Source organism: Periplaneta americana, chromosome 4 (assembly GCF_040183065.1).
Source record: "Periplaneta americana isolate PAMFEO1 chromosome 4, P.americana_PAMFEO1_priV1, whole genome shotgun sequence".
NCBI classification, from domain to species: Eukaryota; Metazoa; Arthropoda; class Insecta; order Blattodea; family Blattidae; genus Periplaneta; species Periplaneta americana.
This window is the reverse complement of record NC_091120.1, coordinates 155,281,347-155,425,525: the sequence shown is the minus strand read 5'-3', so window position 1 is coordinate 155,425,525 and position 144,179 is coordinate 155,281,347. Positions and strand designations below refer to the sequence as shown.

Below are 144,179 nucleotides of genomic sequence, written 5' to 3'. Positions count from 1 at the left end.
GTATAAACTAGTATAATTTAATATAATTCAATATTTTCTTACCTCATAATTTAATTTAATTTACAATAAATAATAACGTAAACCTGTATAATATTGTGCGATTCCCCTTAAGAGATTGGTGGGGAAATCTGCAGCATGCAGAATATAGATACGAGTAAATTGAATGTTCATGAACCTGAACGAGAACTTTGAGAACGAGATGCACGAATAAAAAAAATAGGAACTATGTCGAAGGTAAATATTGTCCTCTTTAATCATTAGCATTTAAGAACCGTACGCTAAAAACAGGTTATGCAGCCATCAATGTGTGTTTTTTTTTATGGAAGGGACTATCGAGATTGAATTCCTTGTATCTTTTGTGTAGTTGCAAAAAGATCAAATGCAATTTTTAATAGGATGATATAATATGATCGCAGTAATATATTTGTTTCTCTATGATAAATGATCTAGCTTTAATTATTCAGGTAATCTTTTCGTACTTTGATTTTATTGTAATTGTAATTGTAAATTTTATACTAATTGTAATGTTATTTGTAATTGTAATTATAAATTTAATACTAATTGTAATTTTATTGTTCGCATTGTAGTTGGAATCTCCTGGTAGAGGGGCAGAGAAGGCCTTACGGCCTTATCTCTACCAGGTTAAATAAATAAATACTAATACTAATACTAAATAAATACTAATATTAATCACGATTAGTCGTGCGTTTTGTAGGTTAAAGACATGCAGTTTTGAATACTAGGCCTATTTGGGATGATTTTGAAAATTTGAAGTTAAAACATGGTTTTAATAATTAGGGTACAGTACATTAAGAACATTATTTACGAAATGGATTTTACTACGGATCGTCTAGATAATAAACTCCCAGTTTATCGAGAGTTTACTGCAGGCGTAAACTTCGGAGACTCCTACAACTACTGCATATAATCTAAACTAACATAGCTTGCTGTCGAGGTTGCATATGTTTTCATCAATTTTTCTTTTTTCTCTTCCAAAATGAAACTGTAGTCAACAATTCCTTACTTGAAGTAGTTCCTTTTATTTAATAGCTAGCATTTTCGAGGCGCAATTTAATTACTTATAATTTTTAAGGTTTAAAGCATGTATTCAGAATATTTCGGGACCTGATTGAAGACAAAAAGCTTCCCCGGTTTTTACATATAGGAACATAACAAAAATTTGCCAATTTTAGCTGTTTTTAAGAGTATTTAATATACTAATACACTACGTATATCCGCAATGTTTATATATCGAAAAACAAATGCACACGCAAAGCGCATCCCTCAAAGTACACGTGCGCTATCTGTTGGTGCTAGTTCAGCATATCCCTATATAACGAAGCACATTGACGTCGTTGTTTACATTCACAGTATATCTGTCTACTATGTTCAAGGAACTCTATAGTCAAGTTGTGCATACATGGGTTGCTGAAGTATCCTATGCCTGGTTATGATAATAACTGAGTGAAAGAATTTTAGTTTTATCTTTTAAAAGTGCAGAAATTTGATCCGAACAAATGCAGTAGGCCTATATTAAAATTTCTTTTCAGAACGAAAAGTTACATTTATCTTTTCCACCCACATAGTAAGCCTCTCTGTCTACGACTGAACACGAGCGAGAAGTTTCAGAGAGAGCTCATTGTTGATAGCTTGTCGCTGATAAAACAGTGGAAGTTATTCCTCACAACATTCTCCAGATGTTAAAGAACATGAATTCATATTCACCTATGCCTAACTAAACAATATGATGAAGGATGGATGGAACAGAGAAAAATTCTCTCCGGCACCGGGACTCGAACCCAGGTTTTTCAGCTCTACGTGCTGATGCTATATTCACTAAGGCACACGGGTTCCAGTTTCGATGCCGGATCGAATCCCCTCAATTTAAGTTCTACCTTTCAGTTTTCCCTTTGGTGGCCTACCCTCATGTACTGTGTCACAGAATATGCGACAATTGCACAAATCCAACGCATTATCTACAGAGGTGCACTCATTGCGGGTGAATAAGTGGCCGGGATCCGACGGGATAGTGCAATAGTTCCTTTCCTACAATCAGCCACTGGGTCTGTCGTGTTTACTTAACATCATAACCGCGCGCGTTGTCTGACTCAAACAGCAGGCTTGGAGAGCAAATGATCTGTTTACATTTTCCGGCCATTTCTGAGCATAAGGGTACATAGAGTTGGGATATGGGAATATTTACACGGGAAGAAATTTATTTGGGAATATTGCCGTATGACTTTTGTGGATATTTCCAGACTGGGAATTATTTTTATTATCCTTAATTTTCTTTAGCTATATAGCAAATTTTAAAAGTTACAACTCAAGAGAAACATAGAATTTAGCGAGTAATAATAATAATAATAATAATAATAATAATGATAATAACAATAATAATAATAATAATAATAATAATAATAATAATAATAATTCTTGCATTCCATCAGGACAACGCTGAACTGTTGACACTGTTGGCTTGTTAAGCAATGTACTATATAAGTCTTTTATCTAGAAGAAACAGATTTACAGACTGACACATCTGAATGCAATCCATCCCTTTAATCATTTCCTGCGAACATAGTAGCTACAGTTTGTTTGTATTTGTGAACAATTTTTTTTCAAAACAAAAAAAAATGGTAGGATCTAAAAATAATAATAATAATAATAATAATAATTCTTGCATTCCATCAGGACAACGCTGAACTGTTGACACTGTTGGCTTGTTAAGCAATGTATTATATAAGTCTTTTATCTAGAAGAAACAGATTTACAGACTGACACATCTGAATGCAATCCATCCCTTTAATCATTTCCTGCGAACATAGTAGCTACAGTTTGTTTGTATTTGTGAACAATTTTTTTTCAAAACAAAAAAAAAATGGTAGGATCTAAAAATAATGATTCCGGTTAAACAGACGAAAACTTACTTCCTATAGGCTATTACAAGTAACCTTTTGTGAAAATGACATTAGATGTTTGTGGCATGGTAAAAATCCGAGTAAAATAAAATAATGTTTTTCAAAGTAAATATTCATAATTTACGTAATAATATGAATAAGAACCTCCTGGTTCCTTAAAAGCAATTTGTAAGTAATTTGTAAGGGTACACTAACCTACATTGAGACACGTGACCAGAACACACTATTCGCTTCTGAAAAAGTCGTGCTATATGTAGTTTTAATACACTTTAAAAAATATAGTGTACAGTTGTGTTCACCTCTTTATCACTTTACCTCGAAACTCTTTCCATGATCACAAATTCACAAAAATTACACCGTGCTAGATGTTGGCTACACGAGGAGAAATGAAAAGGCGTTTCACATATTTCAGTGTGTTTGTTTAGGCTTATGTTGTCTTGTGTTATCTTGAGGCAGGAAACCTGTCTTTCTCAGCGAGTCCTTTAAATCTCTTCTGAGGAGAGTAAAGTAATATTTGCCATTGACATCTTGTCCCTGGGGCATCCAGCGCTGCAGAATAATCCGTTCTGGCGTCAGAGAAAAGAAGGATGCATTTGAATATTTTTGGCTGGAAGAGGATATAGGCTATGTTTTCTCTGCACTTCATTTTAGAATCATAATGTCTCACCGGACTCTCGTTACTGGGGATAGGATTTATATACTTACTGGATTTCAAGGAACCCGGAGGTTCATTGCCGCCCTCACATAAGCCCGCCATCGGTCCCTATCCTGAGCAAGATTAATCCAGTCCCTACCATCATATCCCACCTCCCTCAAATCCATTTTAATATTATTTTCCCATCTACGTCTCGACCTTCCCAAAGGTCTTTTCCCCTATGGCCTCTCAACTAACACTCTATATGCATTCCTGGATTCGCCCATACGTGCTACATGCCCAGCCCATCTCAAACGTCTGGAGTTAATGTTCGTAATTATGTCATTGTGAAGAATACAATGCGTGCAGTTCTGTGTTGTGTAACTTTCTCCATTTTCCTGTAACTTCATCTCTCTTAGCCCCATATAATTTCCTAAGCACTTTATTCTCAAACACCCTTAACCTATGTTCCTCTCTCAATATGAGAGTCCAAGTTTCACAACCATATAGAACAGAGGTCTCCAAAAATCGTATCGTCTTGCGTGCTCTCGATGCTGCCCGCCGAACACAGTATGCTGTAAGATTAGAGAAGGTGGAAGAGACTCGTACCTTAACAGATGGGAGCGATCAGTGAGGGATCGCGACAACGGTGTGCTTATGTTTACAAATAATAACATCAAAATAATAAGAAATATCATACGTTTGTATATTATTTTCATATATATACTGTATATATATATATATATATATATATATATATACAGCGTGAGTATAAATGATTTCCCTGATTACGAAAATTATTTGTGGACAAACGACTGAAAGTAGAACATTTTTAAATATACGAGTGTATGGAGAAACTCTTCAAGTTTTTAAACATACCTTATAGGTGCTCGATATGGGCTCCACTTGTGTCCCTGCAGACATCAAGCCGGTAGTCCAATTCGTCCCACACACGGCTAAGTGTATCCATATCGACTGCAGCGATGGCGTTGATGATGCGGGCGCGTAGCTCTGGCAGATTTTCCGGTAAAGGAAGTACAAAAACAGAGTCTTTAACATACCCCCACAGGTAGAAATCATACGGTGTTAAGTCAGGGGAACGTGGAGGCCAGGATAAGATCTGCATGTCGTCTCTCCCCGCGCGACCAATCAATCTGTTTGGCAATAGGTCGTTTAGAAATGTCCGGACTTCTTTATGGAAGTGAGGTGGAGCGCCATTTTGTTGATACATGATATGAGTACTATCACTCTCCAGCTGTAGCATCAACCACTATTCCAACATATCCAGATAAGAATGTCCGGACACGGTGGGTTCGAGAAAAAAGAAGGGGCCGTACACCTTGGAGTTGGAAAGTGCACAGAAGACATTAAGTTTCGGGGAATTGCGAATGTGCTCCACGTAAGCCCTACCAGAAGATTTTCTTTCACTAATTGATTGTACCATCGTCTAATGGTCTTGGCGTCTCGTGGATCATTATCGAATCTCGCTCGAAAATGTCGCTGCACAGTTATGACGGATTTTGTGGAATGAAATTCCAATGCTACAAATTCACGCTCAGCACCATTCGCCATTTCCGTAAACTCAAGTCCTCTACCGGTAGGAGGTGGAACTACATCGCGCGGATAATTTGAAATAAAACTTTGAGAGATATTCTACTTGGTAATATCAGTACCATTGCTGTATTATTCACGGTTTGTCTACAAAAAAACCGCCTAACTAGGGCAATCATTTTTACTCACGCTGTATATGAAGCTGGAGCCCTGTCTGTTGCTATTGACACAAGCCATTGCAAATTAAACCTCTTCTGTACTATGTTGCCTTTCAGTGCCTGGAAAAGATCTTCTCCAGTTGTATTTTGTAATTACATCTAGAAGACATTCAGACACAGTAAAAGTTCATTAACTCCTCAGATGAAAATTGATAGGTGAGCTTTGTCATTTCTATCTGTGCTTTCGTCCAATGCAAGTGATTAAGCTATAAACTGGTTAATTGTGGTTTCGACTTCAGATTCAATTACATTTACAATATTGAATTTCCTTCTCTGAACTGTAATTGGAAACAATTTAATTTTCTTAAACTTTGACTTTGTTCTGGAACAGTCTTTTAGTAACGTCCTGTATGCACGATTTTACAAATGATGCTTTTGTAAAGGGTTCATTCATTTTCCAATATTCCAAGATAGAACATAGCTAGCAAGAAGCTTTTATTGTTTTAAGACTGAGAACACGTGTGTGATTAATGTTTGTATTTTCTTATTTTACATTTATCAAAATATTTGTAGGCCTACGCACTTCACCTAAAATTAAACGAAAAACTATATGTTTATCATGCGGAACTGAGTGTAAACGTTTTGTAATATACTGATTATTATGTATAACCAACAGTTATACAGATAGCCCCAAAATAAATTCGTTTCACATGGCCAACATGCCTGTAATTGTATTATATTCTTTATAAAGAGTCCAATAGTATCACCGCATGTTGAATTTTAACACACCCTTAAAATTTTTCGAGCAAATTAAGCATTTCACATTCTCCCCACTAACACAAAAATATTTCTCTTCCCTTTCATCCTTGAATGTACTACGGCTATGACTAGAAGACAATGTGAAACGGTGGAACACTCCGACCAACACAATGATAATGGCAGTCCGCTCTTCGTTTACGCGTAAACACTGAGTACAGTACAGGTGGGGATGGCTGAGGCGGAGCGCGCTCATTACGTACTGCCTTCGGTTCCGTTCAGTGGCTTACTCGCGAGTACGCTTTTGGAGACGTCTGATATAGAACAACCGGTAATATAACTGTTTTATAAATTCTAACTTTCAGATTTTTTGACAACAGACTGGATGATAAAAGCTTCTCAACCGAATAATAACAGGCATTTCCCATATTTATTCTGTGTTTAATTCCTCCCGAGTATCATTTATATTTGGTACTGTTGCTCCCAGGTATTTGAATTTTTACCACCTCTTCAAAGGATATATTTCCTATTGTTATGCCGTTCCCATCTAACCTATGCCCCTGTACTCCCACAGTGCTGGTCGTGGTCGTGCCAGAGAACCAGTCCCATTCCGAGGCTTATTTGAAGGTTTCGTAACAAGCTGTTTTTTTACGGTGATGGGTTGTTAGTCCTTCGCCCAACCCCCAAGCTGGAGGACCACCCCTCATCGGCTGACCGCGACTGCTTATTCAATATATTCACAGCTACCCTCCATATCTGGAGGCCGTCTCCTCGATCCGCAAACTGAGGACGCGCCATGCCGTGGATTTATATGCACAAAAAAATGTAAAATATGTGTAATAAAACCAGAAATTATATAAAAAGCGTGCAAAATCCAATTTTTGGTATGATTTACTATCTCTCTAAAAAAAAAATGTGGATGAAATGTCAGGTAGGTATATGCGCGTATGTTTTTTGACATTAAGTTTCTTCATTCCTTTGTTTACTTTACTTTTCCTGGTTGCAAAACACAACTAACAACGTTTCAAGGTTCTCTGTTTCCATACTTTGTTATCTACAAAAATACTTTTTGCGCTGAAAAGATCATTCAACATCACATGAGATTTCTTCAACATTTTAGTGTGCAGATTGGGAGTTTTAGGACCATTTTCTCCAAACCAAATTAAACTTGTTATAAATTAAAACCGTTCAACTTTAGTATTTAGTTTAAACGTGCTTCCATTTTCTACATACATTTCTAGCACTCGTTAGTTTACACGACAGCCCACCCGTTTAAAGTCCGAGACTCGCCTAAGGTGAATGTCTTCTGTGTGATTTCGAAAGAGAAGGTATATGGACCATTTTTCTTTGTTGAGTCCACCGTCAATGTGATGATTTACTTAGACATGTTATAAAACTGGCTGACGCCTCAGCTGAATGAGGACAGCATTGATTACATCTCTCGAGGAGATGGATCTCCCTGTCAGTATCATAACAACGTGCGGGAGTATCTTAATCAAAATTTGTCACACAGGACGAGAAGGTGACGCGATAATGAAGTGGCCACCACGATCACCGGATGTAACTCCGTGTGAATTTTTCTTGTGGGGGTTTGTAAAGGATATTGTCTATGTGCCTCCGCCCACCGCTGATCTCCAGGAACTTCGCCACCGGATTACAGCTGCCGTGGCTCTGGTTGACCAGAGCGTGTATGGGGCGAGATTGATTACCGCATGGATGTATGCCGTATTGAGCATCTGTGAGGTATGTAACAAAACTTGGAGAGTTTCTCTTTATTCTAGTGTAAAGTAATTTGTAATTCGTTGTGTAGTTTAGTAATTATGAATTTTCAAAATGTTTCACGGATTTATGAATAGCCCTATATTTCAAACAAAAGAGTTTGATACAGTTTTGTTCGTTTTTGCTTCCTTTTCGAGATGGTTTTATATGAAACATTTCATAGAGTATTTTGTGAAAGCCATTGACTGAATTCTCAATATGCTTAGTCTATTTAAGAGAACAGTGTATTATGATAATAAATGATTCAAAGAATTTTAGTTTTATCCTTTAAATGTGCAGAAATTTTATCCGAAAAAAATATAATATTCTAAAATTCCTTTGCAGAACGAGATGCATTTGTTCGGATCATATTTTTTGTACATTAAAACCAAAAAACTAACATTCTTTCAATCATTTGTTATAATAATACACTGCTTTCTCAAACTGGGTGAGCATATTGGAAATTAAATCAATGACTTTCCCAAAACAGGTTATGAAATGTTTTATTTAAAACAACTTTTATATCGGAAAGGAAGTAAAGACAAACAAAATTGTATTAAACTTTTTTGTTTGAAATATCTTGGAGAATAACTCCCTGACATTAATGACGTTACTTACAGTTCTCTCTGGGGCGCACTATGAAGCAGAGCGTACGGACCCAGGTCCAATCTTCTAAGGCAGCCGTGGCGAAAATGTGACTCGCGATCACATTGTGGCTCGCAAGGATAGCTATGCATTTCTCTTGCTTCCTACCTCACCCAAGCCCCACCCTCTCACTCTCTGGAGTCAAACTCGTTCCATTTGTATTTTTATCTCTGACCTGCGAGTGGCGTATCGTCGCAATGTCTCTCTCGAAACCATGTACCTCTACAACAGGGCTGGGCACATTACGTGATTCTGAAAAATGAGCGCTGTGTGCTTTAAAGAGCGGGTCTTGCGGGCGCTGTGACGTATGCATACTGTACGTCATTCAGTGTCGGTGTAGTGGTGACTCTGCAGTGTGATGGCGAACTTTGAAGACGGAGCTTCCGCTCATACACTAAAGCGGCCCGCTACTCCCAATGCTTTTAATGTATCATGGGAGGATGAGTTCTTTTTGGTAGAGAGTAGTGGATTAGCAAAGTGTTTAATTTGGCATAAAACACTCCAACTGATTAAGAAGTTCAATATCCAACGACATTATTTTTTACAACATGCTACTGAATATGACAAATATGTTGGTAATGAACGCCATAAATTAATACTACTTAAAGAAAATGTTTCTCAGGTATTAAAGTATCTATTTGATATTTACATTGCATTATAAGTTATTATACATTTAGTAATATATAATTTTAAATTATACAAATAGTATGATATGTCATAGTATAGTATATTACAGTTCATGATATATAATATGATATATGATATATCATAATATTTGTATGCAATATAAATATCTAATAGATACTCTAATATAATGTACCTGAGAAACATTTTCTTTAAGTTGTATTAATTTATGGTCATATTACATATATCATATCATATCATATCATATCATATCATATCATATCATATCATATCATATCATATCATATCATATCATATCATATCATATCATATCATATCATATCATATCATATCATATCATATCATATCATATCATATCATATCATATCATATCATATCATATCATATCATATCATATCATATATTACATTATATTATATTATATTATATTATATTATATTATATTATATTATATTATATTATATTAACAGGATGACAATAATGCACTTAGTGAATCGGCTGTGAGAATTAGCTACAAAATTTTCCACGAAATTGCAAAGGAATTGAAAACATTCAACGAAGGTGAATTTATCAAGCGATGTTTAATTTATATTGGCAGATGAACTCTGTCCACAGCAAGTAGGGGAGGTGGAAGCCATACGCCTGTCTCGTAGAACCGTGGTGAGGAGATTGCAGAATGTGCGTATGGTTTATGTAAATAAGCTTGATGATTTGTGTGTATGCATAGAGCGAAGTTTATTTCATTAAATTAATAAGAGAGTTATAAATTCTGTAATTTACAATGGATTGATGTAATATCCTTATAAACTATTATGTACTGACAGACTGAATGGCTAGAACAACCGTGGCTCTTGTTATATTAATGCAGGGAAGGTAGCTGTAATGCGAGTCCGCCACTGCTTGAGCGTTCTGCTCTGGCTTGGAATTGAAGTGCCTTGCGGAACGAGGGCAGCTCTGGCCGACTAAATGGAACCGCTCTCATGACCGGCCCTGCTCTAGAGCAAAGTTAAAAAGTAAAGGTGATAGTGCATCTCCTTGCTTTAACCCACAGTGAATTGGAAACGCATCTGACAGAAACTGACCTATACGGAGTCTGATGTACGTTTCACTGAGACACATTTTAATTAATCGAATTACTAAATAATAATAATAATAATAATAATAATAATAATAATAATAATCTATATATTTAATTTGAAATGTGGCAGACAATTTTATGAAAACTATACATCCTGTGAGGTTGTGTGATGTCTCTATCGAAAGCTAATAATATTAATATTGCGGGAAAATCTAAATGGTTTGTAGCGAAGTTCATAAAAAGCTTTACATTTTAAAAATATGTACGACCGTCGCAGTAAAGCGTATACCGTAGGGCATCTTGCAGTTCGTTTCGTAGTGTTGTGCAGAGGGCCGTGGTTCACGTAATGTACTTTATCTTCATTTGAGTTATTAATACAACTTTTTGAGTTTTCTTGAAGGTCATGAATAGTGTCAGAAATGTGGGACTTTGTGTATAGAAAAGGCTACGTTTGAAATAATGACATTTCAAACATTGTGTTTCCTTAAAACGTTCACAAATGTAGTTATCGAAGCCTTCTGTAGATGCGAGATGTTGACGTCACAATATCATGCTTTTCGAGATCTCGATGCAGTAATAATTGTTTGTCCATCTTTCAACTGTCACGTATTTTCTTCGTGCTTCAATATGGTACGTGTGTTTTTTATCTGACATTACTTAAAAAGTGATAGTGTTGTTACGTTGTGAATTTAGTTCTTATTAGTTTATTATTATGAGTATAGCTGGTCGACCAAGAAAATGTGGTAGAACGTTTAGAAATATAGGCTAACTGCATCAAGAACTCATAAACGACTATGTAGAAAATGACGTTTGTAACTACGTTTCAAGAAGTGAAATTATGCATGAAGACAGTATTACGTATTACGATGTAAAAATAAAAAAAAAATATATATGCGTCCATTGCAGCAAAAACGTATACCGTAGGACAACTTGCAGTTCATTTCGTAGTGTTGTGCAGAGTGCCGTGGTTCATGTAATGTACTTCATCTTCATTTGACTTATTAATACAGCTGTGTTAGGTTTTTTGAAGGTCATGAATGTTGTCAGTAATGTGGGACTTTGTGTATAGGAATTTTATTGTGATTTTCAATGTCTGTGAAGAATCAGTTGCTGCTATAAGCCACTAGTAATACTTTATTGCTAGAACAAAGAACGTTATAAATGTTATGTTTCATTTAACGACGCTCGCAACTGCCGAGGTTATATCAGCTTCGCCGATGTGTCGGACTTTTGTACCTCAGGAGTTCTTTTACATCCCAGTAAATCTACTGACATGAGCCTATCACATTTAAGCACACTTAAATGCCATCGACCTGCCACGGGATCGAACCCGCAACCTCGGGTAAAGAAGGCCAGCGCTATACTAACTGAGCCAACTAGGCCGATTAGAACAAAGCTAGGCTACTCGTATATATCGTTTTTTTATATAATAATCAATCTAGCATCTCCAGAAAAAAATAAGTTACAAATTCGTGCTTAGAGGGTATTCCACATAATTTTAAGACATTTTACTAAATAACAGAATAAAAAGTAAGAAAAGACACAGATATTTACAATAATTGGAACTTCAAATTTTCTCTCTAAACAGTAATTTTAAATTGATTTTTTAAAATAAGGAGCATTAGCAAATTGTATGTTCGGGAATTTAGATTTTGACCGAAGTTGCTACTGTGATTATAAGCTACAGTTGAGGTACATTTAGGTTCTGTCTTGTCTGATCTTTTGGTTTTATATTTATGTGAATACAAATTAAATATATTTCGGTTTTTATGTACAAAATTCAATAAGACATTGTTTACAATTTGATGACCATCAAATACTTTAAATTCTGAATACCTCAGTTCTGAAGGATAATCTAAAGCAAGCTTGAAGAACTGGGCGACAATTGTGGCGTTGTGTCACTCATCGGATACGTCACTTACCTCTTCCTTCTATCCCCGCGCCATTGACTGTGTAGGGGAAGAGATTTGTGATCATTGTCTTATGTGATTACGTACAGCTACGTCATTCAACGCCGGTGGACTGTGAACGGGGAACCAACGCTTTCCCCATGCTTTCCGTCCCTCTCTCGCCAGTTCTGTATCCCTGATCTGGAGATTTATTAGGACATATTTTTTTTATTCTTTTCTGTAGCAGTGTTATTGGCATGAAGGAGGTACTATAAGCACTACCCCATCCTATAATACCATATGTAAAGACATATTTTGTTAAAGCCTCATACAGTGCTTTTCACTCCTAATTAATGATCATGTTAGTATTCTGTTCTTTAACTTTTTATTAAATTTCCAGTCCTTGTATACTCGTATATATATTGTTCTGCAATTTACGCTTTACAACGTCTGTAGTTTCACGCTGCATGCTGTTTGTTCCTCTTGACGATACGCAGCTATAATATCTGGATGGTACACTGTGATCTTCCTTTATACGCCAGACCCGTCCACCCACATAGAGATCGAATCAACTCGAATACTCGTTAAACCGAATACTGAGGCAGTACGCAAGCAGATGTACTTCGCATACTGCCTATAACCCCAGGCGTTCAGTAGCGCTATGTAGGGTTTCTTCGGACTCTAGACGACTGTAATTTGTTTCTTAGAGTTTTATTACTTTCAATCCATCTTATCACATTCTAGATATACAGGGTTGTTTCCGATCTTTGATAACGAATTTGAATGACATCATGTGCGTCAGGAGTCACACGACAGCTGAACTGTGGAGCGAGGTGACAGACCAGTAGTGAGTGATCTCATAGTCGGAGTGCACGGCGAAATTCCCAAGAAAATCGAGCCTTTTTGGGAGGGTACGAGTACATTACGACCCTTTCCAATGCCAAGTACAGTTAAGTGAAAATTAAAGGAGCCTGCAATAAACGAGGTTTCGTTATTTCCAAGAAAGGCATCTTCTGTGTACTTAATAAGATCGGTAAAGCTCGAATGGAATTAATTTATGTCATCTCGTGGGGTGCGGCGACTTGTGACGGGGGGTGGATTTGCTTGCTTTTTCCACTCTGGAATTAATCCCATTCGAGCTTTGCCAGTCTTATTAGGTACACACAAGATGCCTTTCTTGGAAATATCGAAACCACGTTTATGCAGACTCCTATGATTTTCACGTAAGTGTACTTGGCATCGGAAAGAGTTGTTATATACCCCACCCAAAAAAGCTCGATTTTCTTGGGCATTGCTACTGCGATACACCGTGCACTCTGATTATGAAATCACTCACTACTGGTCTGTCACCTCTCGCCGCAATTCAGTTGTCGGTATGATTCCTGACGCACATAATGTCATTCAGATTCGTTATCAGATATCGGAAACAACCCTGTACTTATGTAAGTAAATTATTAGACTTTTAAAGTAGTTTAGAACTAATTACTGATGAATTTTCATCACATTAAAGTACGTTATTTTATGGGTACTCTAAAGATTGAAATACTTTACTAGTACGTCCTTCAGGATTTATTGTTAGCAAAGTGTTAACTCTTTTTACTGAAAGGCAGTTTCTAATTACAAGTTTTTACAAGATTCATGCAACTAAATCCTTCATATTGTATATAAATATTAAACGAATTTGATACATAATTTTATAATATATTATATTATTTTATAATATAATTTATTATATATAAAACATAAAAAAATATTATTACAACTAGTTTGTCATTGAGAAATAAGGAAAAGCTGTTAACTTGAATTTATTTAAAGCAAAGCGTTACTGGATTATGCAATAAGTAGGCGATGTTTGGATCCTGTGCCTCAACTCTTATATTCAATTTACTGTATTATCTTAGCGTGTAGTCGATTACACCAACCTCTAGCGCTTGAAAGTGGAACAAAACGCTGGCGAACAGAGAAACAAAACAGGAAAATTCGCTCAGTGTCCATTCTATGTAATCCAACGAGCTAGAAGTAGAATACTACCACAGTCTAGTATATACAGTCACGAAGCTTCATACTTACTAAATATGCAAACATAGACAGTTGAAATATGCATCCATAGATAGTTGCTCATCACCAGGATCGCTATTATCGCCTCATCACAGACTCTTTCCCTAGCAGACCATAAAATGTATTGTACTTTCGATATTGTTTTCTTTTGAAAAAATTAACACCTTCCTTCCACTATTTAAATATGAAATACATAAGGTTTATATATTATTTTCATAAAATATATATTATATTCTATAAACTCACCTTCCTGGATCTTTCGGAAGAAGGATAATTCTAACCTATTTTTCTTACAATTTATAGTACTACAAACGTCTTCTTATCCCATATTATTATTCAAATTATTGTATTTTAGCCATTTACAATTATTACAACCGATAACGAACATTTCAAAGTTTACATAGCTTTTCACAAAAATGCGAAATACGGCACAGTCAATGCTTTTTCGATCTAGACCAGGCCGTAATGTTTGTTCGGGTTTTCTATTTTAGTGTATGGAGCTCAGTGAAATATTATAACTTTATTGCTAAGCTTTATTTAGTGTAATGTGTCCATAATAGAGTCGTGCAAAACCGGTTACAAGAGATAGGAAGAGACATATTACTACTGAACGCCTGGCGCTATAGACAGTATGCGAAGCTCTTCTGTCTCGCGAGTAGTCCAATATTCGGTTTGACGAATGTCCGAGTCTCACTCGGTTGGACGGCTCTGGATCACGAAAGACAGATAATATTGAGCCATTCAGGAGGTCCAAGAATCGTTGCAAGGACGCGATTATCATCGTGTACTTTGGATTGATATTTCCTTCTCTCTTCCCATTGATTGATTAATTTATCCAGGTAATGCAACAGCATGCATCATGAAGCTACAATATTTAGACATAAGAGTGCTTTTATTTTTATTAATAACTTTTTATCTCCTTAAAATGATTTATTAGTGAAATAATAATACATCCACTTACAACAACAAATTTCTCAATTTGGGACATCTGACCGAAATCTACGGCTGACCACTAGGATCAAGAATACAAAGCAGAGGTTAAATTAAAAATACAATATAATTGCGGAGAGAATACGGAACAATGATAAATTTAAAAATAAAGTACAGTTTGAATTAATAATTAATATACAATAATTAAAAAAACATAAGCTGTATTAACAACTACTCTTTCAGAGGTAGCCTACGTATTATGAGTTAGTATGAATATTACAATAGTAAGTGTGTACATATTTGCTCTTCTATTTTGTAAGTAACTGTAATTTATTTTATTCTTGTATTAGTTTACATGTCAGATTTCATCTATGCATTATTTCCTTTGTTACCGGTGTCCATTAGTTGATTTATATATTAGTTATGAAGACAAATGTACCAAAGTGTCCAATCAATTATAATCCTATTTCAAGCTAACTTACTTAGTTATTTACTTATGGCTTTTAAGGAACCCGGATGTTCATTGCCGCTCTCACATAAGCCTGCCATCGGTCCCTATCCTGTGCAAAATTAATCCAGTCTCTACAATCATATCCCACCTCCCTCAAATCCATTTTAATATTATCTTCCCATCTACATCTTGGCCTCCCCAAAAGTCTTTTTCCCTCCGGTCTCCCAACTAACACTCTATATGCATTTCTGGATTCGCCCATACGTGCTACATTCCCTGCCCATCTCAAACGTCTGGATTTAATATTCCTAATTATGTCAGGTGAAGAATAGAATGCGTGCAGTTCTGCGTTGTGTAACTTTCTCCATTCTCCTGTAACTTCTTCCCTCTTAGCCCCAAATATTTTCCTAAGAATTTCAAGCTAACACTTTTTTTAATTAGGAAAATTAAATTTCCTTCAATTGTTACTCCATTTGTGTAGTTACAAAATGTCATCAGAGTTCCTGTATGATGAAATGTACCTGGTGTTATTTGGAGATCGTATTTTCTTCCTCCTTACCATTTCTTTCTGTGTGAGACTTGTGTTCTAAATAATTCGCGATCTTACATGAACTTATGTAATATCGATCATTGGGTTATACAAATCGAACAAGATTCAGTCAATATGTGACGAGAAAGAGTTACGACGTAATCAAATGATGAAGTTATGACGTATACTGTTTAACACTGGTATAGAAAAACGCCAGCTATATAGCGTTTATTGGTAAGAAAAATATACATGGCTTGTCTGTAACATTGTTTAACATATCTATAAGCAACTTTCATTAGTAAAACTCTAAAAGTTTAAAATATAAACGATACTTATAAAGTTACTGCAAGTTCGGAATAATAAAGAAAATATATGTGTTATAGTGTCGAATGAACAGTAAGAATACTTGCAAACACTTTTTTTTTCAATAAGACAACGTAAATTTCCTTGTTACTCCGGTTGTGTACTCGAAAAACGTTATTTTCATGTAAATGCGCCTGATGTTCTGTCTACTCTGCAATACATCAGGCGTAATCGCTCGACAACCGAGTTATTCGGCCCGATGTTCATCGTAGCCGGTTGAGCTCCCGACCGGACGAATCTAAACCGGTTGTGTGCGCAGTTTTGCAGGTCTCTAGTCCATAAGTTCCGTTTACTTCTTGTTGCATAATATATTGCAGAAATAATGACAAAACTGTGTTATTTTAATGTGAAGAGAATTTTACATGTTAACATAATCGCGACAACATTTCAAGTTTAGAATGGAAGCTATTTTAACGTTCAATAAAAAAGAATTTATATTGTGATTTCAATTTAGCACATCTACCCTTCTTAATTTTAGACAAAACATTTACCATACCACTCCTATGAAATTAGTGTAGATACAATTGTGTTACTTCGTCTCTTAAATAGTAGATAAATACAATAATTCAGTACTCAATTGTAGTATTAAAATACAGACGAATTGAATGTCCGGGGTATCATACATGACGTTATGCTTAATTATACCTAATGTATGATTGCGAATTTAGGAATATAAGTTAAATATAGTAAAAATAACTTATAATTTTCATATAAATGGCAAGGCATTGGAGATCACTAAATTTAGACAGAAAGGGGCAACTGTTACAGTAAACATAACCTATAATTTCAACATATCTAAATATCCGTGCGGTGCAATTGAAAATTATTGAATCGTGCATAAATGAATGTACAAGAATTTCGCAATATTTAATCGAAATAAAGGAGGTATTACACATACGAACAACGTAATTTTCACACCATAAATAATATTACATCTTAACTCGCAAGTAAATTATATCTGAAGTGTCTCGTAATCATTGTTTTAAATTTTATGAATGCAATTACACTACATTTTAGAGAAACATATGTTACTGTTTATGCATTCCAACTAATTTATATGGTTGATCGATTAAGCGACTCACATGGTCTGCCTTACGGCCTGTATTAGATCACGGTGGTTGTGGCACAGTCTATTGTTCCTAGTACTCACAGCGCTCCAAGCGGCTAGCAACTATCGCGAGAATTGCCAAAAATCATCCCAAGCTTCGTGACTGTATACAGTAGACTGCTATATACAGTCATGAAGATTGAGTTTTGAGAATGCTAGAAACAATAGACTGTGACGGTACTATTTTGCATTGCCTGTAATGAGGCGATATTAGCGATCCTAGTGGTGAGCAACTATCTAATGTTTGCATATTTACTATGTATTGAGCTTCGCGACTGTATATACTAGACTGTGGTGATACTACTTCTAGCTCGTTGATGTAATCCCTATTCGCTGGAAACCCGAGACAACGCGCATCTCGACAGCGGAGCTCGACTGTGTTTTGCCCGTCTGCAATGCTGCTGCAGTCTGCCTGCGAACGAATTCAATCGAATTCCACATCTGTCACGTGGTGATGACGTTAATATGATGTCGAAAATACTCAATAAATGTCGTGCTTCATTTCGTATTTAAATTTAACGAGTCTCTGCCTGACGGAAGGCTAATAGACGCGACGCACAGCCTTTTGGCAGCTCAATTTTCGAGTTGCACAGCGAGCTGAAATTCTCTCTGCTGGTTCTTTGGAACTTCACTTTTATTTCAGTTCTTGTTCAGTCAATTTTATGTCATTACTGCCATGGTTTCCATCTTTAGTAGGTTATTTTACGACGCTGTATCAACAGCTAAGTTATTTAGCGTCTGAATGAAATGAAGATGATAATGCCGGTGAAATGAGTCCGGGGTCCAGCACCGAAAGTTACCCAGCATTTGCTCGTATTGTGTTGAGGTAAAACCCCGGAAAAACCTCAACCAGGTAACTTGCCCCGACCGGGATTCAAACCCGGGCCACCTGGATTCGCGGCCAGACGGGATGACCATTACTCCACAGGTGTGGATGGTTTCCATTTACTTTCTCCCCGCCCTGTATATAATATTTTATATTAGACCATATATACAGTTTGATGGAATGAAATGGAATTTAACTGAAGGGGGTACGGATGGCCCAACACTGCGATCTATTGAGATCTATTGCACTAACTCTCGATATGGAATGAGTTGCATGCCACAGATCCCCTACGCGCACCGCCCTAACCACATGATTCCCTAACGACCGGTCCCTACAGCCGACAGAATTCATATACCATTTCTGCTTCGGCAAATTCCCCCAAGGCCCCTCCCCCTGTTGGTCCGAGACGAAACTCCTCCCCCAAGTAAATCCGCCTCGGGTGCCATTGCAGAAGCCATCCAACATCGCTGAACTACATTCCACGGAGGCCGGTCGAGAGAGTCAGCCGGAGAGTGATCTGAAAAACCAGAAACGGGAAAAAGAGGAAAGGATTATGGGGAAGGAAAGGATGTGGCAAAGGTGAGTGGGGTTCCAATCGCCTGACAAAGTTACCTGATAGCTATTCATAGGAGTGAGGGAAAAATCCCGAAAAAACCTCATCCAGGCAACACGTCCTGACTGGGAATCGAACCTGGGATCGCTGGGTTCGGAGTTAGACTCGCTAACCCCTCAGCCACAACGGTGGACTTGGGTATGGATAATATTAATTTATTATTATAAAGCTATTAAGATAGCAGAAAAAATTTCTTGCTGGTTATACACAGAGTGGAGCGCTCGAATGTACCTAATTTCAATTGTATGTGACTGGTGAACGATTGAAGATAGAACCTTACGGGAACGTTTATATGGAAGGAAAACTCAACAAGTTTCGAATCCTGTCGGTAGATGGTGCGCAACACGGTTTCTTTTCGTAGATTGTATCGATTGTCAAAATGGCGACACCGCAGATGAAAGCGCAAACTGTGTTGTGGTATGCGGACTTTAAATCAATTGTTAGAGCTCAAGGGAGTATCGGCGAGTGTTTAACTATGATGCTCCAACTGCTAAAAGCATTAAGAAGTGGCACGATACATTTTGGCTACAGGATCGGTGTTGAAGAAGTATGGTGGTGGTCGTAGAACATCCGACGAAATGATTGCAAATGTTCAAGCCGCGTATGAGCGAAGCCCGCGGAAATCATTAAGAAGAGCTTCGCGGGAACTTCAAGTACCAAAATCAACATTGAAACGAATTGTCCACAAACATCTCAAACTGTACGCATACAAAGCGCAGTTAATGAAACGTCTGGAATCGGATGACAAACACAAAGGAGTGGAATTCGCCAATACGATGCTAGACCGTCTCGGAGCTGATTCTGATTTAACACCGCTCGATTTCTTTGTCTGGGGCTACGTCAAAAATAAAGTGTATGCCACCCCAGTCAGAGACCTTCGTGATCTTCGAGAGCGCATTATAGAGACTATTGAGAGAATTCCAGAAGACATGCTCCAACGTGCTTGCCAAGAAATCGCTTGTCGCCTCGATATCAACACCGTGACAGCTGCAGCTCACGTAGAGATATGGTGATGTGCATATCGAAACTTGTCGAGTTTTCTTTTCATATAAACGTCACTGTAAGTTTCTATCTTCAACCGTTTACCAGTCACATACAATTGAAATTAGGTACATTCCAGCGGTCCACCCTGTATTATGATTAAAAGATGGGAGTTTTCAATAATCAACAATGCATAATCTGAAAGGACAAATGAAAAACGTAGATGGTTGAAATGTCTGCTACAAATCAATAGCGGGCACAATGTGTTCTTTGGTATGCTAAATTTGAGAGTGTTAAAAGGGTTCAAAGGGAATTTCGACGTGAGTATGGTGTCCGTTATGTACCTCAATATGATTCCATAATGTTATGGTACCGAAAATTTGTAGAATCAGGTTCTTAAAAAAAAAAAAACATGAGGGAGGTCGCAGGCGAAACCCAGTACGAGAAGCAGCTATCTCTTGACTTGGTCCCCAAACTTCCCAGACCTAACCCCTCCTGACTTCTTTGTGTGGAGTTTTGTTAAAGACAATGTCTAGTCACAGAAACCCAGAAACGTTGACGATCGGAGAGTAAAAATTACTCAAACTTTTCTTCAAATCACCCCTCTTATGTTGCAACGGACATTGGCTGAATTGCATCACCGTTATGAGTTGTGCAGGGTGCGCAAAGGGGATCATGTTGAGCTCTGAGAAATCTCATATGTGAATGTGTGTAAGCCCACTGAAAATAACACTGGATTAACTCTAAAGTATAACTCTCTCAAAATATTGTTTTTCATGTTAAATAATATGTTATTGCGAAATTCTATCTGTTTAAACATGTTGCTAATGTAGTACCATATGTTAAGCATTGTGGAAAGAACAATCTCTACTTTTAAAATAAATTATATGTCTCTCAGAATTCATTACTCATTATGTTAAACAATGACTTCTTGCAAAATAATTTAATTATTACTCCCTCTGTCCCATAAGAATTGTCCGGTACACCGAAATGGTATTACAGTAATTACAGATGACGGGGCAAATGAGAAGTACAGGCATGAGGAGAAGCGCAGTAGATCAGTGCACAAGGTTATGCAGAGCAATAACGTGATCTTATTGAGACAAGCAACACACACCACCCAGAAGATTACCGAAAGTGGGTATTGGTTTTCAACTCACCGGTGTGGCACTATATATAAACTAGTATAGCAAAGCAAGCTGGAAATCGTTAGTAGAGCATACTTCTGCAGTGAGTACTTACGTTTGAACAGACATGGACATCCTGGGAACAAAACTGGCGGTAATGAGTGACAGGGGTAACAAGAACCTTACAGAAAGTGAACGGCAGGCGGTATAGGAGTTTTTGTTGAAAAACACTACGGCTGACTTAGAGAAGAAAGGTGCCATAACAGGTGCGGCAGAGAAATTTCATGACAGTAAAAGAACAGCACGCTGCATTTGGCAACGGGGGCGGCAATCTTTGGAAAGTGGATCCAAGCTCATGACCAAATTAACCCCAGCAATAAATGCAAAATGGTCTCCTGGACCGCGCACAGGGAGAATTCAGGTGTCAGTTCAGCAGGACAATGCGCGTCCGCATATCGCTCCCAATGACCGCACCTGGATGGACGCTGGAACAGCCAATGGAATCACTTTGGAACTCGTGTGCCAACCGCCAAACAGTCTGGACATGAATGTTTTAGATCTGGGTTACTTCCGGGCAATTCAGTCTCTCCAGCATCAGTGTCTATTGATCAAACTATTGATGAGTTGGTCGCCGCCATTGAAACAGCTTTCTCTCAGCTGACACGCAACAAGCTCAACAACGTCTTCCTCACTTTGTAGTTCAATCTTATTGAAATAATGAAAGTCAATGACGGGAAGAACAACAAGATTCCCCATATGCAGAAGGGGCACGTGGACCACCTCAACGTCCTGCCATCTCGCTTGGAGTGTGCTCGGAACATTTACGACGAGGCTACAGTAGCACTGCAGCAGCAGTAGATCTATGGTTATAGGCAAGCTGTTAGAATGACAACCTTCCCGGTCTAACAGGCAGTCGTCTTTACCCGTAGGAGAATGTTTTTCTTTGTTTCACTTCTTGGTCAATTTGAACTGTTCCTGGAGTTAATAAAGTTGCACTCCTAGGAGTATTTATTTTGGCTCAATGACTAGCCAATTTGTACTGATCCTGGAGTCATAAAGTTGTACAAGTAGTATTCATGTTCTTTTTTTGGCTCAATGATTGGCCTATTTATACAGATCCCGGACTAATAATTTTTTTCTTTCGCTAATTGAGTGACAATTTTGTACGGATTCTGGAGTAATAAAGTTGTATTACTGATTCATGTGTTTCATTTTGCTCCTATGTAAACGCCAGTGTAAAATTATGGATATCGGACAATTATTATGGGACAAGAAATAAAAGCGTAACGGACAATTATTATGGGACAGAGGGAGTAAACAGTTAACAGTTAAGCAGTTTAATTATTAAACTGTATTTGTATTCTGTATATAAAATGAAAAATAATACAAGTATAATTACTATGTTCTGAATTTTTGAGACATAATATCATAAGTCATATTAAAAAAACAGGTATGATACAAACAGCGTACAGCGATCGATTAAAAAAATCTTTCAATAAAAATTAAATTATATATGCACATATTGATTCTTTGATACGGCTGATAGAGAGAGAAAATTTGGCTCACGATGATACACAAACAGGTTCAAATTGGGAACAAGGGAATTCCCTATTTATCGTCAGCTATCTCGGAATTTCAGGTGAAAGGACATATAGACATGAAATTAGTGAAATGTACATATATCAGCACGGTTTCAGGTCAATGTAGAGATCTACAATTATTTCATTTCTGCCTCTGCGCAATGTCACATTTGCAATTGGGAAGAAAGGAGAAAATGTGTAATGCTTTTTATACTCTAACGTCCACGACTAAGATAAGCCACTTGAAATTTAACGGTCAATGACTAGCACAGATAAAATGTATGATTATTTGTATTTCTGGTGGTGTGGAAGAGAAGGACTGACGGTCTTAACTACACTAGAATAAATAAATAAATAAATAAATAAATAAATTAATAGATAAATAAATAAACAAATTAATTAATTAAAACAGTTGGCCTTAAGGTACACGATGAAATGTTTTCTTTTCGGTGCCTGGTGTGCAATTGTTTTAAATTGAATTGACCCTGGCAGGCATTTGGCTAAGAAGTTTATTAATTCATGTAAGTGACGTTAAGTAAAGATTCATCTTTATTGACGAGAAAAGCTTAGTAAAGACGACAATTCGTTTTGTTCGCCTATAGTTGAGTTTCCGAGATTTCTGAAAAGTGTTAAAAATGTAATAAACAATAAAAGCAAAAAAGTGCTTTCAGCTAGTATAACATAAAAACATAAAAATTATAGTATTTTGTTTTGTTATAAAATGAAATTAATTAAAGGACAACATTTTATAGCAAAAAGAAAAGTAATGTCATTTCATGAACACTCTCTAGGATTCCAGAATCGTCACTATTTTCGTTGAAATTACTGAATTATTCAAAAATGTAAACTTAAAAAATTGGAATGTAATGTTAATTATCAACATTAGTTTTAAAAGTAATTACTAGAGAAATAGACATTTATTCCAATTATAGAATTTCGAATTAACTTATTTCTATTGTATTATTGTTTGAAAAAGTTTTGACTCATACAGAGATTTCTAATCTATATTTTCTATCAATAGACCAACGTTAATTACCACATGGCTGACCTTCCTGGTGTTGTGGAAGGGAAGGCCTGATGGCCTTAACTACACCAGAATAAATAAATAAATAGGCAGGCAGGCAGGCAGATAATAAATAAATAAATAAATCAAATAAATAAATAAATAAATAAATAAATAAATAAATAAATAAATAAATAGATAAATAATGTAGTAAGGTAAAAAGACGTCGAAATTTGAACTATTTACTTTCACTTGTTCTTGAGAAAATGGAGACACATGCAAAGAAACCAAATTGGCCTACACAGATGAACACGTATGAAGAGCTATGATTTCTTAACTGCCTTCGAAACATTAAGATTCATCTCCGAACTGTTATGAAAACGCAACCAACATACTACTAAGATTTATTTAAAATCATCTGTTCTCAAGAGACGTTGACTACTGCGATCCGGAATTATAAACAGCAAAAAATAAAGATAAATGAAACGAGTAAAATAATTATTCGATATGTACATTAAAACGAAAATTGATGTGTTAACAAATTATAGTGTAGAATTTTAAGAGAAGCCTTCAGATTTTCCAGAATGAAATTTTAGCTACAAAATTAATTAAAGAAAATGAATAAGATGTCTAAGCCAAAGAGTTCACTGAACTTGTAAACATTTATATGGTTAAGTACTCTTTGTCCCTTGTGGCAGCTCACTAATAGTGAGAAGATTTCTAAATTAAATTTTTTTCTGATTTTTATAATGATAAAACTCAAGTAACATGAATGCAAAACATAACTGCATCATAAAATGTACGTTATGTAAAGTTCTTCACAAAACTTAAAAATACGGTTTAAACGAAAGCCGTATAGATGGCGCTGTTTAAACATTTTCTTATCTACAGCTTCTACTCACTGAGGCTAGTTCCATTTTTTCATTCTCTATGGAATTCGCGTTCATCGCTCAACGCGTAACAACGTCCTTCAACAATGTAAATAACGTATTGGACCGCCATGATGAGTTTTGATTTCATTTAAAGCAAGCAAAGGTAGCGCTTTATGAAGAGTACATGAATTGAGGCACTCAGTTCGATTCCCATGGACAACTAGGATGAACCTCTTCCCACTGAGGTAAGCTGTCTAAAGTTATATTACGATTTCTGCTTGAAAACTGCAACAATATGTAGGGAATGAAAACATTTACGTTTTGTAGCGTCAATTCCGATTCTAAGAATAAATGTGTATATTAGGGGCTGATAATTAAATCTCGATGGGACAGACACATTTAAAAACATTACGGAACGCGCGACGCAATTAAAAAATTACTGAGGACAATGAGGTTTTGTGGTTTCAAAACACTAGATTGTTTAATGGCCATACTTCCTTATCAATAAATACAAACAAAATAAATCGTATAATGCAGTGCTTCTGAAACTGTGGAAAACTGTGAATTGTAAATTGTATTTAAATAGTATTTTAAACTTGGAGAATAGGCTTACTGCTAAATGTACCGTATAAAAAGTCATGAAAATACGAATCAAGAAAAACATGGAACATCACCAATAATAATAATTATAATATAATCGTAATATTACAAAATAAATACGAATAATTATTATATTTAATTATTATTAATACTATTAGAGATCTAAAAAGAAAATTATATTGATCAGTTTCGTATCTGAATTTTCTGCGTTTTTATCTTGAAAACAAATTACCGAAATAGGCTAAATGCAGAAATAGAAACTAGACTACAGCTTTCCGCCCTAAAACCAGATAATTATACAAAGAATTTGTTGCCTTTAAAAAGAAACATACTCATCCCACCGAACAGAATAATTAAGTACTGGATTTTATATAATTACGTGTGTTAATTATTTAATACCATTAAATATATTAACATTTATATCTTAAGGATAATTTCGATTTTTTATGCTTTTAACTATCTTATGGAATTTGATAGTAGGTCTACAGATTATAGCGAATGTGCACTATAAAATAAATTGAAAATGGAAGTTTTTGACAATCTATGTGCTTTATTAACACAGTTTCAATTCTACATTCACACCGACTTAAATGAAGAACTCCATGCTTGTGATAGAAGTTTAACTTCATCTTGTTCTTGTTCAGCATCTAGGTGTTACGCAAACTGAAAATTAATTAATGGTATTTGTGAATTTAAAAATGGTGTCGTTCTAATTGTCTTATTATTAATGTAGACAGAACTTCATGTTTATTTCTTAGTAATAAAGTTAATTCTACATATCTAGTATTTTAATGACATAACTTTAATCTTAAGGGGAGAATGCAGGCATCGGTAGGTCCCTATTTCCGCCATGTTAAATTGGTGCACTTTATGTACCTTTTTCTCTGAATGTAGTTAAGGTAGAATCATGCAATTTTGCACACTAGTAGACAAGAATGTTTTTAATCATCCTTGGATTTTTCAGACTATAATGTTAGAAATATTGAGATTTGTCACCAAACATACCTACATTCTCCCCTTAAATCATCCTTGAAGACTAACTTTCTTCTTCCTGTTCAATAAGGATCTTAGTTGATCTTTTTACAGTGATGATTTTTGTAATGTTTTAGACTCAGTAAGGGGGGCAAAGGCTAATTGGGATTTCCCGGTCTTTGATCGGGTCAAAAACCCTGATGGAACTGATATTTAACCTTGCGGTGAATTTCGGTGAAGTCCGGAGGGCCTAATTAGTCAAATCCACTCTCCTCACCTCCACGCTGGGGCCCCCTGGGATCTTTTAAGATGCGAAAGAGAGAGTGGTGTGCGGAAGCAATGGGGAACTTCCGCATTTATCTGTCTCCGGAATCTAGCTGAAAAGTACATGATGAGCTCGGCCCTGGTAAAAGATTCCGGACGTAAACTATCCCCCCAATCGGATGTCCGGGAGGGGGATACCAGGGAAGGGCACACCATGACGCAGTGTAGCACAGCAGAAGAAAGATCACCTATTGGAACCCTTTCGTCGCAAGGTAAGATGGAAAAGTTGAAGGAAGCAATGTGAAGAAATAGAGGTGTGAATGTGATTGGAATATCAGAAGGGAGGTAGGAAAATAGTAGGGAGTTGGTGAGTGTTGAATAGGGCTGGAAGTTGATGAAATATCATATTTTTCTGAGATATCACAGATAATGCAGGATACAATATAAACTCGTTTCATTTTAACACGAACCAATATACTCTATGCCTACTTTTATTTTTCATTTATTTGCATTTTTTGTCTTTCATTGTTTACTGGTCATTTTTTAGGAAATGTTATTAGCAGGCTTCGAGACTTGGGACCCGATGCAATAAGTTTACTGTGCATGTATTATAGGTTGTTCACTCGCTGCAGGTAGTGAAAGGTAGAGATGTGTTGAGGTAACAACTTTGCTATTTAGAATAGAGTACGGTAGTATGGGGAAACACACACGTAAGTACATTCTGAAAGTAGGTATACATTACACAATGACAATGTCAAAAGAATGTGAAAAGTATTTATTCTCCTGTCTTTTATAAGCATTTGTGTTGAATTATACACAGTGTTCATATTGGAAATAAACATATAGCAATTTTAATTTCTTTACTTATCCTATAGGTCTTTAGTAAGTGCAGTTACAGTACCGAATTGCAATGTACTACAAGATACATTCTCAGTGTCTCAAACGTAAATCTTTTTCGGTTATCTGCCAACCACAGTTTGTACTGTGAAAAGCTGCGCTCTACGTCGCATGGCGTGATAGGTGCAAAACGAAGAAAACCTAACATCATTGCAGTCTCTAAGAGACAGTCCTTTATTCTCGGGTACTCTATGTCCACTAATTTGCTGTTTATATTACACAGTGATCCATATTCGTTATTTTTACATAAAATTGATTTCCACTTCTATTTTACACGGTCAGTAACCGGTGTACTTGGTGCCTCGTTAATTTTCTGTGTCATTTCCTTAACTAATTTCAGGGCTTCTGGCATCTCTTGCTCTGATTTTTCTAACCGTGTAATAGTTTCAGACATAGTTTGAAAATAGATCTGTATGAAAACCAAATTATTCGTCAGAACCTTCAAATCCAGAGCGTTTTCTTTTGCGTATTTGTTGGCATTCATTCTACAGTACCCCTACCCACAGTACACTGTTATGCGGATTTCCCACTGAACTGCTCTATCGGATCCGAAGTCTCGAAGCCTGGTTATTAGCAAGTACGAGTAGACGCAAACTAACTTACGCTGGTCAGATTAGTTTACGAGCTGAATAACGTTAAGATTATGTTTTAGAGGACATCTTTTTCATAACCGTTTTGTTTGATTTTTTATTTTGTTTGAAGAAGATAAACTTTCTGCCAAGTTTTGTTCGTTTTTTATATATTTTTTGACCAGGTCAAACGTAATAATAACTGATAGGATTTGGGCAATAATTATTCAACTGGGTCGTTGATATCAATTATATAATAAATCCATTTTCTTTGTATTTTCTAAAGTGAGTTTCAGAACGGTATACGACAGCACTCGAAACGGAACGAATTTCCATAACTCCCTTAGCGATAGCTTGTGTATCTATGTTCTATTCTCTGAGCATGCGCAGTTTCTTTTATCTGGAAATTAGAATATTCAACGGCTCATTACCTTTTTTCTAATAGAAACAACAGTGAGGAAGAAGAAGAAGGACGCAGCAACGCAGGTGCCCGAAGTCATCGAGAAGAAGGACGCATGGACGCAGACGGAGAGAATAGAGTCTATTTCTTCTGAAGGTACAGTTATTGTTTACATCAGTGACTCGTTGTAATATTTCAAAGTAGGGAAGCAGTAACTAAATACAGTGAATATTTAGAAAATAAATTACCTACTCATCTATAATTTAAACTGCAGAACGACTTTCCCGTATTGTTTGTGAAACTCGCCTATGACGACATCATAAAATCGAAATTGTTATGACAGTTTCTTAATAAAAGGGTTTCCAATTTCAAAACTGCTGACTGTGACATTCGCTCTTGGCGTATAGAGTTTCTCACAAATGTCTTTAACCTCTTGCGAATAGAGAGGAAGTAGTGGTAGGAATTGTTAGTGTAGTTCACAAACTTTGAAAACTGCAGAGTAGCCGCCTCCAGCTTATTACCTTACTAAATTTCACAACTCAAAATAATACAATATAATGGATCTTGAAATTTTTAACTTGCTGTGGTATAAAAACAGTAAAACGTGACTTAACAGAGTTTTTCCCTGTACTATTCATATGATATGGTATATGACATGACATGATATATGATAGGATATGGTATGATGATGATGATATTACGACATGATATATTATATATGATATGATCTGAAGAGCAGAAGGGAAAACGTGATAAGTCCAAAATTATTCATTTTATGTCTTAATAATAATAATAATAATAATAATAATAATAATAATAATAATAATAATAATAATAATAATAATAATAATAATCCGTGGCGTCACAGCTGTTGAAGGGCCCAGACCGCACAGCCCGCTGCTGGCCTTGCGTTCCATGCCGAAACAGAGGCGGACGATCATCCAACCAGAATGGAGGCACCATGTGGTTAGCACGATGACCCCCCAGCTGTTATAGCTGGCTTTCGCAACCAGATTTTGACTAGAGTTCACTACTATTCTAAAAACATGAGAATAATATGTCAAGCATTTTGCACAAGATTCAAAATGTGCACTTCATTTCTTTGTTTACGTTACTTTATCTGGTTACAAAACACAGCCAACAGCGTTTGAAGCTTATCTGTTGTCATACTTTGTTGCCTACAAGGAGATTTTTGAATGCTGAAAATTATCGTTCAACATCACTGAAGTTACTTGACAAAATGTTTGTGTACAAATTGTGATTTTGTAGATTTAGAATCAAACAAGCCACATTTTCTCGTATTTTCTATATTGAGCACAGTGCTGTAAGCAAAATATTTCGACAGTACCATGTCTAGTTTTGTATTCACAGCCTCATCAGTGGTTTCTTGTGCTTGGGAAATGTGTTCTATTAGGATTCTACTCAAACGGTGTGGAAAAGCTAGTTACGACTGGCGTGTGGAAAGGGAGAACTGTGTGGCACTGGTAAGGTGGTGTGACAGAAAAACAGTGAATTTTGTGTCAACTTAGGCAGCTATTCACCCTGAAATAAAATGTAAGAGATGGAGCGTAAACGAAAAGAAATCCGTAGAGTTAAAATGTCCCAAAGTTGTTTCAAAACATAACCACTTTATGGGAGGAGTAGATTTGGCGGATGTGCTCTTGGAGTTGTACAGAACTGATTTAACACCGACAAGATGGCACACTAGAATAATATATTGGAGTATTAATGTTGCTGTTGTGAATGACTGGTTGTATCGTACATATCAGAAACCGAAAAATCAGAAATGTGAATATTCTCTTGCAAAGCCCCAAGCACACATCGCAGCTGAGAAAGGAAAGAACAATAGGCGTCGTTCTAATGAACGTCAAGGGATCTCTCCGAAACGAAGAAAATTTGTGATCCAACCAGTTAACAATGTCCGATATGATGGTTATCAGGACTCGCCAAAGGCAGATGCAAAAATTTGCCCTAAAGGCAGTTCGCTCCAAAATGCAAAGTAAATCTGTGCTTGACTTCGGGATATAACTGCTTTCTCAATTTCCATAATAAGTAATATGACAAAAATTTTTAATTCTGAATTTTTGTAATACTTTGTAAGAGATGGTTGTGTTTTTATTATTTTACAAAATAACTCATTGTAATGTTGATAATACATTTCTGTTTTATGTTGTTGTCTCGAAATTAAAACATTTTAAGTAGTTTATTCTTTGTGTTTTTTCACCATAACAATCATTCCACCCCAAATGTAAGTCTCAAGCTACACGTTAAAAAATGTAACCTTACGAGGGATTACTCCATTATTGCGATAAAATATGGAAATTAAATTTCACATAATTTTTTTTTACGTTTGGTGTTGAAAGGGTAATATGATATTCAGTGAAAGCAATGACATGCTCAACGATCAAGTTCATTTTGCTTTTTTCAGAAATACTGACTGTCATCGATTTTACAACATCATCAGACACCAGTATTGTATCAGAAGAAGAGACTGAGGAAAAGAATGGTAATATCTTCGTTTAAATTATTTTGGCTGTTATGTTATGTTATGTTATGTTATGTTATGTTATGTTATGTTATGTTATGTTATGTTATGTTATGTTATGTTATGTTATGTTATGTTATGTTATGTTAACTGTCACTGTCTTATTAAAACGCTATAGAATTTCGTGTTGGAATGTTAAAATAATGGTCTTCCTTTCTGTCAAGGACCTAATATGTTTATACATTGTCTTTTAAAAATGGACTAAAAGTAATCCCAGTGTTAGGAAATTTTAGCTAAGAAGAGTTAGTGGTTGAATTTTACTGTAACTTTTCCAGAAAATGTGTTATATGCAATCATACCTTGGGAATCACCAGTATATTGCCCTGAAAATTGGAATCTGGTCCCAGCAGAGGAATGTCCTAGGAAATACTTTCAGGAGAGTAGCAAGAAACCTAAGAGACGAAAAGTGGAAGCATTATTATGAAGTACGAGTAGACAGAAACGAAGACAATGCTGGTCATATTAATATACGTTCGGAATGACGTTAAAATTGTGTTTTGGAGAACATTTTTTCACAACTGTTTTTTATTTTGTTTGAAGAAGACAAACTACCTCCCAAGTAATGATTCGTTTTTTATCTTTTTTTGGGCAGGTCAAGCCTAGGAATAACTGATAGGATTTGGTTAATAATTATTCCACTTTCCCATGACTCTGTAGAACTCCATTTTCGAGTTATTCAGGAAATAAAAATCATTGCGACCAGACTTGAATCCGCTTTCCTCTGCATCACTCGCACATGTCTGAGCCTTCAGAGATACTGAGACGAGACGGAAGACTTCACTTCTGTGCGGCGTGTCAAGGTCTAAAGATATATAGACGGCCCAGTTCAAGAGGGAAACAACTCATAATTTAAAATTATGATAAACCTGAATTTGTAAGCTTCATGTTGCTGTGAAAAATCCAATTAACACATTTTAATTATTTGAAACTTATAATATAGCTATATGAAACATTATTAACAAAATTCTGGAGCAATTTCAATGATCCTTTGGTTTCTCAAAGCAACATATTGCTTTAAAATGTAGTTTTCTCAAAACTTTAAATTTTCAGTTGTTTCCTTTTGAACTGGGTCGTTGATATCAATTATATAACAAATCCATTTTCTTTGTATTTTCTCAAGTGCGTTTCAGAACGGTTTACTACAGCACTCGAAATAGAACGAATTTCAATAACTCCCTTAGCGATAGCTTGTGTATCTATGCTCTATGTCACTGAGCTTGCGCAGTTTCTTGTATATTTCAACTCAGAAGAATATTGCTTTTCAGCTGAACCCGACACAGTAGAGACAAGAGACTCCGACGTCTACGTGGATCCAGTAGTCATCTTCGTTACACAGACATCCACACAAACCTCCGAATCTGACATTTGTGAAGGTACAATAATTGTTTACGTCACAGTGACTTGTAAAAATATTTCAAAGTAGGAAGCAGTAACTAACTAGAACCCATAGAGAACAAATGCTGGGCCTCTTTCAGGCTTCTTTTCCTGGACTCATTTAGCTGACATTATCACCTTCATTTCATAATAGCAGTTGATAAAGCATCGTAAAATAACTCACGAGAAAAGATTACTATTATGGGTTCAAAAGTGAAAAATTTGTTCAATATTATTGATTTACTGCATATGTTAGAAGACTTCAGTATTCTATTAGTTTATAAAATTGACAGTTTCTAATAACACTGTAGGAGGGAGATGACTGTTCGTACAATAAAAATGCACTTACAGTATATTGCATCACGTAAGTATATTAGAATTTTAGTTAATGTTATGTTTTATTTAACGACGCTCGCAATTGCAGTGGTTATATCAGCGTCGCCGGATGTGCCGGAATTTTGTCCCGCAGTTCTTTTACATGCCAGTAAATCTACTGACATGAGCCTGTCACATTTAAGCACACTTAAATGCCATCGACCTGGCCTGGGATCGAACCCGCAACCTTGGGCATAGAAGGCCAGCGCTATACCAACTTGCCAACCAGGTCGACTTTTAGTTAATGTGTTTGAGATTTGTTCCAATAAACATAACAAACGTCTTTTGAATACTTCCTCCAATAAAGCATTATGCATACATGACCTACATGATTTCAATGTTACCAATAACATCATTACGCTGTGATAATTATTATGGAATTATTTACATACTTCAGAAGAATGCTTTCCAATTGGGACCACATTTCTAATTTCATGTTTCTTTTACCGACTCTGTGATGCAATGAATATCATTTTGATTATCTACATATTATTTCAGATCCCTAAATTTATTTTTCTTCGAGGTTATACCTTTATTAGAAGTAACCGTTACTACGTGCTTCATCTTTAGATTTCTTTTCAGACTTTACTTGTATGATTCACTTGTTAATAGTTCAGTGATGTACATGTTGTCATGCTATTGTCCATCCGAGTGGTTATGTCACATGCTCGTCAAAACGAGGGAAATCACATGACAGTTACTTATTTAATGTTTTTTTCTTAAAATTACTTTAAAAAGTTCTATAATACTACGTAAAATGCAATTCCGTACAGAAGATATTTGCAGAGAGAACCTAACAACTCAGACACTATCCCTTACAGAGAGGACAAGAGAAACGAGTGTGAGAAACCGGGATGCGACATAACCATTCGGCCGGACAGTACCTATTTATCCTCTTCATAGTTAGCAAACAGTGTATTATGAAGATTTTAACTCAGAATTACACTGTCTTTTAGCTGAACGTGAATCAACTGAGAAGATGATGATAGACGCTGCCACACAGACGGAGGGGGACAGAGATCCCGACAGCAGCAGGGCTATCAGAGAACGAGATGAGCTGAAGCCCAAACGTTGGCAACATCTAATGCGTGTGGCGATGCCAGAAGATCTGAAGACTCGTTTCGGAGCCATCGACGTTATTGGAACTTTTGGATCAAATGGTAAGTAATTGTTTATATTCTGAAGTAGTGGCGCTTTCAGCTAAGCACAAGTTCAGGGGATTTGAATTATTATTGATACAAGTATGCCTTGGCAATTAGAAAATAAGAGCTTACAGTGGTTAGGGCACCTTAAAATAATGAAAAGGGGAAGTCTGTCGAAGAGAATATTAAATTTAAAAGTGAAAGGAAGACGACCAATGTGAAGACCACGGGAAATGTGAATAGATGAAATTCAGAAGAACTTAAAGGAACGGGGATACAAGTGAGATGAAATAAACAGGGAAAAAGCTTGGGAAGACAGAGACGAAAGGAGGCATATTTGGAATTGACCTTCGGAAAGGAGGAACGATGATGACAGGTAGCAAATAGGGTTTTATCCAGTAGTGTCATTCAGCCATTTCTCACCTGTCCACAGTGGTACCGATCACCTCATAATCCGGCCAGAAATCGACTTTCAAAATGCGAATAACAGGATGTGCCCCACCTGCCATTGTTCTATTATGTCAGTGGGTCATAAAACTGCAGATGATGACTGCTCTTCAACTCTCCTCAGTGGTGAGAGCTGAAAGTGAGAGTTTGTGTGTGTGCTTGGTCCCTTGGCGCTAAGCTTATTTCTGACGCGCGTTTCAGGACACGTTTCTGGCAACTTAATCTTTTGTGTTATGGCGAGTAATGTATTTTCTGACTTTGTTTATATGTATATTATTCTGACACAGTGATGTTTTAATCATATTATGTCATTAGTCGTTATATTGTGAAGTTTTTAATATCGTATTAAATATGTTCCGCCGGTTATTGAAAAATTGCTCACGCAGACTTACAAAAATATCCCAAAGCTCCCCGATTCTGATTTATGTTGTAAGATATTGTCTGACATTTCTATTTTTAGATTCTAAAAGAAAAAATTGCGCCTTTTTTATTATATTCCAAGACAAGCTTGCTATTGTTAGAACGTAAAAATACTGATAATGTGATAATTACTTAAAGTTTATACTAGATGAAAAATCGAACTTTGGGTTTATATTACAAATAATGACTATTATTTCAATTTACGGTTATGAAATATTACTACAAATTAGTACTGTATTGTTTAAAAAGCCATCTCATTTAGGATTTCTTTGTTTAATGATAGGGTACAAGATGACATTTAGACGGAGACAAAGATTATACGATATTGCAACAAAAATCTTCTGCCAGAAAGAAACAACAGACATTTTGTTGAAACATATAATAGCAGAAGCTGGAATAGAAAACTCTCAAGAAAAATCGCAAATATTAAACGGGCTGTTTTCCGATTTTGTAGCGAGTTGTCTGGTCAATAAGACAGAGTTTATTTTTATTTATTGAAGCTGGTAGAGATAAGGCCATCAGGCCTTCTGTTCAACTCTACCATGGGATTACAACTACAATATTAAGAATACAATTAGCCTATAATTATAATTATAATTACAGGTGATATTAAATTCACAAATACAATAAAAATCAAAGTACTAAAAATTATCTGATTAATAATAGCTAGGTAATTTATTGTAAAAGTTTAGAAGAGAGAAAAATATATTTTTTTTATTAATTCAGTAAAAAGTAAACCTACTCTACGCAGTAAGAAAATGCTTAATAAGTTTGCTTTTGAACGCTACTAAATTCCGATAGTCTCTGATGTCAGTGGGTAGGGTACTCCACAAGCGCGAGAGCGAGATTGTGTATGATGATGAATACGATGATGTCTTATGTGTTGGTATGGCTAGTATGCGGCTATTTTGCGTGCGAGTGAAGAGATTATGATATGATGACAGGTAAGTGAAACGGGAGGCAAGTTAGGTAGGTGTAGAGGTGTGAAGGACTTGGAAAAGGAGAACAAGAGAATGAAAATTTCTGCGTTCGTTAAGGAGTAGCCAGTTTAGAGTTTGGAAGGATGGGGTAATGTGGTCAGCGCGACTGACATCGCAGACGAAGCGAACACAAGAATTATGAACACGTTGTAATCTTTGCGACTGGTTGACATTGACGTCAGTCAGTAGAAAATCACAATAATCGAAGTGGGGCATTACTAGTGTTTCCACTAGTATTTTCTTGAGTGATAGCGGGAGGAATTTTCGAATGCTGTTTAAGGAATGTAGTATGGAAAGCACTTTTTTTGGTAATATGGGTTACTTGGTTATTCGAGTTTAAATGCTTATCAAAGTAAACTCCAAGGTTTTTTAACACAGGAAGCAAAAGGGATTATTGTGTCGTTTAACTTGACTGGCAGAACAGGAGTAATGTTGTATAATAGACGTTGATGTTCCACTAGGATTGCTTGTGATTTTCTTGCATTGAGAGTCAAACCAAACTTTCTCGGCCATGCTGATATAGATTCAAGGTCCGTGTTAAGATTGTGCATTGCATCATTGAGTGAGTCAGGGGTTGTATGGATATAGATTTGTAAATCGTCTGCGTAAAGGTAATGCTTGCAGTGCAGTAGAGTCGAAGGGATGTCATTTACGTAAATAGTGAATAGTAGTGGTGATAGAACAGATTCCTGCGGGATTCCAGAATTAACGATATGCCATGTGGAAGTTCGACTTCCAATGGAAACATACTGCTGACGTTCGCTGAGATAAGAGGAGAACCAAGGAATTGTGCTTTCTGATAGTTGGAGTGATCGTAATTTTCTCGTCAGTAAGTCGATATTTACGGTGTCAAACGCTTTACTGAAGTCTAGTAGTGTCAGTATTGTAATTTTACGTTCGTCCATAGCTTTTCATTATCATTTATTGTTTATCATTGCGATACTAATATCGTCAGAACTTGTCGCTTTGGATTTGTTGCGTTGGTAGAAAAGGAGATAGATTTCTTTAAGATTAGAGCTGGGGACGGAGGGAGTAGAACTGTTGAGTTACTCGGTTCTATCGGTTTATGTGCTTGGCAGCGGAGCACCGAAGTTACTCGGTTAATCGTAGCCGGTACCGATCAGTTCTAATGTTCAAACAGAGTTCACGTGTTTTAATTCTAGCAGAGAACAACGTAGGTACTGTTATTTAAATATTTTCTGCTGCAGGACAAATTATTTCCTTATCCCCAAGGCGCACAGTGTGTAATTTCAAGCAGCTAGCCGGCCAAAAATCAATTTTCACACTCTATCTTTAATGCTAAATTCTTATATAGAATTGTGTATATAACACTCCAAAGTATACTATCCAAGTGTAGACAGATGCTTACATCTGTTAGGGGACCCTCACACAGAGCGAAAGTTGCATGTCTCCGATAAGATCATTTACGCTGCAGAGGCGGGCGCGAAGTATGTGTTTGGATGGTGCGAAGTAGTAAAGTTAATACAGTATTTTTTCTAATACAGAGTGTGGATATATTATAAGAAGGTATGTGCTTACATATAAGCTGATTTTCGTGACAAAAATTAGTATCTTATTGTCTAGAATAAGTGTCTGAATAAGCATGTGCAAAGAGTTTGAATTTTTCCTTATTATATATTTCGAGTTAACTTTTAAAAGGTGTAGCCCTCTATCACCTCGATAAAATTTTGTAGAGATATTCATTATACTTTTCTGAATACGACGTCGTGATTTTTTTTCTGCAAACAGGTACAGACAGAGTAGCTATTAATTATTTTCAGACACCATGCGCTCCGTAATCCGGAGAGCTGTTTTCCAGATGTGGAACAAGAGCGAGAGAAAAGTGAAATTGTCAAATATAATTGCACATTTTGGTCTCATAGATTACTCTGAAGACATTTTACAGTCAATGAAAAATAAATTAAATTTCTATGCTCGAAAATTCGATTACGGTGGGAAAAATACAGCAGAAATGAGAAAAATGTCTTAAAATATAATGCGTTATGTTTCAACGAAGATGCAAAGTCACAAAGTAAAATATATAATACTTTGCCATCTACTACAAACAATTCCAATTTGATTCTGCCAGTACAAGCATTCGAGGACGTCCACGTCAACTTTTCGGAGATTGAGCGAAAGATCAAAACGGGAAAAAAAACTAGTCCACATTTTAAAGAAAGATCGCCAGGAAAAAAGCTTTCTGTTGCCCATACGAATTTCATAACTTCTAGGAAAAGAGATGCGGCCAATATTGTAGGAGAGTTTTCATTAGCGTTACTTCAACGAGCGACAAAATGGATAAAAAATCATAAAAATTGATTTTGCAGGAACGACCAACAATTGCCACCTAATAAGGATCTCGCTTTGATTACTGATTTACAGTTGACCTCAAAACAATATAAAGAATTAAGGGAAATGCAAAATCTTGTAACAGTTAATTTAGATCCACCGTTTTACTTATTGTGAAACATTGAAGATAGGATAGGCTCAGGCATGTTGACATGACATGTTGTTGACAAGATAAAACAAAGCAGTCGCAATAAAAACGATGCAAAATACCGCAAGAATATTTTTCAGGGAGGTTTTCACTTTCGCATATATTACGGGAATAGATGGAAATCTAATAAGTCGTTTACACATAATATATCAGAAAACTTTTTCTTGCGGTTTTGCAATACTGATGAACGGGCACTTGGCATGTATGCAAGGGAGACAAGGGAATTATATTTATACTTGCACAAATAGTATTATATGCCTACAATCCTTCACAAACTCTTGGGTCATGGACAGAAGGTCACAGGACACTATTATACTTACTGGCAAACTATCTGAGGAAGCCCAGGAAACGAGGAACAAATACTATATATTAGACTTTTCAGAGAAGTCTTCGCAAGAAAAACATCAAGAAAGACACAAATACCGATCTTTTACTCAGGCTACTTATTTCTTTGGACCCTTACATCACCAGCTTAAAGAAATTAAGAAGGGGAAATCGCGGTCGATTTCAATAGTAGTGCTGCAGTTGTCTCCGAGCCTCCATTGTCGGTGCTGTCAAAGGAGAGACTAACAGCGAGAATACAGATTCTGATAGGGATGCATCTGACGTTCGAACGAGTAAGATATGTAGCAATATTCCTTGGCTTTACGCTTTCAATTTTAAGTGCATTCAACATTATGATCATTAATTCCACATTACGAACATTAATTAATTTTTTTCACTCGAATCGAATTTTTTTTACAATATTACTATTTTTATTTTCAGTAAAAATAGTTGCTATTTTTGTTTTCATTATTAAAAACTTATCCACTTCAATAATTGAAGGTACATACTAAATTTTATGAAAATTGAGCGATTAGTTTTCGAGAAATGATTTTTGGCCGGCTGACTCGCTAAATTACACACTGTGAGGCGGGCTGAAACGCCTCCAGTATTGAAGAGGAGTTCATTCTATTATATGTGACCTGTCAAGTGGGCCTAATGAACACTGACAGTCTGAACATATTAATGTACATAATAATAATAATAATAATAATAATAATAATAATAATAATAATAATAATAATAATAATAATAATAACATTAAAGTCCAGGATAACAGAAAAAATATGGAATTGAACGGGTTACATCAGCTTCTTTATGCGGATGACGTGACTATATTTGGAGAAAATCCAGAAAAAATTAGGGAAAACACGGGCATTTTACTTGAAGCAAGTAAAGAGATAGGTGTGGAAGTAAATCCCGAAAAGTCAAAGTATATGATTATGTCTCGTGACCAGAATATTGTACGAAATGGAAATATAAATGTTGGAAATTTATCCTTTGAAGAGGTGGAAAAATTCAAATATCTTGGAGCAACAGTAACGAATATAAATTACACTAGGGAGGAAATTAAACTTAGAATAAATATCGGAAATGCGTTTTATTATTCGGTTGAGAAGCTTTTATCATCCAGTCTGCTCTCGAACAAGCTAAGAGTTAGAATTTATGAAACAATTATATTACCGGTTCTTCTATATGGCTGTGAAACTTGGACTATCACTTTGAGAGAGGAACAGAGGTTAAAGGTGATTGAGAATAAGATACTTAGGAAAATATTTGGGGCTAAGAGGGATGAAGTTACAGGAGAATGGAGAAAGTTACATAACGTAGAACTGCATACATTTTATTCTTCACTTGACATTATTAGGCTCATTAAATCCAGACGTTTGAGATAGGCAGGGCATGTAGCACGTATGGGCGAATCCAGAAATACATATATAGTGTTAGTTGAGGGGCCGGGGGAAATAAAACCTTTGGGGAGGCCGAGACGAAGATGGAAGGATAATATTGAATTGTATTTGAGGAAGGTGGGATATGATTGTAGAGAATGGATTAACTTGCTCAGGATAGGGACCGATGACGGGTTTATGTGAGGGCGGCAATAAACCTCCGGGTTCTTTAACAGCCATAAGTATTGTTGTAATTATTACTATTACTATTATTATTATCATTATTATTATTATCATCATCATCATATTAGAGTCATTGATTAATATTAAAATATGTTAAAAAAGGAAGTGCATTATATTTGTCTTCTATTTGTGTTAATTGGATTTATGTTACCTCATCAGTCATCATTTTATTTGTATTTATTTCTACGAATTGTATTATCTTATTACTTTAATTTATCAATAATATTACTGTTCACCAAAGAAAACATGGTTGTATTGAAGGCTATTAATGTTATAAAAGAAATAAACATTATGTTCTTCAGTTTGAGATTTCACTTTTTATAGATTATTTTATCCACTTTCCGTAATAGTAAACAATTTTGTGTGTTATTTTGAAGTATTTTAGGCAGCGCTTCATGGAGCTCGTTTCTTTCTTTCTTTCTTTCTTAGCTGCAGAATTTTAACGTTTGCCTCGTGTTAATTTATTAGCTGTTAGCATTATAAATTATTTTATGCTCGACCATGCCGAAATGTAGTAATTATACACCTCGTAGCAGTCCTTTAATGCATGTCATTAAAGTACATCTACTCCTTAAAGTACAGGTGTTCAGCCAATGACAACTCAGCTTACAGGTGTTCAGCCAATGACAATTCAGCATTGTACCGTTATAAAATCGCAAGTATCGATTATTTTCGGATATGCAATCGAAAGAGAATTAGCGAAAAGTCACGGAGGCTGGAAATCCAATACTGTCGCAGAAGGTTATGTTCTGTTACTATAATAATTAGCGTTAATTTTAAATAATATTCAAATAAATTCAATTTGTCATCTCGTTTTTCAATGTCGAATTCAATAATCAAGGTTATATCAAGTTTAACGGGATTACGTCAAGGTCAATGACATTATTGTTCCTCGGAAAAATCAATACAATACAAATAAAATGTATACATCTGAATAATTTCAAGTTAGAAATATGGTCGAGCATAAAAAGTCGTATGAAACTTGCCTATAATGGTAATTAAGACGCTCGTATGAATATTATGAAACTCGCTTGCGCTCGTTTCATAAGTATTCATACTTGCGTCTTAATTACTATCATTATAGGCTCGTTGCATAATGCACTATTATCAATTTTATTTCGTCTGTCATATATTACAACACTGAAAGGCAAATAGGCCTTTCATACAAAATGATTCCGCAAATAATTGTAATCACGCAAATGAAATTTGCAACCGCCACTTTGCACTGAAGGGAAGCACTTTTTTCTCGTCAATTGGTAAAGCGAAAGCGCTTAACTACAACTCTTTAAAACACGCTTGTTTTCACTTTAAAAGTATGTTTTATAATCGACTCAATCTATCTAAATTTTAAATTTGCCGCCACAAATTTGTACTCGGTTAAACCGACTAATGACGTCACAGTAACTGCTCCGAACCGAACCGCTCCGTCACCAGTCCTATTTAAGATGCCAAATTTGGCCTAGCAGTGAATACTCTTTTCACTAAGAGCGAGGCTCGAAGACATACCACCACCACCCACAATTTTCGGACAAGAAATGCCGTGGATGAACCAAATTAAATATTTAGGGATCATTATGGACTCTCATCTCACCTTCCGAGATCACATCCAATCCCTTCTTCGTAAGGCCAACAGGCTGGTAGTTAGACACTACCCCATTCTGGCGGCCTTAACTCCTGAAAACCTTGGGGGTAGGACTTACCATGTATAAGGGCCTCATTCGCTCTGTCATTACCTATGCCGCACCCACATGGGGGTTTGCGGCAGTGTGCCATCTCCGTAAACTCCAAGTTATCCAAAACCAGGTGATTCGACTCATTACCCATCTCCCCCGAGTCGCCTCGAGAAGAAAGTTCCATGATGAACTAGAGTTGCCAACCATAAACGAGATCATTGCTCGACTGGCTAGGAACCTGTATGCTGAAGCTCGTGCTAACCCCAACCCGCTCATATCTGGCTTCGGCCAGTATGATCCTAGGTTACGGCGTAGACACCAGACAGGTCCATTAGCTATACTCTTGAGACAGGAGGACAGGAAGGCTGGCGTTACTCCCAGGTTTTGGTAGCCACGACTCAACCACGTTGAGACTCCTTGGATAGTGCAACCGCCTTAAAATGACCTTGTCTTAACTGGGCTAAACAAAATCCCTCCCTAACAATATCTACTTTTGTTGATCGATGGAACTATCATAGAGCAAATGGGCTAGTATATATCCATCGATTCATAGAGTCATTTTACCTAAGAGCCAACTGGCTAGTCTCTGATATTGAGACAACTCATCCTGCCTAAGGTTTTTCCGTGGTTTTCCTAAGGCGCTAAGACAAATATCGGGATGAGCCCTAAAAGAAATGGGCCACGGACTTGCACTCATATCCCCATGAATCTCCCTAATTACTCTAAATTAATTAATAATTACATCTCTCCCCTCTCTTCGTAATTGAGCTACCATAAAGCCAAATGGCTGGTCTCCAAATTGAGACGATTCAACAAGGCTCATGACAACAATCACCTCCTACATAATAGCCAAATTGGCTAGTCTCTTATATATGAGACAACTCATCCTGCCTAAGGATTCCGTGGTTTTACTAAGGCGTAAGAGAAATGTCGGGATGAGCCCTATAAGAAATGGGCCACGGACCTATATGCCCTTCCCCATATATATTCCCCTTTTCTTGTAAACAACGCATGCCCTAGTTCAGAACTTATAAATTGTCTATTAAATGTACGAGGTCACTCAATTAGTCGCAATTTGAAAGGACAGGGACCTCTCAAATTGCAGATTTAGATTTCACGGCGCTTCTTCCGACGGCCTTCACATGCCTTGTCATCGAACAACAGATGACAGTGTCTCGCCATCCTAACGGCAAACACCAGCCATCTCCTCCTCGCCCCGTTCCGTGATCACTTGATCAAATCTCAGTCCCCCTCGCGTATGTGGTACCTAAGAGGTTACGTCCAATTTCGGCTTCCCCTTCAAAATTTTCTAGAGCTCCTTCAGTGGAGTAGCGTAACCCGGAGTGAGACTAGTGGTCAATAAGCTTGGAGCTCACATATTTAGTTTTGTACAGCCCCCAACCCCTTGCAAGGACGCGTTTTGCGTACCTTTTAAATTTGTCCTCCCAATTCTCTTTCGATTTTTCGATTTCCCTAGCAGTGAATTAATTTCTGACATTGATGTCAATTTTCCTCCAATTTCAAAGAAGGGAAGACTAGACACGGGTTTTGAAGAGAGTAGTTTGAGGACAAAAAGAAGGAAAGCAGAAACCCTAAGAAGTTACGAACTTGTGGAATCATTAACTTTCGCAGCGGAAATGAAATACAGGGAAAGTGGGAACACTGATTGGGCAAAATCGCTAGCTGAAATGCAAAAAACTTCAGCAAGACCATTAAAAATACAAAAAGTCTGGGCATCAGCATCAAATAGCAGTAATTTCGTTGACTGTTATACCAATGATGATGTTTTAGCTCTCTTTCTAGAATCTGGTGACGCCAAAAATTGTTAACTTTTGCGTAGACACAGAGCAAAACAGCTTAATGCTGAGATCTAACATCATATCAAAACATTTTAACTGCTAAAAGAGATTCTATCCAGAAAATGTTTTATTACAAGACAGTGTAGAATTTAAACGTCAATATTTAGTAGAACATACAGCAGTGGGATTGATGCAAGTACATGAACCAGTATTATCCATGACATAATGAAAAAACATACCATTTTTAATACTATATCTAATACTATTTTAAAATGGCACTGATTATGATGAAATCAGCGGACAGTCAAATATAAGCAAAGAGCAGAACGAGAGCATTTTTCAGACTGAGATATATTGTTCACGTCCTTGGTACCAAGACAGCTTTACTGTATTGTTGAAAAATCTGAAAGGGTAGTGTTGTGGTAGAATCCTAAACCTTCTTCTACTCTATTTTGTCGGCCGATAAAATTTCAGTTTAATAGAAACAAAAGATCTTGTTAAAGAAGAAGCTTCCAATATGGATACGCAAATAAAAGATGTGAGAAACTTCATGTAACATCAATGGAAAGCAGGCACAAGTGACTCAACATTTAATCTTAAATATGGTAGATGGCAAAGTGTGACCTAAACTTCTTCACAGAACTGTTACGTTTCTGGAGCTAACCCGAAAATTATGAACCAACTGGAGGCTTTGGCTGCGAAACATTTTGACTTTCCTCATTTCATGCTTAAATTCGTTTTCCGAATCCTTGCTTCACATATCTTAGATGCTGGAAGTTAAACAATGGAAAGTGAGAGGAAATCAAAATAAAGTACTGTAGCAGTTGAGGAACTAATGGATTTTAAAAGACCACCCCGTCCTAATTCCTCGTGTAGGTAGAATGTGAGCTTGATTTAAAATTTTAAAATGAAAATGTCAATATTCATAGTCTTAAATTTAATGCTATCTAATGCAATGAAACTTAATTTAAAAAGGAGGGTTTCGCGAACCACTGGATGAGAAACAATGGTCTAATGGGTAATAAATATCATGACGTTTTTTTGTTTTTTGTGACTTACTTAAGTCAATGTAGTATAAAAAATGTATACAGTGCATGCTAGTTAGCTTTAAATATTTTTGGCCGTGTTTTGAGGTGATCGGTACCACTGTGCAGTCTTCCGATTCAATTATTGAATTTGTCGCAGTTCGCAGAACCTGTTCTTAAATGTTTGACGTTAAACACATTAGGTCTTGACAGAAAGGAAGACCATTATTTTAACATTCTAACACGAAATTCTTTAACGTTTTAATAAGACAGTGACAGTAAACATAACATAACGTAACGTAACGTAACTTAAGGTAACGTAACATAGATAACTCCCTGAGCACGAGTTTTTCTTCCTTCAGGGAAGAATTAAGGCTGAATTTTTGTACATGTTATTTTACTAACAATAAACTACAAGCATATCATATTATTAAATAGTTTCTTATCAAAGTATGCAGACAGGAATACGATATCGACGGTCCATTGTGAGTTGGTTTAACTCAAAATTTAAAGTTTTGAGAAATCTGAATTTTTAAGGTTTATGTTGTGAAAATCGAATAATCGTTCAACTCATGAGCATAAGCAACGGGGGGGGTTAACCTGAACTAAAAAAAAAGAAGACATTTTTAGATTTGAGTATTTTTTTATCCACAATCGTTTCCCCTTTTCTAATTTTCCATTGTCAGAGTAACAAAATCTACATCGACATAAGATATAGTATTCCTACCTCTCCTTCAATATAATCCCAGTCCTAGGTGCTATGGCATATTCGAATTATAACAATGCGATGCTTTTTTTTTTATAGAGAGGCCTAACGCCTCGTACCAACCTTGTAATAAAATGAAGCTGACACAGTATGAAATTGAGGGGTTGGGTGCAAGAAAGACACTTCTCTCAAATGCAAGTTTTGAGAAAATTGATGTTGAAAATTCAAACCATAATAATGTTACCTATGCACGCCTTTACATTTTTGGTTCTCCTGACCTCTATGATCACCATATGCGTAACAGATAAGAGACCGCAATAAAGCGATTCACTCAAAAAGGGCACATCCTCTAAAATGCCCTTCTTGCACCCAGCCCCTCAATTGAAAACGTTGTTTTGTGCGAGATCGTGAGTATTTGCTTGCTTTCCGCACAAAACCAATACGCGGTCAATGTGAAATACCACATTCAGTATTCCCAACGCAACACACATAACAATTTCCCTCTTCTTACCGCTTAAGCGCCATATTCATTTTACTGCTTTAGGCTTTTAATATATTATTTTTAGAGACGTTTAACATAGTAACAATTATAAATTGGAAACTTACCACTGCAATTTCACCTAAATTGCAATGTTAATTATTGTTTTTAAATATTTGCAAATATTAAGTAAACTCTACAACACCACAAAAGTTACTGCATTTGTAATGCAAGTAACATTAAGGAAGCCGTGAAAAAATCAACAAGATTCCAGATGCCGATGTTATTACTGCAATATGTTATACAAATAATATTGTTAAAATATTAAAATGAAAAATAAATCATTACATAACCTTACCGTTTGTTTTAAGTTCGGATTTATAGACTGGGGAAAAAAAACACAGACGTATATCACGGCCTGCTGGAATATAGTAAACACAGAAATCGTTTTATAGTAACATTGTTGAAGATAGATATATTTGTTTTCCAAAGTTGCCGTCATTGAACAGAAACCAAGATGGAGATTTCATTGCAACTAATTAGAAATTCCTATTTTAGGTATGTAATAAACGATCTTCGCACAAAATAATGTACGATACACGAGCGGTATGTTTGTTTTCATGTTCTCGGAAATTAAAAAAGCTCAACTACGTTTCGCTTTTTCAATCTTTTCCTCGAACATGAAAACGTCAACATATCGCTCTTGTAACGCATATTACTATGTCAATTCTGTAGTGCAGATGTTAAATATTGTGCGCTGCCGACTTTAACTCAATTTAAGAGCGGTATTCGCCCGTTCGTTAGAGTTCTGACTTAATTGTGAAACGTTCGTGTAACGTTTTGTGCATTTGACAGTTCATATTTTTAATATAAACTTCATATTATCGTTCTAGGTTCTTTGATATGTCTAAGTAACCGCAAAGCACAATTTTACAACTTTTTAAAATAAAAAAGTCGCGTGGTGGTTCTCACGAGTATAGCGAAAATTTCACATTGGCACATGTTTCTTTGAAGCCGCAGCGTGGCAATGTTGTCGCTAACGTTCTTCCTGGAACTAGTTTCACATCCCTCTGTAAAAAAATCAATTGCTGCTCATAATAATAATAATAATAATAATAATAATAATAATAATAATAATAATGATAATAATAATAATAATCATAATAATAATAATAGACAAAATTTAAAATACCGATAATGTAAATTGTAAACAATTTTAATAACGCCTCCCTCATTAAAAAATTCTGTGTATGCCACTGAAAAAATGTATTATTAATTGGATTTTCACAGCAACATGAAGCTTTGAATTTCAATTTTCTCAAAACTTTAAATTTTGAGTTCTTTCCGTTTAGAACTGCCCCGTGGATATTATGCTTGCAGGCTTGAAACCCATCTGCAATTACTTCGGCAGTCGTCTACCAATATCCTTTTCCCTTTGAGTGCTAATACTGCATACACTACAATGAACCATTGTTTATTATTCAAAAACACAATTTAAAAATTAAATGTACTTTAAACTAAAAAATACACAATTAAGCACATTACTAATATTCTTCGTTTTCATCTGTTAATAGGTTACTTCTCCCTCAATTTTTTATTCCACTTCAATGAATTAGTTTATTTTTTCATTAAAAGTATTCGCAAAATACAGAATGGTTTATGATTACTGGGTCAGTTTAGTCAGTATCATTTAAGCTGCGTTTATGTTTGAATTTAAATCCCAGATTGAAATTAGCATAGTGAACTGAAATGTGAGAGCGTTCCATCAAGTCTTTCAAGGCTTGTTTTTTAAGAAACGACGCATGCGAGGTGCGAGGCCGGTTTCGTACAAATCCACACTACACGATCAACAATGAGTGGTTTGTAAAGCTAAGACGTACGCGGAGTACACACCTTCACAAATTTCCAAGGACAGATAGGCTACTTCACTGCAAATCCAGCATTCTCCAATCTTCCCTATTTTCCGCCTTTTTTTTCTGAGTCTCTGCATTTGATCCATAGGCTATATCTTAATTCTATCAGTGATTTAACTTTGGAGGACACTTATAAACATGTCAATGTAGGTATAAATTTGATCAAAAACTGGCTTGATGCAAATTTGCTATCTCTAAATATAACTAAAACTACTTTGGTGCCATTTTCTTTAACAGTCTCTGGATTGAACAAATTGAAATCACTTTCTCATTTAAAATTAATAATCCACAACTCATTTTGTAAACTCTCTACAACCTGTAAATGCCCCTGCCTGAAAGAATCTGTAGGTGTGAAATACCTGGGAATTATTGTTGATCAGCACTTGAAATGGGATAGACAAATCACCTTTTTATGTAACAGTATACGTAAAACAATTTACAAATTTGTAAACCTTCTCCATTACTTGCGTACTCATGTATTACGTTTGGTTTATTTGGCTATAGTTGAATCTGTTATTCAATATGGTATAATTGGATGGGGAGGCATTACAAAAACTGCTCTTTTTCCTCTAATTATGTTGCAAAAACGTATAATCAAAATTTGTTTGAAAAGGCGACTGGATTATCCAACAAATTTGATCCATTCCGAATTGAATGTTTTTAGAATTGACCAAATTTATAAATACTCCTTAATGAAATTCTATCATAAAAATAGAATGAAATTTGTAGCTCAGCCACATGCTCATAATACAAGACGAAATGAAATTCTTAAATTAGTTGAACCTAAATATTTCACATCTGCTGCTTTACTACACAGTACAAATTATGGTCCACGTCTATATAATTCGATAATAAAATTTCATCCAGAATTGACTACTTTAAGGAATAAAATTTTCAGATGCAGAATTAAAAAATTTATATGACAGACTTCCCTGTATATATATTATGTACCATTTATTGTAAAACAATTTTATTTCTATCCTAAGTGTATTTTTCTATTTTATCTTGGTTACTATATCAACATGACCTGCACTAATTCGACGGCTTAGTGTCAAAGAACACTAACTCCAAAAATCGACTTTTTGAGTTATTTATAGTATCATATTGTACAAAGTAGCCTTTATATCGTGTGACAGTAATATGGCTCTACAAATAATAGTTTTATTTTTTTTTGGAGATAGTGTTGAGTTAATTTAGAGCGATGCTGAGTGTCAAACAACATTATATAGACTTAGTTTTCTTTGACAATAACAAATTATAGACTAGAAGAACACTAAGTCGAGATAGTGTTCTTTGTCTCTAAATTATTTAACATTTCTAAGGTTTTATTGGTGACTGCCTCAGAACATACAACCAAGAATGGTTAATTGTTAGAGAATTGATAATTTTTTAATCAATAGAATAATAGGAATATTTAAAAAAAACTAGAAATGATGCCCATGGTTTGCCAGTATATTATTTCATTAATAATCTTCCTCGTATGTAATCGTGAAAACTTTATAACTTATTCATCAGTTCATAGCATAAATACACGTCAAAAAATGACTTTCATACTCCATCGGCAAGTCTACCATGCTATCAAAAAAGAGTGCGTTATAAAAATTTTAATAGCCTCCCTATCGATATAAAAATGAAACTCATAACACAAGAATATTTAGGGCCAAATTAAAGAAATACCTAATTTCTCACTCCTTCTATTCTGTAGGTGAATTTATGACATTCAGTAACGCTTCATGAAATTGATACTAAAGCTATGTGTTGTACTAGTAGACTATATTGTAAATCTCGTCTGTACGGATTTCATCTAGACTGTGACTATAAATTAAGACCTTATAATAGTATTAAGATTTTTGACTTGTTCCATATTCTAGCTGTGAAGCAATGTATGAATACCATGGAATGTTAATAAATACAAACAATCATTCTTAAACCAATCCAGTTTGTAAGAAACGCAGCACACGATTGCTCTGGTAATTTGATACTCTTTTATTAGAGGTAAGAAATACTCAGTTCGAATACTAGGGGCAGGTTAATGGTGAAGTTGGCTTTAGCGACATATAAAATTTCAGAAGGAATGAGTGATGAATCTAATAAGAGCATAGGTGTTAGTAGTCCATGTCCAACGCTGGATAACAGGGAAAGCCCACAAGTCCTTAAAGAGTGGAAAGAAATTCCTGGCAAAAAATGTTCTAGACAAAAATTGTACAAAATGTCCCCTTAAATGCAACCTGCCATTTAGTGCTGAAGACAGACATGAAATTCATAAACAATACTGGAATATTGAGAATAACGATTTGAAGCGGCAATGTTAGATGGGCCTTACAGAATTGAAGGAAATCCAAATCCAAAAAGGATGAATAATCTAGAGGGCAAAACACCATTTTTTCTGGTGAAAAATAAAGAAAAGATATGGGTATGCAGGGGGTTTTTCTCGGCATCTTTGATATATCCAACACAATAATAGAACATAGTTTGAAAAAAGTGACAATAACATAATGGATACTGATAGAAGAGGAAAGCATGAGCCAGGAGTAAAGAAATCTGAACGTACTTGTGAATATATAGTGAACCACACTGCTCCATTTCCAAGAGTACCATCCAACAAGAGTACAAGAAACGACACTGCAAGAGAATATCTGTCTTGTGATTTAAATTTACAAACAAATTTATGAATTGTACAAAGAAAAATTCAGGAATGCTAATGTTCAGGCAGAAAAGCTTTCATATTATCGTCATATTTTCAAAAAAAAAATTAATATAGCTTTCTAAAAACCCAGAAACGATCAATGTGATAAATGTTATACATATGATCACATGTCTGAACGTAAGAAAATAGAGACGGAGGCAGTTCATCAGTCCCATATTGAAAGAAAGAAGCAGCTCGTCAAATAAAAAAAAGATTTCAAAATTAGGGCATCAGTAAACGATCTTTACTTTTTTAAATTTGATTTCGTACTGTGCGCTACAGTCCAAATGTTAAAATGGATTGAGTGTTTAGCTATATATAATTTGACCGTAGCCAACAGAAGAGCAGACAATTTTATATGGAGGGAGGGAATTGCAGAAAGGGGAGCTGCAGAGGTAGCATCATGTCTCTTTGCTCAAATGAAAAAAAAAAAAAACTGCAGAATGGTAAAAGGTTCTCTTTCATGTCCGATACCTGAGGAGGACAAAACCGAAATGTGCTCATATCAACCATGCTCCTCTATGCTTTGACTGTTTTGGACGTACCTCAAATTGAACATATTTTTTTAACCAGGAGAGTCACAAATGTGCAGAGTCCACGCGCACATTGAAAAAAAAACAGCAAAATATACAGAAATATTTGATCGATCAGAGTGATATACTATAGTTTGTGCTGTATCAAAAATGGAAGTGGAACAGAGTGATGTATGCTGTAAGAGAAACAAGAAACAAGAAAGTTGACACTAATGGAAACATTGTAAGATGGCTGGATACAGTATGGTTCCAGTATCGGAAAAGTGACAGGGAACACGCATTTTTTAAATACAATTATGATGAAGAATTCCATAAATTCAAGATACAGAGGAAGATTACACGTGGATTTATTCTGGATAATCTTCAGCTTAAACCAAAGCATCATGGGGCACTGAAAATATACAGGATTAGAAAATGAAAAATGTATTGAAACTGTGTAAACAGAACATTATACCAGGAAATTACCTTTTCTTTACAACAGTTCAAAAATTGAGAACAGGAAATCGTAGTAGAAGATACTCAAAATGAAGAGCAAGGAAATTTTAAATTTTTATATGAGAGGTGTGGATATTGACATTATTCAAAACATAAAATATTGAATCAAATAAAATATGATATATTCAGATTATAATTTTATTCAATGTAATTTAGGGCATAAATTCTGAATTAAGTGTGTATTTGTTTTTTCTTTACGTGAGGACAGACTTTTAAATCAACTGAATTTGTAGGCTTTGCTATTTTTTAAAATAAATTGATCATTAGTTAAATAACTTTTTCGTCCAAACCCTTCATCAGCTGTGGTAAATTAAAGTAACATTAGCAAATATTTTAAAACACTGTTGTTCTAAAATTCAATGTAAAATGAAGATAACTTTATTCTTTTATTATATTATAAATGCAATGTTAAAATTATTTCAGATAATAGTGTAAATTAATCTAATAATGATAATATTATGCTTTTAAATAATAGGCCTATTGACTGGCATAATGCTGATATGTTTTGAGTATAGATAATGTTCCTTTATAAAGAAGAAGACATATGATAATTGCAGCTCTCTACAATAAATTAAATTTATTAATTTGCTTTGTCAAATAGATCTATAATTTTTTATTAGTGTGTTTCAATTCAATATTTTGGCATTTATTTTTAACACTATCTACTAAATTGAACGCTTCGTGTTAGTAACAAAGAACACTATCTCCAAATTGTGTTATTTTTTTAAGACAATTTTAAATATTTCTAGAAAATATGTATGCTATTATCTTTAGGGTTATATTGTATATTTATCGTTTAAATTTTACCAACGTATCTCATAAATTAAAGCAGTAACATAAGAAAATGTACACAATTAAACTGTTTTTTGCCTCTCCTGTAAAGGTATGATTTTGGAGTTAGTGTTCTTTGACATTAAGCCGTCGAATTATACTACTAATAATAATTTAATATTAATCCATCAATCTCAACATCGTCTCTTTTTCACTCAGTTATTACTAGTATTATTATTTACTAATTTTATTATCATCTTTATGTGAGCTTTTTTCTTAAGTATTTTGTCTACAAAGTATGTATATCTATGTAACGGAACTGTCCCCGAACACGAGCTTTGCTCTTTCGGGGTATTTTAATGTAACGTTTTTATGTATATGTTATTATGAAATAAAATCTAAAATCTAAAAATCTAACTAATATATTTCTCTCCATAAAAGTTTCTACCGTTTACCATTCCTTCCAGTAAGCAGTTTCTTCTCAGCCAGTGACCCAGCCAATTTCTTTTTCCCTTCCTGATCATTTTCAGCACTAATCTTCCTTCACCCACTCTTTCCAACACAGCTTCATTTCTTATTCTCTCAGTCCATTTCACACACTCCATTCTTCTCCATATCCACATTTCAAATGGTTCTAGTCGTTTCTCTTCACTTCGTCGTAATGCTCATATCTATGCCCCTTACATTGGCACATCCTACACAAAGTACTTCACTAGTCTCTTCCTTAGTGTTTTTTTCTGGATGTCCGCAGAAGCTGTTACTTTTCCTATTAAAAGCTAGCTATCCTTTTAACTTCCTGGCAGCAGAAGATACACCCAAAATATTTGAAGCTGCCCACTTCGCATATCGTTTTTAGAGGATGCATTTATAACGTAGCTCTGCCTTGAGTAGATTAGTAAAGTTTTATTAATAAGGCCGTGAAACTCATTCAATATTACAATAACATGAATATTTCTATTTAACGTGTTGATGAACGTTTTAGGTTGAAGGAGCCATCATTAGATCTCCAATTAACCTAAAAAATCTTATGAACAAAGTATTATAAACAATCAGTGAAATCATGGGTCTTATGAAATAGATTATAATGAATTATGATAACACATATGGAGTCACAAGTAAATGGATAAAATTTATAATAATACCATAAAACAGTGAAAACTATATATACTAAAATGAAATTGTTAAAAAGTAAACGATCACTCCAGGTATATGAGTATAAGATTAAGCTATATAAATAGCATAAGCGTTATTCAATGTGACTATATAACAAGATTAACATGAAGTCTGCTTTTACAAATGTCGTATCGATGTGCTGATGCAAATTGGCAGAGTAGTAAGAGAGGTGAATAAGCAGCTTCAGGCGTAGTAAAAATGGACGTAACGCTCGAGACGTGTGGCATGGTAATCTGAAAGTATGTAGAAATTCTTATTTAGGCGTACTATGTTGAAAAGATTAATAATGGAAATTATTGTGATTTGTTACCAAATGATGTTAATTCACGAAACACAAAAAGAGGGGGGGCACCCAATTAAATAAAGAAATTACTTACAGAGACGGAGCAGAAGAAAATATATCCTTGTTGTAGAAAGTTCAGTCACAAATGTTGACGAACGTTACGCTTAAAATCGAAGTAACATAAAATTGAAAGGTAGAGGGGGGGGGATGGAAGCGTATTGGTGTACCGAAAATCACGTGTGTAAGGAGAATTTAAATTATAAAGCAGACTATGTATGTTCGGGAGTTGCTCATTCAAAAGGGATAAACCATTATTCAATGCTTGTGAAATATATAATTCTTCAGCGATATTAATACGTGGACTTTATTGATAGGGTGAACGACGTGTAGTATATAATTTATATTGGTTAATTCATGACCTTGTTCTATCAGATGTGTTGCAAACTTTGTTTTTCGTCTATTGTATTTGAAATCGGAAACATGTTCATTAAACCGGGTTCTGTAATTTCTGCGAGTTTGACCAATGTATTTGCTGGGGCAATTCTTGCATTGTGGTATATATATATGCCACTATTTTGGAATCGATCTCTATTATGAAGCTTATTAGGCATGACGTTATTTAATTTATTGTTAGTGCGGAAGTTAATTTTTTTCCCCCAGGTTTAGGGGTTACCGGTTCAAGAAAGTTGTGTTGTGTTTTTTGTAATTTGTTCTTACGTTTTTGAGGAGGTTGTATGACATGAATTTGCTTGACTTGCAAATGGACAGTAGAAATATGCAGCTCGCCCTACTAATATACCACTCGCTGAAAGCCTGTGAATGCAAGGACACATGCTTAACGATCAAGTTTATTTCGTTTCTTGCAGAGTACATGCCAGTGATCCCAAACATGCAAGGTGTCACGACTGACCCAGAAGACAGACCGCATTACGCATCGCTGTGGGAATTTCGCATGCCATATTCCACACCAGAATCACAAGACCAACCAAAGTGCGCTTCAGTATCGGAATATCGAATTCCTGATACCACGCCAAAATCAGAAGAAAGACCGAAGAGCGCACTAATGCGGGATTTTGTCATGCCAGATTCCACACCAGAATCACAAGACCTACCAAAGTGCGCTTCAGTATCGGAATATCGAATTCCTGATACCACGCCAAAATCAGAAGAAAGACCGAAGAGCGCACTAATACTGGAATTTGGCATGCCAGATTCCACGCGACAATCAAAAGAAATACCAAAGTGCTTATCAATCTGGAAATTTGGCATGCCAGATTACGTCCCAGAATCGGAAGCCATGCCACATTTCGCGACAATCGAATATCGCATGCGAGATCCAACGCGAGAGTCGGAAGATCGACCGAAATGCGCATCGGTATGGGAATTTGCCATGCCATATTCCCTCTCAGAGTCCAGGGCAGCACCCATGTTAGGTGATATGTCAGAAGAGTTGCCACCTACCATGCCAGTTGACATGCCATCCCTCATGCCAGATTCTATGGCAACACTATCCATTGAGGACCAATTACCATCAAAAGGAGAAGAAAAAGAAGAAGATGAAAAAGAAGAGGATGATAACAGAAAAACGAAGAATGGCCGCTGGTCTTGTCTGAGAAGTATATTTTGTGGGGCTTGCCGTCTTTTAAGGCGGAAGTTCAGATCGGTTAAGATCAGAACCCATACGAGATCAGATCAGATCAGATCCGAGGATCAGATCCCAGAATCAGATCAGATCAGATCCGAGAAACAGATCAAATCAGATCAGATCCTAGAATCAGATCAGATTAGATTATATCCCAGAATCGGATCAGATCAGATCAGATCCAAGTATCAGATGAGATCAGATCTGATCAGATCCCAGATTCAGATGAGATCAGATCGGATCAGATCCCAGAATGAGATGAGATCAGATCGGATCAGATCCCAGAATGAGATGAGATCAGATCAGATCAGATCCCAGAATGAGATGAGATCAGATCTGATCAGATCCCAGAATCAAATGAGATCAGATCAGATCAGATCCCAGAATGAGATGAGATCAGATCAGATCAGATCCCAGAATCAAATGAGATCAGATCTGATCAGATCCCAGAATCAAATGAGATCAGATCTGATCAGATCCCAGAATCAGATCAGATCGCATCAGATTAGATCCCAGAATCAGATCAGATAAGATCAGATCAGATAATCAGATGGGATCGGATCGGGCATCGGATCGGATCGGGCATCGGATCGGATCGGATCGGGGATCGGAGCGGATCGGATCGGGGATCAGATCGGATCGAATTGTATCAGATCGGGAATCGGATCGAATCCGATCGGATCGGAATCGGATCGGATCGGAATCGGATCGGATCGGATCGGATCGGGATTCGGATCGGATCGGGGATCGGATCGGATAAGGGATCGGATCGGATCGGATCGGGGGTCGGATCGGGGGTCGGATCGGATCGGATCGGAAAAAAATATGAGATCTGTAGTTATACTGTTACTATTAAAGAGAAGAGATAATTTTATTATACACTCGTGGTCAATGCCTCATTTTTTTTATTTGTCCCGTAGTTTTATATGTTTATTTAAGAGTTTAAGAGTTGATGTAGGAGTTGTGTTCAGGATACTTTGTGAGTTGGTTAAAATGTATGGAGAAATTCGGGTTTTACATGTTTTTCATTTTATATAATCTTAATTTTTGTATTTAAGTCCAATTACTGTTTTAGTGTTTATTTAATGAGTTTTATTCTTGCTTATTTATTTGCTTTTAATTATTTTATATGTAAGTTTTTGCGTTATTTAATTATTTTTCTTAATGATTACTTAATTTGTTGTTCTTTCGCAGTAATAAGTTTTGTAAATTTATGGGAATTTGATTTGGTAATTTTGATTTATTATTGGTAAAATTTGTGCCAGCATCCTCGGTTATACAATGAATATAAGTAAATCTGTTTAGTTAAAGTAGTTAAGAGTTTTGTTAGAGGCTATTTTATTATTTTTGGGTGAAGTCTTAACATTTATTATGACTTTATTTTATTTGAGGCTATGAAATATTTTGTTTTAAAGTAGGATTAGATACCCTATTATTTTAGATATAAATTATTTTTAACTTGAGTAGTATTAGTTAGGGTCTTGAAACTTAAAGAATTTGGCGGTATTTTAGTCTTTTAGAGGTATCTGTCCCTTAATCGATAGTCCGCGTTGAACCTTACCAAGTTTAATATAATTATACCGCCGTTATAATGAAAATCTTCTTAGGGTTAATGCAATTTTCTTAATTTAATTTTATAAATTATTTCAGGTAAAGGTGCAGTTTATGTTTTGGTGGAGATGGATTACATTTATATTTATTATTGGATTATTATTTGAAATTTTATTATGAAATTGGATTTATTTGTAATTTTTTGCAGATTGTAATAGTGATTTGGGCTCTACAATAATATGTACACATCGCCCGTCGCTCTTATTATTTATTAGTTGAGATAAGTCGTAACATAGTGGTTGTACCGGAAGGTGTGGCTGGGATGATAATTTAATACGGATTAAATCTTTAAGTTAAGAATTTAATTTACACTGATTAATTTTATCGTGTAATTCGATATAGTCTGAAATATTATATAATTTTTCTTTCATTTTATTTTTATATTAAATTAATTAATTGTTTTTGTATATTGTTGTTGATTAAATTTTTTCAATTTTAGTTTATTTTTCCTGTAAAGGTTATATGATTAATTTATAAAAGTGGATTTTTGTTGTACCTTGCGTATCAGGGTTTATTAAATTATATTATAAACTTTATGTTTCCCGATTTTGAAGGATCTAATTAATTATTTTAGTTACTGTTTTATAATTATTAATAATTATTATTTAGTAGCGAAATGTTATTCGGCTTCAATGGTTTCTGGCTTTTCAAGAAATGAATTTAATTCATATATTTTATATTTCTATCTTTTTAGTTTTTATTTTATTAATATTAATGTTATGGGGGATAAGCTCTCTAACATATTTTTATAATTTTTTTATTTATGTTGGTTTTATAATAAGTATCATTTTAAGTTTATTAAAATTTTATTTTATTTTTTTTAGATTATTATTTATTAATATTTAATTGTTTTATTGGAATTTGTTATTAAATTATTATTTATTTGTAGTTATGATGGAATTAGTAATTTTGTAATTGTATTATAAAATTTTTGTTAAGATTTTAAAAGGAACTAGGCAAGTAAATTTATTCTCGCATGTTTATCAAAAACATTTTTTCTTGTATTTTAATCTGAAATATGGCCTGCCCACTGATTAGTTTTGAAGACCGCGGTATTTTGACCGTGCAAAGGTAGCATAATCATTAGTCTTTTAATTGTGGACTGGAATGAATGGTTGGACGAGGAATATACTGTTTCTTATTATTTTTGTTGAATTCAATTTTTAAATTAAAAAGCTTAAAGTTATTTCTAAGACTAGAAGACCCTATAGAGTTTATATATATTATTTTATTTATTTTGTTTGTTTATTTTATTTAATATTTGATATATTTTGTTGTGGTGATGGGAAGAATTAATTAACTCTTTCTGTTTAATATACATTTATTTATGAATACTTGATCCAATTTTGTTGATTATAAGATTAAATTACCTTAGGGATAACAGCATAATCTTTTTTGAGGGTTCTCATTGATAAATGGGTTTGCGACCTCGATGTTGATTTAATTTGGGTGTAGAATTTCAATTTGTTTAGGTCTGTTCGACCTTTAAAATATTACATGATGTGAGTTCAGACCGGCGAGAGCCAGGTCGGTTTCTATCTATAATAAATTTTATATCTTAGTACGAGACGACCAGATATTTGGAATAATTTTTTGTTTAAGATTATTATTTATTGCTACTGTTTTGGCAGAGAAGTGCAATGGATTTAGAATCTTTGAATATAGATTTATTCTATAAATAATATTTATGCTTAGGGAGATTTTTGGTTTATTTATTATTTTTATTTTACTAGTTATTTTTGTTATAGTTGGTGTTGCCTTTTTAACCTTGTTGGAGCGTGAAGTTTTCGGGTATATTCATATTCGTAAAGGTCCTAATAAGGTTGGTGTTATTTGAATTTTGCACCCTTTTAGAGATACAATTAAACTTTTTACTAGGGAGCAGACATTTCTTTCTTGTCTAAATATTTATGTTATTATTTTGCTCCAGTTTTTAGATTATTTTTGTCCTTGTTAGTATGATTAGTAATTCCTTACTTTACTGGTTTTATTTCTTTTGAGTTGGGTTTATTATTTTTTCTTTGTTGTACTAGTTTGGGTGTATATACTGTTATAATTGCTAGTTGGTCATCTAATTCTAATTATGCATTATTAGGGTGATTACGCACTGTTGCTCAGACAATTTCTTATGAAATTAGATTGGCTTTAATTTTGTTGTCTTTTGTATTTTTAGTAGGTAGCTATAATTTAATAATATTTTATGATTTTCAGATTTACATTTGAATAATTTGTTTTACATTTCCTTTATCAATAATTTGGTTTACTTCATGTTTGGCTGAAACCAATCGCACTCCTTTTGATTTTGCTGAGGGTGAATCAGAATTGGTTTCAGGTTTTAATGTTGAATATAGAAGTGGTGGTTTTGCATTAATTTGTTTGGCTGAATATGCTAGTATTTTCTTTATGAGAATGTTATTTTGTATCATTTTTTTGGGTAGTGATATTAATTCTATATTTTTTTTATTTTAGGCTTTCTTTTCTTTCTTTTATATTTATTTGGGTTCGTGGTACAATACCGCGTCTTTGTTACGATAGGTTGATATATTTGGCTTGGAGGAGATTTTTTACCCTTATCATTAAATTATTGACTGTTTTTCTTGGGTATTAAAATTTATTTATTTTATTATTAATTGAAGTAAAGTTAATAGAAGATTTTAATTTCTTTCTTATGCTTTCAAAACATATACCTTTCTTTAAAGATCTTTAACTTTAATTATTTGAATTATCTCAAAAATTTATTATTATCGGATCGGATCGGGGATCGGATCGGGAATCGGATCGGGGATCGGATCGGATCGGATCGGCGATCGGATCTGGGATCGGATGGGATCGGATCGGATCGGGTATCGGATCGGAAAAAAATATGAGATCTGTAGTTATACTGTTACTATTAAAGAGAAGAGATAATTTTATTATACACTAGTGGTCAATGCCTAAATTTTTTTTATTTGTCTCGTAGTTTTATATGTTTATTTAAGAGTTTAAGAGTTGATGTAGGAGTTGTGTTGAGAATATTTTGTGAGTTGGTTAAAATGTATGGAGAAATTCGTGTTTTACATTTTTTTCATTTTATATAATCTTTATTTTTGTATTCAAGTCCAATATCTGTTTTAGTGTTTATTTAATGAGTTTTATTCTTGCTTATTTATTTGCTTTTAATTATTTTATATGTGAGTTTTTGCGTTATTTAATTATTTTTATCTTAATGATTAAGTAATTTGTTGTTCTTTCGCAGTAATAAGTTTTGTAAATTTATGGGAATTTGATTTGGTAATTTTTATTTATTATTGGTAAAATTTGTGCCAGCATCCGCGGTTATAGAATGAATATAAGTAAATCTTTTTTGTTAAAGTAGTTAAGAGTTTTGTTAGAGCTTATTTTATTATTTTTGGGTGAAGTCTTAATATTTATTATGACTTTACTTTATTTGAGGCTATGAAATCTTTTAGAGGTATCTGTCCCTTAATCGATAGTCCGCGTTGAACCTTACCAAGATTAATATAATTATACCGCCGTTATAATGAAAATCTTCTTAGGGTTAATTAAATTTTCTTAATTTAATTTTATAAATTATTTCAGGTAAAGGTGCAGTTTATGTTTTGGTGGAGATGGATTACATTTATATTTATTATTGGATTATTATTTGAAATTTTATTATGAAATTGGATTTAATTGTAATTTTTTGCAGATTGTAATAGTGATTTGGGCTCTACAATAATATGTACACATCGCCCGTCGCTCTTATTATTTGTTAGTTGAGATAAGTCGTAACATAGTGGTTGTACCGGAAGGTGTGGCTGGGATGATAATTTAATACGGATTAAATCTTTAAGTTAAGAATTTAATTTGCACTGATTAATTTTATCGTGTAGTTCGATATAATCTGAAATATTATATAATTTTTCTTTCATTTTATTTTTATGTTAAATTAATTAATTGTTTTTGTATATTGTTGTTGATTAAATTTTTTCAATTATAGTTTATTTTTAATGTAAAGTTTATATGATTAATTTATAAAAGTAGATTTTTGTTGTACCTTGTGTATCAGGGTTTATTAAATTATATTATAAACTTTATGTTTCCCGATTTTGAAGGATCTAATTAATTATTTTAGTTACTGTTTTATAATTATTAATAATTATTATTTAGTAGTGAAATGTTATTCGGCTTCAATGGTTTCTGGCTTTTCAAGAAATGAATTTAATTCATATATTATTATATTTCTATCTTTTTAATTTTTATTTTATTAATATTAATGTTATGGGGGATGAGCTCTCTAACATATTATTATAATTTTTGATTTATTTTGGTTTTATAATAACTATCATTTTAAGTTTATTAAAATTTTATTTTAATTTTTTTTAGATTTTGATTTATTAATATTTAATTGTTTTATTGGAATTTGTTATTAAATTATTATTTATTTGTAATTATGATGGAATTAGTAATTTTGTAATTGTATTATAAAATTTTTGTTAAGATGTTAAAAGGAACTAGGCAAGTAAATTTATTCTCGCATGTTTATCAAAAACATCTTTTCTTGTATTTTAATATGAAATATGACCTGCCCACTGATTAGTTCTGAAGGCCGCGGTATTTTAACCGTGCAAAGGTAGCATAATCATTAGTCTTTTAATTGTGGACTGGAATGAATGGTTGGACGAGGAATATACTGTTTCTTATTATTTTTGTTGAATTCAATTTTTAAATTGAAAAGCTTGAAGTTATTTCTAAGACTAGAAGACCCTATAGACTTTATATATATATTACTTTATTTACTTTATTTGTTTATTTTATTTAATATTTGATATATTTTGTTGTGGCGATGGGAAGAATTAATTAACTCTTTTTGTTTAATATACATTTATTTATGAATACTTGATCCAATTTTGTTGATTATAAGATTAAATTACCTTAGGGATAACAGCATAATCTTTTTTGAGGGTTCTCATTGATAAATGGGTTTGCGACCTCGATGTTGATTTAATTTGGGTGTAGAATTTCAATTTGTTTAGGTCTGTTCGATCTTTAAAATCTTATATGATGTGAGTTCAGACCGGCGAGAGCCAGGTCGGTTTCTATCTATAATAAATTTTATATCTTAGTACGAGACGACCAGATATTTGGAATAATTTTTTGTTTAAGATTATTATTTATTGCTACTGTTTTGGCAGAGAAGTGCAATGGATTTAGAATCTTTGAATATAGATTTATTCTATAAATAATATTTATGTTTAGGGAGATTTTTGGTTTATTTATTATTTTTATTTTACTAGTTATTTTTGTTATAGTTGGTGTTGCGTTTTTAACCTTGTTGGAGCGTAAAGTTTTCGGGTATATTCATATTCGTAAAGGTCCTAATAAGGTTGGTGTTATTGGAATTTTGCACTCTTTTAGAGATAAAATTAAACTTTTTACTAGGGAGTAGACATTTCTTTCTTGTCTAATTATTTATGTTATTATTTTGCTCCTGTTTTTAGATTATTTTTGTCCTTGTTAGTATGATTAGTAATTCCTTACTTTACTGGTTTTATTTCTTTTGTGTTGGGTTTATTATTTTTTCTTTGTTGTACTAGTTTGGGTGTATATACTGTTATAATTGCTAGTTGGTCATCTAATTCTAATTATGCATTATTAGGGTGATTACGCACTGTTGCTCAGACAATTTCTTATGAAGTTAGATTGGCTTTAATTTTGTTGTCTTTTGTATTTTTAGTAGGTAGCTATAATTTAATAATATTTTATGATTTTCAGATTTACATTTGAATAAATTGTTTTACATTTCTTTTATCAATAATTTGGTTTACTTCATGTTTGGCTGAAACCAATCGCACTCCTTTTGATTTTGCTGAGGGTGAATCAGAATTGGTTTCAGGTTTTAATGTTGAATATAGAAGTGGTGGTTTTCAATTAATTTGTTTGGCTGAATATGCTAGTATTTTGTTTATGAGAATATTATTTTGTATCATTTTTTTGGGTAGTGATATTAATTCTATATTTTTTTATTTTAGGCTTTCTTTTCTTTCTTTTATGTTTATTTGGGTTCGTGGTACAATACCGCGTTTTCTTTATGATAGGTTGATATATTTTGCTCGGAGGTGATTTTTTACCCTTATCATTAAATTATTGACTGTTTTTGTTGGGTATTAAGATTTATTTATTTTATTATTAATTTAAGTAAAGTTAATAGAAGATTTTAACTTCATTCTTATGCTTTCAAAACATATACTTTTCTTTAAAGCTTTTTAAATATAATTATTTAGATCGGATCGGATCGGATCGGATCGGATCGGGGATCGGATCGGAAAAAAATATGAGATCTGTAGTTATACTGTTACTATTAAAGAGAAGAGATAATTTTATTATAAACTAGTGGTCAATGCCTCATTTTTTTCTATTTGTCCCGTAGTTTTATATGTTTATTTAAGAGTTTAAGAGTTGATGTAGGAGTTGTGTTGAGGATACTTTGTGAGTTGGTTGAAATGTATGGAGAAATTCGGGTTTTACATGTTTTTCATTTTATATAATCTTTATTTTTGTGTTTAAGTCCAATTACTGTTTTAGTGTTTATTTAATGAGTTTTATTCTTGCTTATTTATTTGCTTTTAATTATTTTATATGTAAGTTTTTGCGTTATTTAATTATTTTTATCTGAATGATTACTTAATTTGTTGTTCTTTCGCAGTAATAAGTTTTGTAAATTTATGGGAATTTGATTTGGTAATTTTTATTTATTATTGGTAAAATTTGTGCCAGCATCCGCGGTTATACAATGAATATAAGTAAATCTTTTTAGTTAAAGTAGTTAAGAATTTTGTTAGAGGTTATTTTATTATTTTTGGGTGAAATCTTAATATTTATTATAGCTTTACTTTATTTGAGGCTATGAAATTTTTTGTTTTAAAGTAGGATTAGATACCCTATTATTTTAGATATAAATTATTTTTAACTTGAGTAGTACTAGTTAGGGTCTTGAAACTTAAAGAATTTGGCGGTATTTTAGTCTTTTAGAGGAATCTGTCCCTTAATCGATAGTCCGCGTTGAACCTTACCAAGATTAATATAATTATACCGCCATTATAATGAAAATCTTCTTAGGGTTAATGAAATTTTCTTAATTTAATTTTATAAATTATTTCAGGTCAAGGTGCAGTTTATGTTTTGGTGGAGATGGATTACATTTACGTTTATTATTGGATTATTATTTGAAATTTTATTATGAAGTTGGATTTAATTGTAATTTTTTGCAGATTGTAATAGTGATTTGGGCTCTACAATAATATGTACACATCGCCCGTCGCTCTTATTATTTATTAGTTGAGATAAGTCGTGACATAGTGGTTGTACCGGAAGGTGTGGCTGGGATGATAATTTAATACGGATTAAATCTTTAAGTTAAGAATTTAATTTACACTGATTAATTTTATCGTGTAATTCGATATAATCTGAAATATTATATATTTTTTTCATTTTATTTTTAGGTTAAAATTAATTAATTGTTTTTGTATATTGTTGTTGATTAAATTTTTTCAATTACAGTTTATTTTTACTGTGAAGGTTATATGATTAATTTATAAAAGTAGATTTTTGTTGTACCTTGTGTATCAGGGTTTATTAAATTATATTATAAACTTTATGTTTCCCGATTTTGAAGGATCTAATTAATTATTTTAGTTACCGTTTTATAATTATTAATAATTATTATTTAGTAGTGAAATGTTATTCGGCTTCAATGGTTTCTGGCTTTTCAAGAAATGAATTTAATTCATATATTATTATATTTCTATCTTTTTAGTTTTTATTTTATTAATATTAATGTTATGTGGGGTAGGCTCTCTAACATATTTTTATAAATTTTTATTAAGTTGGTTTTATAATAACTATCATTTTAAGTTTATTAAAATTTTATTTTATTTTTTTTTAGATTATTATTTATTAATATTTAATTGTTTTATTGGAATTTGTTATTAAATTATTATTTATTTGTAATTATGATGGAATTAGTAATTTTGTAATTGTATTATAAAATTTTTGTTAATATTTTAAAAGGAACTAGGCAAGTAAATTTATTCTTGCATGTTTATCAAAAACATCTTTTCTTGTATTTTAATCTGAAATATGACCTGCCCACTGATTAGTTTTGAAGGGCCGCGGTATTTTGACCGTGCAAAGGTAGTAATTGTGGACTGGAATGAATGGTTGGACGAGGAATATACTGATCCTTATTATTTTTGTTGAATTCAAATTTTAATTTAAAAAGCTTAAATTTATTTCTAAGACTAGAAGACCGTATAGAGTATATATATATTATTTTATTTATTTTGTTTGTTTATTTTATTTAAAATATGATATATTTTGAACCGGTAATGGGAAGAATTAATTAACTCTTTTTATTTAATATACATTTATTTATGAATACTTGATCCAATTTTGTTGATTATAAGATTAAATTACCTTATGGATAACAGCATAATCTTTTTTGAGGGTTCTCATTGATAAATGGGTTTGCGACCTCGATGTTGATTTAATTTGGGTGTAGAATTTCAATTTGTTTAGGTCTGTTCGACCTTTAAAATATTACATGATCTAAGTTCAGACCGGCGAGAGCCAGGTCGGTTTCTATCTATAATAAATTTTATATCTTAGTACGAGAGGACCAGATATTTGGAATAATTTTTTGTTTAAGATTATTATTAATTGCTACTGTTGTGGCAGATAAAGTGCAATGGATTTAGAATCTTTGAATATAGATTTATTCTATAAATAATATTTATGTTTAGGGAGATTTTTGGTTTATTTATTATTTTTATTTTACTAGTTATTTTTGTTATAGTTGGTGTTGCGTTTTTAACCTTGTTGGAGCGTAAAGATTTCGGGTATATTCACATTCGTAAAGGTCCGAATAAGGTTGGTTTTATTGGTATTTTGCCCCCTTTTAGATATGCAATTAAACTTTTTACTAGGGAGCAGACATTTCCTCTCTTGTCTAATTATTTATGTTATTATTTTGCTCCAGTTTTTAGATTTTTTTTGTCCTTATTAGTATGATTTGTAATTCCTTACTTTACTGGTTTTATTTCTTTTGAGTTGGGTTTATTATATTTTCTTTGTTGTAGTAGTTTGGGTGTATATACTGTTATAAATGCTAGTTGGTCATCTAATTCTAATTATGCATTATTAGGGTGATTACGCACTGTTGCTCAGATAATTTCTTATGAAGTTAGATTGGCTTTAATTTTGTTGTCTTTTGTATTTTTAGTAGGTAGCTATAATTTAATAATATTTTATGATTTTCAGATTTACATTTGAATAATTTGTTTTACATTTCCTTTATCAATAATTTGGTTTACTTCATGTTTGGCTGAAACCAATCGCACTCCTTTTGATTTTGCTGAGGGTGAATCAGAATTGGTTTCAGGTTTTAATATTGAATATAGAATTGGTGGTTTTGAATTAATTTGTTTGGCTAAATATGCTAGTATTTTGTTTATGAGAATATTATTTTGTATCATTTTTTTGGGTAGTGATATTAATTCTATATTTTTTTTATTTTAGGCTTTCTTTTCTTTCTTTTATGTTTATTTGGGTTCGTGGTACAATACCGCGTTTTCTTTATGATAGGTTGATATATTTTGCTCGGAGGAGATTTTTTACCCTTATCATTAAATTATTGACTGTTGTTCTTGGGTATTAAGATTTATTTATTTTATTATTAATTTAAGTAAAGTTAATAGAAGATTTTAACTTCTGTCTTATGCTTTCAAAACACATAATTTTCTTTAAAGCTTTTTAACTTTAAGTATTTAAATTATCTCAAAATGTTATTATTATCGGATCGGATCGGATCGGAAAGGATCGGATCGGGTCGGGTCGTGTCGTGTCGTATCGGATCGGATCGGATCGTATCGTATCGTATCGGATCGTATCTTATCGTATCGTATCGTATCGTATCGTATGGTATCGTATCGGATCGGATCGTATCGTATCGTATCGTATCGTATCGTATCGTATCGGATCGTATCGGATCGGATCGGATCGGATCGTATCGGATCGGATCGGATCTGATCGGATCGTATCGTATCGTATCGTATCGTATCGTATCGGATCGGGTCGGGTCGGGTCGTGTCGTGTCGTGTCGTATCGTATCGTATCGGATCGGATCGGATCGGATCGTATCGTATCGTACGTTTCGTATCGTATCGGATCGTATCGTATCGGATCGGATCGTATCGTATCGTATCGGATCGTATCGGATCTTATCGTATCGTATCGTATCGGATCGGATCGTATCGTAACGTATCGGATCGTATCGTATCGTATCGGATCGGATCGTTTCGTATCGTATCGTATCGGATCGGATCGTATCGTATCGGATAGGATCGGTTCGGATCGGATCGGTTCGGATCGGATCGGATCGGATCTTGGAATGCACTTGCCCACATGGTAGGGAGGTTGGGATGGGCAGGGCGGAACTCGACATGCAGCCACCTCCACGTGGTGAGTTCTGGGTTGTTTCAGTTCATAGAGAATTAAACAAGCAAAGAGCTGCATCTCTTTTACATGTCAGTAAATCTACTGACATTGGCCTATCGCATTGAAACACAATTAAATATCGTCGACCTGGGCCGGGATCGAAGCCACAACCTCGAGCATAGAAGGCCAGTGCTATACAACTACGCTACGGAGGCCGACTCTCTACTGTGAATGATGGTAAGAAAACGTACATTATAAAAACAGTTTAGTAACAGTAATTACACTTACTATAGCCTTAAGATAAGAGGAATAGAATCGTCTTTTGTTTTCGTTTAATAACAAATCGATTTTGTTTCTAGGAAATATTGCTACATCGCTGTGAATTCACTAACACTTGCCAAAGACGGAAACGCTCTTCCCTGCAACTCTGATGGCAGTCACGAGGAGACTGCCCTTATACCCCATCAACGAGCTATAAATAAGAATATAGAGTGGCGATCGCATCGCCATATTTGAAAACTTTTGAACCTATGTCCGCCATGTTTTAACTGGTCAACAAATGGGCGTTGTTCCTATAGGATAATACGGAAAGTGACTGTATAGAACATATTGCATCTTATGAATCTTATTTTATATCGCATTAACCCACATATTCCATTACTAACACTTCTTTATTTTAACAGCTGTCAGGAAACCCATGCAGCAACCGTTTATTCCATACATCTTATGTTAATATCGAAAATTAAAGATGTGGATACAAATGGGCGTGGTTGCTATAGGACGAGGCTGAAAAGATTGTTGCATCTTGTGAATCTTATTTTATGTTGCAGTATCTCATATATCCCATTTTTACCAGTGGGAAGGAAACCCACGCAACATTTTTTCCTTATACCTTATATGAACATTAAAGCTTTAAAATGTGAAACAAATACAAAAGTGGTCTTGGTTCCTGTAGGATGAGACGGAAGAGGTAGTCCAGGATAGTAGTATCTTGTGAATCTTATTTTATTTCTCAATAACTCTTATACCTCATTTTTACCAATACTTCAGTTTCGTCGGACAGACATAGGCTACTTGAAGTCATATTTATGCCAGTATGTAATACAGACCTGAATTCTGGTGGCTGGTGATGTTCTACTGAATTTTCCTGTGCCACAGAAGAGAAAGCTTCTTCGGTGGAAGCCTAGAAGTCTCTTTACTTTTTAAATGAGATGGAAAATCGAATATATTTGGTACTGCATTGGGGAACAAACGTCTCCTCTCGTTTAGAAAATAGGCTACATGTGTTCAGTATCGAAATGTGCGGAACACAAAACACTATGTGTTGTGGGAAACCATTTCTCTCTCTTCATTAGAGAAACCCACAGCTTAGTTAACAAATCATTTTTCAGTGGGAATCTGTAAAAAGAATGAACATGTTACAGAATCTTTCTATCAATAACTGTTATGATATGTATAGTGACATCAAATTATGGCAGACTACTGACTTAAAATATGACATATTGTTTGTTTTGTAGCTTCGGTTGCTACAATTATAAGCAGAACACACAAAAGTCATCTTAATTACGAGATTTAAAAATCTCCACGTGCTTATACATCTCCTTCTGCTAAAGCGAGCTAACCAGCTAAAACATGGCGGTCGGCAGTTCAAGCTAGTACCAGGGCTGGTGAATTTTATTTACCCGCTCTGCTAGTACCATCAGGAGCGCTGATACAGACGTGCACGCCACTCTATATTCTACTTCTATCTCGTTGTACCCTATCCCCGCGGTGCTCAGGTATAAGGCGAAGTACGCGTCTTGTAGCAGCCTTGCAAAATACCTATTCATAAACTGATTTACTATTAATACAAGTATTAAAACAGTTACTCTTAAAGCGTAAATGTAACAGAAACAATGCAAAATTATTTGTTGCAACTGGAAAGTGTAATGTAGACATGTTCACAAGATGTGTGTTCGTAAATTTGTTTAAAAGGTAATGGTATCAAAAATAATACAGCTATTTATGCAAAAAGTTGTGAAATGATAGCGTTTTAAGTACGAGAGGTGAAGATTGTCCACAGACCCGAAGGGGGGTTGAACAACACGGTGAGTGCTTAAAACGCTGATTTTGCACGAGTTTCATGCAAGATTTTTTAGACAGTCCCTCGAGAATCTCTAATGTATTTATATTTTAAAGGAAATAAAATTATTGATTCGTTCTCTCGCAATGGCGAACTTCTGATGTTAAAGACGAATGAGTATTGCAATGGTATGGAAAGAGAGAGATGCCACGGCCTTCGGATATGTTATGGTGATTGTTTTGCTGCATGTTAGGAAGTTTTTCCTGCTTGTCAGGCATGCAATTTCTGCCATTTGATTAAAGTTGTAAAGCAAACGTTGTAAATTATCTTCTGAAGTTGTCATAAACACAATACCATCATCTGGAGACCGAGTCATGGCGGGATAACCATTACATCTAGTACAGAGGAAATGCTGTACTCCCATGCCTATCCAGAGGCTATAGGTGGGAACCCCATCACTGGACTTACTTCCACTAGGCTAGTAACATGTTGGAAGGACATCTTCTTACTAAAAAGTCTCTACAAATACAACAACAACAACAACAACAACAACAATAATAATAATAATAATAATAATAATAATAATAATAATAATAATAACAATTTTAATAATAGAGCTTGCAAAATCATTACAAGCACGCTTATGTTAGTCTTAGACCGACTACTCTGGAACTGGAAATTTATTTGTGCCAGTAGTGAAGTTCGAATATTTGAGACTGAAAATTGCTTTAATCACACCATAAAATTTCTCACATTCTTGTACGTGAACCACGTTTGTTAAGATAATGGTCAAGTGCTGTAAAAACACAAATGAACTACAAGCAAGAGATGAACAATACAGACTTAAATATCGAAAGTCTGGTTTGAAATAGAATCTAACATTCTGCATTTTATCGGTACATAAGTATGCGTGACCTTCTACCTTGCTTTCACGAAAACAGGCAAGAAAGCTCACAATACAGTACAGACTGATTTTCAACCTATAAATATCATCAGCACCTAAGAAATAGAGCCTGCAGGATATTGGCTCTCCCTTCCTTTTTTCATATTTAGTACTAAATTGTAAGTTAAGGAAAACCTGGATAATTTCAATACACGCTCTTATTTTAGCACACTCGTCTTTCTGTTCTTCCTCCTCGCCTTTCTGTTCTTCCTCTTTGTTTTTCTGGACTCCTCATTCTTCTGTGCTTCCTCCTCTTAATATTACTCCTCGCCTTCCCATTCTTCTTGTTTTTCTGCTTTTCCTCTTAGGTTTTCTGCTCTTCCTCGTCGTATTTCTATTCCTCTTCTTCTTTTTATTCTTTTTTCTCGTCTTTCTGTCCGTTTTTCTATTACTGTACTTCTGGACGTATTGTTTTTCCTCTTAACTTTTTCATATTTTCTCGTCTTTCTTTTCTTCCTCTTCGTATTTCCGTTTTCCTGCTCGCCTTTCTATTCTTTCAGACTCATTATTCTCTGCTTCCTCTTAGTTTTTTATTCCTCCTGCTCTTTGTATTCTTCCTCGTAGCCTTTCTGTTTCTCTTCGTTTTTCTTTCTTTTTCCTCGCGTTTCTGTTCTTCTTTGTCTTTATATTCTCTCTCCTTTCCTTTCTGCTTTTCGTCGTCTTTATATTACTCTTTTTAGTATTTCTGTTCTTCCTCCTCGCCTTGTGTTGTAAAAGCGTTTGTCTGGAGGTGAGGAAAAGAACAGTGATTTTTAAGTATTTAAACTTTATATTCTCCTTTATAGAGACAAGAAATATCTGGCAAAACTACCGACAGTGAGTGTGATAGTACCATTTCACAACGAATACTGGAGCACACTTCTGAGAACTGTGGTCAGCGTCCTCAACAGGTCACCAGAACATCTCCTCAGGGAAAAAATTTTAGATAATGACTTCAGTTCAAAAGGCAAGTGGTATAGATACTAAGTATAACTACCATATCCACAGACCCAAAGAGAGAAATGAGTCAGCTAAATAACTATATCGCCATATTTCTTCTAAGATGTTATTATTTATTACAGCCTTAGCTATGATATTACCAGCTTCCTTAAAAATGAGGTCCTCGGTCTTTATGGAGATATTTATATTATGACTGTTCTAAGTGAGGACAGATTGTTGAAGATAATTCTCGGTGTCGGCAAACAAAATCTAGTCATTTCCGAAGAGTAATGTGTTAAGGGATTTTTTTTTATAAAAATAAGTACATCTATACAATTGACGTTAAATACTATTATCTTTTAATGGGGTAACAATATTTATGAATGGAATGAAACCGAAGTGTCTGTTTCTTGACCAATTTTTTTCTACAACAATTTTTTTCAACAATTTATTGATCGATCAGCGCAATTAGCGCTATACAAATCATTTCTAAAAAATATAAATACAATATATGACACTGAATTGAGGGCAGCCTAGATTGGGCTCCTCAATGAACAAAAATAATTGTTAATAAATAATTGATTACATAGGTTGGTGTGATGATAAATTTTGATTATAATATGAGGTCCATTGGAAGTCGGCTTTTGATTCTGGTGGGAAATTAGGATTTCCTTCCGAGAGAGTAATGGATGGCACCTGGGATATTTTCTAGTTTGTTATAGAACTTCTTAGCTTGTGAATGAATAAACTGTTTGATTGTGTCAATACCAGTTTCTCTGTGTAGTTGGCTGTTACGGAAAAACCAAGGAGAATTGAGTGAAATTCGTAGGATTTTATTTTGAAGTGACTGGATGTGTTTAATTTCACTTATTGCAGCTCCTCCCCAGACAGGACAGGCATAAAGCAGTAGAGGTCGTAATAGAGATGTGTAAAGTAGCATGCAATTTTGTAGCTTTAGAGATGACGTCTTGTTGAGGAGCGGATATAATTTAGCGAGTCTTGCGTAGGCCAATTAAAAACATTTCTTTAGTAGTCAAATATACCTTGACGTTTGTGCCCATAAACCACGTAATAACAATTGTAAAACATTTATATTATTTTGTGATTTAATCATATAAACATATCCAAGCAGTGGTAATATATTAGTAATCATTCCTCATATTATTTTTATGTTTACAAAAATCACTATTTAAAAGTGATGCAAACATTAAAACATTAATGATTGGTAATGAGATTATAAGCTTATTCCTTTCTTTCTTGTTAAATAAAGAGAGATACTGTAGAACCAAACTATTGAACAGAAAATTGTAAAAATAATAGCTTCTGTAGACTATTGTGCGTGCATATCAAGTGGGGTCAGGACTATTGGCTTGTAATCCTTTAAGAAAGAGAGGTCCGAATAAAATTATTGTTGTCCTACCTGTATATCATGCGGTCTTTTGTAACGATACTTCTGTGCTGGAGACATAAAGATAGATTTAGATGGTATCACTAGATCCTGGATTATACTTTACTTAAAATAATTTATATACATTACTTGGAATAATCAGGCATAAAAGGCAATTAATACATAAAAAAACACAATAGACAGGCAAAAAAGTCAATTAAAATGAAAGAGGCGCTATATGTTCAAGACAATACATACGCCTAATATAATTCATCATTTAATTTATATGATATTCATGCAGTACATCTTGCTGTTCATTGCTCATTACCACAGTGTACAGCCATAGACACAAAAATGACCAATCTCCTCTAGCATGAATGTGTGAGTCCAGTCCACTTCGGGCAGCTCCTGGTTCACATGACTATTAAAAGAATGTTTGCACCTAATTTACTCATTGAATATATCTTCGTTGTAGATTATTCATTACATTTGACCTATAAACAATTGGAAAAGGCAGAAAACAAAGGAAAATAGAGCGGAGTCGTACAAAATAAATTCCTTCACCTCTAAACCTAAGCTCTCACGGAATCAACCAAAGTACTGGGTGATAATCACGTCAATGTGAGTGTCCATGATGGGGATACTGCTAATGATGAGAGAGAAGAACCGATGTGCTTTTAGTATCAGTTTGTTATTGAGTAAAAATGTATTTGTGTGTGACTGACTTAAAGAAAGAATTAATTCATTTATGTTTTTTAGCCCAAGGGCAGGTCTTTCACTGCAAACCCAGCATTCTCCAATATTTTATATTTTGTACGTCCCTTTTAGTTTCCGCATACTATCCATATCTCTTAATGTCGTCCATCATGTGATATCTTCTTCTGCCCCAAACTTTTCTTTCGTTCACCATTTCTTCCTGTGCATTCTTTAGAGTAGACAAATCCTTCTCAGCCAGTGCCATGTTTGCAGTTTTTCTTGGGAAAGATAAATCCAGTAGTTTTCCGTTACTTTCCACGCACGCACGCACGCACGCTCGCTCACTCACTCACTCACTCACTCACTCACTCACTCACTCACTCACTCACTCACTCACTCACTCACTCACTCACTCACTCACTCACTCACTCACTCACTCACTCACTCACTCACTCACTCACTCTTTTTTAATTTTTTTTCTACAGGTATACTATCGTTTATGTGTCTTTATTGCAAATAAATTGAAAATTTGTAACTAGGGAAACAATCTTGAATTAATATTGCTTATGTAATTCGTAAATTTGTAAGTAGGAAGGTATAGCGATTCATAATTTGGATGGTATTTAACTATGGTTCTATTATACTCGTATATCTTATCACAAATATATTTATTGATTACGCAATTGGTAAATTCGCGATTTTAAAAATGTAATTATTTAGAAATGTCAAATATTACAACCAATGTAATGGGGCAAGTTGAAATATATTCTGTAAAAAAAACACATACATACTCACTCACTCACTCACTCACTCACTCACTCACTCACTCACTGACTCACTCACTCACTCACTCACTCACTCACTCACTCACTTACAAAAAAAATCTCTCCCCCTCCCGCTCCCACTCCCCCTCCTTCCCTCCCTCCCTCTCCCTCCCTTAGTTATATTTTCATTTTTTTCTCATTTTTCTTCTGTTCCCTTCTATAATTTCTTTCTTTCTTCTTTATTTTTTATTCGTTTCTCTCATTCTTTCTTTTTTAATATCGTCTTCTTCTCTTCGTCCCTCAGTATTACTTTATCTTTCCTTCGTTTCGTCTTTCTGCTATTCGCTCTCTATCTTCTCTTTTTGTGTGCTTTACTTCATTTAGTGTCCCTTAATTTCTTCTCTTTCTTCCTGTCTTTTTTCGTGTTTGCTTCTTTATTTCCATTCCATTTCCTTTCCTCAGAAAGTATCAATCTTTCTGAATGCAAAGGAGAAGCGCGTGCTATTTATTCTCTTACACTTTACAGTATTTCTGCGCTATCGCCATAAAAATATTTCCCTAGAGGAGTGTTGAAATAAATCAGCGAGGCCATAGAGAACGTGTAGATACCAACTGCCCGACATAATGGAAAAATCCAAACTGACAGTTTAGCATTCATTTCATTTCCCCTTGTTTCTGTTTTGTTTTTACGCTCTCATTCCTATCTTCTACCTATTTGTCATTGTCTTGAACCTGTCTCCAAAGGAAGCAATTATTGCTGTCAGAAACAGAACATTTTTAGACGTTTTCACCGAGAAGCCTTTGCAGAAGCTGTTCCAAAAGACTTAGCGACTTATTACGAGTTTGATATAGCAAGGAAACAAAGCTTTGGCTAACAAAAGACGACGCAGAGCGTTTGTTCGCAATGTGCGGTCTTCCAGTTAACTGCAAAGTTTCATGTCTTCGCCAGTGTACTCGTGATTTCAGCCCCTGTTCTTGATGTTCCACGAGTCAACGGAAACTTATATCGAAGTATTTCAACTGTAATAATCGTAAGAGAATGTTTAATTAGTCTATGACAATAAACCACATATAGCATGCTGTATTGTTCGCTGTTCTCGCAAAATACCTCACATAACTTGTGAGTAACCAGTGCTCGAAAATATTGTTGGTAAAATACGAATTTCATTAAAATCGGTAAATAATTTTATTATTAAACCAAATATATTAGGGTATACTGACTTAGCGTTGGGTAGATGGCTAATACATCAACTATACAGCGAAAACTCTTGTTAAAATCCTGGTAAGTTGAGTTTGAAATTTTTACAGACAAAACGATAGACAGATCGTCCTCGGTGGTCTAATGGTTAGCGTGCCTTCCAATGCATTCGAGTTCGCTCGTTCAAATACTGTCGAAAGCGATTAATTCTTAATGGTGATAAAAATCCTTACATAGATTCGCAGAATAAATAGAGGCACATGTAATAGATTTACAGTAAATACGAGAATCATATCCCCGAATAGGAGGGCTTCAAGCTAAATTAACCGGTCGTTTCTCGATCATGCCAAGATTCAATTCTGGAAGTGGGACAATGGACCCGAATTGGAGGCTGAAGTGTGAATTAGTTCAACTCTCCATGTATATTTCAAGGTGACGGGCAGTTTTTCTCGGGATGTTTCTGTTTGCCTATCAGAATTTCACCAATTCCGCATTACTGTCTTATTAAATCGTTCCAAGAAGAGGAACACACGGACTTACACAATCGGTGTAACATTCTCGTATCTACAGTAGGATTCACTTGTCCCGTTTTAGTTGATGTAACCCTGCATTTTATAGACTGCTCTCGAAATTTCTGTACCCATTTATAGAAGATGTCAACGCAAGTTTACGCGTAACACTTTTATACTATAATGAGTCATCTGCGCCTTTCTCATCGAAAATAGGCAAATTTGTATATTATTAGGTGGTTAAGGAACGTTAGCGCCAGTCGATGTTAGGCACTTTTTCCTTGTAGTATTTTTTTATTTTACTTGGTTATTTAACGACGCTGTATCAACTACAAGGTTATTTAGCGTCGATGGGATTGGTGATAGCGAGATGGTATTTGGCGAGATGAGGCCGAGGATTCGCCATGGATTACCTGACATTTGCCTTATGGTTGGGAAAAACCTCGGAAAAACCCAACCAGGTAATCAGCCCAAGCGGGAATCGAACCCGCGCCCGAACGCAACTCCGAATCGGCAGGCAAGCGCCTTAGCCGACTGAGCTACGCCGGTGGCTAAGGTTATGGATCTGTGAAATTTCTGACATGCATTTTTATACCAAATAATCTGAAACGTTTATCACAGATTTGTTACAATGTGCAATACACAAATTTTTACTTTGATATTCCAATGAGTTTACTTATAATTAACTTTTGTTTTTTTTTTTTTTTTAATACTGAATTATGTACTGTCTTCCTCCAACGAGTTTAGTACTGGGACCTGAGGTATTCTTGCCATCGATGCGGGGGGATTGCAGGTAGATTCTTTTGTTGCTACAGCTAAGCCGAGCAGAGCTGAGTGGGAAGTATTAATCGTCCAAAAATATGCAGTCTTCAGTTTGTAGTAGTGTGTGAATATTTCATATACATATTGCTTACCTAGGCCTATGTGATTTTTTTTTATAAATATATTAAATAATATTTTTGCAATTTTTGCTCAAACATTTCCCTGATGTTAGCTATGTTAACATTATATGAATTACTCATATTAAATATTTCACCGTTACAAGTCACTTTTAAGGAAACATGCTGTGGAAAATGGGTCAACGAGACGAGTAGATATTTTAGCGTACAATGCTGACACTAAACAGGGCATCATTGTGGACCCCACGATACGTTTTGAAGTAGAATGTCATCAGTCAGCCGAGGTCCACCTTGAGAAGAAGTCGATCTATGAGCCTACAGTCAACTATTTCAAGCTGAAATATGCCTTAATTCACGTTGAGGTATTCGGCTTGCTCATAGGTGCTCGAGTGACTATACTAGCTTTTTTCAAAGAATTTCGGCGGCAGTTTGCTCTGCCAACATCTCTGAGGGATGACATTGTGATAATTGTGTTAAAAAATCCAGCCAAATCCTAATTAATCACATGGTGCCACATTAATAGCAATTGTAATTTTTGACGCCCTTTTCTTTGTTTCCCTTTTTTAAAACTTAATATCTATGTTTACATATGTATAATAATTTTTTTTAGGATATACTGAATGCGTAAAGGCTACTCTCAATGGGGGGGCAGTTTAATAATAATAATAATAATAATAATAATATTATTATTATTATTATTATTATTATTATTTCTAAATTGATTACTTTACAAATTTAATTCAATTCTACTAATCACTAAATTTTATAGGATGATTCTTTTCATTTATATTATTGTAGTTTTATTATGATTTTTATGTTTATTTATTTTATTGTATTTGTATTTCTGATGGTGTGATGGCCTTAACTTCACCAGAATAAAGAAATAATAGACTAAATAAATAAATAAAATGTTCTGCAATAATGTCCTTCTCTGAACACGTAAGTGCAAATGGTTGTATCTCTATCTCGCCAAAAATACGTTAGGAAACTAATAGGCGTACTGCTCTCGTAAATTGGGCGAATGTTTCCAGTATGATTGTACTTCCTTCCAGACTGGCGATGCCACTGTTCCCTCCCACTCCAGTACCGCGCTAGACTAGTCGTAACCGCATTCCTCTCAGCCCTAAATTCCTCAGAGGATGACAGTACATGTAATTGTATATTCTCCAATTTATGTAGAACTGCCGTAGTAAGCGAAAGTCTATCTGCTGGTGGATAAGTAAATGCGGGCCACCTTATAGAAGTGGACGCACCGTACGTACTTCCTGCTCGTAGTCCATCAACATGCTTTGTACAGTGCACAGTTGAATTCGAAAGTTCTAGCCAGAGTTAGGATTTTGTTTAAAAACAGACCTGCAGCTCTTTGAAACGCGGTGAACCGAATTATTATTTCCGACTTGGAGTTATTTTTAGCCTTAACGTTAGCTTCACTGCTGTAGCGAAAGCGGGCCGAAGACTGTTATCTCTACAGACCTTACTTTCTTCCCGTCCCTCTCGCATCGAACGGAATATATGTAGCGAGCTGCGGTAAAATACATTTCCCTTTGAACTTTTATAACTTCCCTCCCTTTTGCTCCTACAAATCATTTTAAACTGATAGTGCTGACGTTCATTTTCGTGTATATATGGGCGAACTCTCGAGGCGCACGCCATAGGACAATGGTTCGCAGTTGTGCCGACTGGTTGTTTGAGTAACAAGGGTCCAAGAATGCTCAAGAGTCGAGACAATCGCAAGGACATTTTTGTCCCCCACAACTGCAAACAATTGAAGTGGTGCGCACTAGACGTTCGAGATCGGGACAGCTTAAAAAGTGACAGGAGATTTGAGAAAATCCCAAAGATGGTGTGTAACGTCTATACAGATATTAATTTGGTGTAATTATGATAAATACTATTTGCTGTAAGTTGAGTCTGTCTATATTTAACAACAGCTTTCCTTACTCTGTTTAACTGTTGAATGATCTCTTGAAGTTGACTTACGGAAGATTTTGTGTAACTTGTTTCATACAGTTTGTATTTTGTAAGCCTAAGGCTTCGCGTTCTAATTCATGTTGCTACATAATTTTACAAGTTTTTTTGTTACTTTTTCGAAAGTACCCTACTATTTTTTGTTACTGGTATACGGTGTAAGGGGTATGAGTGCCGTCCTTTTCACAGTCGTCGGGTACGGTCTACCCACAGGATCAAAAATGTCCATACGACGTATGGTCAAAACTTGATAGTTTTCCCAGAAAAAATATTTGTTTTCTTATTTTATTTGCGTTATACCGCTTATATGGTTAGTAAAATTACGAAAACAATTACATCAGTAGGTATATCTAGCAAAGAGTTAATATTAGTTTAAATAAATATTTGTGTTCTATTACGTTTTCGTTAAATTAAATAATATATGCTTAAATTTGTTAATATTCTGGCGTGAGAGACGTGGCAACTTGTTGAGCAGGCAGAACTCTGCACAGACTTACGTACATATCAGCTGAGTTCAAGCTCCCTGTCCACATGCGGATGACAGATCAGTACAGGATATTTGATAAACAACTTACAATATCATTAACAATTTAGGAATATCGTATGTTATTAATTTATGGAGAAAGTCGTCGTAATTAAAGTGAGGCAAGAAGGATGTACCGTAAACGTTTTCCGGAAAGGTTACCTAATCGGCAAACTTTTGTAGCAGTTTCTCGACGATTATTAGAAACTAAGGGCCGTATTCATAGACATTTTTAGCACGGGTTTCCGGTGGATGATCATCGTTTTTCGTATTCATAAACCAGTGTTAGCGATAGGATTGATTTGAATTCTGTACAAGTAACCATTCGATAGCCGGGGCTAGCTTAGTACGATCGTAACGCGTGCTGCGAAATGTCTATGAATAGCACCCTAGGAGCCTCTTACCCTGTTTCGAAAACCACACAACCATACATTTATTTAAAAATGGCATTGGTTTATGGAAGTGGGAGAGATGAAAATTCGTGTGATTTTGTGCAGTAAATCATTATTGTTTCTTTTTTAGATGTACAATTAAAAATGGAGGAGTATTGTTAAATAAAATGGAAATTATCATAATGTTCTTCTATTAATGAGATTGAAAGTTTGTGTTTGCTGCTCGTGTTATGCAAACAACAGTTGTCTTGGTCCGCCCCTGCATTAGAACAGAGCATCTGTTTTGTACCGTTATGTCTGTACCCGCTTGAGCTGCACTGTGTACTTCTAAACCCCCTCCTCCCCATCCACCAACGTTGTCAAGCGTCTTATATTGTAAACTTTAATAATAATTACTTAAATATTGCAATTCTAAAAAAATTGTGAGGACAATTTTTGTCTTCCTTATGACATGAATAATCATCAGTTAAAATAATGGTACTCGTACTTATACCCCTTACACCCTGTAGAAGTGTAGCCTACATTTTGACGTTGTCTGTGTAATATTGTTTCCCTTCATTATTTTTTGGCCCTCGTTTTGTTTGTAGAACTTCACCATTTCCACTTTATTTTCTCTTACTATTTCTATAGCTATGTTTGTATTGTGCATGAGTATGTTTCGCGTCCATGTCAAAGCAATACGGTACTGAATAACATTATTTAAAAATATATTGCAACTCACTCACTCACTCACTCACTCACTCACTCACTCACTCACTCACTCACTCACTCACTCACTCACTCACTCACTCACTCACTCACTCACTCTTTTCTTTCTTTTAAATTTCTTTTCAACATGCTCAATTGCACAACTACGTCTTGATGTTCTCTTGTGATACAATAATTATTGCAAGTGTACGGACAATATTGAACATATGTTTGTTTTTACAAGTTGAAGGATTATACAATATTTTCTTCTACAGTACGGTCGCGCCACTCTTGATCCGAAGAACATGGGCTGGAACAAGCCTGTATAGCGCGAGGTAACACGCGGCATTTTAGATCCGTAATCTCGGGCGTATTGTACCCATATAACTTTCATTAATTAATGGCTTGCACACAATCATAATTTTGTTTCACTGACCTGTATTACAGGTCCCATTCACTCGACTTTCTTTGTCATGCGGTCGTAATTCTTGGACTTCAGTAACTCTGTAAGGTTTCAAGTTTAAAAGTTTAGTAGCCGTATGGGCTGAAGTTTTTGATACGCCTACTTCTTGTGCAACACGACTTAAGGATTTATTAGGATAACGTTCAAGTGATGTAGGCTACCAATATCATCAAGTTTTGCTTCTGTTAGAACCTTTTGTTTTGGTCTACGACAGTGATGTCAACTGATGCCTATAGGAGCAAGCGCGCGCTTTAGAGCCCAGGAGAGCCTCAGCGCTTTACAGCGGAAAGGAAAGAGACAGACGAACGAGGTAGTATATGCCGCTTGGTCGAGCTATATTCAGGGATGGCCAGCACTGATTCAATGGATAAAGGGAAGAGAACTTATTAAAACTATATCATTGTTAATTTTTAGATTTGTCTGAGAAGTGTAAGTGCATTATAAGAATACAAGTTTTAATATTAATGTTCATTTTTCACAAGTTTGCTTTTTTATTCAAAAGGAATATTTTCTCAACTTTTTTTTATAGAAAAGTGAAATTTTCAGATATGTTTGTTTAGTAGCCTTACAGGTACTAAAACAATGTTTTCGTAAATCTAATATATCGTAAATACGTATTACTGAAGATAGTGAATTAGAATGTTTGAAAATATTCGCATGGAAAATGTTTGTAAGGAAATGAATTAACAAAGCAAATACTGTTACATCACAAACAAAAGATATGTGCCTATGTGTTGGTAAAACTCCAGCTCTATAGCTTTAGCAGATTTCGAGATAATTTAATATTGTGATAACAGAAAGTTGCGCACCAATATCACCTAAAAGCATACTGAGATAAGAGTTTTATTATGTAACTAGCCGTACCCGTGCGCTCCGCTGCACCTGTTAGAAATAAATATAAAGTAATTACATAATTAAAATAGGACGTTTGATCTAGGGAACAACTTTTACAACAGCGCAAGATAATCTGCTTCGCTCATTATGCAATTTTTTTGCATTGCATTTATTGCATATATATTTTATGTATTTTAACACGATTCAATTGAGCATAGTTAAAATTTGAATTATAAAATAATGGATTGCTAAGCTAACGTACTATTACTGCATACTAAATTAATACACTCTCGTTGTTCGTTAATTCTCTGAGATTAAAATGAGTGTACATAAATATTATTTTAAGAAATACAGAAAACGAATGTACAAAATAGCCTATCAAATTTTCTGTGCATAAGAAGCAATTTTAATCTTACCTGGCCTCGATTTACTCAGACGTTACTGTAATAACATTATAGCATTATGTGTCCATCTAGAGAAACTACACTTTCCAATGGTGAAATAATAATTAATTATACAAATCGGTTAATTTAGCTTCTGATATTACTTCATACAAACACAGAAACATTCTCTGTAGGCTATGTTTAATAGCTTTCGATTGTTGATGTCCAAGGCCCCTTATAGACGAAGTCATTTTTTCTTAATTCATTGCACCGTCTTAGATGCATTATTTTAATTTTAAACTCATATATCTCATTAAATATCAGTCCTATCAAAATTTTGTAAAGAATAAAACTTATCGGAAATCATTTTTAAAGAAACTTTTGTTATGTAACATTTTTCACAAAAATGAATAATAAGCGAGATATTTCGATTTATTTAATTCAGGCCCCCTTATAACTCCCGTTTTAAATAAAGTATTTTGAATGCCGTATAGCCTAAGTTACAACGAACTTAATTTATATTCCAATTTTCATATAAATCGGTTCAGCCATTATCGCGTGAAAAGGTAACAAACATACAGACAGACATACAAACAAAAATGTCAAAAATGCCATTTTCGGTTTCAGGATGGTTAATTATATATGTTAGGACCAATTATTTTTGGAAAATCGAAAATTACGAGAAAAATTTCGGCTACAGATTTATTATTAGTATAGATATTAGTTACAGTTAAAACATATACCTAGACAACTGTGCTTTGTACTATAATATTGTTTTGATTACTTTTATAAGGCTAAAGATACCATCAATATCAATTTCAACTTATCATGTCATATTCAGTGTCTTTCTTTGGGATAACACTTTCTTTATGAATGATGTGTTTAATTCACTTAGTACAGTATAGTTGTAGTTATTGTGGAATTTGTGTGAATATTCCTTCTTTACTCTTTATTATGTTATTAACGTTTAAAACACAACTGCAATATTAGCCTAAGAAATAGGTGTTAGTACTTTTGTTTTACAGACAACATAGAAAATAACAAACAGAAAGACGCCATATAAAAATAACGACAAAAAATTTCACGTTCCGTTTGAAGTTTGTGCACCACTGTTTTCTTAACCCAACAGGCTGCTTATTCCCCCTAGCATACCTAGTGCTTAATGCCGCGCACGACGTCAAGGTCAGAAAAATGCGCTTGCTTTGACATCACTGGTCTACGAATTTTAGAGTTCAGCGACCCCGTTCCGTTTCTCTTAATCTAATGACTAGGCTTCGTAATTCAGCTACCTATAAGCTGGAATGAAATTGCTTGATTCGAAGTATATGTGACGTCACAGTCCAGGTATAGGTATGTTCGTAAACAAAATAGTATACGCTCTGCCTTTCGCTATAACAAGTCACAGCCGGGACGGAGTCATAGTGAGTAGTCTTATCGACCACTGCTCTTACTAGTGTTATTTAAATAACTTAATCTTTGTGGCTGATTGAAGGCTCATTGCAGAGGTAAAATGTCTTGGGTAAGACACTCAAGGGTATAATATTGCAGGGCATAGTTGAAGAATTAATACAAGAGGGTGGGAGTGCATTATATAGCGAAATTTATAAACTTGTACTTGCTATTTGGGAAAAGGAAATTGTACCAGAACAATGGAAGGAGTCCATAATTGTACCTATTTTTAAAAAGGGGGACAAAACCAACTGTGGTAACTTTCGAGGAATATCACTTTTGTTGACGTCGTACAAAATTTTGTCCAATATTCTTTTGAGAAGATTAACTCCGTACGTAGATGAAATTATTGGGGATCATCAGTGCGGTTTTCGGCGTAATAGATCGACTATTGATCAGATTTTTTGTATTCGACAGATAATGGAGAAATAATGGGAGTATAAGGGTACAGTACATCAGTTATTCATAGATTTCAAAAAGGCTTATGACTCGGTTAAGAGGGAAGTATTATATGATATTCTTATTGAATTTGGTATTCCCAAGAAACTAGTTCGATTAATTAAAATGTGTCTCAGTGAAACATACAGCAGAGTCCGTATAGGTCAGTTTCTATCTGATGCTTTTCCAATTCACTGCGGGCTAAAGCAGGGAGTGCACTATCACCTTTACTTTTTAACTTCGCTCTAGAATATGCCATTAGGAAAGTTCAGGATAACAGGCAGGGTTTGGAATTGAACGGGTTACATCAGCTTCTTGTCTATGCGGATGACGTGAATATGTTAGGAGAAAATACACAAACGATTAGGGAAAACACGGAAATTTTACTTGAAGCAAGTAGAGCGATCGGTTTGGAAGTAAATCCCGAAAAGACAAAGTATATGATTATGTCTCGTGACCAGAATATTGTACGAAATGGAAATATAAAAATTGGAGATTTATCCTTCGAAGAGGTGGAAAAATTCAAATATCTTGGAGCAACAGTAACAAATATAAATGATACTCGGGAGGAAATTAAACGCAGAATAAATATGGGAAATGCGTGTTATTATTCGGTTGAGAAGCTCTTATCATCCAGTCTGCTGTCCAAAAATCTGAAAGTTAGAATTTATAAAACAGTTATATTACCGGTTCTTCTGTATGGTTGTGAAACTTGGACTCTCACTTTGAGAGAGGAACATAGGTTCAGGGTGTTTGAGAATAAGGTGCTAAGGAAAATATTTGGGGCTAAGCGGGATGAAGTTACAGGAGAATGGAGAAAGTTACACAACACAGAACTGCACGCATTGTATTCTTCACCTGACATAATTAGGAACATTAAATCCAGACGTTTGAGATGGGCAGGGCATGTAGCACGTATGGGCGAATCCAGAAATGCATATAGAGTGTTAGTTGGGAGACCGGAGGGAAAAAGACCTTTAGGGAGGCCGAGACGTAGATGGGAGGATAATATTAAAATGGATTTGAGGGAGGTGGGATATGATGATAGAGACTGGATTAATCTTGCACAGGATAGGGACCGCTGGCGGGCTTATGTTAGGGCGGCAATGAACCTTCGGGTTCCTTAAAAGCCATTTGTAATAGTTGAAGATATTTGAACTAATATTTTCACTGTCAATATAGACAACATTACATATACATTGTGTAAAATAAACCTAAAAGTGATAAAAACAGTGTACTGAAAGACACTGCAATTATATCAAAAGGCACGAAATTGTGTTAAACGTAGTCCAAAAGAATCAGTGCCATAAAAATCTGAAAATTATTAGGATATTAACTCGACGTTTAGCATGGATTTGTGTAGCCTACTATGATGTTCAGTGTCCACATCCCAATTAATAAATTAAAAAATCTACATTTCAGGGGATATCTAGAAAGTGTACAAAAGCAGGAAAAGTTTTATTGGGAGAAAGATGGTTTAATTGACGAAGTCATCGACCGGTTTTTAATGAACAAAGGAGAGACAGATAGCGAGGACGAAGCATGTGAACACTCTAAAGAGGAGCAAGCCGCCACTGACATGATGGAAGGGATAGCACCAAGAGAGAGGGTAAGTACATATTATGCCGTCTCTGTTCAAAATTTTGTCTCAAGTTGTTCCTCAAATACTGTAGTTAGTAGTATTTTGTGAATAGTGAAGTGAAGTGAATTTGTGTCTTGTTGTACCAATTTAATATAATGCAATTCACAATTTAAACAAAATGTTTTCGGAGATGCGTGGTTTCACTGTTACCTTAAATATTATAATGAGTGTTATGTTCTTGTTTTTAATAATAATGGTAGGCAATATGGGAAAACGCGGGAAAGCCTTGAAGTTGGACTGTATGAACTTCGTTATTAATGCACACAAATTCTTTACTGAAGAATATGAGCCACTGAAATGAGGAAGGCAAACAATATCTCTGTGCCGAGTGTTATCGAAAGAACTGGTACATACGCGGGTACATCATCTCGTAGTGTTAACAGGATTAAAAAAAACTAAAAGGAAGCCCTAGAAAGTGGAAATGGAAGTGTGCTGCGAATTCCAGGAAAGAAACGCCCGAACAGGACCCCTAAAAAACTGCAATTGTGCAATTGACTCATTTTCTGCCGCCGCTATAAGACGAGTAATTTATTGTTTATATCGAACTAATTTTTTTTGCTTAGTTTCAAAAAATATAAATGACTCGTTAATTAAGGAAAACTTATTCACTGGGAGCATATGGAGGTTAAAAGATATTCTAAAAGAAAATTAAATTTAGGTATGTCGAAAATACTGAAGGGAGATAATTTTAATTGGAAAGATCAGGTGTTATTAAAAGAAAATTAAATTCTTAAGAAAAATGAAAAAAATTACGCACCACTGGACGCACCGTTATTTGTGTAGACGAAAAGCAAAGTTTGGAAAAGCGATGATCACGAAATTGACTTCCCCACTTGAAACCCCAATAGGAAAAGGTCAGCGGTGTATTATATTACACGCTGGATGTTCAACAGAATTCGTTCCCAACGCGCTTCTAACTTTCAAATCTAAGTCAACTAAGGATTCCCACGAAGAGATGGGCAGTACTGTATTTAAGAACTGATTCATTAATCAATTATTACCAAATATTCCTCCTTATAGTTATTATGGACAATGTCGCCTATCATTCAACAGAACTCAATAAGGCACCGATTTCATCAACAACGAAATCTGAAATGCAGTCCTGGCTCCGTAACAATAACGTTGGATTGATTTACGATTCACGAAACCTGTATTCTATGAACTTATAAAAACAAAAAAAGACAATTATTTTAAAACATATGAAATCGATCAAATTGCGACAATGCACCCCCCCCCCCTACTGTAGTGCGACAGCTACCATACTATTGCGACTTAAGCGCGATCGAATTAATATGGGAACAGGTTAAAAATGACGTTGCGAAGCATAATGTATTATTCTAAATTAGATGTGAAATTGTTGTTTGAGAGCGCTCTTGCAAGTGACGGGAGAAAATTGGAGGAAGGCCTGTGAACACGTAGAGAAACACGTATTAAAATTTTATTGGGAGAAGGATGGAAATTTATGATTGGTTCGTAATCAATTTGGACGACACGGATACGGAGTAGAATCAGAATTTGAAGAGGAAGAGAATGTCGTGGTCGTTGGAAGGAGTGTCGACCTTACTGACGTCACCATACGAGTAAATGAGGGTAGAGAGAGATGGTGAGTATTCTTTTTCTTTCTATACAAGTAAATCTTTATGGACTCTAGAGTGTTAGGCCTATGTATTTTACAACATTCATTTTAGATACACTCTTTAAAAAGTGACAGGGGATTCTGTATTTTCGTGAAAAGTTTATGTTCTCGGTCGAGTGTTATGATTTTGAAGGAATTAGTTGTTGTACAGTATGTGAATATGATTGAAAGTTAAATTTAATGTACGAGTAATTTATGTGTTGTAATATTAATTATGATTTTTTATTTCCTTATTAAATACACATGTGTACAATTATTTAAAATAGATTTACTGCATTTCATCTGAATGATGACGAAATTAATCTATACCAATATTTTTTGGTAATTTTTCTGGTGATTTTCGATTTTCCAAAAATAATTGGTATTAACATGTATAATTAACCATCCTGAGGCCGAAAATAGTTTTTTTTTAATTAGGACTGATATTACTATGATGTACGTACCGAGGTACATAATGATACTTCCGTGCATGAATTCTGCATATATGGCGAGATACATGTTTTAAAATAACAATGCTTTTTTATATCATGGCCACGCCAGATTAATATACGAGTAATAATGATAAAATAAATGATTCCGCAATTATTTAAGGCGGCTTTAGAATCGTTGAACAACAATGGGATTAATATACGGATGATATGATGTAACTTTCGCCATTCTCCTGTAACTTCATCCCTCTTAGCTCCAAATATTTTCCTAAGCACCTTATTCTCGAACACCCTTAACCTCTGTTCCACTCTGTGTTGGCGTACAAAAATGTCACATTCATCAGGTTTTGCTAAACTGTTCATAATTTACGTAATAATATGAATAAGAATCTTCTGTACTAGGTAATACAAAAGTTCCTAGAGTATTTCATACGAATAAAATATGAATGAGATTAGTTTTGACAAATAAAATTGCTATTAAATATAGGCTTATATGTTTGCTTTTAAGAATGAAACCTTCCCTAAACTAAGAAAATTATTAACTTTGAACTATTAAACCTTAGTAAGATGTTAAATGACGCAAAGTTCATATAGGTAGGTTCTCTAGAAATATATTTCTGTATTAAGCAATGCTATGATATTTTGAAGACTGATAAAAGTCAACAAAGATGCGAATATGAAATCATTCCTTATAGACAGGCCGTATGTAGGCTAGAATTTTTCTCTTAAGATATATTAAAGATGTGAATAACTTACCACTTTCATTAAATAAATAAATAAATAAATAAATAAATAAATAAATAAATAAATAAATAAATAAGTAAGTAAATAAGTAAATAAGTAAGTAAAGAAATAAATAAATAAATAAATAAATAAATAAATAAATAAATAAATAAATAAATAAATAAATTTATAAATAAGTAAATAAACAAATAAATAAATAAATAAATAAATAAATAAATAAATAAATAAATAAATAAATAAATAAATAAATAAATAAATAAATAAATAAATAAATAAATAAATAAACAGTTGAGCGTAAGGTACATGATGAAATGTTTTCTTTTCGGTGCCTGATGTACAACTGTTTTAAATTGAATTGACCCTGGCAGGCATTTGGCTAAGAAATTTATTAATAATTCATGTAAGTGATGCTATGTAAAGATTCATCTTTATTGACGAGAAAAGCTTAGTAAAGACAATTCATTTTGTTTGTCTACAGTTGAGTTTCCGAGATTTCTGAAAAGTGTTATAAATTTAATGGAAAATAAAAGCAAAAAAGTGCTTTCAGCTAGTACAACATAAAAACATAAAAATTACAATATTTTGTTTTGTTATAAAATGAAAATAATTACTGTACCAAAGGACAACGTTTTATAGCAAAAAGAAAAGTAATGTCATTTCATGAACACTCTTTAGGATTCCAGAATCGTCACTATTTTCTTTGAAATTACTGAATTTTCCAAAAATGTAAACTTAAAAAATTGGAATGCAATGTTAATTATCAACATTAGTTTTAAAAGTAATTAGTAGGGAAATAGACATTTATTCCAATTATGGAATGTCGAATTAACTTATTTCTATTGTATTATTGTTTGAAAAAGTTTTGATTCCTACAGAGATTTTTAATCTATATTTTCTATCATAGGCCAACGTTAATTACCACAGGACTGACAAGTAAGATAAAAAGACGTCGACATTTCACTTGTTCTAGAGAAAATGGAGACATATGCAAAGAAATATAATTTTTTTAAAAACCAAATAGGCCTACACAGATGAACACGTAAGAAGAACTATGATTCCGTAACAGTACTGTCGCAACATTAAGATTAATCTCCTAACTATTATGAAAACACAGCCAGCATACCACTAAGATTTATTTAAAATCATCTGCCCTCAAGAGAGGTTGACCACTGGGATCCGGAATTATAAACAGCAAAAAATAAAGATAAATGAAACGAGTAAAATAATATTATTCGATTTGTGCATTAAAACAAAAATTTATATGTTAACAAATGATAGTGTAGAATTTGAAGAGAAGACTTCAGAATTTCCAGAATGAAATTTCAGATGCAAAATTAATTAAAGAAGAGGAAGAAGATGTCTAAGCCAAAGAGTTCTGAAATTGATATTCTCGGAAAAAGTAACGATTTGTGATTTTTATAGTGACTATTACACTTTTACTACGTCACACTACTTTAGACCAATGAAACGATACGAAAGGACGTCTTTCAACCAACCATGGCTGCTATCGCATAATTTTATCGCGTCCCTAGCATTTGTTTAATTTTATCGCGTCCTTAGCATTTGTTTAATTTTATCGCGTCCCTAGCATTTGTTTATTTTTATCACTACCCTAGCATTTGTTTCTTTGTTTGCCAACATTTCAAACTGCACTGGTCTCGACGTCAAAAAAAAAAAAAAAAATTACAAACTACTCCAGTCGATGCACAGCATTTCAAATATGACTCGCATTGGCATTCAAGAACAAGAATTAATAAAGATCACTGGTCATATATGAAGAGCACCATTCGGAAATCCTGAATAAGTTGAGGGATACACCGTGTACATCAGTTCTTTTACGCACACGTCCAATATAACATCAACTGAACCACCGACCACTAAAACATTCAAATTTGAAAATTGTACTTTCAATAATTGTTTCTTTTAAAATTGTTCATATTTATTTTTTATTTCATCATCGTTAATTAAAACGTTTCTTGTTTATTTCATCATCCCTAATTAAAACTTTTCTAACACTTGTTTATATTATTTAGGTTATGTTTGTTATAGCTTCTGCTATATGATATTATGGATAGTCACGTATCAGAGATTGTTTAATACTAAGATTTATTGAAAATCATCTGTCAAATGACGTTGATTACTGGGATCCGGATGATTGAAGTGAAATGCAAATGTTTTAATAAAAATGAAACTGAATCAACAAAGCCTTCTTGACTAGTAACATTCCACAGAGTTCAATGATGATTCCATAGTTGGCACAACTGATACCGGTAACAAGAAAACATAATCATAAAACACTACTGCCATCTAACGTAATGTTGAAATGGTACAATAATACATTTGAAGACAGTTGTATTTTCGTAAGTCAATTAATATTTTATTGTATTGGAGTACTTCGTTACTTCTAATCTTTATATACTTCCTTCTAATCGTGTAATAGTCAATTAAACCCCACTCGAGTTTTGATTTTCTCTAGATAAATCAAAACGTCTAGTGAGATTACTGTTGATAAAACTCAAGTAACATGAATGCAATACATAACTGCATCATAAAATGTACGTTATATAAATTTCTTCACAAAACTTAAAAATACGGTTTAAACGAAAGCCTTGTAGATGGCGCTGTTTAAACATAAAGTGTGCAAACGACAATATTTAATTTCCCTTGTGGTCGGTTGACTACATTTAAAATCAGGGCGAAAGTTCTCAACCCCAATTTTCTTATCTACAGCTTACAGGCTTACTATTCGGAGCGAGGGGTTGTTTACCAAAATTTACATGTAATATCCTTAAATCCTTTCAAATTCCCTTTTATGAGTTTCAGAAGATTTTAATGGAAATTCTGAAAGCCTCTCTTCAAATTCTACACTATCATCTGTATGTTAACACGTAAATTTTTGTTTTAATGTACAAATCGAATCATTATTTTGCTCGTTTCATTTCCCTTTATCTTTTATGTTTGTTAATTCCGGATCCCAGTGGTCAACCTCACTTGTGGACGGATGATTTGAAATTTTAGTAGTCACCGATGCTAGTTCCATTTTTTCATTCTCTATGGAATTCGCGTTCATCGCTGAATGCGTAACTATGCCCTTCAACAATGGAAATGACATATTGGACCGCCATTATGAGTTTTGATTTCATTTAAAGCAAGCAAAGATAGTGCTTAATGAAGAGTACGTGAATTGAGGAGCTCGGTTCGATTCTCATAGGACAACCAGAATGAACTTCTTCCCACTGAGGTAAGTTTTCTAAGTTATATTACGATTTCTGCTTGAAAACTGCAACAATCAGTAGGGAATAAAAAAAATTACGTTTTGTAGCTTCAATGCCGATTCTAGGAATAAATGTGTATATTAGGGGCTGATAATTAAGCCTCGATTGGACAGGCACATATAAAAAACATTACGGAACGCGCGACGTAATTAAAAAATTACTGAGGACGATGAGGTTTTGTGGTTTCAAATACACTACATTGTTTTATGGCCATCCTTCCTTATCAATAACCACAAACAAAATAAACCGTATAATGCAGTGCTTCTGAACCTGTGGAATTCTGTGAATCATAAATTGTATTTAAATAGTATTTTAAACTTGGAGAAATGCTAAATGTACCGTATACAAAGTCATGAAAATACGAATCAATAAAAACATGGAACATCACCAATATTAATAATAATTATAATATAATAGTAATATTAGGGTACAAAATAAATATGAATAATTATTATATTTAATTATTATAAATACTATTAGAGATCTAAAAAGAAATATAATATTGATCAGTTTCATATCTGGATTTTCTGCGTTTTTATCTTGAAAACAAATTAACGAAATAGGTTAAATGCAGAAATAGAAACGAGACCACAGCTTTTCGCCCTAAAAAAACCAGGTAATTATACTAAGAACTTGTTGCCTTTAAAAAGAAACATACTCATCCCACCGAAGAGAATAATTAAGTACTGGATTTTATGTAATTACGTGTGTTAATTGTTTAATACTCTTAAAATATATTAAATTTATATCTCAAGGATAATTTCGATTTTTTATGCTTTTAACGATCTTATGGAAGTTCATAGTAGGTCTACAGATTATAGCGAATGTGCAATTTAAAATAAATTGAAAATGGAAGTTTCTGACAAACTTTGTGCATTATTAACGCAGTTTCAATTCTACATTTACACCCACTTAAATAAAATTGTAATAATAATAATAATAATAATAATAATAATATTATTATTATTATTATTATTATTATTATTATTATTATTATTCTGACAGTAATGGAACTTCGAAATCCTCTCATACCACACTTGAGACTGTTATCTGATTTGCGTTGTGTTAATTCATGATCAAATCAAAGTGAGAAACATTAATATTACAAATGAATAGCACATTTAGAAAGGAACTACGTCAAAATTAGCTAATTTTTAGGAGAGAAAAGAAACTTATTTTCATGAACAGGCTGAATATGAGTATACCAGTCCAGTACTATAAATATCAACTTGATGTCAGAGATACAGGGAAAGGTTAGACTAAGTTCCTTTCTTTGCAAATCAATACTTCATGGAAGTATTAATAATTTGATCACAAAAATACTCAATTTTTGACTTAGTTCCTTTTTAAAACGTGCGATTCAAATATAATTATAGAGTAAAGTAAGTTTAAGTACCGAAATAAGAGACACTTTTTTAACTGCTTATAAATGAGGATGGGAATAGACATTTTAAATCTGAATGAGTGGAATACATACAGCATTTCGTCTATTTTTAGAATTGACAATACAAATTTTAGTCAGTTTTTATTATTACTTTAAATTATAAAAAAAGTAAAACTGGGAAATACTGATGTTTTGAAAAGGGTTCCAAATAAGAGATACGTGTGTTATTTAAAGTTTATTTTTGAACATGGACAAAAATGATCATCATTTGGCTGAAAATTGAAGCAATGTATAACATTGTGAATCATGTAGATAGTTTAATAAATTCAGAAACATTTTTAATTGAAGAGGTCAGTGCAGCAGTGACCTAACTCCACTCAACAGAAATTCTGTTGTTAATTTGGCATTTTTCCAAGTGAAATTAAGATGGTTTACGAAAAGAACACAAAGTCGGTCAAATCGGACATGAATGTACTAATCTTACTTAGGCTACTATTGCAAACGTTAATATTTTGCTAGAGAAAGAAAAATGATAGAATATTAAATTTCGATCTCCGTATTTTAATTTTAAGTTGATTGCACTTATTTTGCCGACCCCTTTAATTGACACAATTCTTATTTCGCTGTATTGAGCAAGTTGGACAAACGAAAAGTTCATCATCAGTGCTGCAGTCTTCGTGTGCCCAACGACGACATTTTGAACACTGAATCTATTTCTCCTCCCTGAGCCCTGGTGTCCTCTGAAAAAAAAAAAATCAGTGCAAAACTAGCACTCTCCATCATCATAATTTTCTCCATATTCCGAGTCACTAGAGTTAATTAATTCCATTTCTACATCTGATTCTTCATCACTGGACGAACTCAAGCAGTGCTTCTTGGACCGAGTTTTCTGTGACTTTTGTTGTTTTTCGAACAACTTCTTGCGAGCTCCGTCTTTTCTTTGATTTTCCTTATCTAAACTCTCTCTCATTTTTTTTTCCGATCTGAACTGATATTATGATAGCTCCTTTCCCTGCCTCAAGGACACATCCCAGAAACGCAAAGTGCGAGTGTCTTGCCTTTGACGCAGTCAGTGGGCAACAAGACTGACAACTGTGATTGGCAGATTGCTTACGTGATGTGTTGGGTGTTACCGTTCTCAGTTATACTGGCAACAAGTGCTCACTGACTGGCTTTTTACTCAAGAATACGCGCCACAAACGCTGGAACTGGCTGTAGTGGCGATATTTATAAAGGTCCAAGGAAATTTTCGAAATCAGGAATCACAATTAAATTTAATAGTTCTAATAATTACGGTACACAAGATTTTTATTTGAAATGTGTAGAGAATATTTTACGAATTAAGCATTTATGTTTTGATCTTTAAGTAAGGTAAATACTGTCGGACTAGCTGATTTTAATTGACTTTAGCTATTGATATTATTGTCATCTCAATGAATAATTAATTTTAGTCATTAATAATGATAACAATCATTTCAATTAGCAATTTTTGTAATGAATAATTGAGGACAATGGGTAATTAATGATTGATCTAATTCGTAATTAATTTTAATTAATAGTTCAATTAATCTTTCATTATTCTTTTGTATTTGCTGGCAGACAAACTGACACTACTTGAAGCATTAACGCTTTTCGTAAACTCTCAAAGGTGAGCATCATAATATGTAATACCAAATAAGGGTTCTAAATAAGAGATACTATCTCTTAATAAGACCCCTAGGTATCCCTTATTAGGGAACGGAGTAAATAAAAATGAAATAGCTACCCAAGGTCATATGTTATTATCTTCCTTATTAGCAATCTACCTTATTATATGCAACATATTGCTAGCAATTCTATAAAATTGATAATACATTTGTTGTAGCTTACATTAACTGGTGTTCTCTTCCTCAACCAAAACCAGTAACAAGTTCAAAGTTTGAAAAATTACTTTGCTTGCTCTCAGCTTCGTTGCTTACTTTCAATTGAGGTTAGGCAAAGAACACGATGCCTTAAAAGCACAACATTGATTTACCATAGTTGTCGAGAGATTGCAAATTATACCGGTGAAGTTAACAAGGTATCTCTTATTAGGGCCCTGTCTCTTATTTGGGTACTTTACCTTACACATATTTTATCGCCTAATTACATATTTGGGTGAGTCGTGATAATGTGTACTTAAAATCAATTTGTTCCTCGTAAAATACTACTTTTTACTAAATTTCAATTTAATAAAAATAGTAATAATAATAATAATAATAATAATAATAATAATAATATTATTATTATTATTATTATTATTATTATTATTATTATTATTATTATTAAAAAAAGAAACAGAAATGGACTGCAAGAACTCCAAACTTGTATAATACTATAAAAATGATTCGCAGTGGAAAATGTATCACAAAATTCTTACAGTTAGTATTAAATATAATTAAAATTTAAGTAACTGTTTCGAAAATCTTCATCTATCTTAATTTAACAGGAATATATCGTACGAATGCTTCATGGGGAAGAAATTTTCTCATGAAATTTCGGCCAGTATATGGGACCTGTGCCCACCCAGCATCGTAATGCACTTGGGGAGCTACGATAGGTAGCGAAATCCGGTTGCGAATGCCAGCTATAACGGCTGGGGGGATCATCGTGCTAACCACGCGATACCTCCATTCTGGTTGGATGATCGTCCACCTCTGCTTCGGCATGTGGGCGTGAGGCCAGCAGCCGGCTGGTCGATCTAGGCCCTTCACGGGCTGTAGCGCCACGGATAAAAATAATATCGTGCGAATGAACATCTGACTTCGAAATGTTTGTAATTATTATCTATGTTATGAACACAATAGAAAAGATCTTACGGTGGCCACGAACTGATCACAGGTCCTTCGAATAACAGCTAAGTTGATATGTACTTATCTTTCTTCTTCGGTGCTCCTATTATCGAAACGGTCTCAACGTTGGCAGGAATTGAAATATATTGAATCCCATTAAGTCTGATCACTTGTTTAGACCACATAATCCCGTAGCTCATCATCGATTCACTTTGAAAAAAGTGCATACATTTTATCTCTCCACGTTCGAATGTGGAAAGCTGCACTGTGTACTGCATTATCGGAACTGGCTCCGAGAGCGTGAAAAGAAAAAAATATGTGTCTACCTGTGTGCTCCCCACTCCACACGTAGGCCTATATAAAAAATTGAAGTTTTTTTTTTTTTTTTTTTTTTTTTTTTTTTTTTTTTTTTTTTCAGAATTCTGTAATTTATAATTATTACTTTAAGGGGTTAGGTACAGCTTACAGCAGTAAAATTTTGGAAATATTTAACATGTTTTTCCTCCACTACTGTATCTTGTACAATAATGAAAATTATTATGTGTAAAACACTGTCCTTCTGCTATATGAGAAAAAAATATTTTTACGATTTAAAAAAAGATATTTGTAATTTTTTTAAAATTCAAAATGGAGGCAGTTCACTGTGCAGTGATCAAGCGTTTCTCTCATAAATCAAAAACTATCTAACCCTCTGTAATGAATTGTTTTGTGTGTATTTATGCATGTCATATCTACAATATGATGTAAGATCACTTCTCTACCTTTGATAGATTGTCTGATAAAAAATAAATTAATTTTAAAAATGCTGAATTATCAGCATTGTCTTCTAACACAAAATGGAAAAAAAATATATATATATTATATATATATATATATATATATATATATATACGCTATTTATTAATGTATGTAGTTGAAAGAGCATGATATTGTAAACATGAGTTTCCCCAATAATATAAAAGAGAGAAATTTTATGAGTTACGAGGGAAACACTTCATCACTGCACAGTGAACTGCCACCATTTTGAATTTTTTTACATAGCAGAAGGATAGTGTTTTACATATACCAACTTTTATTATTGTACAAGATACAGTAAAGGAGGAAAAAAATGTTGACTATATCCAAATGTATTGCTGCTGTAAGTTATACCTAACCTCTTAATAAATTATATTCAGTTCGCGATTTTTCCTTAGAATTTGTTTGGTAACTTCTCTTATCACTGCATAAATGAATAATAAGGAAGTGTTAGTTTACTTAAACTTGATAGAAGTTTAACTTCGTCTTGTTCTTGTTCAGCGTCCAGGTATTGCGCAAACTGAAAATTAATTAATGGTATTTGTGAATTTAAAAATGGTGTCGTTCTAATAATCTTATTATTAATGTAGACAGAACTTCATGTTTATTTCTTAGTAATAATGTTAATTCTACAAATCTAGTATTTCAATGACATAACTTTAATCTTAAGGGGAGAATGTAGGCGTCGGTAGGTCCCTATTTCCACCATGTTAAATTGGTGCACTTTATGTACCCTTTTCTCTGAATGTAGTTAAGGTAGAATCATGAAATTTTTCACACTAGTAGACAAGAATGTTTTTAATCATCCTTGGATTTTTCAGATTATAATGTTAGAAATATTGAGATTTGTCACCAAACATACTTACATTCTCCCCTTAAATCATCCTTGAAGACTAACTTTCTTCTTCCTGTTCAATAAGGATCTTAGTTGATCTTTTTACAGTGATGATTTTTGTAATGTTTTAGACTCAATGAGGGGGGCAAAGGCTAATTGGGATTTCCCGGTCTTTGATCGGGTCAAAAACCCTGATGGAACTGATATTTAACCCTTGGGGTGAATTTCGGTGAAGTCCGGAGGGCCTAATTAGTCAAATCCACTCTCCTCACCTCCACGCTGGGGCCCCCTGGGATCTTTTAAGATGCGAAAGAGAGAGTGGTGTGCGGAAGCAATGGGGAACTTCCGCATTTATCTGTCTCCGGAATCTAGCTGAAAAGTACATGATGAGCTCGGCCCTGGTAAAAGATTCCGGACGTAAACTATCCCCCCAATCGGATGTCCGGGAGGGGGATACCAGGGAAGGGCACACCATGACGCAGTGTAGCACAGCAGAAGAAAGATCACCTATTGGAACCCTTTCGTCGCAAGGTAAGATGGAAAAGTTGAAGGAAGCAATGTGAAGAAATAGAGGAGTGAATGTGATTGGAATATGAGAAGGGAGGTAGGAAAATAGTGGGGAGTTGGTGAGTGTTGAATAGGGCTGGAAGTTGATGAAATATCATATTCTTCTGAGATGTCACAGACAATGCAGGATACAATATAAAGCCGTTTCATTTTAACATGAACCAATATAGTCTATGCCTACTTTTATTTTGCATTTATTTGCATTTTTTGTCTTTCATTGTTTACTGGTCATTTTTTAGGAAATGTTATTAGCAGGCTTTGAGACTTGGGACCCGATACAATAAGTTTACTGTGCATGTACTATAGGTTGTTGACTCGCTGCAGGTAGTAAAAGGTAGATATGTGTTGAGGTAACAACGTTGCTACTTAGAATAGAGTACGGTAGTATGGGGAAACACACACGTAAGTACATTCTGAAAGTAAATATACATTACACAATGACAATGTCAAAAGAATGTGAAAAGTATTTATTCTCCTGTCTTTTATAAGCATTTGTGTTGAATTATACACAGTGTTCATATTGGAAATAAACATATAGCAATTTTAATTTCTTCATTTATCCTACAGGTCTTTTGTAAGTGTAGTTAAAGTACCGAATTGCAATGTATTACAAGATACATTCTCAGTGTCTCAAACGTAAATCTTTTTCGGTTATCTGCCAACCACAGTTTGTATTGTGAAAAGCTGCGCTCTACGTCGCATGGCGTGATAGGTGCAAAACGAAGAAAACCTAACATCATTGCAGTCTCTAAGAGACAGTCCTTTATTCTCGGGTGACTCTATGTCCACTAATTTGCTGTTTATATTACACAGTGATCCATATTCGTTATTTTTACATAAAATTGATTTCCACTTCTATTTTACACTGTCAGTAACCGGTGTACTTGGTGCCTCATTAATTTTCTGTGTCATTTCCTTAACTAATTTCAGGGCTTCTGGCATCTCTTGCTCTGATTTTTCTAACCGTGTAATAGTTTCAGACATAGTTTGAAAATAGATTTGTATGAAAACCAAATTATTCGTCAGAACCTTCAAATCCAGAGCGTTTTCCTTTGCCTATTTGTTGGCATTCATTGTACAGTACCACCACCCACTGTACGCCGTTATGCGGATTTCCCAGTGAACTGCTCTATCGGATCCGAAGTCTTGAAGCCTGGTTATTAGCAAGTATGAGTAGACGCAAATTAACTTAGGCTGGTCAGATTAGTTTACGAGCTGAATAACGTTAAGATTATGTTTTAGAGGACTTTTTTTCATAACCGTTTTGTTTGATTTTTTATTTTGTTTGAAGAAGATAAACTTCCTCCCAAGTTTTGTTCGTTTTTTTATAATTTTGACCAGGTCAAACGTAATAATAACTGATAGGATTTGGGCAATAATTATTCAACTGGGTCGTTGATATCAATTATATAACAAATCCATTTTCTTTGTATTTTCTAAAGTGAGTTTCAGAACGGTATACGACAGCACTTCAAACAGAACGAAGTTCCATAACTCCCTTAGCGATAGCTTGTGTATCTATGTTCTATTCTCTGAGCATGCGCAGTTTCTTTTATCTGGAAATTAGAATATTCAACGGCTCATTACCTTCTTTCTAATAGAAACAACAGTGAGGAAGAAGAAGATGGACGCAGCAACGCAGGTGCCCGAAGTCATCGAGAAGAAGGACGCATGGACGCAGACGGAGAGAATAGAGTCTATTTCTTCTGAAGGTACAGTTACTGTTTACATCAGTGATGCGTAGTAATATTTCAAAGTAGGGAAGCAGTAACTAAATAGTGTGAATATTTACAATTACCTACTCATCTATAATTTAAACTGGAGAATGACTGTCCCATATTTTTTGTGAAACTCGCCTATGACGACATCATAAAATCGAAATTGTTGTGACAGTTTCTTAATAAAAGGTTTTCCAATTTTAAAACTGCTGACTGTGACATTCGCTCTTGGCGTATAGAGTTTCTCACAAATGTCTTTACCCTCTTGCGAATAGAGAGGAATTGTTAGTGTAGTTCACAAGCTTTGAGAACTGCAAAGTAGCCACCTCTGGTTTATTTTCCTTACTAAATTTCAACAACTCAAGATAATGCAATATAATGGATCTTGAAACTTTTAACTAGCTGTGCTGTGAAAACAGTAAAACGTGACTTAACAGAGTTTTTCCCTGTACTATGCATATGATATGATATATGACATGACATGATATATGATACGAAATGGTATGATGTAATGATGATATGATATTACGACATGATGTATTATATATGATATGATATGGACAGCAGAAGGGAAAACGTGATGAGTCCAAAATTATTCATTTTATGTTTTAATAATAATAATAATAATAATAATAATAATAATAATAATAATAATAATAATATACTAATAATAATTATAATAATCCGTGACGCCACACAGCTGTTGAAGGGCCCAGACCGCACAGGCTGCTGCTGGCCTTACGTTCCATGCCGAAACAGAGGCGGACGATTATCCAACCAGAATGGAGGCATCATGTGGTTAGCATGATGACCCCCCAGCTGTTATATCTGGCTTTCCCAACCGGATTTTGACTAGAGTTTGCTACTAATCTAAAATAATGAGAATAATATGTCAGGCATTTTGCACAAGATTCAAAATGTGCACTTCATTTCTTTGCTTACCTTACTTTATCTAGTTACAAAACACACCTAACAGCGTTTGAAGCTTATCTGTTGTCATACTTTGTTGGCTACAAGGAGATTTTTGAATGCGAAAATTATCGTTCAACAACACTGAAGTTACTTGACAAAATGTTTGTGTAAAAATTGTGATTTTGTAAGATTTAGATTCAAACAAACCACATTTTCTCGTATTTTCTATACTGAGCACAGTGCTGTAAGCAAAATATTTCGACAGTACCATGTCTAGTTTTGTATTCACAGCGTCGTTATTGGTTTCTTGTGCTTGGGAAATGTGTTCTATTAGGATTCTACTCAAACGGTGTGGAAAAGCTAGTTACGACTGGCGTGTGGAAAGGGAGAACTATGTGGCACTGGTAAGGTGGTGTGACAGAAAAATAGTGAATTTCGTGTCAACTTACGCAGCTATTCATCCTGAAGTAAAGTGTAAGAGATGGAGCGTAAACGAAAAGAAATCCGTAGAGTTAAAATGTCCCAAAGTTGTTTCAAAACATAACCACTTTATGGGAGGAGTAGATTTGGCGGATATGCCCATGGAATTGTACAGAACGATTTAACACCGACAAGATGGCACACTAGAATAATATATTGGAGCATTAATGTTGCTGTTGTGAATGGCCGGTTGTATCGTAGACATCAGAAACCGCGAAATCAGAAATGTGATTATTCTCTTGCAAAGTTCCAAGCACACATCTCAGCTGAGAAAGGATAGAACAAAAGGCGTCGTTCTAATGAACGTCAAGGTATCTCTCCGAAACGAAGAAAATTTGTGATCCATCCAGTTAACAATGTCCGATATGATGGTTATCAGGACTCGCCAAAGGTAGATGCAAAAATTTGCACTAAAGGCAGTTCGCTCCAAAATGCAAAGTAAATCTGTGCTTGACTTCGGGATATAACTTCTTTCTCAATTTCCATAATAAGTATTATGACAAAAATTTTTAATTCTGAATTTTTGTAATACTTTGTAAGAGATGGTTCTGTTTCAATTATTTCATAAAATAACTCATTGCAATGTTGATACCACATTTCTGTTTTATGTTGTTGTCTCGAAATTAAAACATTTTAAGTAGTTTATTCTTTGTGTTTTTTCACCATAACAATCATTCCACCCCAAATGTAAGTCTCAAGCTACACGTTAAAAAATGTAACCTTACGAGGGATTACTCCATTATTGCGATAAAATATAGAAATTAAATTTTACATAATTTGTTTTACGTTTGGTGTTGAAAGGGTAATATGATATTCAGTGAAAGCAATGACATGCTCAATGATCAAGTTCATTTTGCTTTTTTCAGAAATACTGACTGTCATCGATTTTACAACATCATCAGACACCAGTATTGTATCAGAAGAAGAGACTGAGGGAAAGAATGGTAATATCTTCGTTTAAATTATTTTGGCTGTTATGTTATGTTTACTGTCACTGTCTTATTAAAACGGTATAGAATTTCGTGTTAGAATGTTAAAATAATGGTCTTCCTTTCTGTCAAGGACCTAATATGTTTATACATTGTGTTTTAAAAATGGACTAAAAGTAATCCCAGTGTTAGGAAATTTTAGCTAAGAAGAGTTAGTGGTTGAATTTTACTGTAACTTTTCCAGAAAATGTGTTATATGCAATCATACCTTGGGAATCACCAGTATATTGCCCTGAAAATTGGAATCTGGTCCTAGCAGAGGAATGTCCTAGGAAATACTTTCAGGAGAGTAGCAAGAAACCTAAGAGACGAAAAGTGGAAGCATTATTAGCAAGTACGAGTAGACACAAACGAAGACAATGCTGGTCATATTAATTTACGTTCGGAATAACGCTAAAATTGTGTTTTGGAGAACATTTTTTCACAACTGTTTTTTTTTATTTTGTTTGAAGAAGACAAACTACCTCCCAAGTAATGATTCGCTTTTTATCTTTTTTTTGGGCCAGGTCAAGCCTAGGAATAACTGATAGGATTTGGTTAATAATTATTCCACTTTCCCATGACTCTGTAGAACTCCATTTTCGAGTTATTCAGGAAATAAAAATCATTGCGACCAGGCTTGAATCCGCTTTCCTCTGCATGACTCGCACATGTCTGAGCCTTCAGAGATACTGAGACGAGACGGAAGACTTCACTTCTGTGCGGCGTGTCAGTATTCTCACCAAGGTCTAAAGATATAGATGGCCCAGTTCAAGAGGGAAACAACTCATAATTTAAAATTATGATAAACCTGAATTTGTAAGCTTTATGTTGCTGTGAAAAATCCAATTAACACATTTTAATTATTTGAAACTTATAATATAGCTATATGAAACATTATTAACAAAATTCTGGAGCAATTTCAATGATCCTTTGGTTTCTCAAAGCAACATATTGCTTTAAAATGTAGTTTTGTCAAAACTTTAAATTTTCAGTTGTTTCCTTTTGAACTGGGTCGTTGATATCAATTATATAACAAATCCATTTTCTTTGTATTTTCTCAAGTGCGTTTCAGAACGGTTTACTACAGCACTCGAAATAGAACGAATTTCAATAACTCCCTTAGCGATAGCTTGTGTATCTATGCTCTATGTCACTGAGCTTGCGCAGTTTCTTGTATATTTCAACTCAGAAGAATGTTGCTTTTCAGCTGAACCCGACACAGTAGAGACAAGAGACTCCGAGGTCTACGTGGATCCAGTAGTCATCATCGTTACACAGACATCCACACAAACCTCCGAAACTGACTTTTGTGAAGGTACAATAATTGTTTACGTCACAGTGACTTGTAAAAATATTTCAAAGTAGGAAGCAGTAACTAACTAGAACCCATAGAGAACAAATGCTGGGCCTCTTTCAGGCTTCTTTTCCTGGACTCATTTAGCTGACATTATCACCTTCATTTCATAATAGCAGTTGATAAAGCATCGTAAAATAACTCACGAGAAAAGATTACTATTATGGGTTCAAAAGTGAAAAATTTGTTCAATATTATTGATTTACTGCATGTGTTAGAAGACTTCAGTATTCTATTAGTTTATAAAATTGACAGTTTCTAATAACACTGTAGGAGGGAGATGACTGTTCGTACAATAAAAATGCACTTACAGTATATTGCATCACGTAAGTATATTGGAATTTTAGTTAATGTGTTTGAGATTTGTTCCAATAAACATAACAAGCGTCTTTTGAATACTTCCTCCAATAAAGCATTATACATACATGACCTACATGACTTCAATGTTACCAATAACATCATTACGCTGTGATAATTATTATGGAATAATTTACATACTTCAGAAGAATGCTTTCCAATTGGGACCTCATTTCTAATTTCACGTTTCATTTACCGACTCTGTGATGCAATGAATATCATTTTGATTATCTACATATTATTTCAGATCCCTAAATTTATTTTTCTTCGAGGTTATACCTTTATTAGAAGTAACCGTTACTACGTGCTTCATCTTTAGATTTCTTTTCAGACTTTACTTGTATGATTCACTTGTTAATAGTTCAGTGATGTACATGTTGTCATGCTATTGTCCATCCGAGTGGTTATGTCACATGCTCGTCAAAACGAGGGAAATCACATGACAGTTACTTATTTAATGTTTTTTTCTTAAAATTACTTTAGAAAGTTCTATAATACTACGTAAAATGCAATTCCGTACAGAAGATATTTGCAGAGAGAACCTAACAACTCAGACACTATCCCTTACAGAGAGGACAAGAGAAACGAGTGTGAGAAACCGGGATGCGACATAACCATTCGGCCGGACCGTACCTATTTATCCTCTTCATAGTTAGCAAACAGTGTATTATGAAGATTTTAACTCAGAATTACACTGTCTTTTAGCTGAACGTGAATCAACTGAGAAGATGAGGATAGACGCTGCCACACAGACGGAGGGGGACAGAGATCCCGACAGCAGCAGGGCTATCAGAGAACGAGATGAGCTGAAGCCCAAACGTTGGCAACATCTAATGCGTGTGGCGATGCCAGAAGATCTGAAGACTCGTTTCGGAGCCATCGACGTTATTGGAACTTTTGGATCAAATGGTAAGTAATTGTTTATATTCTGAAGTAGTGGCGCTTTCAGCTAAGCACAAGTTCACGGGATTTTAATTATTATTGATACAAGTATGCCTTGGCAATTAGAAAATAAGAGCTTACAGTGGTTAGGGCACCTTAAAATAATGGAAAGGGGAAGTCTGTCAAAGAGAATATTAAATTTAAAAGTGAAAGGAAGACGACCAATGTGAAGACCACTTAAAGGAACGGGGATACAAGTGAGATGAAATAAACAGAGAAAAAGCTTGGGAAGACAGAGACGAAAGGAGGCATATTTGGAATTGACCTTCGGAAAGGAGGAACGATGATGACAGGTAGCAAATAGGGTTTTATCCAGTAGTGTCATTCAGCCATTTCTCACCTGTCCACAGTGGTACCGATCACCTCAAAACCCGGCCAGAAATCGATTTTCAAAATGCGAATAACAGGATGTGCCCCACCTGCCATTGTTCTATTATGTCAGTGGGTCATAAAACTGCAGATGATGACTGCTCTTCAACTCTCCTCAGTGGTGAGAGCTGAAAGTGAGAGTTTGTGTGTGCTTGGTCCCTTGGCGCTAAGCTTATTTCTGACGCGCGTTTCAGGACACGTTTCTGGCAACTTAATCTTTTGTGTTATGGCGAGTAATGTATTTTCTGACTTTGTTTATGTGTATATTATTCTGACACAGTGATGTTTTAATCATATTATGTCATTAGTCGTTATATTGTGAAGTTTTTAATATCGTAGTAAATATGTGCTGCCGGTAATTGAAAAATTGCTCACGCAGACTTACAAAAGTATCCCAAAGCTCCCCGATTCTGATTTATATTGTAAGATATTGTCTGACATTTCTATTTTTAGATTCTAAAAGAAAAAATTGCGCCTTTTTTATTATGTTCCAAGAAAAGCTTGCTATTGTTAGAACGTAAAAATACTGATAATGTGATAATTACTTAAAGTTTATACTAGATGAAAATTCGAACTATGGTTTTATATTACAAATAATGACTATTATTTGAATTAACGGTTATGAAAATCACTACAAATTAGTACTGTATTGTTTAAAAAGCCGTCTCATTTAGGATTTCTTTGTTTAATGATAGGGTACAAGATGGCATTTAGACGGAGACAAAGATTATATACGATATTGCAACAAAAATCTTTTGCCAGAAAGAAACAACAGACATTTTGTTGAATCATATAATAACAGAAGCTGGAAAAGAAAACTCTGAAGAAAAGTCGCAAATATTGATTTTCCGATTTTGTATCGAGTTGTTTGGTCAATAAGACAGAGTTTATTTTTATTTATTCAAGCTGGTAGAGATAAGGCCATCAGGCCTTCTGTTCAACTCTACCAAGGGATTACAACTACAATATTAAGAAAAAAAATTATAATTATAATTATAATTACAGTTAATATTAAATTCACAAATACAATAAAAATCAAAGTACTAAAAGATTAACTGATTAATAATAGCTAGATAGTTTATTGCAAAAGTTAAGAAGAGAGAAAACATATTTTTTTTTATTAAGTCAGTAAAAAGTAAACCTACTCTACGCAGTAAGAAAATGCTTAATAAGTTTGCTTTTGAACGCTACTAAATTCCGACAGTCTCTGATGTCAGTGGGTAGGGTATTCCACAAGCGCGAGAGCGAGATTGTGTATGATGATGAATACGATGATGTCTTGTGTGTTGGTATGGCTAGTATGCGGCTATTTTGCGTGCGAGTGAAGAGATTATGGGTAACAAATATCATGACGTCTTTTTGTTTTTTGTGACTTACTTAAGTCAATGTAGTATAAAAAATGTATACAGTGCATGCTAGTTAGCTTTAAATATTTTTAGCCGTGTTTTGAGGTGATCGGTACCACTGTGCAGTCTTCCGATTCACTTATTGAATTTGTCGCAGTTCGCAGAACCTGTTCTTAAATGTTTGACGTTAAACATATTAGGTCCTTGACAGAAAGGAAGACCATTATTTTAACATTCTAACACGAAATTCTATAGCGTTTTAATAAGACAGTGACAGTAAACATAACATAACGTAACGTAACTTAAGGTAACGTAACATAGATAACTCCCTGAGCACGAGTTTTTCCTCCTTCAGTGAAGAATTAAGACTGTATTTTTGTACATGTTATTTTACTAACAATAAACAACAATCATATCATATTATTAAATAGTTTCTTATCAAAGTATGCAGACAGGAATACGATATCGACGGTCCATTGTGAGTTGGTTTAACTCAAAATTTAAAGTTTTGAGAAATCTGAATTTTTAAGGTTTATGTTGTGAAAATCGAATAATCGTTCAACACATGAGCATAAGCAACGGGGGGGGGGGGGGGTTAACCTGAACTAAAAAAAAAAGACATTTTTAGATTTGAGTATTTTTTATCCACAATTTTTTCCCCCTTTCTAATTTTTCACTGTCAGAGTAACAAAATCTACATCGACATAAGACATAGTATTCCTACCTCTCCTTCAATATAATCCCAGTCCTAGATGCTATGGCATATTCGAATTATAACAATGCGATGCTTTTTTTTATAGAGAGGCCTAACGCCTCGTACCAACCTTGTAATAAAATGAAGCTGACACAGTATGAAATTGAGGAGTTGGGTGCAAGAAAGACACTTCTCTCAAATGCAAGTTTTGAGAAAATTGATGTTGAAAATTCAAACCATAATAATGTTACAGATGCACGCCTTTACATTTTTGGTACTCCTGACCTCTATGATCACAGTATTGAACTACAACTTGGTGATTATATGCATAACAGATAAGAGACCGCAATAAAGCGTTTTACTCAAAAAGGGCACATCCTCTAAAATGCCCTTCTTGCACCCAGCCCCTCAATTGAAAAGGTTGTTTTGTGCGAGATCGTGCGTATTTGCTTGCTTTCCGCACAAAACCAATACGCGGTCAATTTGAAATACCACATTCAGTATTCCCAACGCAACACACATAACAATTTCCCTCTTCTTACCGCTTAAGCGCCATATTCATTATACTCCTTTGGGCTTTTAACATATTATTTTTAGAGACGTTTAACATAGTAACAATTATAAATTGGAAACTTACCACTGCAATTTCACCTAAATTGCATTTTTAATTATCGTTTTTAAATTTTTGCAAATATTAAGTAAACTCTACAACACCACAAAAGTTACTGCATTTGTAATGCAAGTAACATTAAGGAAGCCGTGAAAAAATCAACAAGATTCCAGATGCCGATGTTATTACTGCAATATGTTATATAAATAATATTGTTAAAATATTAAAATGAAAAATAAATCATTACATAACCTTACCGTTTGTTTTAAGTTCGCATTTATAGACTGGGGGAAAAAAAAGACAGACGTATATCACGGCCTGCTGGAATATAGTAAACACAGAAAACATTTTATAGCAACAATGTTGAAGATAGATATATTTGTTTTCCAAAGTTGCCGTCATTGAACAGAAACCAAGATGGAGATTTCATTGCAACTAATTAGAAATTCCTATTTTAGGTATGTAATAAACGATCTTCGCACAAAATAATGTACGATACACGAGTGGTATGTTTGTTTTCATGTTCTCGGAAATTAAAAAAGCTCAACTACGTTTCGCTTTTTCAATCTTTTCCTCGAACATGAAAACGTCAACATATCGCTCTTGTAACGCATATTACTATGTCAATTCTGTAGTGCAGATGTTAAATATTGTGCGCTGCCGACTTTAACTCAATTTAAGAGCGGTATTCGCCCGTTCGTTAGAGTTCTGACTTAATTGTGAAACGTTCGTGTAACATTTTGTGCATTTGACAGTTCATATTTTTAATATAAACTTCATATTATCGTTCTAGGTTCTTTGATATGTCTAAGTAACCGCAAAGCACGATTTTACAACTTTTTAAAATAAAAAAGTCGCGTAGTGGTTCTCACGAGTATAGCGAAAATTTCACATTGGCAAATGTTTCTTTGCAGCCGCAGCGTGACAATGTTGTCGCTAACGTTCTTCCTGGAACTAGTTTCACATCTCTCTGTAAAAAAATCAATTGCTGCTCATAATAATAATAATAATAATAATAATAATAATAATAATAATAATAATAATAATAATAATAATAATAATAGACAAAATTTAAAATACCGATAATGTAAATTGTAAACAATTTTAATAACGCCTCCCCAATTAAAAATTCTGTGTATGCCACTGAAATAATTTATTATTAATTGGATTTTCACAGCAACATGAAGCTCTGAATTTCAGTTTTCTCAAAACTTTAAATTTTGAGTTCTTTCCGTTTAGAACTGCCCCGTGGATATTACGCTTGCAGGCTTGAAACCCATCTGCCATTACTTTGGCAGTCGTCTACCAATATCCCTTTCCCTTTGAATGCTAATACTGCGTACGGTACAATGAACCATTGTTTATTATTCAAAAACACAATTTAAAAAATAATTGTACTCTAAACTAAAAAATACACAATTAAGCGCATAACTAATATTCTTCGCTTTCCTATGTTAATAGGTTACTTCTCCCTCAATGTTTTATTCCACTTGAATGAATTAGTTTATTTTTTCATTAAAAGTATTCGCAAAATACAGAATGGTTTATGATTACTGAGTCAGTTTAGTCAGTATCATTTAAGCTGCGTTTATGTTTGAATTTAAATCCCAGACTGAAATTAGCGTAGTGAACTGAAATGTGAGAGCGTTCCATCAAGTCTTTCAAGGCTTGTTTTTTAAGAAACGACGCATGCGAGGTGCGGGGCCGGTTTCGTACAAATCCACACTACACGATCAACAGTGAGTGGTTTGTAAAGCTAAGACGTACGCGGAGTACACACTTTCACAAATGTCCAAGGACAGATAGGCTACTTCACTGCAAATCCAGCATTCTCCAATCTTCCCTATTTTCCGCCTTTTTTTCTGAGTCTCTGCATATGATCCCTAGCCTATATTAATGTTATCTATCAACTAATCTATTTCTCTGCATAAAAGTTTCTACCATTCACCATTCCTTCCAGTAAGCAGTTTCTTCTCAGCCAGTGACCCAGCCAATTTCTTTTTCCCTTCCTGATCAGTTTCAGCACTAATCTTCCTTCACCCACTCTTTCCAACACAGCTTCATTTCTTATTCTGTCAGTCCATTTCACACGCTCCATTCTTCTCCATATCCACATTTCAAATGGTTCTAGTCGTTTCTCTTCACTTCGTCGTAATGCTCATATCTATGCCCCTTACATTGGCACATCCCACACAAAGTACTTCACTAGTCTCTTCCTTAGTTTTTTTTTCCGGATGTCCGCAGAAGCTGCTGCTTTTTCTATTAAAAGCTAGCTATCCTTTTAACTTCCTGGCAGCAGAAGATACACCCAAAATATTTGAAGCTGTCCACTTCGCATATCGTTTTTGGAGGATGCATTTATAACGTAGCTCTGCCTTGAGTAGCTTAATAAAGTTTTATTAATAAGGCCGTGAAACTTATTCAATATTACAATAAGATGAATGTTTATATTTTAACGTGTTGATGAACGTTTTAGGTTGAAGGAGCCATCATTAGATCTCCAATTAACCTAAAAAATCTTATGAACAAAGTATTATAAACGATCAGTGAAATCATGGGTCTTATGAAATAGATTGGGATGCATAATGAATTATGATAACACATATGGAGTCACAAGTAAATGGATAAAATTTATAATAATCCCATAAAACAGTGAAAACTATATATACTAAAATTAAATTGTTAAAAAGTAAACGATCACTCCAGTTTTATGAGTATAAGATTAAGCTATATAAATAGCATAAGCGCTATTCAATGTGACTATATAACAAGATTAAGATGAAGTCTGCATTTACAAATGTCGTATCGATGTGCTGATGCAAATTGGCAGAGTAGTAAGAGAGGTGAATATGCGCGTAGTAAAAATGGACGTAACGCTGGAGACGTGTGGTGTTGTAATCTGAAAGTAAGTAGAAATTCTTGTTTAGGCGTACCAAATGATGTTAATTCACGAAACACAAAAAGAGGGGGGGCAACCAATTAAATAAAGAAGTTACTTACGGAGACGGAGCAGAAGAAAATATATTCTTGTTATAGATAATTCAGTCACAAATGTTGACGAATGTTACGCTTAAAATCTAAGTAACATAAAATTGAAAGGTAGAGGGGGGGGGGGTATGGAAGCATACTGGTGTACCGAAAATCACGTGTGTAAGGAGAATTTAAATTATAAAGCAGACTATGTATGTTCGGGAGTTGCTCATTCAAAAGGGATAAACCATTATTTAATGCTTGTGAAATATATAATTCTTCAGCGATATTTATACGTGGACTTTATAGAGTGAACGACGTGTAGTAGGGTAAACATTGGTAATTTCGTGGCAGTGGTTATTTCGTGATACTTTTTGTGTGCTCTTTTGTGAACTAACCATTCCCGTTACGAGATCCAAATTTCCGCCAAGGGATTGCATATGTTGTCCAGTTTCCACAAACATACAGCTAAGCTTTGTGTGACTATTGTAGTTGCTTCAGTGAGCTTTTATGTTTGGAGAGAGCAAGTTTGCGTCGACTTCTCAGGCATACAAATTTTGTGGATGTTTGTAGTTACATTACAGGCTTATTACTAAAGGTAAGCATATGATATTTGGTACAAAGATTTATTGTATCTTCATCAAATTTTAGGAAATGTTTTTTGAATTTTAGATACATCTGTAGTCGCCAAATAGGCTTAGCTTTACTGATAGAAATCTTAGCTGTTCGAGGCGAAATTTTGTTGAACATTAAGTGTTACAATTTTTAAAATAGTATAAAATGTATTACAATAGGAATTTTAGAAATCTGAAGACAAGATGTGATAACAAAAAAGAAAACGGAGACGCAATTGGTTCAGTGTAGCTTCTGTTTGATTTGTTATCATGCTAAGTGTCAAAGATAAGTGCTAGATGACTTGCAAGAATTGTGACAGAAGATGGAACATGGCTCCACCATTTTGGACCGGAGACAGAGGCAGACAATGGAGTGGCATCATGCAAATTCACCAAAGAAATATAAATTCAAAAGTACACCTTCGGCAGGAAACTGTGTTTTTCGATTCAGAAGGACTCTTGCTTGTGGACATCATGCCACACGGAACCACCAATAATTCCGACGGGTATGTTGCAACTCTCAAGAAACTTCAAGTTCGACTGAGTCGTGTTCGACGACATCGGGAGAATGAGGATGTTCTGGTATTGCACGACAACGCACAGCCATATGTCAGTCACAAGACCACAGACCAGATCAGAAAATTCGGATAAACACTGAAACATCCACCTTACAGTCCTGAACTGGCACCGTGCGATTACTATCTCTTTGGTAAACTGAAGGATCCTTTCGCGGAACGAGGTTAGAAGATGACTCCCGTGTGTACGCTGCTAAAGAGTGGCTCAGACGTGTTGGTCCAGACTTTTACCATGCCGGTCTGCAGGCCCTCGTTCCTAGGTTACATAAGGCAGTTGAAAGGGACAGGGATTATGTGGAAAAGTGACATTTTGTTCCTTAAGGATGCATCTACAATATAAATAAAATTTTTAAACAAATGTTATGCACTGCTTTTGGAGTTACCCTAGTAATATATGTAGGCTATAGCTTAAGAGTGGGAGTCCGTAATAAAAGTGTTCACCGTTTCAGGGCAAAGAAGATCCCTTTTCAATTTCAATTTTACTTTGATTTCATTCTTATTATGTGTTGATATGTATTTCTATGTTTTCTTGCTATGAATATTAGACGGAATTACTATGTTTGAAGTCTTGTAACAATAAATGAGAATTTCATTTGACTTTAATGAATTTTTCCACAATTCTTCTACCTCTCACGAATTTATCAATGCAATATCACGAAATTACCAAGGTTATCACGAAATAACCAACCTTTCAGCTTAAGTAGTAAAAGTGGTTTTTGGTACATAATCAAGAATGTATCCAATCTGTTATGTCTCCAGGTTTGTACAGCAAGTTATCGTCTTTTAGATGAAAAAATCGGAATAAGGATATATTTACACATTTGCATTTTAAATTAGTTTTCATGAAATTATCACGAAATTACCAATGTTTACCCTATATAATTTATATTGGTTAATTCATGACCTTGTTCTATCAGATGTGTTGTAAACTTTGATTTTCGTCTATTCTATTTGAAATCGGAAACATGTTCATTAAACCGGGGTCTCTAATTTCTGCGAGTTTGACCAATGTATTTGTGGGGGCAATTCTTCCATTGTGGTATATATATGCCACTATTTTGAAATCGATCTCTATTATGAAGCTTATTAGGCATGACGTTATTTAATTTATTATTAGTGCGGAAGGCAATTTTTTTTTTCCCAGGTTTAGGGGTTACCGGTCCAAGAAAGGTGTCTTGAGTTTTTTGTAATTTTTTCTTACGTTTTTGAGGAGGTTGTATGACATGAATTTGCTTGACTTGCAAATTGACAGTAGAAATATGCAGCTCGCCCTACTAATATGCCACTCGCTGAAAGCCTGTGAATGCAAGGACACATGCTTAACGATCAAGTTTATTTCGTTTCTTGCAGAGTACATGCCAGTGATCCCAAACATGCATGGTGCCACGCCTGACCCAGAAGACAAACCGCATTACGCATCGCTATGGGAATTTCGCATGCCATATTCCACACCAGAATCACAAGACCAACCAAAGTGCGCTTCAGTATCGGAATATCGAATTCCTGATACCACGCCAAAATCAGAAGAAAGACCGAAGAGCGCACTAATGCGGGAATTTGGCATGCCAGATTCCACACCAGAATCACAAGACCTACCAAAGTGCGCTTCAGTATCGGAATATCGAATTCCTGATACCACGCCAAAATCAGAAGAAAGGCCGAAGAGCGCACTAATACTGGAATTTGGCATGCCAGATTCCACGCAACAATCAAAAGAAATACCAAAGTGCTTATCAATCTGGAAATTTGGCATGCCAGATTACGTCCCAGAATCGGAAGCCATGCCACATTTCGCGACAATCGAATATCGCATGCGAGATCCCAAGCGAGAGTCAGAAGATCGACCGAAGTGCGCATCGGTATGGGAATTTGCCATGCCATATTCCATCTCAGAGTCCAGGGCAGCACCCATGTTAGGTGATATGTCAGAAGAGTTGCCACCTATCATGCCAGTTGACATGCCATCCGTCATGCCAGATTCGATGGCAACACTATCCATTGAGGACCAATTACCATCAAAAGGAGAAGAAAAAGAAGAAGATGAAAAAGAAGAGGATGATGACAGAAAAACGAAGAATGGCCGCTGGTCATGTCTGAGAAGTATATTTTGTGGGGCTTGCCGTCTTTTAAGGCGGAAGTTCAGATCGATTAAGGTCAGAACCCATACGAGATCAGATCGGATCAGATCCCAGGATCAGATCCCAGAATCAGATCAGATCCGATCCCAGAAACAGATCAGATCAGATCAGATCTTAGAATCAGATCAGATCAGATTAGATCCCAGAATCGGATCAGATCAGATCAGATCCAAGATTCAGATGAGATCAGATCTGATCAGATCCCAGAATCAGATGAGATCAGATCGGATCAGATCCCAGAATGAGATGAGATCAGATCGGATCAGATCCCAGAATGAGATGAGATCAGATCAGATCAGATCCCAGAATCAGATGAGATCAGATCAGATCAGATCTGAGAATCAAATGAGATCAGATCAGATCAGATCCCAGAATGAGATGAGATCAGATCAGATCAGATCCCAGAATCGAATGAGATCAGATCTGATCAGATCCCAGAATCAAATGAGATCAGATCTGATCAGATCCCAGAATCAGATCAGATCGCATCAGATCAGATCCCAGAATCAGATCAGATGAGATCAGATCAGATAATTAGATGAGATCGGATCGGATCGGGCATCGGATCGGATCGGATCGGGGATCGGAGGGGATCGGATCGGATCGGGGATCGGATCAGAATCGGATCGAATCGGGGATCGGATCGGATCGAGGATCGGATCGGATCGGATCGAAAAATAAATGAGATCTGTAGTTATACTGTTACTATTAAAGAGAAGAGATAATTTTATTATACACTAGTGGTCAATGCCTCAATTTTTTTTATTTGTCCCGTAGTTTTAGATGTTTATTTAAGAGTTTAAGAGTTGATGTAGGAGTTGTGTTGAGGATACTTTGTGAGTTGGTTAAAATGTATGGAGAAATTCGGCTTTTACATTTTCTTCATTTAATATAATCTTAATTTTTGTATTTAAGTCCAATTACTGTTTTAGTGTTTATTTAATGAGTTTTATTCTTGCTTATTTATTTGCTTTTAATTATTTTATATGTAAGTTTTTGCGTTATTTAATTATTTTATCTTAATGATTACTTAATTTGTTGTTCTTTCGCAGTAATAAGTTTTGTAAATTTATGGGAATTTGATTTGGTAATTTTGATTTATTATTGGTAAAATTTGTGCCAGCATCCGCGGTTATACAATGAATATAAGTAAATATTTTTAGTTAAAGTAGTTAAGAGTTTTGTTAGAGGTTATTTTATTATTTTTGGGTGAAATCTTAATATTTGTTATGACTTTATTTTATTTGAGGCTATGAAATCTTTTGTTTTAAACTAGGATTAGATACCCTATTATTTTAGATATAAATTATTTTTAACTTGAGTAGTATTACTAGTTAGGGTCTTGAAACTTAGAGAATTTGGCGCTATTTTAGTCTTTTAGAGGAATCTGTTCCTTAATCGATAGTCCGCGTTGAACTTTACCAAGATTAATATATATATATATATATATATATATATATATATATATATATGTATATATATATATTTATATATATATACCGCCGTTATAATGAAAATCTTCTTAGGGTTAATGAAATTTTCTTAATTTAATTTTATAAATTATTTCAGGTAAAGGTGCAGTTTATGTTTTGGTGGAGATGGATTACATTTATATTTATTATTGGATTATTATTTGAAATTTTATTATGAAATTGGATTTAATTGTAATTTTTTGCAGATTGTAATAGTGATTTTGGCTCTAAAATAATACGTACACATCGCCCGTCGCTCTTATTATTTATTAGTTGAGATAAGTCGTAACATAGTGGTTGTACCGGTAGGTGTGGCTGGGATGATAATTTAATACGGATTAAATCTTTAAGTTAAGAATTTCATTCACACTGATTAATTTTAACGTGTAATTCGATATAATCTGAAATATTATATATATTTTTTTCATTTTATTTTTATGTTAAAATTAATTAATTGTTTTTGTATATGTTGTTGATTAAATTTTTTGCAATTATAGTTTATTTTTACTGTAAAGGTTATATGATTAATTTATAAAAGTAGATTTTTGTTGTACCTTGTGTATCAGGGTTTATTAAATTATATTATACATTTTTTGTTTCCCGATTTTGAAGGATCTAATTAATTATTTTAGTTACTGTTTTATAATTACTAATAATTATAATAATTATTATTTAGTAGTGAAATGTTATTGGCTTCAATGGTTTGTTAAAATTTTATTATTTTTTTTTGTAGATTTTGATTTATTAATATTTAATTGTTTTATTGGAATTTTTTATTAAATTATTATTTATTTGTAATTATGATGGAATTGGCAATTTTGTAATTGTATTATAAAATTTTTGTTAAGATTTTAAAAGGAACTAGGCAAGTAAATTTATTCTCGCATGTTTATCAAAAACATCTTTTCTTGTATTTTAATATGAAATATGACCTGCCCACTGATTAGTTTTGAAGGCCGCGGTATTTTGACCGTGCAAGGTAGCATAATCATAGTCTTTTAATTGTGGACTGGAATGAATGGTGGGACGAGGAATATACTGTTTCTTATTATTTTTGTTGAATTTAATTTTTAAGTTAAAAAGCTTAAATTTATTTATAGGACGAGAAGACCCTATAGAGTTTATATATATTATTTTATTTATTTTGTTTGTTTATTTTATTTAATATGTGATATATTTTGTTGTGGTGATGGGAAGAATTAATTAACTCTCTTTGTTTAATATACATTTATTTATGAATACTTGATTCAATTTTGTTGATTATAAGATTAAATAACCTTAGGGAAAACAGCGTAATCTTTTTTGAGAGTTCTTATTGATAAATGGGTTTGCGACCTCGATGCTGAATTAAGATTTAATTTGGGTGTAGAATTTCAATTTGTTTAGGTCTGTTCGACCTTTAAAATCTTACACGATCTGACTTCAGACCGGCGAGAGCCAGGTCGGTTTCTATCTATAATAAATTTTATATCTTAGTACGAGACGACCAGATATTTGGAATAATTTTTTGTTTATGATTATTATTAATTGCTACTGTTTTGGCAGATAAGTGCAATGGATTTAGAATCTTTGAATATAGATTTATTCTATAAATAATATTTATGTTTAGGGAGGGTTTTGGTATTATTTATTATTTTTATTTTACTAGTTATTTTTGTTATAGCTGGTGTTGCCTTTTTAACCTTGTTGGAGCGTAAAGTTCTCGGGTATATTCATATTCTTAAAGGTTCCAAAATAGGTTGGTTTTATTGGTATTTTGCAGCCTTTTAGAGATGCAATTAAACTTTTTACTAGGGAGCAGACATTTCCTTTCTTGTCTAATTATTTGTTATTATTTTGCTCCTGTTTGTAGATTATTTTTGTCCTTGTTAGTATGATTTGTAATTCCTTACTTTACTGGTTTTATTTCTTTTGAGTTGGGTTTATTATTTTTTCTTTGTTGTACTAGTCTGGGTGTATATACTGTTATAATTGCTAGTTGGTCATCTAATTCTAATTATGCATTATTAGGGTGATTACGCACTGTTGCTCAGACAATTTCTTATGAAGTTAGATTGGTTTTAATTTTGTTGTCTTTTGTATTTATAGTAGGTAGCTATAATTTAATAATATTTTATGATTTTCAGATTGACATTTGAATAATTTGTTTTACATTTCCTTGATCAATAATTTGGTTTACTTCATGGTTGGCTGAAACCAATCGCACTCCTTTTGATTTTGCTGAGGTTGAATCAGAATTGGTTTCAGGTTTTAATGTTGAATATAGACGTGGCGGTTTTTCATTAATTTTTTGGCTGAATATGCTAGTATTTTGTTTATGAGAATATTATTTTGTATCATTTTTTGGGTAGTGATATTAATTCTATATTTCTTTATTTTAGGCTTTCTTTTCTTTCTTTTATATTTATTTGGGTTCGTGGTACAATACCGCGTTTTCGTTATGATAGGTTGATATATTTGGCTTGGAGGAGATTTTTACCCTGGTCATTAAATTATTGACTGTTTCTCTTGGGTATTAAGATTTATATACATTATTATTAATTTAAGTAAAGTTAATAGAAGATTTTAACTTCTTTCTTATGCTTTCAAAATATATACATTTCTTTAAAGCTTTTTAACTTTAATTATTTAAATTATCTCAAAATTTTATTATTGTTGGGTGGATAATGTAATATAAAAGATTTAAAACTGTTAAGATTTGTCCCGTAATAATATAAGGAACTTCTACTGGTCGTGCTCCAATTCATGTTAATAAGATTGCAATATTTGCTATTAATGAAAATATAATTTGATTAATAGCATAAAATTGTATACCTCCGAAATTTGAATCATATATAGGTATAATAAACAAAATTGCAATTGATATTGCCAAAGCAATTACCCCTCTTAAAATTGCATATGCAAATAGGAAGTATCATTCTGGTTGAATATGAACTGGGGTAAGTAAAGAGTTTGCTGAGTAGATCCGATCCGATCCGATCCGATCCGATCCGATCCGATCCGATCCGATCCGATCCGATCCGATCCGATCCGATCCGATCCGATCCGATCCGATCCGATCCGATCCGATCCGATCCGATCCGATCCGATCCGATCCGATCCGATCCGATCCGATCCGATCCGATCCGATCCGATCCGATCCGATCCGATCCGATCCGATCCGATCCGATCCGATCCGATCCGATCCGATCCGATCCGATCCGATCCGATCCGATCCGATCCGATCCGATCCGATCCGATCCGATCCGATCCGATCCGATCCGATCCGATCCGATCCGATCCGATCCGATCCGATCCGATCCGATCCGATCCGATCCGATCCGATCCGATCCGATCCGATCCGATCCGATCCGATCCGATCCGATCCGATCCGATCCGATCCGATCCGATCCGATCCGATCCGATCCGATCCGATCCGATCCGATCCGATCCGATCCGATCCGATCCGATCCGATCCGATCCGATCCGATCCGATCCGATCCGATCCGATCCGATCCGATCCGATCCGATCCGATCCGATCCGATCCGATCCGATCCGATCCGATCCGATCCGATCCGATCCGATCCGATCCGATCCGATCCGATCCGATCCGATCCGATCCGATCCGATCCGATCCGATCCGATCCGATCCGATCCGATCCGATCCGATCCGATCCGATCCGATCCGATCCGATCCGATCCGATCCGATCCGATCCGATCCGATCCGATCCGATCCGATCCGATCCGATCCGATCCGATCCGATCCGATCCGATCCGATCCGATCCGATCCGATCCGATCCGATCCGATCCGATCCGATCCGATCCGATCCGATCCGATCCGATCCGATCCGATCCGATCCGATCCGATCCGATCCGATCCGATCCGATCCGATCCGATCCGATCCGATCCGATCCGATCCGATCCGATCCGATCCGATCCGATCCGATCCGATCCGATCCGATCCGATCCGATCCGATCCGATCCGATCCGATCCGATCCGATCCGATCCGATCCGATCCGATCCGATCCGATCCGATCCGATCCGATCCGATCCGATCCGATCCGATCCGATCCGATCCGATCCGATCCGATCCGATCCGATCCGATCCGATCCGATCCGATCCGATCCGATCCGATCCGATCCGATCCGATCCGATCCGATCCGATCCGATCCGATCCGATCCGATCCGATCCGATCCGATCCGATCCGATCCGATCCGATCCGATCCGATCCGATCCGATCCGATCCGATCCGATCCGATCCGATCCGATCCGATCCGATCCGATCCGATCCGATCCGATCCGATCCGATCCGATCCGATCCGATCCGATCCGATCCGATCCGATCCGATCCGATCCGATCCGATCCGATCCGATCCGATCCGATCCGATCCGATCCGATCCGATCCGATCCGATCCGATCCGATCCGATCCGATCCGATCCGATCCGATCCGATCCGATCCGATCCGATCCGATCCGATCCGATCCGATCCGATCCGATCCGATCCGATCCGATCCGATCCGATCCGATCCGATCCGATCCGATCCGATCCGATCCGATCCGATCCGATCCGATCCGATCCGATCCGATCCGATCCGATCCGATCCGATCCGATCCGATCCGATCCGATCCGATCCGATCCGATCCGATCCGATCCGATCCGATCCGATCCGATCCGATCCGATCCGATCCGATCCGATCCGATCCGATCCGATCCGATCCGATCCGATCCGATCCGATCCGATCCGATCCGATCCGATCCGATCCGATCCGATCCGATCCGATCCGATCCGATCCGATCCGATCCGATCCGATCCGATCCGATCCGATCCGATCCGATCCGATCCGATCCGATCCGATCCGATCCGATCCGATCCGATCCGATCCGATCCGATCCGATCCGATCCGATCCGATCCGATCCGATCCGATCCGATCCGATCCGATCCGATCCGATCCGATCCGATCCGATCCGATCCGATCCGATCCGATCCGATCCGATCCGATCCGATCCGATCCGATCCGATCCGATCCGATCCGATCCGATCCGATCCGATCCGATCCGATCCGATCCGATCCGATCCGATCCGATCCGATCCGATCCGATCCGATCCGATCCGATCCGATCCGATCCGATCCGATCCGATCCGATCCGATCCGATCCGATCCGATCCGATCCGATCCGATCCGATCCGATCCGATCCGATCCGATCCGATCCGATCCGATCCGATCCGATCCGATCCGATCCGATCCGATCCGATCCGATCCGATCCGATCCGATCCGATCCGATCCGATCCGATCCGATCCGATCCGATCCGATCCGATCCGATCCGATCCGATCCGATCCGATCCGATCCGATCCGATCCGATCCGATCCGATCCGATCCGATCCGATCCGATCCGATCCGATCCGATCCGATCCGATCCGATCCGATCCGATCCGATCCGATCCGATCCGATCCGATCCGATCCGATCCGATCCGATCCGATCCGATCCGATCCGATCCGATCCGATCCGATCCGATCCGATCCGATCCGATCCGATCCGATCCGATCCGATCCGATCCGATCCGATCCGATCCGATCCGATCCGATCCGATCCGATCCGATCCGATCCGATCCGATCCGATCCGATCCGATCCGATCCGATCCGATCCGATCCGATCCGATCCGATCCGATCCGATCCGATCCGATCCGATCTTGGAATGCACTTGCCCACATGGTAGGGAGGTTGGGATGGGCAGGGCGGAACTCGACATGCAGCCACCTCCACGTGGTGAGTTCTGGGTTGTTTCAGTTCATAGAGAATTGAAGAAGCAAAGAGCTGCATCTCAACTGTGAATAATGATGATGATATGGTTTATTTAACGACGCTCGCAACAGGAGAGGTGTGCCGGAATTTTGCCCCTGAGTAGTTCTTTTACATGCGAGTAAACCTACTGACATGAGCCTGTCGCATTTTAACACACTTAAATATCATCGATCTTTTCCGGAATCGAACCCGCAATCTCGAGCATAGAAGGCCAGCGCTATGCCAACGACGCTGCCGAGGCCGACTCTCAACTGTGAATGTTGGTAAGAAAATGTACATGATAAAAGTAGTTCAATAACAGTAATTTCACATACTAAATCCTTAAGATAAAAGGAATAGAATCTTCCTTCGCCATTTTTGTTTTCATTTAATAAGAAATCGGTTTTGTTTGTAGGAATGGTAGGTGTGAATTCAGTAGCATTTGCCAACAGACGGAAACGCTCTTCCCTGCAGCTCTGATGGCAATCACGTGGAGACTGCCCTTACACATCATCTCCGCGGTGCTCAAGTTTAATGTGAAGTACGCGTCTTGTAGCAGCCTTGCAAAATACCTATTCGTAAACCGATTTACTACTAAAAAAGTATTTAAATAGTTACTCTTAAACCGTAAATATATCAGAAACAATGCAAAATTGTTTGTTGCAACTGCAAAGTGTATTGTAGACATTTCCACAAAATGTGTGTTCGTAAATTTGTTTAAAAGGTAATGGTATCAAAAGTAATATAGCTATTTATGCAAAAAGTTGTGAAATGATATCGTTTTAAGCATGAGAGGTTAAGATTGTCCACAGACCCGAAGGGAATTTATGTTTTCAGTATTTCTAATTAGCGTGCATAAAAATTTTTTAAGGCAAGGAAATTTACTTTTAGATACGCTAATTTGTGGATGTGGAAATCAGTGACTTTTCGATACTAAAATAGGAATCGAAAAGTCGTCTTTATGAAACAACTGTCTGAAAAATAATAAAATTATTTCTGAGAAATATAAGCTCAAAGAAATTATATGTTAGAGATCTTTTCCAGTTAGACTATGCTTAGGATCCGTCTCCCAAAGGACTATTACCGAAATCGTTCCGTCCCGTATAATCTTTTCTCATTCATACATTCAGGTAAAATATCAGGAATAGTTTTAAATTTAGTGCTTAAACTTCACAAAATGTAACAAGGATAAAAGAAGTAGAAACACACACTAAATAGAAGACTCCATTAAAGCAAGATAATAAAAATATTACATCTTCTTCAGAAAAAAATTACATTGAGGTATGATTAGGGTAACTGAACGAGATTAAAAACCCTTCAAAATTACTCCTTGGCTCCTCAGTATAACAAGTCAGCATATTCAAAGAAAAATCGGGCTTCCAATCATGTAATGAGACTTACAGTAATTTATCCATAATTTAAGAACTAATTGCTGTATATGTTCCATTCTTAGAATCATGCTCTCATAACTTGAAGGGTTGTCTACTGTGCCAAGTCTTTCGCATGTCGCTGGTTAGTCTCTAAGGGCCGTATTCATAGACATTCTTAGCGTGTGCTTCCGGTGGATGATCAACGAACTAACGTTTTTCGTATTCATAAACCGGTGTTAGTAATAAGTTATGATATGAATCCTGTACAAGTAACCAGTCGATAGCCGGGGCTAGTTTAGCACGCTCGTAGCGCGGGTTAGTGAAATGTCTATGAATGAATAGCACCCTAATTGTTTGGATAGCCAGGTGATCTGGGAGATTAAGCAGTCTGGCCCTTTTGATAGTACAAGAATGTAGGCCCTAATTCTGAATCGTCCGAGATGGTAAGTGTCTGCGTACTGTCGAAAGCCAAGCCGAGGAAACCTAGGATATTATCAAATGCATTATAATTTTTATATTTGTTTTTTTGGCTCCGGTTAATACCAGTGAATGGGACTAATTTAAGAATCCATACAAGTGTTAAATCTATTATGGTAGTCCTGAATTAACCCTAGCAATACCAACCCATAATCCATAACGTGCAACGGGGGAACCTCACAGGCCCACAAATAAAATATTTATTTTATTATTCCAAATTATGCTACTTTGTTTTTATATTCATTAATAAAATTAACCCTAGCAATACCAACCTATAATCTGTAAGGCACATTACCAATATAATATTTATTTTATTTCTTCAAATTATACTATTTTGTTTTTATATCCATTAATTAAGACTTCAAATGTTATTTGCTGTAATTCAAGAAACATTAGCCTACAAACACGACTCAGTATTCATATCATAATAAATTATGAGGACTAGGAACGTAATAGTTGGGAAAAAGCTCATTGAGGCTTTGAAATAATTTCCTCAGTGGTGCAAACTTGCCATTCTGGCGGCGTAATCCCCTTGTGTTCTTGTCGTTAAATCTAAGAATTCTTGTTAGTTCAAAAAAACCGAGTTCGACTCATTGCTCCGTTATAGATTTGTCGAACTTGCAGGAAAGAGCACAGATCTTGGATTGATAAAGTAGCCATGTTCAATTAGTAGGCTAGCGGTGTCAAAGAGGACGGAAGCTTTGCAGTTTCAATAATTTTAATTATGTCGCTGTCCATTGTCGTCGTCAAGTCTTTTGAAGGCCGCTCCAATACTCCACGCGGAGTGTATAAACCAGAGTTGCAAATTTTAGTAGTGTGTCTTGTTCTAGTCCACAGTGAAAATTAATTATATTACAGTTCAGTGTTTAATAAAAATGTGGAGGCCGTGGGAAGCGAGTGAAGTGTCGGAACCGATACCCATGAACGTCAATAACGACGATGGTAATGATAATAATAATAATAATAATAATAATAATAATAATAATAATAATAATAGTAATAATAATATATCAGAGTTAAATAACAATTCAAATTCAATGGCTAGACCACAATTATGTAAGCAGTGTCAAACATTTGTGTGCAATGCTCACACGTATGTTCTGAAAAACAGTTTAGGTCAAGGAAAAATTTCGGAGACATCTAAAATTCTTAAATTAAATAGAAATACTATAAGTAAAATTGTAAAAAGAGGGACCTAAGACACCTAAAAAGCGTGGACACAAAGTCACAAAATTTAATAAAATAGATGGTTTTACGTGTGATTACATTCGCCGTGAAATATATAGGCTAGTTCTTACAATAAGGGCCATCCTTAACAATAAAAGAATTATTACAAAAAGTCAAACTTTCCGGTTTTCCTTATGGAGAAACATTTAATTATTTCTTTAAATAATTAATTTAAAATAAATAATCTAAATAATATAAATAATCTTCAAATTAACTCATGCTTTGAGCAATTAAGCCTAGCCCGTATCCATGTTATATTAATATATAGCAGCAACAAACAAGACGTTACAACGTCGCATTTTCATTTTATTATCGGTGCATGCAATAAAGACCTACAAATCTTAAAAGGAATGCCGCTGCCTAATAATTAAACGAGGAACTTTTACAGCCGTGTCGTAGTTTGTGCCATTACCAACAACAAACCAATGTAGCAAAACAACTGTGTGCTGTGCCTCATCGAAGTAGACTTTTATCAGATTCATGATATTTAGTGTAAGTAACAACTGTAGGCCTACTGTTTACTAAGTCACATTTTCTCACGTATAATATTCTGCACAATGCAAATCTAGCTTTCAGGTATAGCTCTCTGTGAAGCTGAGTTGAATAATTTCAAGGGAAAAATTGTTCCGGGACTGGGTATCGAACCCGGGACCTTTGGCTGAGCGCATCAACTCTCTACAGACTGAGCAACCCAGGACGGTTTGTCAGCCCACTTTGAGGTATGTGGATATAAAGGGAAAAATTAAGTCCGTGTCAGGCAGAGTTCCTGGGTAGCTCAGTCGGTAGAGCATTGGTCCGCATAGCCAAAGGTCTCGAGTTCGATACCCGGCCCCGGAACAATTTATCCCTTCAAATTATTCAAATATTCTGCACAGTTGGCGTGAGGATCGTGCTGGAGGTTGTGTAACATATACACGTCTAGATTTTGATGTATAGATTTTTCCACTAACTGACACATTGTGTTTATCCTCATTTTCAACTTCAGAATCAGACAATCCAACTTCTTCGATGTTGTCCTCAACTTTACTTGTTTCTGTATCTGATTCGTCTAAGACAGTGGTCGTCAGCACTCGCTGAAATGGGTAATAGTTAAGGAGTGCATCGAAATATCCGCGAGTAAGAGACGCTAGCCCGAGGGTGCACTGTGCTAATGATCGCTTGTCTAATACATCATTGAGTTTCTTCTCCATGGAAGTTTCACGAATTACACACGCCGACATAACTATCTATGTCCATGAACAGACAAAATGAGAAAAACAAATTCTCATAACAAGCAGGAAATTGTATTAAAAAGCCGACAGCTCTTAATAACACTGTTGAAGAGAAATATCTATTTCAAACGTTCAAACAATAATTGAAAATAAAATTTAAATAAATAAATTTGAATTTTCCCAGCCTTTCTTTCACCAACGGGGGAGCCTCCAAGGCCCATAACAAGTTTGCATTTTTTTTTATTATTTTTTATGAAAATAATTTTAAAATATTTCACAGTTTGTCAGTTTACGGTCCAACTGACACTGTTTTTTTAATTTGATTCGAAATGCTGAATGAGTTAATAATGAAAAACTAAACCCGTGGACCTTAGAGACCCTTCCGTTGGTATTGCTAGGATTAAGAATGCAATTGAAGTTCGGAAACCAGTTTTTACAACTGCAATATTGCAATAATGCCTTGATAATCATACCTTCATAAAGACAGATAGACAGACAGACAGACAGATACGCCACGGGTTCGAAACATTTTCCCCTCGGGCTCCAATTATATATCTTGCGGAAAATGATGCGTTTCTTTTCCTTACGGTCTTACTAATAAACCGTGTATAATTTTTATACGAGACTTATGCAGCGTTTAGACACAAAATGTTACTAATAAACCATGCATAAGCGATGGATGTATAAACAGTCTGTAACTATACAATGGGAATTGCTTTGCAGTAGTTATATACATGAAACCCCATGTTTAAGGAGTGGATCAGGACAGCACGTTTGCATATCTACTTTTTATGTTAGGTTAAGTTCTTTTCAAACTGAAATGACGAGTGAAGCGTACAGTTAAAATTACTCTAACTTAACCTAACCTAACCTAACCTAACCTAACCTAACCTAACTTAACATAAAAAGGAGATGTGCAAACGTGCTGTCCTGATCCACTCCTCTTGTTTAAGCGTTGTATATAGAGAAAAAATGGCCGCCCCTCTAACAGATGTTCGTAATGAACTGTCATTTTATGATGATGAATGCCTTGTAACCATAGAAGAACACACCAAAGAGCACAGAATAAGTAGAATAATATTACTTTAGCTTGTACTCTTTGACCAAAATATAGTGTGGTAATCGATCAGAGCCAGTTGTACTATCGATACTTTAAACAGCACACTAGAGCGCTCTACCGGATGCAATAGGGAACCTCAGATATTCTATTACCTTTCGTAACGAAATAATGACGAAACTATGACGTAGCTGTGTTAACAGTTTGTTATACACGACATATGTAGTGATTATTAGTAAGGAATTTACACACGACTTATAAACGAGCTACTCTTTGCATAAGTATAAAACAGTTAAACGTCTGTATATAGAGTTTTTATTAGTAAGACTGTTAATGTATAATATACTATATATTTCTTAAATTTAGATTCTCATCTATTCTCTCCTATTGTAATGTATTCTATTCTATCCTATTTTTTTTACTTCGTTATCGTGTATTTTATTCTGTTCTCCCCAATTTCATTTTGTTTTATTGCATTTCATGTATCTTGCCTTTTTCTTCAGATTGCAATAATTTAGGATAAGATCCAGAGAAATTATTTGTGACATACTCGATTCCGCTGCAATGTGACGAAAGCGTTACGTCTCATGTCAAGCGCTGTTCTTAATTGCCAGCGCTTCACATTAACTCCTGTACAACAACAAAGGCGTCTCCCCCTTGTTACACGCGTCTTCCCTTTGCTCGCGTCGCAAGATAAAAGAAAATCGTGACGCTTGTCAGCGAAGTAGGGACGGGGGAAATCTGCCGGAGTGCTCGTCCATTTCATATTCCAGCACCGCCATTTTTAACCTCGCTTCACGAACTTTCACACACACTTGGCGAACGTAAATGAATCAAATTTTTATTTCTGTCTTCTCACTTTACTATGTCTGCAGTGGAAGGTAGAAAGTGAAATAAAAAAGGCGGATTAAGGAGGGAAAACTCGGTTGGAATTTTGTGTGTTGGCGACCCTGAGCTCCGGCACTTGGTTCTGCGATCCAATTTGTCGCTAAAAGCTTTACGTTGTAGTAGAAGTATATTACTCTATCGTCAATCGGAGGTCTTGAGACCTCTGGGGCAGTGAGGAAGCCCCACAATTTGAAGAGACAGGTGACACGAGCGGGGAGTGTTGTTGAACCATTACCGCATTAGGGACCAAAACAACACACTTGCCAAGTAAACAAACTCCCCCCGCTCCGCACAAACAGTTCACTATAGCTCTATGTTTGTGAAACAAACTTGGGTGAAGTGTCAGAGAAGTGCTCCTCAAACTTCTTCATCCTCGAAACATATCTCGTACGAGAGACGCAAACACGGTACTCCAAGCAACTACTTTATCAGAGCAATAGTACTCCATGAAAAACAATTGATTTATTAGATGAGAAGCTGGAAATATGGGCTACCATTTTGTTTTCCTCATAATAATGGAAAATGGTGTGACATATTGCTTGGAAATCTTCATTGACATACAGAGTATTATTCATATACAATTTTTTCAGTCTTAAAAGTGAATAGTTGCAATAGATATTTGCATATAATTACTTTTTGAAAGTAAGGCGAACTGGTCCTCTACAGGTAGTAGGGTCTAAATATGGGCTACCACAAAAATTTTAAAATAAAATTGGAAAAAAAAAAAAACAAAGAAATATAAGTAGGAAACCTGTGTAACATCAATGGTAACAAATAATCTGTAACAAATAGTGAAAATACGGGATGTGTTAATGTGCTGGTAATATGGGCTACCTTCCCATATTTGGTACATAGCGGTAGCCCATATTAGCAGCATCGACTTATGGAAGTTTCTAAGATCATGTATGGCAATTGTCCTAAATAAATATTACTCTTATGCCATGTGATAGAGCTATTCTTCATCAGTGCAACACATCAAGCGTGATTTCTAAACACGAAATATATATATTTTTTTCAATAAAATTTAAACTACATATCTACAAAAACTTTGAAATTCATGAAAATCACAAAGAACACACCACATCCACACCACAAAGGCAACTGATTTGTCTCTTTGTGCACGCAGACTGATGGACACGAGATGTACTTTTTAGAGCTTTTTCGCTAGGTAACAACACCTGTGGAGTAACGGCTAGCGTGTCTGGCCGCGAAACCAGGTGGCCCGGGTTCGATTCCCGGCCAGGGCAAGTTACCTGGTTGAGGTTTTTTCCGGGGTTTTCCCTCAACCCAATATGACCAAATCCTGAGTAACTTTCGGTGCTGGACCCCGGACTAATTTCACCGGCATTATCACCTCCATCTCATTCAGACGCTAAATAACCTGAGATGTTGATAAAGCGTCGTAAAATAACCTACTAAAATAAAATAAACAACACCATATACAGTAAAAAACGAGGTAGCCCATATTGCCACTCCTAGCCCATATTTCCACCTTCTCCTCTATTAATATTATTGTACTAGCTAACAAGAATTAGCCAATAGAAAGTTAGCACATTGTTACAATAATAATAATACAACGATATTAAAAGAAAAATGAGAAAAATAAAAATAGTAATTATTATGGTAAATATTTTACAGTTATGCAAATTGTAAGTTAATGAATTTAATGGATCAAATTTATTAAAGTAGAGATTGACAGTTTTAATGCATCTGGACAGTGAAAATGTAGAATAGTTTTTGAGTTCTCATATCTTTCCTAAGAAGACGAAAGCTAAGGTTGTTTATTAAAGTTACACTGATTTAGGTCTATCACCTTTAAGGATCTTGAATAAAAATACAGAATCAAGATTTTAGCGTCACGCCAAAATCTTGATGTATTACTTACTTGAAATGTCAGGATGACGATGATGAAACTCGTCTGCAACTTCTCTTGTTGTCCTGCGATTATCTCCACAGAGCAGTACCACAGTCTAGTTATTAAATAAATTTAAAATAAATTTATATATCTTCTCACCATTCGTGAGCTGCCACAAGGGACAAAGAGTACTTAACCATAGAAATTTTTACAAGTTCATGAAAAACCATTTATCTCGTTTTAACAATGAAATTCCTACAAGTACATAACTGCATTTTTTTTTTTTTTTTTTTTTTTTTTGAGATTAGTGAAAATATACCTACAGTCACGAAGCTCAATATGTAATAAATATGGATCCATAGATAGTTGCTAAGCACTAGGATCGCTACTATGGCCTCTTTACAGACAATGCAAAATAGTACCTGCACAGTCTGTTGTTCCTAGCAACCTCAACAACTCAAGCTTCGTGACTGTATATACTAGACTGTGGCAATACTAGCTCCATAAGCTTTTCAGGAGGCAACATGATCTCTTAAACTTTCAATGAATATCAATATCACAACTGAAAACAGTAAACAATAATGCTATCTTCTTCATTTCTTATTCAACTCAAAATAATAACTCAATAGCTTCAAATAATAAATGAAATAAAACACAATAATTATTCCAGTTTTACAATTAGAAATGTCTGCCATTTGTCAACTGACCTCTGTGCCACACAGTATAGGTATATGTTGTATATTTGAGTCACTGGGCAGAAATATGTACGAACATAACTATATTTTCGTTGGATATTTTCTAATTAAGCCGCTTCACTTCTAACAGAATTCCAGATTACAGATTGATGTTCAAGTTTTGAGGTCATTAATGTAAAATATTAAAAGTTAATTAGGCGCAGATGGCGAAGATATAATGATAATGATTGTAGGCTAGTAATAATAGCCAATAATAATAGTTATTGTAGGGTTGTCTGTATTTAATAAAAATTAGTTATCGGTATTTGCATTTACGTTTGATTCATAATTGATGAAATAGCATAGCTCTCATGTAATCTATACTAATAATAAATCTGTAGCCGAAATTTTTCTGGTAATTTTAGATTTTCCAAAAATAATTGGTCCTAACATGTATAATTAACCACCCTGAAACCGAAAACCGCTTTTTTGAAATTTTTGTTTGTATGTATGTCTGTCTGTCTGCATGTATTTTACCTTTTCACGCGATAATGGCTGAACGGATTTCGATGAAAATTGGAATATAAATTATGTTCGTTGTAACTTAGATTTTAGGCTATATGGCATTCAAAATACATTATTTAAAAGGAGGGTTATAAGGGGGCCTGAATTAAATAAATCGAAATATCTCGCTTATTATTGATTTTTATGAAAAATGTTACATAACAAAAGTTTCTTTAAAAATAATTTGCGATAAGTTTTACTCCTTGAAAAATTTTGATAGGACATATATGTAATGAGATAAATGAGTTTTAAAATTAAAATAACTGTCATCTAAGGCCGTATAATGAAATAAAAAACAAATGACTTCGTCTATAAGGGGCCTTGGACAGCAACAATCGAAAGCTATGAAAGATAGCCTACAGAGAATGTGTCTGTGCTTGTATGAAGTAATATCGGAAGCTAAATTAACCGATTTGTATAATTAATTATTATTTCACCATTGGAAGGTGTAGTTTCTCTAGATGGACATAATGCTATAATGTTATTAAAGTAACTTTTGATATAATATAATGTAATGTAATGTAATGTAATATAATATAATATAATATAATATAATATAATATAATATAATATAATATAATATAATATAATATAATATAATATAATATAATATAACATAATATAATATATGTAATATTATATAATATAATTTAAGTTATTTGAAAGGTTCAGAACCATAGTGGGCCAAACGCCATTTACTGAATACGTAGAAAACAAGGGTTAAAATTAAGTTATTACCATAATTCAATGGAAACCTATAACAAGTGAAATAAAATATACACATTAAATCTAAATGATGTCAATGTTCATTAAACTATGGTTGCATGTAATAAAAATTAGAAACATGTTAAAGGAATTTTCATTGCACCAATGAGTGGTCTCTGGACCAAAATGATCGCATTTTAATTATTTGGATGCAATTTAAATTAAGTAACATATTAAACGATTTATCCTTCTGTCAAACACGAATGTTCCCTGGATCAAATGTCTTATTTTAGTAATTACTTTATATTTATTTCTAACGGGTGCAGCGGAGCGCACGGGTACGGCTAGTAATAATAATAATAATAATAATAATAATAATAATAATAATAATAATAATAATACTTACAAATGGCTTTTAAGGAACCCGCAGGTTCATTGCCGCCCTCACATATGTCGTGGATGAAGGGTGATCCTCCAGCTTGGGGATTGGGCGAAGGGCTAACAACCCATCACCGTAGAAAACAGCTTGTTACGAATCCATACAATAAGCCTCAGAATGGAACTGATTCTCTGGCACAACCACAGCAAAGGAATAATAATAATAATAATAATAATAATAATAATAATAATAATAATAATAATAATAATACAATGTCGTGAGAATCGGAATGTTGCGTAAGATGTATGTGAAAACATCGGACATTATTACTCCGTAATTTTTCCACAAAATTGAAGTTTTTTTTGGGAGGGGGGGAACAACCGTAGTCCAAAAACCACTGCCTGCTGGATCACATCCTACGGCTGCTTACACTGCCTGCTCAATCAACGCTTATGCTTGAGTAAACGCTAGATAGTAGGAAGTGACTTTGCATATACTGATGATGTTAATAGCGTTTACAGTGACTCTACGAATACAGTGTGGCCATTGGGGTTGGGAAAGCTCACCCGCCGCCATTAAGATTCCAAACACACTGAAGACTCTTACGGAGCTAACACGAAATTGTAATCAAATACTCATGTATTCACAACTATTGACACGCAAGTTCTTTAAATAAGAATAAAAGTATATCGTCGTCGTCTTCTTCCTAACAAGTATTAGGCCAAGTGGCCTGTTACGGTCTCAAACAAGAATTTTCAGTCCATCTCTTCTTTCGACGGCCTAGAGATCTTTTGCCATACGGATGGTAATGAAACAGTGCTGTTGGAATTCTGCATCGATTCATTCGTTCGAGATGACCCTTCCACTGAAGTTGATATTTGCTGATGAACTGCATAATGGGTTCTATTTGAAGTTCTTGCATTATGCCCTCATGTTTTTATGATCCCAACGAGTATATCCAGCTGTTGCTCTCATAAACCTCATCTCACTTGCTGTTATTCTACTGACATCTTTATTTTTCACAGTCCACACTTCACTACCATAGCTTAATACTGGCTGTGCTAAGGTTTTATACAAGCCTATTCTTGTGTGTATTTGTACTAGTGAAGGTTTCATGATTTTATTAATGATCCCCATTGTTTTATTATATTTACATATTTTTTCAGCAATATCTACTTCATCATAAGGTGATAGTGTATAGCCAAGGTAAGTGAAGGTATTTACTCTTTCTATTATTTTATTATTCAAACAGATTTAACTAGGTAAAGGGAATTTCTGAGAAAATGACATGATTTTCGTTTTTTTAATATTAATTTCCATGTTATATTTTTCACTGACCACATTTAAATTGTGTACTGAATATTGTAAATCATCTTCAGTTGATGCCATGAGAACTAAATCATCAGCGAAAAGTAAAGCATCAAGCTGCAAATTTCGATTAATTGGAATAAATCCATGGCGTGTCTGTCGCCAATCTTGAATGATTCTATTTATATGTATAATGAACAGAAGTGGTGAAAGGCCACAGCCTTGTCGTACTCCACTATAAATGGGTCGCCGCTGTGAAAGTTTATTGTTGCTTCGAATTGCTATGATGGTTGTTTTATATATGTTGTAAATATTTTGTATAATCTGTTGAGGCACTTGAACATCTGCCAAAATCTGAAATAATTTATTCCGATTAACTTTATCAAAAGCCTTTTTAAAGTCAATGAATGCCGTATGCGTTTCTAGATTAAATTCTATATGTTTCTCAACCAGTAATTTCAATGCAAAATATCCATCACAACAGGATCTTCCTCGACGAAAACCATTTTGTTCCTCACTGATAATATTGTCGTAATGTTTATTGAGTTTGTTTTTTAAAATATTTGCATAAATTTTATATCCTGCATTCAATAAACTTATTCATCTATAATTATCCGTAATTTTCAAATCTCCTCTCTTATGTATAGGGATTACAATAGATTTGGTCCAACTTTCTGGAAATCCTTGTCCCTCCCATATCAAATTTAAAAATCTAAAAAATCTTTGTAGAAATTTATGGCTAGCATATTTAAATAATTCATTATTTATTAAATCTTCTCCTGGAGATTTATTGTTTTACAATTTAGCCAAGACCTCTCTGGGCTAGTAACCCATTGAGAGTCATTTTCACATTGCTTTCAAGTCTCAACAGAAGCCTCTAAAGTATATAAAAATAGAAATATTACCTGTCATATGTGCTTCCTGTGCTCTGATGTGAAATAATATATGCCCGAACTGTAAAATTAGGTTATGTTAACTGGCATGGGGATACGAAAAGTTTTATTATTTTTATAGTTTCGAAACTGAATCTGGTAGAGTATACAATAAACACATATATTCCCAGTTAAGATAATTATTGAATAACAATACCATATAATTGCAGTAAAAAAAAAAGAAATACATAGGCTACACCAACAATTTTGGGAATTGTGGTGGAGGTGACCAGTCTACGAAGCGCACTTCTCGAGTTAGGATCGAGCGAATCCGTCCGAGCACGGTTTTGGAATAGCTTCCTCGATGAATTAATACCCTAGCGGTCGCTTTTCTTTGGAAAGATAAGATAAGAGTTTGTGCGTTGATAAAACTTCAAACGCAAGAAAGCTGTGAAACATGTTCACCTATAATGCGTTAGCATTTTCAACTGATATGCCGTCCATCGCTGTGGAGTAACGGTTAGCATGCCTGACCGCGAAACGAGTGTGCCAGGGTTCAAATACTGGTTAGGACAACCTGGTTAAGGTTTTTTTCCCGTTTTTTCCCTAAGTCCATTAAGAGTAAATGCTGGGCAACTTTCGGCGATGGACCCTGGATGCATTTTTGCTGGCATTATCACCTTCATATCATTTAGACGCTAGATAACCAGAGTAGCTGACAAAGTGTCCTAAAATAAACCGAAAATGACATGTCTATGGTAACTTCAAATGGAGTATAAACAACGTTGTTATATATATATATATATAGCCTATATATGTATATGTATATATATAGCCTATATATATGTATATGTATATATATAGCCTATATATATATATATATATATATATATATATATATATATATATATATATATATATATATATATATCGAGTTGATTGCTGGTGGCAACTAAAAGGATTAGTAATTTAAATTTAAATTTTAATTAAAAGTGGTCTTATAGCTTAAAAGTTATTCACTGTGCAGGATGGTGATATTTTTGTAGAAATAAATGTATTGATGTCAGCAATTGTAAATAGGAATAATCTTTACAATGAAAACGTGACAACACGGCTTGATAATACAAGTATTGATATATGTAGATTCTTTGATAATAATAATAATAATAATAATAATAATAATAATAATAATAATAATAATAATAATAATAATAATAATAATAATAATCTTATTTCTGCGAGCTGAATTCGAAAATCGCAATTAAAAAGTTTAATTCTTTAATTAATTGTAAGGATATATATATATATATATATATATGTGTATATATATATATATATATATATATATATATATATATATATATAACATAAATCTTGCCGCTAGGGAACTAATTCACCGCGGCGACTATACTCAAACATGCGTCTCCCACCACATCTGCTAATCCCCATTTCAGTTTGGTTGATAGGCCTTCCCATCTACTCACACTCTTCACCATCCGTGAAGGGGAAGATGCTACTATAGATCTTACTGACGTTCAACTAATTGACTTCGAACATTGTGAAAATTCTTATTATTGAAAATGTTTACCGGTAATCTATATTTCGAAAGCCTATACTAGGCGTTTATATTTCATTTTATTGTTGTTTTTATCAGCTGGCACATTAAAGAACTACTGACAAGAGAAGATAAATGTTTTCTTCACCGCTAGTTGCTACTCTTCGGCATACACAACGGGACAATCTGTACTGTGTCACTTCCCCCTGACTTCATAATACAAACTAATATTCCTTAATTTAATTAATTGTTAGTTGAAAATATTGTAAGAACGACACTAAAATATACTGAAACATGCAATTGCCAAACATCTGTGTCACTGTATTTCATATCCACTTATGTACTTTATTTAATATTTTATTTTCTTTTATGTACAACTGGGGGGGGTGCAGGTATAAGAGGTAACAGCTACCGTTCTGTTAATCTCGGACTCAGGGCAAGCAGAAGGGGAAAGAAATGCCTTCGCATCCTCTCAACTTGTATGAAATGTCGTTTAGGAGCGCAGTGCACTATTGAAACTTTCACAGTCATGTACCCACATCCTTTCTGTTTTGAACTATATACAGCGTTCCAAGTTTCTACTTCGTTCGACTCGATGACAAAGATGTTTCTGTATTACACATTTTCGTTACCTACATCAAACTCCTACATATGTCACCTCTAAGAAATGATCGTGTAGACGTAATTGTACAGCTGTCAAAAGAAAAAGTGGCCGCTCTCCTGAAACAAAGTTCCCTTCGGGTATCTTCGCTACAATTCGGAGACAGGCGATGTTACATGTTGTTGCACCACGTAGCCTGATATCTACAGTTATAATTGAAGTATTCTGTGTGTTATTCGATAGCGTAATGGTAGCGTTCAGGCCTCTTATTCATGAGGTCCTGCGTTCGACTACAACCTCGTGCTTTTTATGTTCTTTTTTGTTCTGTTTTTGAGAGAGACAAACTATACATAATGCCTCCTTTCTCTTTTACGATTATTTTAGTAATTAACATCAGGTTCATTAATATATTATGCCATGACTTTATCATTATGATATTGTGGCTGCAAATGGAAAGAAAAAAGATTTTATTCTCAATAAAAATATCTTTCGTGGCATAAACAAAACAAATTTACTGGCGTCGGCCTTAAAACATTCAAACAATCAAGCGTTCAAAAAACAAAACAAAAAGCCACAATTAAATATTAAGTGTATCTTCCTCTTATCTCGATCATCTTGCAGTCGAGTGGGCATGGAATTGACTAGTCTTTGCAAATAGCGACTGTTCTTAGACATGATATACCAGGCATTCTGAACATACGTACATAAGTGTTCTGTCCATGGGCAGGTCTTTCATTGCAAACCCAGCAATCTCCAATCTTTCCTATTTTCTGCCTTCCTCTTAGTCTCCGCATATGATCCACATATCCTAATGTCGTCTATTATTCTTTTCAATCAGAGACCCAACCAATTCCTTTTTCTCTTTCTAATCAGTTTCAGCATCATTCTTTCTTCACTCACTTTTTCAAACACAATTTTATTTTTTTTATTCTGTCTGTCCACTTCACATACACTGTTCTTCTCCACATCCACATTTCAAATGCTTCAATTCGTTTCCCTTCATTTCGTCGTGTCGACCTGGTTGGCAAGTTGGTATAGCGCTGGCCTTCTATGCCCAAGGTTGCGGGTTCGATCCCGGGCCAGGTCGATGGCATTTAAGTGTGCTTAAATGCGACAGGCTCATGTCAGTAGATTTACTGGCATGTAAAAGAACTCCTGCGGGACAAAATTCCGGCATATCCGGCGACGCTGATATAACCTCTGCAGTTGCGAGCGTCGTTAAATAAAACATAACATTAACATTTCGTCGTAATGTCCATGTTCCTTCCCCATACAATGCCACACTCCACACAAAGCACTTCACTAGTCTCTTCCTTAGTTCTTTTTCCAGAGGTCCGCAGAAGATCCTTCTTCTATTAAAAGCTTCCTTTGTTCATGTTTGCAGTTTTTCTTGGGTAACATCCGTTTGCTTTCCGCACACCACTATCTCTTTCGCATCTTATTAAATGCTAGGGGGCCCAAGCGTGGAGATGAGGAGAGTGGATTTGACTAATTAGGCCCTCCGGACTTCACCGAAAGTCACGGCAATTGTTAAATATTAATTCTATCAGGATGTTTGACCCGATCAGAGACCGGGAAATCTCAATTAGCCTTTGCCCCCCGCATCCTGGACTAGCTTCTACGAATCATCAGAAAATCTTAGAGTGTGATTGGGCCAATTTTTCCGAAAATATTTCCACACTTTTGTCCTCGTAGCTCAGCGGACGAACGTCGGAATTTAGATGTTAACGTTTCAGGTTCAATTCCTCGTTACTTCTTTTCATTTTATTGTGGTTGAAGATAGTATAATGTAATAATACAAAAAGAAAAACTAATACCAGTATTATGCAACTTGATTTTTCCAAACCTAATATTAAGTTTATGTTATTTACATCGCTAAAGAACGATTACAATATAAATAACTTGAATATTATTTATACAGTATCACTAAAGAACGATAACAGAATATAAATTATAAATATCGGTTTGTTTAATTAATATAATATATTATATAATACGTATTTAATTATCTAAATAAAATAACCTATTTTACAATAATAATTACTTACATTATATATATATATATATTGTAATAATTACTTATATAAAATACAGATTATTTATATTGCGAAAGAACAATAACAATATAAATAACTTGAATATTATTTTATAATGCTAATGAAGGAAAACAGAATATAAATGATAACTTGAATATTATTTATATCGCTAAAGAACGAAAACAATATAAAAAACGTGAATATTATTCATATCAAAATTTCACAGATTTATTACAGATGTATTTAAGAAATTGTAGAAGAATACTAATAGTACCAGTATCATATTTATTCTTCTTGGAGCCGAATTTGTAACTTTTAAAAGTGTGGTTACTATGTTGAAGTGTATGTGTTGCAACGGATGCTTGATTTGTTATGTATGTGAGTCAGTTATGGGATGCTTGATGTCGTCGCAATGTCGTAATTATAGTTTGATTGTGTTTGTGTGACTATTGTGTATTAATTTATGATGTATGGCACGGAAAGCTGCATATTTGTGTTGTAGAAGTGTTACGTATGTGTTTTTAATGTTTTTGTATGTTTCAAATTGATAACTGATATTTGTTTTGCAATCGCAATGCCTAATTTACGGATTGTTTATGTTTTGTTTACATCTCGTAAGCTAATTTAATTTGCTTTTCCATTTCTCTTTATGCTTATCTTTTTTGTGTATAAAACTATAGCCCTAACATACATATGTACAATAGGGCTAACCCCCATTGGAGATGCAATAATAATTATTATTATTCATATCGTTATAAAACGATAACAGAATACAAATGATGACTTGAATTTTATTCATATCTCTAAATAATGATAACAAAATATAAATAACGTGATATCCATAAAGAACGATAACTGGATATAAATGATAATTTGGATATCATTTACATCGCTAAACGACGATTAAAAAATAAAATGAAAACTTGAAGAAGGCCCAAACCCACAACCTTTGAATCATTAAACAAGCACTCTACCGCTGGTCTACGAGGCGTAAATATGGAACACTTTCATAGTTCCGGAACTGCTTGTACTAGCACATGCATCGTGTAACATCGCCGCGACCCGAAGTGGACTTTGAAAATATTCGCTGTTCACGAGTGCGGCCACTTTTTTTTTTGACAACTGTACATTAAAAACTAATTCCATCACTGGAAAACAAAAGGCCTATTTGTGCTGAAGAGTTTAGTGATGTTCAGTTTTCTGCTTAAAAAGCATCTTTATTTTTATATTGATTCTGGATAATCTCGCAGTTGATACAGCCTTGTTAAATAACAGTTTAGAAACAACATTACACAGGGTTTGAATACTGTCACTACTTTGTTTCTTTACCCATTCAACTTGATTTGAACCTAAAGTCTGTATTACGATATTGCCTTGATTCTTTTTACAATAAACCACGTGGTTTGCAGTGATACTTGAGCTCGCCAGTACTGGTCTTCAGCATGTGTTTCAGACGTGAGTGAAGCTTTGTAGGAGGTGCGTCGGTTTCCAAGGAATCTGCTTCGAAAATGGAAAGGTCATTGTGCTAGCACCAGCCACCAGCACATGAAGAAGAAAGTGAGTCTTAGAACTATGGTAAATAAACTATGTAGAATTAAGTATACTCAGCATATAATGTAGTAATTTTTCACATACTTTAATTAGCGGATTAAGAATATATACAAGTATCGAGTTTGTATACGAGTACAATAAGTAGACTATTTACGTATTCATCGGTACAATAAGTAAGTTGTTACTTGCTGGTCCCTTCGAACTTCTAACGATATCATAGTTTCATATTATATTCACAATTAACTCGTGCTTTTTCTCTCGCTTTCCATTTTTAGAAAATTTTGAAGTACCTGTTTGTCTTTGTTTTTTTTAACAGATTTGTATAATTTTTATTAATAATATTTTTCAGTAATTGACGTGTTATTATTATTATTATTATTATTATTATTATTATTATTATTATTATTATTATCATTACAAAATCTCTTAAAATTTACAAATAATCCTATTACACCAAAGATGTGTTAGGGTTGCAGTTACAAAAAGTAATAAACCAAACATAATATTATTTATTTATTTAAACTTCACCACCAACAGAAGCAAACTTTCAATTACAGGTGGCTTACATTGATACATTTGCAAAATACATAATAAGAAAAAAAATGAAACGAAGAAGGATACATAATAGATGCTAGAATATAATATTGAGTTAATGTAGTGCCAAATGTCAATATAATAATGCAAAATTATTTAAAAACTAAAGTAAAAACATTATAATATACTTATTCATAATTTAAATATCTAAAGAAATACAATTCTTTTTAATATTGTATGAAATTTTTTAATTGATAAACTGAAATCTAATTGAGAATCACAGTTTAAAGACAGAGAGTTGTAAGTAATACACATAAAAACAATGCAGAGTTCTTGAAGAAAACAGTAAAGTTCTAGGAATTGGAATAACAAAAGTTGTCTATGACGTAATTGGTTTTTTTACGTTGAACTGAAGGAATTTAAGAAAATCACAGTTATGCAATTTACCGTTAACAGTCTCATAGAGTAAAATTTGGCTATTTATTAATCGTCTACATTCTAAAGTTTTATAATTAAATTCAAACAGTAACTGATTATATGAAATATGCTTTTCATAAGACGACACGGGATGTTTTTTAAAATATAAGTAACGTAAAAATCTTTTCTGTATCCTTTCTATTTGCATCTGATGGGAGTGGACCATATTATAGACGCATACTCCAGCTTACTCCTAACTAGAGTTTCATGTAAAGTATTCATATGTTTAATTTCTTTTGTATTTCTGATTATAAGTCCTTATTTTCTATATGCAAAAACTACCAAGTGATTTAAGTGCTTTTTAAAACATAAGTTATGTGTAAAATAAGTACCCAAATCCTTAAATGATTCTACACTAAGTAATTTCACACCATTGATTTCATACGAATTTTTAGCAATTGTCTAATTTTTAGAATGCGTTATAAAGCAACATTTATTAGGATTTAACAGAAGAAAATTGTCAATACTCCATCTATATAGTCTGTCCAAATCATGTTGTAGATCAAAAGCGTCTTATTGTTTGTCAATACATTAATCAGCATATAATAAACATTTAGGGTGCTATTCATAGACATTTCGCTAGTCCGCGCTACGAGCGTGCTAAACTAGCCCCGGCTATCGACTGATTACTTGTACAGGATTCATATCATATCATATCGCTAACACTGGTTTATGAATACGAAAAACGTTAGTTCGCTGATCATCCACCGGAAGCCCAGGCTAAGAATGTCTGAATATGGCCCCTAGAGTGCAAAACCTATTTAGAAAAGTCAAATACGTTTATGATCTTTTAAATATGGCAAATGAGACTGAGATAATGTCCATACAGTATTTATAATAGTAAGGTCTAACAAACATTTTGAAATGGGGAGAATACTATTGATGGCATCATGGCAGAAGGTCGTATCAACAAAACAAGACCTTTACATTAGAGCCATTTAAATATGGAATAATTTTTATGTCCTTGTCTACATAACAAGGTACATTCTTTGATCCTTCCTCATGTCCATTGTAATTTTTAAACGTTTGTTTTCATACATAATTAGTTTCTATTAAAATATCTCAATAACGCTGCATTTATTGATACGCCCTTCTGGCATGATGCTCTCGATATGTATTGTTACATTCCTATAAATACAGTATGTTAATTTATATGTTTATCTTCAGAAAATTGGGGGAATTAAAATAGAAGAATATAACAGTTTTTTCGTTACATTTGAAGAGAGAATCATTTTCGTTATTAATATGAAATCTTTGGAAGTAGGAACCAAATTTACCACGGCTGATAGAAATAGAGTAAAAATGTAGTTGGGTGCCAGTAATTTATATTTAACCCGATCTGAAGCCGTGGCAGAAAACTGCTCTCTTGTTAACGATCCTGAGGTAATATTTATCCAGTGGTCAACCCACTTCTCTATCATGTGCTTTTTTAGTTGTTCTTTCATGGACGAGAAAGGACACTTGGAATAAGCAGTCTAAACTAGAAGATGCTGCTCTTTGGCAAGCTGGTCCGTTCTGTCATTGCCGGTGGTTCCAGCGTGTCCTTGTACCCATATTAGGGATGAGCATCGGCAGACCGTGGTCCTCCAACCGACTACCTGTACAGCAGATTTTCTTAATTTTTAATACTATATGTATAATATTGTAATTATTCTAATCCCATATTTCTAATGTATAAAAGTAAATCTTAAAACAAGGTTCTTTAATTTTTCCAAACTCATCGTTTTTTGTGCCTGTCCGGATTAAGCAAAGTCAGGTTTACCGGAGTCCGGAATAACGAGGTTTCACTGTAATTAAAAATCACCGTTGTGGACAAACCGAGGTGAAGGTGATAGCCTTATTAGCGTCAAATCGCCAAGCCTACCCGCGATCCTCATGAACTCTTGCTTCAGTGTTCGTGCACGATGCAACGAACTCTAGCCCACTGAGTCCGAACAGTTGTTCTCCCTCACTAGAGGGATGTATACGGAATGAACCAAGGTAATTCCAGGTAGGAATGAACAGTTCAACTCTTATAAACAGCTGATGGGTGAACGTCAGAGCGCTCTTCATTTTTTCTTCCCTACTTCTTTCCCCTCGTAACTTCACCGGGTATATTCATTCCGGAATTTATGTGTACCTTTTGCTAACCCATACGAGGCCAAAACGTGTTGTTGTCCGGAATTTGCATACGCTTCTCTGGACGAACGCTCCGCACTACCGTCATTATGCCGACGGAATATTACTACCTGTGACCGGAATGCTATTAATATGGTCAATCCCGACCAATTCATCCACAAGTCACTGTTTTCTGTGATTATCTAACAAATAATTAATTTTTTCTTCATATCGGGGTTAAATTTGTTGTATGGTTTGAATGCACTTTCAGAATGTAAGTTAAATGCTTCCGCTTATAAATGAAGGGTCAGGGGAAAAAACGTCCATGTCCACTTTTTGACATACTTGAGTTGTCTGTTGTTCTTCAGATGTACTACGAGCCTGACGAATCACCATGCGCTAGTAAGTAGGGTCCGTATTTCAGCTACCTGTAAACTGGAATGAAGTTGCCCGAGTCAAAGTATATGTGACGTCACAGCGCAGATACAGATACGTTCGTATACAAAATAGTTACGCATCCTCTGCTCTCTTCGTCTAGAAAGTGAAAATCGGGACGCAGCCATAGTGAGTATCTTATCGATCACTGTCCTTACTAGTCATATTAGGGCTATTTAAATAACTACACCTTTGTGGCTGATTGAAGATTCATTGTAGAGCGTGCGGAGAAAGTCGGGGATATTTGAACTAATATTTTTACTGTCAATATAGACAACATTAGGCCTACATATAAATTGTGTAAAATAAACCTAAAAGTGACAAAAAATAGTGTACGGAAAGACACTGAAATACCAAAAGGCACAGAAAGTGTGTTGAACGTAATAAAAAAGAACAAGTGCCGTAAAAATCTAAAAATTATGACGATATTAACTCGACGTTTAGCATGGATTTGTGTAGCTACCATGATGTTCAATGTCAACATCCCAATTAATAAATTGAATAATCTCCATGTTAGGGAATTTCTAGAAAGTTGCATACAAAATTAGTGGGTTTTCAGTGATGAGCTAAAATGCAATATCTCAATAAAACACGAAAAAATATCACACAATAGGAATATCTTGTACTACATCATGCACCAATAACGTCATGTGCAATTGAAAGAATTTCTTGCAATATAAAATAATTTCAAGCGACATTCGCATATGTTCAAGTTCCGTAACTTACGAATGCACGTTATTATTCACTGCAAAGATCACGACGAAAATGAACATCAAGGCTCAAGCATGTGTTTACCAGTATAGCTTCAGAATGTCGGGAGTTGACTGTAACCCACGAACACGCAGCGACGATGTGTTTGTTTATATCCTTATCCGTTGCATCATCTGTGTTCGGCGTACTACATACCCAATGTGTTTTTAACTTCAGTCTTTAGGTAGCTGGCATACGAAGCCTACTAATAAGCAACGTAATCCTTGTGAAACAGATTTGGAGATTTGTACTGCCGGTAAAGAACAGTTAGATGCCAACGCGTTGAAAAGTCATTTTCTCGCAACAACTTATTATGGACATCGACGTTTCTTTCCCCTAACCCTTCAAATTAGAACTATAACACGAACTGCCATGACACTGCTAATTTCTTCGATTTTTTTTCTACGTAATAAAAAAACTACAAGGAAAATCTTTTCATTTGATTGGGACTAACTAT

At 34.8% G+C, this 144,179-nt stretch overlaps 1 long non-coding RNA gene and 3 pseudogenes across 1 annotated transcript; all 4 read left to right on the top strand.

Annotated features, from left to right (window-relative positions):
* The first annotated feature begins 61,928 nt into the window (after positions 1-61,928).
* Positions 61,929-62,800, top strand: LOC138698961 (NADH-ubiquinone oxidoreductase chain 1-like; annotated as a pseudogene).
* A 2,016-nt stretch (positions 62,801-64,816) lies between these two features.
* LOC138698337 (uncharacterized) lies at positions 64,817-116,855 on the top strand. The gene is made up of 2 exons (XR_011331836.1): positions 64,817-64,870; positions 116,302-116,855. It is a non-coding gene; the product is annotated as an uncharacterized lncRNA (long non-coding RNA).
* Positions 65,186-66,414, top strand: LOC138698765 (NADH-ubiquinone oxidoreductase chain 1-like; annotated as a pseudogene).
* Positions 116,856-116,957: 102 nt separating the features above from the next.
* Positions 116,958-117,863, top strand: LOC138698960 (NADH-ubiquinone oxidoreductase chain 1-like; annotated as a pseudogene).
* The last annotated feature ends 26,316 nt before the right edge of the window (positions 117,864-144,179 follow it).